Source organism: Uloborus diversus, chromosome 5 (assembly GCF_026930045.1).
Source record: "Uloborus diversus isolate 005 chromosome 5, Udiv.v.3.1, whole genome shotgun sequence".
Lineage (NCBI taxonomy): Eukaryota > Metazoa > Arthropoda > Arachnida > Araneae > Uloboridae > Uloborus > Uloborus diversus.
In genome coordinates, this window is record NC_072735.1 from 163,128,275 (window position 1) to 163,251,964 (window position 123,690).

At 33.1% G+C, this 123,690-nt stretch overlaps 1 protein-coding gene across 1 annotated transcript; it reads left to right on the plus strand.

Moving 5' to 3' along the window:
• The first annotated feature begins 20,694 nt into the window (after positions 1-20,694).
• Positions 20,695-92,732, plus strand: LOC129223241 (adenomatous polyposis coli homolog). Its single transcript, XM_054857806.1, has 13 exons — positions 20,695-20,811; positions 31,558-31,626; positions 34,027-34,180; positions 42,317-42,474; positions 46,059-46,176; positions 55,480-55,734; positions 56,534-56,626; positions 56,759-56,976; positions 61,204-63,091; positions 70,983-71,127; positions 83,124-83,442; positions 86,085-89,101; positions 92,333-92,732. The coding sequence occupies exons 1-13, from the start codon at positions 20,695-20,697 to the stop codon at positions 92,730-92,732; spliced, it is 6,951 nt and encodes a 2,316-aa protein (XP_054713781.1).
• Positions 92,733-123,690: the final 30,958 nt, after the last annotated feature.

Here is a 123,690-nt window from a genome sequence, read left to right on the forward strand (position 1 = left end):
TGGGGTTAGTTAAATATAAAATAAATAAATAATGAAAGAGAAAAGGCCCAGGAAATCGAAGCTGCTAGAGGGACTGTCTTCTATGGAGCTGGAATTGATGCCTTTTAGCTTCTAAAACTTTAAACACGTTTTTCTCAAAACCACTTTTTCAAAGTCGGTGTTCACTCCCATTTTAAAACCAATCGACCGATCAATTTTTTATACACATTCTGCAAAAAAAATATCTCCTAACTACTTTGAGTTTGAGGATTTTTTTTAATGCTTTTTTTTACTAATAAAATAGCGGAATTTTTCGTGAAAAAAACTCTTTCAATTTCAAATGGCCGCCAAAAATTTTAAAGTCAAACAAAAAAAAGATCTGAGAACGTAGGGGGGAGGATTAATTAATACTTTGACTAAATTCAAGTAGAATTTGATTTCAGATAAATGTCAGCTGCGATACATTAATCACTGCAAATCATCTTTCTCCAAAGGTGCTCTGGAAAAAGCCCTGTCACCAGTTTGTCTGTGGATATTTTTTGATCAAAAATGTATAGAATATTCTTAAAACGATGCATAATAATGCACAAAAGGTTTTAATAAATTTAACCAAACCACTTTCTTAAAAAAAAATTCGTAAATAAAATGAATTTTTTGACGCTGAAAGCCTTTCTCCCCCCCCCCCCCTAAACCTCACAAAATGTCGCCCATCAAAGTATAGACATCGTTTTCATTGCGATTGACGACGCATGCGCAGAGATATATTTCCAACATAAGTCAATGAGCAAAGAAGAAGCAACCATTTGGTTCCTCATAGTCGCCGCCAAAACAAAAACATACAAACCAAATCAAAAGGAAGATGATTTTTGCGTTTGCTGCCACATGATTTTTTTATAGCTCATTATTTCACAATTCATGTTTTACTTTATTTTTTCCCCTTAAAATAATGTCTCGTTCTGTAAAACATTGTTATCAGCTAGAATACGGGACTTTGGGCGTCCCGTATGGAAGTTCCCCGGGACGCGGGAAAATTATTCAAAATGTAGGACTGTCCCTTGAAATCCGGGACGTCTGGCAACCCTGCGTGGAACCGTAACATGGGTACAAGCCAATTGGCGAGAAAATTCACCATACATTATTTGTAAATATACAGGCGAACCAAAAGACCTATTAATTTTTCTATTACGGGTAAAACCATGCGGGTACCACTAGTTAACACATATTGTCAATCTTAATGAGGTACTTTGTTTACACATAAGGACTGTTTTAGTGACTAACATTATGTCTATAAAACCCCTCTATTGACCCCAATAAAAGCAATATTTAGCTTCAATTTGATTCCTAAAAGAACATTACAGTCTCTTAACTTTTCAAAGTTAATGTGAGAAAGAAAGGTTCACAACCTCCAATAAGTGTGACATTACCAGTAAATTTGTAACAGAAATAATTTGACAGCATTTATTCCAAGATATTGATTATTAAATCGATTTTTATTACCACAGCCCAAAATAATAATGTAAAGTAATGAAAACTAGACTGTAGTTCTAATATAAAAATGCAGAAATATATAAACAGTACGTAAATACGTATTATAAAATGAAATTTTAATGTATCATACAAAGTTTTCTAGAGGCTGGAGGATCCGCATTGTTGGCATGTTTTCAGGATAGGGGTCCTTGGTGATCTGGACTTCGAGACCCCCCTAAATAATGAGCCTGAATAACAAACTTTAATTCAATGAAAAATGTTATTGATCTGTTTGCCTCAAAAATTAATACAGTCGAACTCAGTGGCGCACACTGGAATTTCTCAAAAGGGAGGTCCAGGATCGAAGGTCCACCATTCTCATATCATGCTCCAACACGCATCCAAACATATTCTATCGATTTTATCAATTTTCGGGAACAAAACAAAAAATTCAAAAAAATGAAATGAAATTGTGAAAAATAAATTAAATAATTACTTAGCATTAGTTAATAAAATTAATTTATAAATAAACAAACTGATGTGTGCATCACATGACTTCCTTTTACTCCAATTTAATGTCATTTTTCTCATTATTGGCAGTTTTAATATGATTCAATAGTTTATTCTCAAAATATCACCAATAGTGGCCAAATTGAAACCAGATTTAAAAATTAAAAAAAAAAAAAAAATAATCACCAAATTTGTCGCCAAGTTGGCGACAAAGCTTGGCGACCAAAAGACTGGCGATATATCGCCAAGTGTCCGCCAAATTACAACACCACTTGAGTTTACATCGAAATTAACGATGATTTCCCCCCCCAAAAAGGGGCAAAAGATCCTCTATGGAGCATCCGAATGCAACCAAAAAGGAAGGTGCAGAACTAGACCCCTCTAGGAGGGTACGTACCAAATTTCAACTTTCTAGGACATTCTGTTCTTGAGTTATGCGACATACATACACACATACGCACATACGTACATACAGACGTCACGAGAAAACTCGTTGTAATTAACTCGGGGATCATTGAAATGGATATTTCGGGTGTCTGTACGTTCCTAGGCACATATCCACGTGTGGTCCGGTTGAAAAAAAAACTCAACATTCATTTTGGGGTGATTAAAATGGAAATTAAGGCCGATTTTTGGGTGAAATTTTTTTTCGCGAATACCAATACTTCCTTTTTTGTAAAAGGAAGTAAAAATACTTCATTAAAATAACAGAAAGCACAAGAATGAATGTATTTACTTTTCTCATAGTTAAAAATAAAAACAGTGAAGCAAAATCATCATTCTAGAACGCTATATGTTCACATACAGTTCGAACTGTTAGGGAAGATAGAGAGAAAATATTTTTTTTTCTTTTTTAATTTATTAATTTTGTAATCATTGTCACCATTGCTTGAAATTATTTTACGTACTACGTACACAGGATTATACTCAATTTAAAAAACTCAAGGGCTATGGGAGAGGTCCTGACCCCCTGAACCCTCCCTTTGTGTGCGCCACTTAACTTGATGAATTAATAAAATAAAATAAAAATGTTTTTTTTTTTTTTTTTTCAAAGTAGTATGTGTATAAAGTCGTATCTGCATGCTTGATTTTTGAAATTTGTTTTGCGAACCTGCCTTTTAAATACCACACGAGCCGTCACTGCCCGTCATAGAGCGAACCCCCACTTCAATTTGACAATAGCCCCTATTACTGAACTAATCGCCTGCCTTTTCCCCTTCCCATCACATCACACTGCGTCTGCATCCGCGCGCAACAACACACGCCGCGGCGCTGGGATAGAACGATCAGCTGCTACAATGAGAGAACAAGAGGACCATCTACGCCACTGCAATTTCTGATAAAGTCCAGTGTCTCTCGTACTTTTTTTCAAATCATTCCTTCTCTGCATTCCAAAAGACTCTCTCATCGTCCTTATTCATAGTCGAAGCCTTTACTGAAATTATTTTATTCTCTTTTTTTTTAAATTCCATCTCTCGTCATGACAGAATATCGATCGTTCTACGAGGAATGGCTCTTCGGCGGACTCGAATTGGGTGAGGGCTGAGGAATTGAAGATGGCCGTTCGAATGTAAATTGTTTATTACGGAGCAGTAAAAAATACTTTTGATTTACCAAGAAGAGAAAGAGGCTTCAGTCATAACTATGGAGCCCCTGTTTGATTTACCCAAAACTCTTCCCTCTGTAAAGGATTGATTCTCTCGATTGTCAATGGTTGGACGCCATAAATTTTTTTCCAAGCGCTGGATGTGTTTCAATATTACTGCAGTAAATATTACAGTGTTTACTAAACAGAGACAAACTCTTGGACTCCAATTTGGGGTAAGTAGATTGGTTTAAAAGCATGCATCTTTTAATTTCATTGACACATTTAAATGCAAACTTTCACTCTGTTTTGAAACAATATTTCAAGATCTGATTCGTTCTTTAATATGTCATGCTCTAGGATTTATTTACTAGGAATAGTCATTTTGAAATTCATCTTTTTAATTGAACTATCACTGTGGGTTTAAAACAGCAAAATAATGCTTCAAGATTTTTTTTTCTCTTCCTACTCCTATTCGAAGCGTTTTATATCAAAACCAGCTCAATTCATGAGGCTTTTTATCTCGAAATTTTATATTCCTATATCTGTACCAGTGGTGCCCAACCTACTGCCCGCGGGTCGTATGAGACCCAAGAAGCTGATCCATGTAGCCCGTTGTCATTGTAAACGTTGGGAATCAAAAACTATGTTCTAAAACCTTGAAAAAACAACCGATAACCTTCATTCGATATTTAGATTGTTGTAAATTTGGAGGCAAGTAGTCAGAAAATAGCTTCTAAGAAAAAGATGGAAACTTCGTATTAATATAATTAGCACGTAGTAATGATGACAACAATGCATGGTTTGTAATTTTCTTTCCTTTTCCTTGTTTTTTCCATGTTGTCTAGCAATTTTTTAAATTCTATATGTTTTCTGGCCTGAGAGTTTCATCTTAATTAAAGGTGCAGCCTACGGATTAAGAAAAATGTTGGGCACCACTGGTCGATAATCACGTCACAAAGCGATTTGGAATGAATCCCTCTGAATTAGGTAAAAAAGCTACAAAAAAAAAAAAAAAAAAAAAAAAAAAAAAACCGTTTTACTCCAAAACTTGCACAATTCATGCTGACGATATCGCCACTGCAAAAACATATGCGTAACATTAACAACAGTATTAAAATAAATTGCTTATTCAAGTCACATTTTTGATTGTACATGCTAGTGATAGTGCATGCATGACGTAAAAGTAAGAAACCGCATAAATTGGAATTTAAATGGGAAATTATAATTAAAATAAGATAAAGGCCGATTCACCTCAAAGCCAGCTTAATCTGAATTTTTTTCGGGTGTAAATATAATTAGAAAATACTGCTAATAAAAAAAAATGTTTTTCAAACGGAAAAACAAATATTTCGGAGAAATTAGGTGGAGCAGAGCGTGAAATGTTTTTCGTCTCTCCAAGCCCGCCATCAAGGGGGTCAATAGCTCCCCTTGCTTTGAAAAATTAATGTTTTGCATAAAAGAGGGTGTAGTTTTTGTTGTTTACCGATAAAATTTAAATTGAGTGTGCACCCTTTGTGCCTCTCTCCTTGAAAAAAATTCGAAATTGAGTCTCCTCTGCAATTTTTTTAAAAAATTTAATAGATCATGCTGACTTTGATTCTAAACGCTTCATAATTTCTTAATAACTTTTCCACCAATATTGACTTTCAATCGTGAGACTTTTTATTGTGACGTACTTCATATATCCATTAACGAGTCTTAAATCGTTAAAAATAAACATGGCATATTAAGAGGATCTCTATAAGCTGGAAACTGGCTTTCGTTTTCTCTTGCTTGTGTCGAAGACTAAATTTCTTCCACAAGAACTGCTGGAGTCCTACAGTCCCCAAAACCCCAATTTTACACTTTTACGTGTATATTGCCAGAGTCGGGTAAAAAGTTAAAATTTAAATAAAAACTTTTTATAAAAATAAAAAGTGAAGGAGCTCAGCTCCCGTGAGCTCCCGTGCAAGTTAAGCCCTGCTTGTGTCAGTGAAAAATCAAGAAGGCAACGCTGCTCTGAAAACGGAGCGGAAGTGACTCGTGTATTAAACTCGATGACGGAGTTTTATCAAATGTACTTAATTGAAAATGCGCGGATGTGTGCAATTGCTTTCAACTATAAATTTAATGTCATATGTTTGTAGAAGCTTGATTAACCTGAACATGCACTGTTTTCGACAGAACTAAGAAGCTTCCACTTATGCAGCCAAGCCTTTAAAAACATAACCCAGTAAACAGTTCTTAAGATTTTTTTTCTTTTCTCAATGCCTGATTTTTCAACAAATAACTACATTAAGCTAACTCACTGAATAAACAAATATAGTAATGGTGATGACGATGAACGATAATAATAATGGTAATAATAATAATAGCAATAATAATATCATTATTACAATTTAGTATTATCATCACAGTACAGTATTCTGAATAATAATAACCAAGGTGTAAAAAAAAATCATGATTTGTGTTTTGAAAAAAAAAGAAGAAAGAAATCGATTTTTTTTTTCATTTAAATCAGATTTTTTTTATTTAAACCGGATTTTAAAATATTTTCAAGACCATAAAACCTTTAATTCTGCATTAATTCACATTAGTAAACACAACTAATATTGAAATTGATGTTTTTAATTCTCGCTAACAGACAAAATTGCAGTTAATATTTTCACTAAAAGAGATTAACGATGTGACGTGAAAATTTAAATGGTTAAAATCAAATTTTACGTGCTTAGTGCAGAAAAACAGAAGAAAGTAAGCTAATCGAGAAGTGTTATATTCGAGATAAATACCTAATAAGAATAAAATAAAAAAGTTTTTTTTTTAAACATATATAATCAAATCAGCGTTTTTTTAAAAATAGTATAACTACTCTTCAATAGTGTTAACTGAAAATCAGACAGTTGCCCATTTTTATTTTCCCACTTTTCTGTACAAAGTATAGCATATATATATATATATATATATATATATATATATATATATATATATATATATATATATATATATATATATATATATATATATACATTTATTGTTCAAATGTACAATTACAGTATTAATTTTGCATCAACTCTTTCACATTTTTAGTATATTTTTTGTATACTATTTTTTTTTTTTAATCATGTGCTTCAAATAAGTAAACCCCGAAGGTGCTAAACACCTACCTGCTGTAAAGAGCTGTTTTTTTTAGAATAAATTTTAGAAACGTTCAAACAGAGTCAAGCTCTTAATAAGTACTATGGAAGAACTCCCCCCCCCCTTCAAAAAAAGAAGAAGAAAAGGAAAGCAGGGTGGTGTTATCTTTAGCTTCTGAAATTTGGTAACAGTCTGCAACATGAAGCGACATTGGATTAATCATAAAATCTAAATCAGCACGATAACTGTTTCAGAATAGGATGCCAAACGTAAAAGTTGCAAGTACATGGTACCTGTGGATCATATCCCAGAAAGTGCAGTACAAATCTTCGTTCGCAAAAATTTAAGGCTCTTTTTTTTTTTATCGCTCAAAATTTTAGGCTTTTTTTTCTCCTCTAACTGAGAAATAGTCTTCAGAATTTCTCAAAAATCTGCGACGCACGTTGCGCTATTTCTTCCACCAGGGAGTAATCGATCGATAATTTGCCATTAATAGTTTTTCAAAGTAGTAAAAGGGGAGAAAATTTTAAGGTTTCTGGAAAATGCAGAAAGATTACATGAAACATTTTTCAAACTATTTCTTAAGCTTTAAAAATGTCTAATCGTGTTAATATACTGTACATAATAACAACACTGCAATATTTTTTCTTTCGTCTTTCAATAGTTGATGAATTAAAAGAAAATATTGCATTTTCAAATCGCACAAATTTGCAGAGAGCAGTTTTCCACATATTTGAGCGATTTAGCGAAAAAATATTTCCCTTTTCCTTTCTGCACAAAGGTATTTCTTTATTTCTTAGTTGGTGATTTTTTTTCTACTGAGAATTTAATACATTCAACTTCCTGATACATTTGTGAACTTATTTTGGTTATTTATATTTTATTGGAGCAATTAACCTTTGTTGTGAATAAAATTAATTCCTTTTGTGCTGGTTAGTCGACAATATTTTCAGAGGTGCCAGTCTTCCCCAAGGGCACCCCCCATCCAAACCCCTCTCAAATGAACTAACTCCCCTAAAAGTTTCAATGGTCCGCAACATATGGATACCCCTAGTGATATTTTGATTTTCTTGCACAGTATGTAACCCCTCATTACGTCGCGCTTGGTGGGAGACAACAAAAAAGCGCAATCTATCCGAAAACGTGATCCAACCGATGTCATAAAAAATAACTTCAACTAATGTAAATTAATAACATGTAAAAAAGATAAGTTTATAGTCATAGTAGGAAGGTCTTCTTAATAAAAACAAGAGAAAATTATTATACCAACTTTACTTTAAAATGAAAAAATAATAATTTTAAAAAATTCTATTGTTTTATGCTGGAATAGGAATGAAAAGTTGCAGCTTGAATTGTAACACGTAAGTTTTGTTAATTAATTAAAAAAGAAGACCCCCTCTACTTTTACTTTTTTTTCTTCTTTTCTTTCTTTATTATTTTATTTACCCAGTTATCTATTTTTTGAGAAGCGCAAAATTTTTTCCTGTGATGTCAAATGTAAAGCAACATTTTTCTTAAATATAATTTTTCGGGAGACAAAAGAAAAGCGCGATGTATTCGAATAAGATATAGGGTCATTTCACGGTATTTTGAAAAATGATGTAGAGTCCGTTACATGACTTTTTTGCCATAACTTTTTGATTTACTGTTTGATTAACACATTATTTTGTTTTGAGTTAGTCGTACCAACACACTAACTCAAATCAAAATAATTTGCGAATCAAACAGTAAATTAAACAATTATGGCAAAATAAGTGTTATGTTACGGACTCTACATTTGTCCGTGTCAAAATGGCACTATAACGAGGGGCGATCTAACGAGAGGTTACAAAAAAGAAAAACTTGAAAAAGGGGAAAAAGAAGCCATTCTCATTTATTTTGAAGAAAACCGCTGGACTTTCTCGCTAACTTATCTACTTTGTCTTTGCCTTATATGCACTTACGTACTTTGTGACCGCACACTATGACAGCACGGAGAAATGTAATGCTGACGCATGTCAAAGAAACCTTTTTTGTGTGTAGCTAAAAGGCGTTGTTTTGTTTAATCTATGCTCAAAGGGAAGAGCATTTGTTTGATTTTCATATCACTAATATGTTGGCAACGTTTTCTTATTTACATATCACCTTTTTAAATCGTTGGTCCAACTATTTGATACTACATTCCCCAGAAATCTCCCCAACATATTTAAAGTAAAAATTCCCTTTTACACGTAACTATGGAATCAGGGGTTGTCACTAAAAGCTTAATGCACTTAAAATTGGAAAAATTATCTTGAGAGTTATTTCTTTCAAACTCATTTGTCTGCTTCTTTTTAATGTTGAAAGTAACAAAAAAGATGAAATCTATTTATTTATGGATCATTCTCACAGAAACAATCATTTTCATGTTCTCAATGTAATTTACCAATATTTTGTTTTTAATTGTATAAATATTTTTCAGATTATTTAACAAGATCATGATAGTAAAATTTTCACATATATTTGTTAACGCATTTTTTGTAACTCGAACAGGCGAAGATGTTATTCCCTCACTTGTTCCCTCCATTTTCGAAATGAAATAGCAGTTTTAAAAAAGTGTTTAATAGTTTGCGAAACGAAATGCTGAAAAACTTTGGTACATATCTTGTTTTCAATTTGTCTCTGGAATCAATTTCAATACATCAAACCATAAACGTTTTTTACATTTGTCGTTCCCTCACTTTATTTTTAAAAGTTAAAGCTTATCGAAAAAATATTGCTAAAATTTTGTAAGTAATTATTATTTTGTGCTTTTATGTGCTTAATTTGTTCTAATTTTGCTAAATTTGGCGTTTGTTCCATAAATATTCATTAAACCTTGGTTCTCCAACCAAGAGGGTAGAAGGCCGTACCAAGGTAAGAACCAAGGTAACCTTTGGTTCATTACCTTGGTTCTTAGAACTTTATCTGTCTAAATTGAGCTTAGGGGATTGGCAAGAAATTTAGGAGATATCGCTAAGTTGGCATCATTTTTGGCGATCGTCTGCCGTATGTGCTGAAGAGTTCGTACAGCTGAGTGATTCTCCGAAATCCTAATAATATTATCTCCCAGAAACATAACAATAATTGTTTGACCAAGAAAGTTTTTTCTTTTCTTTTAATAGTTAGAAATATCTTTTCCGAAGTTATTCCATTCTTATTAAAACAATAACTCAGTTTTATTTTCCTACTAAAATTTTTGAATTACCAAGAAATCACTCTCCTGGCATGCCGCAATCCGTATCTCAAATATACTTAAACTATTTGAAAATTAAACTTCAACATTCCACAAATTTAAGTTGTAGTAAAAAAATATGCATACTTAAAGACGTAAAAAACATTAACTTTAAAGAAGTGTAAGTACTTAAATAATCAAGGTACATCATTTTAAAGTTTGTCTCCAGGTTTTCGTGTCACTCTCCTGGCCTTGTAATTAGTTCAATTATTATAGATTTAAAAAAGAGCAATTTTTAATCTGCTGTTCTACAACACTGTTAATTACCACCATTTAGTTGGATTCCTTATTTGTCTGTTGTTCTAATTAAAATTTTGAAGTTCAAAAATGAGATATATAACATTTTTGCTGTCATTCTCCTGGACAACATTTTTGTTTAAAATAAAAGAAAAACTTTAGTTCTACTTACAATGGGCATTAAGAGGTTAGAATAGAAAAATAATTCTTTACCTTAATTATAATTCTGGGTCCTGCGTAACGGGAAAGTTGTAAGGAAAATGTCATTCTCCTGGCGCAAAAAATGTCATCCTCCCGGCACAAAATATGTCACACTCCTGGTGCAAAAAATATAGAGCACTATGGTAATACATCAAGTAGAATAGAAGGATTTATTTTCAATACATTAGTTGGAAAATAAGATTTATTATTACTTAATACTCGTGTTATTACTTAATATTGATATTATTACTTAATACTCGTATTATTACTTAATACTCGTATTATTATTTGATACTCGTATTATTACTTAATACTGATATTATTACTTAATTCTCTTATAATTACTTAATACTCATAAATTTTAGTATTGAATGAATGAGTTACTGAATGAATATGTAATTGATTTGATAAATATTTGATCCAGTAAATAAAACGTTATTTTACTTCACCCCGTTCACGTTACCCCAAATGCACTTGAATAATTGTACAAAACATTTCAATTAAAAAAAAAAGAAAAAAAGCTTCATATTAAACAACTAAATACATCACCGAATATTGGTAGGTCTCAATTAGTATTAAAAATGTTAATTTTTAGAACGTTATCATTTTATGCTAACAAAAATAAGTTTTGGTTTTTACAACAAAATCTTACTACATGAATATCATTTTTTGAAAATTGCTTGTATTATCGTTTACGTACTTTCAACTTCAGCGATATCTTTTTACTTGACTGGAATAGAGTACATGTGTCACTAAGTAGTTGAAAGATTACCACATGGTTGTATGAAAAGGTTTCCGGTTTACAGGCGGAAATGGAAGTTTTAGGGATGTCAGCTTTTGCAGATTTATGTTAGCCTCTAAATTGAGTTGAGTTACATTCAAATGAGCGAAACACGCGAATAAATTTTTACTTTCTCTTCTCATTCAGATTCAGATAGACTCGTCTTTACCGGACGTTTGCCAATTCCATACAATCCGTGGTTGGACTGGAGCTGGTACTAAAAACAGAGTAAATGTTCCACCATTTCAATTTGCCTTGCTATTTCACTTTGCTCCACATTCCCCAATGTATGTAAGCATACCCATATTTTATCATGCAATTTGAAGTTCCATTTCGCAAATTGGGAATCCCCCCCACCCCACCAAATATTTAAGTTCGGGGTGTCCCGGCAATAGTTGGTTTCTCTATTTTATTAAAATTGATGACAAACATTAAAATTCACAGCAGGACAAAATTATTAACTCAAAAGTACGTTATTTTTTTTAATTCATAATTAACCCATTTTAATGTATTATATGCTAAACTACAGATGAATAACTGACAAACTAGTCTTAAATTCAGCATAACACAAATTTAATAAACAACTAAAGAAACTTTAAAAAATGGGCAATTTTAATTTCTTAACACAACATGAATCTTGGACAAAAGAATAAACTTAGTTGCAAAAAGTCCTGGATTACAGTAAAATTTTGTTCAAATAAGTCCATTTAAAACCATAACTTTAATCAATGTTGACATTGGTGTTCGTTATTTGATTTATTTTCAAAATCACTAACAAACAATCGAAATTTGAAATAAAAATAAAATTTTGTATGAACTTCTAAATTACTGGTCTCCTCTAAATGCATTTTATGATTAAAAGAAAATAAACTACTATTAATCTTGTCATTAGATATTGTGATTTTTAAATTTATTTATTTTATTTTTAAGTATGTTAAACGATAAAATACGACTTAAACAAAAAATTTAGCAAACTGTTATTTTCTTTAAAACTGTCATTTTCTTATTTGATTGATATTGAACTTTTTACTGTCTGATACTTTTAAGAATTATTTTAGGTTTTTAAATGCAGGTTTTTTTTAAACAATCATGAATTGCTTGTAAAGTCGAGGTTAATGTTGGTTTTTACAACTACATTAATTGTTTATTAAATTTGTGAGTTGTATTGATTTCAGGCCCATTTTTTCAGTCATTCATTGTATTAAAAAATAACATTAAACTTGGCTTAGCTTTGACTTTAAAAAGTGAAATATTTTTGATTTCATAATTTTGTCCAGTAGTGTAATTTTGTGTTTGTTATTATCTTTCAAAAATAAACAACTATCACTAATTGCAATATATATAGTTCATGTTTATATTAACTTATTCGAACAAAACTTTACTCTAATGCAGAATTTTATACTTTTAAGATTATAATTTTTTCCAGGTTTCACACAATGATAAAATATTAAAGTTACGCATTTTTAATTACGTTAATTTTTAAATTTAACTAATGAGTTATACTGAATTGAAGGAAATGTTTTCAATTATTTAACTTTATTTTAATGAAAAAAACTAAGCGAAGGTATGATTAAAACAAGATCAAGATCTCGAGTCTATAATTTTAACCGCTACTGCATTTATCTTTATGTTTACTGCTATAATGTAATATAATTATACAATTACACAATGTAACATCTCCAATGTCAGATGAATCATAAATATGCTGATATGTAACTTATACATGGATGCTTCCTGTATTCTTTTTCAGAAGAATATTCATTTCACTTGGGTGCAAGTGCATGTGACAATTTTTCCCTACAAAAGTTTGCACTGTCACGCAACAGTAAAAATGCATTTTTTTTTTTAATTTTTAACTAACATTTTTTTAAGGGACTTTTTTTCCAGAGATGTTTTTTTCCTGGAACCAATGGAGACACTGGTTAATATTTATCGACTGAACCCAAATTTTGCAAATCACATTTTCAAGCCTATTGTACATTTTATAGGGATGCTCTGAATGGTGAAGTGAAAAAAAAAAAAACATATATCTCGTGACCATTCTAATGTACACCCAGTATTTGTATGCAATTTAACGATTTTTTTTAGATATTTCGAAGTTGTTATAAGTTTTTTAGAGCCGCTTCGGGGCTTTTTTTGTAACCATTTTAAATAAAAGACATTATATAGGTACATATAACGTCGCCTGAGAACATTACCTTTGTAACCTTTGAGAACCTTTGTAAAAGTTGAATCAATCAGGCCAAACATAGTTCTTGCTTCAAGAAGTTCAATTAATAGTTTTCTACATATATCATTAACTGAAAAAAAAATCGAGTTCACATATAGAAATACAAAACCTACATCATAGCTATAGCTATTACTTTTTAATATTGCAAAGCTGTGGATTTATCATAGTCAGAGATATAGCAAGAATTTTTTTTTCAAGACGTGTAAATACTAAGTTATTTTTTACATTTTAAAGTAGGGGACTGCGGGGCGAAGTGAAACAGCGGGACAAAGTGAAATGGTGAAGTGGCTCTGCTTTTAGTTCCATCTTTCTGGGAATATTTTAACTAAGTAGTAACATATGTATTCGATTCCAGTCAGGAAAAAATGCTACCGAAAATTAAAGTATATGACAATATAGGCAATTTTCAAAAATTGAGACTCATATTGTACTAATATTTTGTTGTAAGTCAGAAATTATTTTTTTCGTAATTATTAAATGATAAAGTTAGTGTTATTAATATTTTAAATAATAATTGAGACCTACTATCATTCGGTGCAGTATTTGTTTGTTTAATATCAAGCTGATTTGTATTTCAAATGCATTGTAAAGTTAATCAAGTGCACGTGGGGCAAAGTGAAAGAATTGATTTCAATTACCCACTCAATAATTAACTAAATCACTGGACTTACCTATTAATTTATTAGCTAATTTATTTACATTAATTAATTTAGCAGTGCATTTATTTATTCATTCATTCACTTATTTTCTTATTCTTTCAATCGTTTACTTACACATTTATTTTTCACAATGTATTAATTGGGTTGTTTCCAAAATTTTAAAAGTATTTTTTCCCCGAAATAGCAAGCTTAAAAACATAGGATTTAACCATTTTGTAAATAATTTGACAATTTTTTTGTTTTTTCAACAATTAATTTTATTGGTGCGCAGATTCAATTTCATTTTTTATGCTTCTGTACATGATACCAAAAGTGATGAAATGCCATTCACTGATGCCATTAGCGCAGAGCGCAATAATTAATTCGCTTCTTTACTCACCTGTACTGGCAATGATATGGTTGATAGCAAGCGTAGAGCGCAATATTTAATTATTTAATTCAACTCTTAATTATCATATCCTGGAAACGCGGTAAACAGCAAGCGTAAGCATTTCTGAACGTCAGTGAAGTAGCTCGAAAAAGTGCATGACTTGTAACGTCCTAAAAACCACGCCTTATTTCCAAAATCGGACATTTTAAAAAATTAAAAATTAAACGTTAGGAAAATGAAATTTTTTTTTCTCGCTCCATGTTTCTTTTTTTTTTTTTTTTTGCTTATTTTATCAGTCTCAGTGACTAAAAGTAGTACTTTTCACTAAAGGAAACAACCCCCCTCGCGAAAATAAGAGCTTTTACAGCATCACACGGATGTTGAAAGGTTAGTAGTGTTGCAAAAAGAGGTTGTTTTTTCTGCATTAGCACTTCACTGGCAGAGAAACATCTTTTACAGAATTCACTGTGAAGGGGCCAAATTAGAAGTTGTCGACATCAGATGGCAATTTTATGGTCCCCAACGAGATCAGACAACGGCATTCATTTTACAAATGACATTTTTGCAAAAAGAACTTCAGTACCCACCTTTGGCACTAGGAGGGGTGCCCGTATTTACACCACCTTTGGCACTAGGAGGGGTGCCCATATTTACACCTGTGCCCATTTTTACACCTTTTCCTCTGTTAATTAATTAATTTATTTAATTATTCGTTTATTGTTTCTTATATTTTTATTTACACATTCAACCTTTTATTTACTGATTCACTTGATCAAAAAAATTTTTATAATCGAATAGAAAATATTTCAATAGAAAAATATTTAATTTTTCACTTTGCCCCATTAAAAAAAAGCAAAAGTTTTTCTTTTTTTTTTTTTTTTTTTTGAAGGAGCAAATTTACTGCCAAAAATAAAAAATAATGTTTCAATGCAAGTTTTATTATAAAATACAAAAATACAATGTTCTTTCTTTATGTACTTGTTTTTTCAAAACAAGTTTCCAATTTGTTCATTTTAAAAAAAGCTCAGTCATCTTTAACTGAACCGGTTATTTCAGAAAGGGCTTAAGTCATATAGAAATCCATTGGACTTAAGCCCTTTTTGAAATAATTGATTCAACTATTTCCCTTTGCCCCTACATGGACTAAACAATCAGCAAACGGAAGGTATTGATTTTTGAAAACATGGTTTCAATCTTAAATACCCGAAAAATGGAGAAGTATATAGAGTGCCTGCAAAAATTCCTTGATACATTTAAAACATACATAGAAAAGCAACACATGGACGTATGAATATGCGGTTTGCACGGGTTCACGAATCTTTTATAACATCGGGAAAAAAATTACTTCCAAATTGCACTTCACTGACAATACAGCACATAGGTGGTGGTTGTCACAGTAAAAAAAAAAAAAAAAAAAAAAAAACGGAATGTGAGGTGTTAAATCATTTTATCAAATACAGCAATTCCTTTCATTATACCAGAGGCACCTTTTGTTGCTCGAACTACATCTAAACATAGGCTTGCCAGATTTCTGAAATGTTCAACTGGGACACCGGAAGCCTCCCCCCTTTCCGCACCTCCTCTCCCCAGGCGTCGCGAGTATTCAAAAGGATACACAGTACACACCCCTGGTTGGAATTTTAGAACGTAGTTCACTCTCAATGCTATGATTAAATTGTTACTTACTATAAATCTAACCAGGAGTAATAATAAATGACACAAACACAGGTAAATGTAAACATTTTATTTCCTATACGTTAGTATTTATTAGTTACTTTAGTAAAAGGAAACACTTTGAATGCGGAATAAAAATTTGAACAATATTTATGTGCACTTTTCATTGGCAAGGACTTTTTTTACAAGATCTTTTCTGGTTTTAATCTTGTTGTAAAAATCCTCACAAATTAACCTGAAGTTAATTTTACAAGTCAATGTTACAAATGACGAAGTAATTATCCAAAAGCATTCTTCAATTTTCGACTTTTTCGGTCATCTGTAATCAAATTAATCTTTCATAGGGACGTGAAGTAAATCGGTCGGGACACCGGGATTTTCTATGGACGGTAACTATCTAAACGGTACTCAAGCTCATCCCACGTTCTAGCCAGTACGCACTGCGGACATGGTTTGTGCTACTTGAGTAATTCGTACATTCAGATTTTCAATGGTAGCAATGCTGCGCAATGTTACACAAATGAACAGAAAAGCATCCGTGAACCTATGAAACATTCTTGTGCAAACCGAAAAATTCATATGACAATTTTTTGTTTTTCTATAAATTTTTTTGATGTGTCGATGACTTTTCGGATACTCCTTATTTATTTACCAAGTTTTCACATCATCTTCAAGGGTTGAGGAGCGGAAGGTAAAATGACTGACTCCGACTCCTAGAATTTTAAAGCCTCCTACTCTAACTCCTTTACCCAAAAATCAATTCGACTCCAACTCCTACTCCGCAGTCATGGCATGGATGAAAACTCGGAGGAAAAATGTCCAACTCTGACTCCTGGAAATTTAAAACAATCGACTCCGATTTCCCCCTTACCCTAAAATTACTCCGATTCTACTACTTTGCATAGCTTGACCACAAAAAGAAGGCGGATAACCATGAAGCAAAAACATCATTTGTATCATTTGTGATAGGTTTTTTGGTATTATTTTGGAATAGATAGGATTAGCAAGACCGTGCCTCTTACTATTCGGTACTTTCTGGCAGATTCTACCTATTACAAATGATACAAATGCTGTTTTGCTTCAAGGTCATCCGTCATCTATACGTGGTCAAGCTTTAGCCAATGCAAGGTTGCCAACTCAGAGGGAAAGAACTTTGACTCCTGGAATTTTAACTCCCTGGAAAATTCCGACCCTGTACTGACGCCTTCACTCCAAAATTGGTCTGCCTCCCTCTCCATAACCCTCCTTTCTTTCCTTTATTGCTCCTTACAGAGATCGTGACTACTTTAAGTCAGTCTAATTCCCTGATCCTTTTAAAAGCACTTCACGACGATGAAGCATTTATTTTCACTGATAAAGACATTTCTACTGAATAATTATTGCTTTTTCTTGAAAGCTATTTTGTAAATGCATTTTCCGACACGTTCCAAATAAATGTCTCGTTTTAACGGTGACGACATATTTTTTTGCTACTGTATCACGCTGTGAATCGCATATTTTTCTCTCCTTTTTCTTCTTTTTCTTTTTGACTTCGTCATTACTTGTTTCTGCTTCTTTCATTCGAAAGAAGATTTTTTTGCAGTCATTAATTTTTTTTCCTCCAGAAGTCCACTCGACTCTGTTGCCAGTTTAAAGAATGCAAATTTAAGCGCGGGAGTAGAGCATTCATTTACCACGTTAATAGGCGCTTATTTTTAATTTCAAGAACATAGATATGTTTAAAGATAGTTATGAAAAGGAGAAATGTGGAACTTTTTATGTCACAACTGCTAAGGCATAAATATGTATTTGCCATTAGGCTAAATATTTATTAACATACCAGGAGTAAAAACTCAAATTTTATTTTAAGAAATCCATTGCTGAACTACGGGAACGAATTCCTGTAGCGAACATATTTAGTTGGCAAACCAAAACTAGCAGCGTCCATCATAATGCTGGGATAAAGATCTGCGCAACCTTCACAATCACAGTGCTGCTAAGTTACACTGTTAAAAATTCAGGAAGATTTTCTGGTAATCGTTACTGTAAAATGGCGGACTAACGCATCGCTGATTTTTACGGTAATTTATACCGGAGAAATAAGCGATCCCAGCGCCAATTGGTTGCTGTGGCCTACCGGGGGAACCGTACAATTTTACAGTAACATTTGATTTTTACGGTAATAGTTACTGGCAACATGGATGCCAGTAACAATTACTGTAAATTTTCCGGAAATTTTTTAACAGTGTAGGTTTGCACAACAAAATATGGATTAATTTAAATAGGTCCTTTTCGCATAGTTGATGTTTTTTCCCCTCACATAATGGTTAGACTTTTAAAACGGCAACTATAGTAGTGATGAAAATAATAATAACAATAATAATAGTAATGATAAAATCAATGGTTTTTGTACTATATAACCAGACTACCATAATTTTAATTTAGAAAAGTAATGAACCATGGTAAAAGGTATTAGCACTTTTCAAAGACATTAATAATTAAAACAGTTCATGAAAAGATGCAAAGAATATTTTCAGTTGTAAATCTAGATAAAACAAAATTTATTTCCCTCTTCTTTGATTTATTTTCAAGCGCAAAATATTTCAAATAATGGACAGTAATTAAACAAAAATAACTCTTTCGCTTTTGAGTGATCACGAATTGCTTTATGTTGTCACTTGACCGTTGTTGAATTCCGATCCCTTATACTTTTCCATGCTTATATATTAATACAAACTCATCTGTACTATTATACCCAATGGTCTCTGAACTATGTATTCCATTGACTTCTGGAATGTATCAAATAGCCTCTGGAATATATCCAATTTGAATTTTGACATCTGGAATCCAAATCATGTTTTTTGCAATTATGATTGCAATAGGAGCCATCAAGTAGCTTCCTATCGCAATTCGTCGTGATTACGAAAAACATAAATTGAATTCAAGATGTCAAAATTCACATTGGATATATACAAGAGGCTATCGAATATTTCTTTTTATTAGCTTTACATAATTTTCAACAGTAGGTTGCGTGTGAGCAAAAAACATGGGAATGTAGTCCGGTCAACTTAAGACATCCTAGGTTACAAAACTTCGTACCCAGTTGAAAATTGGTCGGATTGTTCAAAACACCACCATAAATGAAATCTAATAAGTCCTCATCGATTCTACCTGAGGAAAAAACAATTTTTGCTCTGGGTCAAAGGTCACAAAAACAGATTTTTCGCGATTTTCAGCAAAACGATAAGTTTTATCATAAATTAGCCCAGACAAAAATTGTAGATCAGATAATTATCTATAAAAAATGTCTCAATACTTCTTTTCCTAAGAGTAACTAAGTTGTAAGAGTTGTAATCGTCATAATATGCACACGTTTCCTCGCCACCTTTGAGGTAGTTTACTTAGCGCGGTTTTTTTTTTTTTTTTTTTTTTTTTTTTTGCGTGGTTTTCCCCGGTAGACCTATTCTACGGATCTGTTGTGATTATGTTTAATATGCAGCTACTGAATAATTGAAAATATTGGCAAGGGTTGAAAATGATAAAAGTGATACAGCGGTGTAAATTATTTAAAAATATATATAAAAAATTAAAAATTAATTTGAATTTTGATATCTGGAATTCAAATTATGTTTTTTGCAATCACGAGTGTGTGTGTGTGTATGTAGGCGCGTGTGTTTGTGTCTGTGTGCAGGCATGAGTGTGTGTGTGTGTGTGTTTGTGTATGTGTCTGTAGGTATGTGTGCAGGAGTGTGTGTATGTGTATGCAGGTGTGTGTGTAGGCTTTGGACGCAACCTGGAGACGGTTTTCGCTAGAGGAGCAGCATCAATTTACTTGCACCTTGGGTGAAGAATAACAAAAAGAAAAACTCCAACAACAAGGAGAAGAAGAAAAAGAACAAGAAGAAGAAGAAGAAGAACAAGAGGAAGAAGAAGAACAAGGAAAAAGGAAGCAGAATTACTAGAAAATAATGAATTAGATGGATAAATTTCTGTATTTTTTTTTTTTTTTTGAAATAATTTACACCGTTTTATCACTTTTGTCATTTTTAACCCTTGCCAATATCTTTAATTTTTCAATAGCTTTATATTAAACAGAATCACAACAGATCCGTAGAATTGGTCTACCGGGAAAGCCACGTTAAAAAAAAAAAAAAACGTGCTGAGTACACTACCTTAATGGTGGCGTGGAAACGTGTGCATATTATGACGATTACAACTCTCAGCTTTTTGAATCGTTATTTCCCAAAAACGGTGGCTCTTAGGAAAAAAAAAGTCTCGAGACACTTTTTATAGATGATTATCTGGTCCACAATTTTTGTCTCGGTAAATTTTATGATAAAACTAACTGTTTCGCTGAAAATCGCGAAAAACCCGTTTCTGTGACCTTTGACCACGAGTAATTTTTTTTCCTCGTGTCGGATCGATGAGGACTTTTTAGATTTCATCTATGATGGTGTTTTGAATAACCCGAGCAATTTTTATCTAGGTGTGAATTTTTTAACCGCACTCCTATTTTTGGTATAATTTGACTGGGCTAGGTGAAAGATACTCCCATTTTTATTTTCATGCACGATAAAATATATAGAAACATGATGCACCAAACAGCAATAATAACTTTGGTTTCTTTGATTACAGGTTAAGCCGAATGCCGTAGGCAGCAACCCAGGGCCATAATGCTGAACATCGACCCCCTTCTGTTTCAGCCCAAAGTAATTCGCATGTCCACAACTTCCAGCATTGGTCTTCCCGGTCAACATATCATTCGCACCACTGAATACAGCAATTCCCAGGTAAGTGCATGTGAACTTATTTCGAGTTATTCATAACTTAAAAGCTGAGACGTGTCAGATCAATAAGCTGTTCACAGGGCCCGACTATGGCTTTTAAGGACATTGAACACGAACGTTTTTGGTGCTCGCCCCTCCCCCACTTGTTGAATATTTGGTGGAACCCCAATTTTACATTGTCTATTTCGTACGTTATCTCGATTCGTAACTCATTTTCTGTTACTCCGCGAAAATTTCTCCTCCGATAATGTTTCTGGATTTTACGTCACCCCTTTTCAGAAATTCCGTTTAATACGTTTTTCAATAAACAGATCAAATCAAATTTCCTTTACAAGACTCACATTTTTTTCTGGGTCTTTTTTTTTCCAAGATGAATTTGTTTCTTAGCTATTTGGAGCAGCTTTTGCATTCTTTCTGTTCCGTATTAGTATCACAATATTCAAAGCATAAAAACTCTTTTAAAAACATAAATAAATGAATAAATAATTATTTGTGACTGCAAACCAAAAAGTGAACTTGCGAAATATTGTTATTATAAAATTTACTTTGAATGAAATTGTATCTAAAAACAGGAAATAAGTAAAGACTATACTTCATCCACAAGTCTATAGGGAAAATGTTAATCTTGAAACGATATTCTTAGATTTTTGTCTTAGTTTCCTATTATATTTTTCTCGATTGGTGCGATTTCCATCATTAGGTCGACAAAATGCGTGAAATTTGGCCACAGTATTTAAATAGTAAATAAAAAAAATTTGAAAAAAAAAATAGAACCGACTTCAAAATTGCTCTAAAAAGTGAAAAATAATTTTATTCTTTAAACACCTTCGATAATACTTTTAAACATAATTTTTGAAGTTGGCGCAAAAACGATCGATAAAATCATTCACAGCCATAACTCAACTACAAGTATAAATTTAACCAGGTCCAGTTTCTTCACTACCACATGCATTACGCATTGATGACAGCATATTTGAGTAACGATATAAATGTTTCGTTCCTAAGTTTGGATGATTTTTTGATAAAAATATGAACGAAGCATGGTTACAATGGATTTTACTTTTTGTTTTTGCGCCAACTTCAAAAATTATGTTTAAAAGTATTATCGAAGGTGTTTAAAGAATAAAATTATTTTTCACTTTTTAGAGCAATTTTGAAGTCGGTTCTATTTTTTTTTTCAAAATTTTTTTATTTCATTCTTTTTAGTGTAAATGTAGATATTTCAGTAAAAGTAAGAAGTTACCTAGTAAGAAGTGCGGCTCTATATCACTGTATTGCTTTAGAAAAGCCTTTATTCAAAATTATCATTACAATTACTATTAATGTTACAGTTATATGGCACCAAACTTTTATAACAATGAGTTTCATATTGTCGCGTAGATGAAGATAGCGAAGACAATGTGAAAGCCAAATGAAGCGAATACTCGTTAGTCTCAACTCGAGATCTTTATTCAGAACCACGAATGAACGTTACATCTCCTTATATACAACTTGAAAAAGTGCTGGAACTTTCCAGACTTGAAAAGATACAGAAATTAACAGAACATTCGAGAAAATACGGGAAACAGTAGAAACGAAATTTTAGTAAAATTCACTTTGTCCTAGTCGGGATTTGAACCCGGGTTGCTCGTGTGGGAGACGAGAATTCTACCACTGAGCCACCGTTATCCACGGATGAAAAGAGCGAACTCCGCTACAATATGATTTTAATCATTTAATAGGGAAATTTACTGGTTTTTGCCCATAACTTTTTATCTAAAGAACAAATATGGTCAAACAAAGTAATGGGACCTAAGTTGAGCCATCCTCTATCCATTAAAAAAAGAATCATCAAAATCGGTTCACTAGGTGAGACGCTATGAGTGGACAAACAAAAAAAAAAAACATACATACGGTATGAACTGATAACCGCCTCCTTTTTGAAGTCGGTTAAATAGTATAAATTTCGATTTATTCATAGCCTTATATCAACACCACACTAGAGAAAGTGTCTCTAGTGTGGTGTTGCTTATATTCAGGATGATCAAAGAGTCACGCAACACGATATAAATAATTAATTTAAAAAATACTATCTTTTAAGCTCAAATTACTTGGCAAATTGGCAACATTATATTTTTCGAAATCACACGCCATTTTTATTTTCACTTTCCATTCGCACTGACACTTTCAGTAACTTTTCTTTCGTAGTGTGGTCAGGATGTTTTTTTCCCACCCAAGATCAAAGAATTTTTATTTTAGAGCAATATTTTTCCATTTATTTGTTTAAACAGTTCTTGAGGCTTTCGGTAAAAAATCTACAGATGTTTCTGCTCCCAAAAGGAAATCAAATTTTAGATTAGCATACTGTTTTTCGAGAAACTCTTAACTATTGGAGACCTTTAAAGAAGTCTCCCTTGCCCATCTATACATTGGGACAGCACAAAATGGACCAATGTGAAGAACAAAATATTGAACTCGCTCCAAAAAGTGTCAAAAAGCTGACATCGCAGATGAATTTTATTACCATGTGGGATTTCTTAAGAAGCTCTGAAGAAATTGGAGTTCCGCGCTTATTGTGTTCGTGTTGTTCAAGGATTGAAAGCTCTTGATCAAATTAAACGCAAGTTGTTGTTTATGGCAAAGATCATTCATTGATGGAAATGGCACTGAAAAACCTGATTCTATTCTTTACAGATGAAGCCTGAAATTGATTATGTATTCTTTTAACTATTCTTGTTTTGCTATTATCATCACAATTATTTTACAATACAAATTCGAAACTCTGAAGGGAATTATATATAACCGTGTATTTCTTTAAACTGAGAACAGAACTCGAAATTTAAAACAATTACAATGTAAATAGTTCTGTAAAACTTTCTTTAAAACGAAAAGATTTGAAAAATCATCGAAATAAATGAGCCGCAAGCATAAGAATAAAAAGAGATGAAATATATATGTATGTGTAAAGTCAGAGAGTTCTTCTTTTCACATTATCAAACAATCAAATGATTAAAAATCCTGTAATGTTTGCTGAATGATTACACGTTACACAACATTTACTACCTTCAAAAAGAATAAATGAACTTCAGGAATGTCTTGACAAATGCAATCCCACCCCCCCCCCCCCCCCTCCCATGTGTAAGTCCGCCGGGCTATTTTTATTCATTGTTTTATCGATTGCTTTCCTCATGGGAGTTGGTGGAACTGGAGCTTCCCTGCACAGCATAGATGGGAAACTTCTCTCGGCTATCCAACGAAAAGGAACTGCGATAAAATTCGGGACTTGCCAGCATCATTTATAGAACATAATAAAAAGAGAATTTTTTGAGCTATACGGCAAATTAAAGAAGATATCGCAATAATCAAAATATTTGTATAGAAATATAAAATGTTTTCATGTTAGCTTCAAATACCTGAACAAAAAAGTAGCGTTGCGAAATAAATTTTAGTAATACCTTTTTTTATTAAAACTTTTAAGCTCATTGCTCTCCTTTACGCAATTTTCTTACGCTTTTTAAATTTATTGAAAGTAATAGTTAGAAATGCAATATTGCTTCGACATTTTTTTTAATCCTTACTAACAGATTTTAACTAATTTCATAAAATATTTCATCGTCTATTCAACATAATATGAAAAAACGAAATCATTCATTTTGTATGAATAACGTTAGAAAGGGTAAAATGTACCAGTTCTAGAACTTGCTTCTTATATGACCTTCGACCTTTTGTTAGAGTTAACTTACTTGTACCTGAGATGCCACCTAGAACATATCAAAGTGGAAGCCTATACCAAGTTGATCTTAATTGACTATTTTGTTTCCCAACTCTCCTTAATGTGGTTGATTCATTCACATAGGATTGCTAGTTTGGACTTTATACCAAGTTAATCCGGACCCTATTAAACCGGACTTCGTTTTATCTGGATAGCCACCTAGAATGACTTACTGGTGCGTACATCTAAACGACCCAGATGTACGTACTGCATACATAAAAAGCGAATTAGAGCAATAGTATATTTTTGTCGGCCATTCTTTTGATTTTTTTTTCTTAGGGACTGTCTTTAAATGTTAAGCTTTGAGGGATGTGTGTGGGGTTTGTGAATTTGTGACAGGTCAGAGGTCAGGTTGTGACAAGAAGGATGGGGGAAGGGTAGCACGAAGTGTGACATTACGCATATTTTTAACTACGAATTTGATTGTAAAAAGTAGCGTGACATGCGATAAAGGGCGGGGAAGGGAGAAAGTTAAGTACGATTTTGTACCAAAAGGGGTTGAGATAAAAATGTTGCAAAAAAGTGTTACATCATTTATGGACAACCCCTAACCTTAAGGCTAGACGTTGGCTGGAAATCCCACACACAAATCTCCAACGTTTGCTGCCGTGAACAGGTTAAATGTGCTATAATAAACTCGCCGAGTACTATCCAGGTGCTTTTGTGCCCTTCTATGTAGACGTATTGATTTTCTCTTTTAGACGCCTCACATGTCATTAAATTCTGTCATTTGCTAAAAAGAGACACAGCGGGAGCACAATGCCGCTGCGTGCGTTATTTCAGTTTTGATACAGAGATGGAAAAAAGTATGTTTTTATCATAGGGTTCAGATAAGAAGTATTGCTAGAACTAAATGCACACCACCATCTGTTTCGCAACCTATCGCACCCCGGTAAGAAAAGTGACACAACTCGAAATTTTGGAAAAATGTACAAACTATAGATTTAAAATCTAAATTTAATGCTCTCTCTTACCACATAACTCGAACAAAGTTAGCTTGTATAACTGGTTCATGATGGCGTAAAAACGATGGACCCAATAGTAACACATCATTAAAATTTCATAATTTAGGAGAAAAAATTTCGAATTTTAAGTATGCATTTTTAATTTAGGCAACAAAAACTAACCAGTAATCATCATACCATAATGTTTTTTTGCACGTATTGTAATATTCGAGACGAAATCACTTTAATCTGCTATTGCGTAAAAACTTGATTTTTTTTTTTTTTTTTTTTTTTTTTTTTTTGAGTTGTGTCACTTTTTTTGATGGAGTGCGATATGTTTTCATAGTCTTACATCATTTCATGCACAGAAACTTCTCGATTTACGGGGATCGGTCTATCCGGGTTAATTTCATTTAATCCAAACAATGAAGAAAACTAAACTTCTATTATGTAGTTGCAAATCTAGATTAACATTAAAAGTGCTCTCTTTTTTTTATAATTCCTTTGCTTAATTCTTTTTACTTCCTTTCACAAAAAAGGAAGCATTGTATTCGCGAAAAAAATTTCACTCTAAAATCGATCTTAATTTCCATTTTGCTCACCCCCGAATAAATACTGAGTTTTTTTTCGACTCAATCACACGTGGATAAGTGCCTAAGAACGTATAGACAAGCGAAATATCCATCTTGACGATTCCAGAGTTAATTACAACGAGTTTTCTCGTGACGTCTGTATGTACGCATGTATGATTGTGCGTATGTGCGTACGTGAGTATGTGCGTTGTCGCACAACTCAAGAACGTTATGCCCTAGAAAGTTGAAATTTGGTACGTAGACTCCTATTGGGGTCTAGTTGTGCACCTCCCCTTTTGGTTGCATTCGGGTGTTTTTAAAGGGGTCTTTTGCCCCTTTTTGCGGGGAAATCAATGTTAATTTTGATGTAAACTCAAGTGGTGTTATAATTTGGCGAACACTTGACGATATATCGTCAGTATTTTGGTCGCCAGGTTTTTTCGCCTACTTGGTGACAAATTTGGAGTGTTTTTCCTTTCCTTTCTTTTTTTTAAAATCTGATTTCAATTTGGTCACTGTTGGTGATATTTAGAGAGTAAACTATTGAATCACATTAAAATTGCCAATAATGGGAAAATGACATCAAATTGGAGGAAACGGAAGTCATGTGATGCACACATCAGCTCGTTTAATCTGAATTAACGCCCGATTGTACATTAAAAAAAAACACCGAAATTTCATACTCTTGATCGCACGAGATATTTGTTTATCCGGACTAAGATAATTACTAGTTGACCGGAAATCTACTGTACACACTTTATTGCTAGTAAAGGATGATTTCAAGACAAAACAAACCTTCTCAAGGTTATAAAAAATTAAAGTTTTTAATACATTGCTTTATGCATCAAGTAATTAAATAATATTCAAGTGTTCAAAAAATTAATAAATAAATAAGTAAAATGATAATAAAATAAAATGAATGTTAAAAGTTATAGCAATGATAGTTGAAACACAAAAAGAACAAAAAGACTATACAGAATACTATACAGAATTAAACCATCTGTTAGTTTTCTTCACCCGTTGTAAGAATTTCAATTCATAATTTACCGTGGCATTTTGCCTAAATGCCTAACTAACGAGCACTTATTTTTGTCTTGATATTCTTTCGCGTTAAGATGACCTAGTTAACTACAGTCGAGTCCCGACTTACGCGAGGGATGCGTTCTAAGACCCCTCGCGTAAGATGAAATTTCGCGTTGTAGAAAAGGGTATGAGTAAAAACTTTTATAAACATATCCAATTGTTTTAGACACTTGTAAACACCACCTCAAACTGTTAAAAACCATTTCTCAACTATAAATTACTGTTTCTTGAATAAAAAACTGAATTTTTATTTGTATTTTAAAAAAAATATCGTTTTATTCCGTAGAAAATACTGCTACTATGTACAAAATCAATGATCAATGGGAAAGTAAATTAAACCAGTACGGTACGTACAGTATGTAGCAAAAAACAAAACAAATGCACTATAGTTGTAATGTACAGTAGATCCAATAATGATATTTGTTTATTAAAAAAAGTGGAGATGATGATGATTTATGCTGTGTGATCAAAACGTTATTCTTATACAGTGTTAAACACACAATAGCTTCACTTGTTATTTTATAACGTTTCCATCTGTGACACCACACCTCTTCCTGGTTTCTTAAATTCACAATACGAGAGCAGCTTCCATTTTCATAATTTTTGCATTTTGCTTAGATACTACTCGGTGAACTTTGACTGATTTCCTTTTTTTTTTTTTGACATTTAATTGTATATATATATATGGAAGATTCCTCATACCTAATTGTCGAGCTATCTTCGACGCATTTTAAAGTTGTTCAAGCACATAAAATCTTAAGCTTTTCTTTAATTGTCGGAATTTTTTTCTTTTTCTTTCTATAGTCACAACTTTAGAAGAAACAGCGCTCATAGGTGTCATTATATTTCATGAACTTTTATAATTAGACTGAAAAAATAAATGGAAAATGAGGAGTAGTTATTTGTGTAAGCGATGTTTAGACTAGTACGGTGTGGGAACTTCCGCTGCCAGTGATGCTAAAGGGATGAAGGTGCATTTACCAAAAATACATTTTTAGTAGCCAATAACAAGGTCAATACTTACACACCGCGATTCCCTTTCGAAAATTTTCATATTGCGGGCGAGGAATTCACGTTATGTCTAAAACTCTTAACTGGTGAAAAAAATCGCGTTATAGCCATTTCGCGTAAGTCGGATCGCGTTGTAGCGGGAGTCGACTGTACTTGTCTCGTCACTGATGTTTAGAAAATCTCTCTAAAAAATAAAATAAAAAAAAAGACTTGTTTCAACCTGTTGCATTATAAGAGACAAAAAGAACTACTTATTTCGGCAAATAACTTAGTATAAATTGAATGGGATTATTCAATGAATACGTCGAAAACTGAGATGGAAGCCATTCGAAATATTTTTTCAATTGTCTATCATTCAACAATGAATGTTTTCACAACGCTCACATAATTGATCAATAACAACAAAAAAAAAAAAAAACATTCTTTCTGACGATGACCTTTACAATTTGTTTCACAAAATAAATAGATCCATAATCGTTTATCAGTCCCCGGTTTATTAACCGGATCAAATTTGTACAGTGGAAAAAAGTTATGTTTACTTAAATAATACTTTTAAATTATGATAGCATGAACAAACTGTAAATACGCTAAAAATTTTGTTTTTCTTTTTACTAAACGTTCAACTCATGCATAGAACGTACCATAAAGTGTAATACTAATCTAGCAAATAATATGGCGTACTCTCTATGAGCAGCAGTCCGACATCACTGCAGCTGAACTATAAATGATTAAGTATTTGCGAGAAACTATGATATCTTGTTGCAAAGCATGTGTTTTTGCTGCAATAAAAGATAAGTCTGCTTATTTAAGGATATGTTTTGCTTATTACCCATAGTATCCGGATTTTTGCTCATCCGAATTGCCTTTGATTCAGTCCACAGGGCCTGATTACTGCACAGGTCGACTAGGCCTGACCCTGGGGCCACATCTTCCTAAAGGGCCAAAATTATTTAAAGAATTATGCATAGCATTACAACGATATGAAAAAAAAAACGTATTTTTAAAATAATAATAAAAAATTATGACTTATTAATTGGGGAAAAAATTTCTTTAAAGGGATTTTTTTTCATTCCTCCAGTAACGAATTTACTTTGTCACAATTATACGGGGCCCCACAAGGGCCTCGTAATGCACATGATAAATGATTTATACATAGTTCTGTGATTGACAAAGGGGCTGCTAAAAGTGCATTTCGACGGGCCCTAAGCCTGTTAATGAACCACTGCATAGTCTTCAGGGGGCTCCAAATTAACGTGGGCCTAGGGCCTCTCTTTTAGTAGGTCAGGCCCGAACAGTGCGGACCAACGAGGTTGGGGTTGTTTGGGACGTATGTTTGATTTCGTGGTTTTTCAATTGCTGTTTTTTTTTTTTTTTTTTTTTTTTTTTTGCTAGAAACCACTTTTAAACGTCAAGTTTCATTTATAATGGGAATTATAAATGCTGTCGTCTCATCTATTCATTTAAAATTTAAATCTAAAGAGTAATGCAACTAAAAACTCTCAAAGTTTTTTTTTTTTATCAACGTTTTATGTGCATGAAAATTTATGTAGGAACGGTAAAGAAAATATTTTAATGAATCTGATTGAAAATTAGATCTCAGAGTTTTCAAGAAACGTAACCTTTGAGAGATTTTTTTTTCGAAAGTTTTTCTGCTCTTCTTCTATTGGATTATCTTCACTATCTATGCTGAAAATACGATCGCTTTTGTAATCTGGGGCCCCCGTCATGAACCAACCTACGGTTTTGGGTACGAAAAATGTCTACTTGATGTTAAAAAAAGAGCACCAAATCGACCAGGAATAAGGTACATAACAGGGGGCATACATGTTACTATAAATTTCATAAACACCGAAAGGAATTAATTTGTTCAAATATTTACTTTTAAAAATAATTAATGAATACAAAAGATTACTGAAATCGTCTACATTTTATTGATAAAGTGAACACAATGTGGGCGACCATTTATGGGGATGAGGGGTGGGGGTAATGACCCGCATGACCCTCCTCTTGTATCCGCCCCTGTTTGTAATATAATATCGTTTTATAGCAGTAAGAACACGTTTTATAATTCATGAAAAAATTAAGAAAACTTCTGAACTTCATTCAGTTTGGAATGCAATATTTTGTGTGATACATAACAAAAAAAAAAAAAATAATAATAATAATAATAATTTTTATTGATCGCTGTGTCTATGTTATTAAGAAACATTGTTCTGGAATTACGTTCTAGGACTCTCCAATCAATCAAGAAAATTCTGTAAAAATTTACTATTTGAAAAAAAAATTAACGGGAAAAAAAGAGAAGAGAAAAAGACATTCTAAAATTGAAAGTTAAAAAATTAGAAACGATCAACAGTCCCATTTCATAGTGAGATCACAACACTTTAATTACCATTGCCCTTTGAAGGTTAACAGTATCTACACGTTTTCTTTTTTTTTTTCTTTTCTTTTCTTTTTTGTTTTTTGCATTTTTGTTATCTATTTACTTCAGCTTTATTGTGCAGAAACTAGCTTGTTTTTTTCTCCCGCTGAAATTAAAGCTAGAAAAGAACGTCGATTTCCAACATTTCTTTAGTCCTTGTAAGGAATCTAAACGCGTTTCTTCAAATATCTCAGACACTCATTTTTATAGGTAGTACTGCCGATTACTCTGTGTTGCCGTTTCCCTGCCCAAGGCAATGAGTTTCTTTTGAACAACTTAAAAGAAATTTCATGTATTGTTGCTTATTTTTTGAGGAGGGATTTGGCGATACAAAACGGAGCAAGAGAAATACTAAAAACACTAGTACATCAGGAACCGCCTTAAGTTATACAAAAAAATTCGCATTAGTTTGAGTTACATTTTTAGTTGAGACAGATTAAGTTATTATTGCAGCATCAAGAAGCATTAAATTAAGATTTTGAGCACATTAGTAATACACCAAGAAAGTTAGACAGTGGTTTTTATCAAGTTATTCTTTTTCATCTAGTATAAAATGTTCTTATTATAACTATGCTTTCAGATAGTTTTTTTTAATGCAATTTTTTCTCACGTTTTGAAAACTTTAAAACCTAGTTTAGACTGATAACTACTTTAACACTTCAAAGATTATTAATTTGGGTTTTTATAGAAATTTACAGCTAAATCTACTGGACCTGGCTTAAACAACAAAACACTATAATTATTATCAAAATAAAAAAAAGTTTGCAATTTTCCAAATATTTTGAATTTTCCCCATGTATTCCAAATATTAGTTTTTTTTTTTTTTTTTTTTTTGCCAATTTGTTCATAATTCTTTGCACCAATTCATTTTTTATCTGTTTATAAGGGTTCTTACAATATTTATTTTAACTATTTTTACTGATGTTAAGAATTTTTTTACCTCAGAAATTTATTATTCTCTTCCAGGTGATGACAGGCACTACTGCACAGGTTCACAATGAAGCTAATAACAATATATTAACCTCTAGCAATACCGTAAGTATAAAATGCCGACATTTTAATTACAATATTGAATGAATTTGTCAGTTAAAGTAATTAAAAAAAAAACTACCAAGTTTTTCTCATTCGGGGCTTTTTAAATCGTCCGTATTTCTTTTTGGTAGATATATATTAATAGACTAAAAGATACAATTAAAAAATGTGCAATAAAATCAGAGTTATTACAGCAGCGCTAAATAGCGATTATTATACACTGCCTCAAAAGAATTAGGGGAGCACATGGTTTTAACAAAATTGAGAAAAATATTGTTCCGGAAACTAATTTCCAATAATATTTCCATGTTTTTAGTTTTGCAGGAAACATGAGAATAAAACGTAAACTTCGAAAGCAAATCAACGTTTCTGTCGTCGTAAAGCAGAAAAAGGATACAAGTACAGAAATCGTGATTTGACAGAAGCTCATTTTTTCACTGTCTGAGCGGTAAATTTCAGCTTTTTTTTTTCTTTTGTGATTGGAAAAAGCCACGACACCGTAATTTACCGAATTCCATGGCTTGACGTTTTATCGGGGCACTGGAATCCGGGCAAACACAAAGAACTATAGCAGACGATGTTGGAGAGGTATAATTTCCTGTTCCTTTCACTGTTCTAGAGGAGTAAAGTTCCCAGTCAAATGTTTTCTGCTTCTCTTTTGCTGTATTGCATCTTAATACACGTGTACACTCCATTTTATGCATTTGCAAGGCTACCTCACAACAGTTTCCTCACTTTTGTGTGATTGCTCCCCTAATTGTCTTGAACAGTGTAGATTAAAAATTGTATTTCAACATTAAACAATAAGAAAAAAAGAAAAGAAAAGCGTCGATGCATTTTCTTCAGTGTACAGGTAAAAGTCGTTTACATTACTACAGTATGTTCAAATTCGCAAAAAAAATCTGAGTAAACATGCAGAGCAGATGGAATTTCACACGAAAAATTATTGACCTGTTTGCAAGAATTACATATGGATGTTCTATGCAGTAAATTTAAATATAATTTTAAAATGAAGTTATTAGCCTTACATTTTCATGCTAGTATATTCATTTCCTCTCGTGTAGATGCAAACAGTTGCGGATTTACCATATCGCAATAATGAAGGGCCCCACAATCATAAGGACCTCGAACGGATTCAAAAATACACGTGCTAAATGTTTTACAAGATTCTGTGAAATGCAAAGTGGCCTCAAAAAAAAAAAAAAAAAAAAAACATTGCGACGAGCCGCAAAACTTATAAAAATGCCATTGCATAAGTGATAAACTTATTCTTTTTTAAACAAATTTAATTACAAGCGATGAGATCTTTTTTACTACCCCTTGTATTGATTCCAACGCAAGAGAAAAACTTAAAAAATGCAAATTCTAGCGATGAGATCTTTTTTTTATTTTCTCTTTGCACTGATTTTCCAAAATAAATAAAAAAAAATTATTTTCAAGAAAATTATATTACTAGCTATGAGATCTTTTTTATTTTCTCTTGCACTAATTCCAAAATAAGAGAAAAAATATTATTTCCAAGAAGAACGCAGTTGCTAGCGATGATATCTTTTTTTCTTTCCTCTTGCACTGATTCCAAAATAAAAGAAAAATGTATTCCTTTCTAAAAAAAAATACCAGCAATGAGATCTTTTTTATTTCCTTTTGTGCTGATTCCAACACAGGGGAAATTTATTAATTTTAAAAAAAATTGCAATTACTAGTGATGATATCTTTTTTATTTTCTCTTGCACTGATTCCAAAACAAAAGAAAAAAAAATCTTTTCTAAATAAATTAAATTACTTGCTATGAGAGCTTTTTTATTTCCTCTTTTACTGATTCCAGTATAAGAGAAAGATTTATAATTTTCATGAAAAATGCAAATACAGTGGACGCCGGTTAATTGAATCAGCTGTTAATTGAATCAGCCACTTTAATGAATCAAATTGTCAAAAACAGAATAAATTCCAACTTTATTGAATTAGCCGAAGTTATTGAATCAGCCGCTTTATGGAATCAAAATTGCTTGGAACAAATGTGATTCATATAATCTGCGGCCACTGTACTCGCGATAAGATCTTTTATTTTCCCTCATACTGATTTCAATATCAAAAAAATATATTATTTTCAAGAAAAATGCAATAACTAATGACTTTTTATATTTCCTTTGTACCGATTTCATCGTAAGAATTTTTTTTATTTCCTATACAAATGCAATTGTAGCGATGCTATCTGTTTAACTTCCCCTTGGACTGATTCTAACATAAGAGAAAATTTTATTATTTTCGACACAAATGAGGGCAGTTACTATAGATAAGATCTCTTCTCTTTCCTCGTATACGAATTTAAATGCAAGTGAAAAGTATATATATATTTTTTCTAATTCTGATACACTAAAATGTTGATGTATTTTCTCTAAATAGCTTCCATTCGGAGATACCTTACCAAGACCTCGTGAATTTCAAGTCCCACAATCCGAAAGGGAATACAGAAATTTTAATAATATGGACACAACAGGGATTTTAGAGCAAGAGGAAGAACTTTCTTCAGTGCACCATGGAGAGTGGTCAACCGACAGTAAGTGACTTTTGACGTTTTCATGTAAAATAATGTGTGCGTTGAAATAATTACCATGAAACAGAGGTGCCCAACCATTTTTTAACCGCGGGCCAACTTCATATTAATCTGATGCTCTGATATGATTAACTTCATATTAATCTGATTCTCGCGAGTCAGAACACATACAGGTAGTTATCAAAATAATGGAAGCACCTGTGAATAAAAGTAACATTTTTGAATGTGCTTCGCACGCAATAAAGAATAAAACTATATATCTGGTTTTTCATAAATAGCAATGTACATATTCTGGTAGTATATGGTGGACTAACTGAAGTTCTGGACGTCTTGGATTTTTTTTCAAGCGCGTGAAATATCGGACCTCACAAATTTTAAAAGAGACCAAATTGTTGGAGCGCGTCTTGCTGAAGCAAGTGTAACTGAAACATCTCAACTTTTTGGTGTTTTTAAAGGTACAGTATCTAAAGTCATGACAGTATATACGCAGCATGGTAAGACAAGCTCGGCAAGGCAAAATAGTGGACAGAAAGAGAAGCTTATTGAAAAAAAACCAACGGTATTGAAGAGGATTGTAATGTCTAAAAGCGAACAATATATCAGCAAAAATGACCGGAGAACCCAATCACTATCTGGATTCACCAGTGTGAGTGATTAGAGTCAGAGAAGGCACCTTTATCAACTGAACATTTATGGCAGAGTAGCGATTCCTAACACACTTGCCACCGAGTGTTTCCATTATTTTGATAACTACCTGTATAAAAATGTAAATCCCCACCCCCGTATATTGCAAAAAAAAAGAAAAAAAAGCATGAAAAGGAAACAAAATTACTAATTGAGAATTTTTGTTATTACTTGGTAATATTGTTGTTAAGGCAAAGCTTAAATCTGCTTTCAGGAAACCAATTTCTGAACATTGTGTTCCAAATTTGTAACATTGTGACTAATTGTGGAGTTAGATTTGTAAATTTGAAGAAAACAGCGGACCAAATGGGTGAACTTTGCGGGACACATGTGACTCACGAGCCTTAGGTTCGGCACCACAGCGATTAAAAATTGCTTTCTTAAGTCAATGGAAAAGGTATTTTTGAAAGAACAGCACTCTCTAGTACAGGAGTTCTCAACCTTTCTAGTGCTGTGCATCGCTTTGAACACCATTGTAAGGTCCTACCCTCTCCTCCTACCCCTATTCCACAACATGAGGTTAACACAAGAGATACAATCGGAATATCAAACTTAAGCTGGTTAGGACAACTGTGTGTGTATGTGTGTGTGTGTGTGTGAAGCTGATTACTAATGGAAAATATTGATATTTTAATGGTGAATTTTTATTCAAATACGTAGCTTTATTTTGAATATGTTATTATTAAGATATTTCAAATCAAAGATTAAATGCAAATTATCTTGTTCAAACAATAATCATGTGTTCGAATAAAACGTATGAAAAAGTTCGGCGATGTCGAAAAATTTGAAATGTGACTGTAAAATTAAGTAAACACTATTTAGTTTTGCCTCTTAACTTTACTTCTTCATATACGCTCACGCCTCCCTAGAAATTGTCTCATGCTCCTCTAGGGAGAAACCCTGAAAAAGTAGATTTGTGAATCTCTAACATACCAGAAAGCTTGGCCACTTTGTTTCAAAGAAAAAGTATTGATCAGAAATTTGCGCAGAACAATTAAAGAAAACCGGAAAATTCAAGCCATTTAAGTCAACAGAATAGTATGAAAATATTGTCAAATGTAATTTGAGAGAAAAGGACATCAAATATGAATCATTAACCAATAACCAGATTGTTTTTAAAAAGTGGCTTATTTTGGAAGAATAAAATCTTAATCAAGAACGAAGTAGAAAAGATAATGTTAATTACGAAAATTTTACACATGGATTAAAAGATATACAATACAAAACAAGAGAAAATGTAGAAGTAATCATTCAGTTTAAAGAAAAAGGACCAACTTCTAGTAAAAAAAAATAAACATAAAAGAATAATAAAAAAAATTTTTATTGAAATTAATCTTGATGTACAAATTTATGAATTCTGTAATTAGTTGACTTAATAGTTAAAAAATACAAACAATTCTAACAAAAAAAATTAATAAAATAACTTAAAATAAAATGAATAAAAAAGAAAAAGACAAACACTGTTAGATTACATGCAATAAAATTTTTATTGAGAAATGTTCTGTACCAAAACTTCAACTTTTATACTTATATTTAAAAGCTTTCTCCCTTATTTTTTCTTCGTCATCGGAAAGTTTTAAACTTTCCAAAAAAAAAAGTTTCCCTAATTAAAAACTATTTGTGTTTATAGCAATGTTTTTTTTAAACTAGAAGTTGGTCCTTTTTATTTCAGTGGAATAATTACTTTTAGTATTCTTTTTTTCTTGTTTTGTACCGTCATTTTTACATTCATTACTATTATTTTTTAAAGTAGTACATTTTAAGTAATGGATATATAGTGTCTGCTTTGTGTTGCATAAAAGGTAGAATTAAGAGGGGGTTCACCTCCTCCCAAGCTCATGGTTTTAATACAATTTACCAATCATAATATGATAGCTTATATAAGGTGAATTCTGGCTGCGTTAATGGTTTTTCATGATACCTGAATAAAATAAGTAATTGATAATCACATTTAATGCTTTCCATAAAAATCATTGAAAAATTCGTCAGGTTTTCTTGATTTAAAATGTATGAAGAAAATAAATGGGAAATTACATATTGTGTAACATTAACTCAAATTGGAAAATAGAATCATGTTTCGTTTCAGCTAAACTTGCATTTAAAAAATAAAACCATTTCTTCGTATTTGTACTTACCACTCAAACAAGGCTGTCGTCGCGTCATGCATGATCTTGTTTTCTTTCTAATTCACCAGAACACAATATTCAATTAACATATTGCTCAAATAACTCGCGTTATTTTAATAATCAAGATCAGTTTTCTGAAGTCACTACATATTGGATGATATCCAGGACGCGTTGTAATATTCTTGGAAGCTTTCCAGCAAAGCACTTTTTTTAATGTTTTTATCTGAAACGCATCGCAAGTTCTAAGGTCGTTTGTTTGTCCAATCGTTAAGAACGTGGAGAAACTAGAAATGAAAACATTCGATTTCGTTCGCAAATCAATTTTTTCTCCTATTGTTTTCTGTTCCAAACAACTTTGGAATGCTTACAATTACAGGGTGACAAGAAATAACTTAGACGTACACATTACATTAGAATTTTAATGCTAATGAAAATATTAACTTCAAAATGAATATAAATACATTATTTTTTCGAATTTTTTTTTACAAAGTTTTAAAGTGGCTACCATGAGTCTTAATGCAGAGCTTTAAACGTGTCATAAAATTTTTGGCTATGGGCCGCAACTCACTTACTGTTGTTTTATCCCATTCCTTGCATACGCATTTCTTCAGGAATGACAAAGTTTTATGAGGTTAAGCATGCGGTCTTGTCTCCAAGACCTTCTTGCATTGTTAAACGGCGTCAACGACCCCAATCTAATGGTTTGGGGTGAAATTTGAATCGAAGGATAAAGATTAATCAAAAAACATATAGAAAACGCATTTTGGAAGATGTTGTCTTACCCTGATCGCAAACGTTCTTTAAAAACAAAAGATTGACCTTTCAACAGGATTCCGCACCTGCGCACCAAAACTAAGAGCGCTCAAGATTGGTGCAAGACACATTTTCTGAACTTCATTGGAGCTTAAGAATGGCCACCGTATTCCCCAGATTTGAACCCAATGGATTATTCTGTTTGGTCCATCGTAGAGGCAAGGGTGTGTGCTAAACCTCATAAAACATTGGCAACCCGAAAGAAATCCTTACTCAAAGCATGGGATAAAATATCAGAAAGTGAGTTGCGGCCCAGAGCCGGTAGTTTAAAGGCGCGTTTAAAGCTCTGTATTAATCCTAAAGGTAGCCACTTTGAAAATTTGTAAATATATTAGACGAAATAATGTACTCATATTTCTTTTGAAGTTTGGTCGTAATATTTTCATTAGCATTAAAGTTATGATGCATTATGTGTGTCTAAGTTATTTCATGACACCCTGTATATTAGGACTAAGAAAATGATAAGCTAAATGATAATTTAGAATTTTAACCAGCATTAAATTGAGGAGGATCAACTTCCAAATTTTAGTATCAAGAGGAGGGACATCAAGCGAACGTGTTCCTGGTGTTTCTCCCTTTACTCCTTCCACGATGGTCTTGACTGCAAACGTTTCTTTTTATTTGTCACAAAACATAAGTATTTTGAAAATTTAACACTCCAGAATATGTTTTTTGCTTATGTAATTACCAGTGGTGAAAAAAACTTATTTTGAAACATAGAACATAAAAAGTGAACGTGAAAGAAATTTTGGGGTTAGGTATTCTGCAACTGAATTTATGGAATCGGGGGGGGGGGGGGGTAAGTACAAAGTTTTATATTTCCCCTTTAAAACTTAACAAGGTGGTACAGGGGCTGTTAATTTTTTTTTTTTTTTTTTTTTTTTTTTTTTTTTACGGATTTTTGTTGCGTTGTTGTTAGTTATGCCACTCGGGACTTGTGCCTACTACGAGGGTCGATCCAGAAATAAGGTTCCCATCAATTTTACAAGTAGACAAAAATTTTTATTCTCATAGAAATCGTTGGACAGATGAAACTTTCCTCTATTTTTCTACATAATCGCCATCTTTTTCTACACATTTTTGTAGACGGTGCTCCAATTTCTGCATCCGAATATCATAGAACTGGCACCGCTAAGCCGTTGAGGTAACGTTTGGTTTCTTTGACTTCATCGTCACTACGGAAACATTGGTTACTCAAGTATTCCTTTAACTTCCCCAACAATCAACTCAGACAGTTATTGTGCAATACTAAGAAAACTCAGGTGATCTATCCAGCACCGGCGAGGATGATTGACAGCCGGTGTAACGTTGCTTCACGGCAACGCACGACCGCACGTCTCCCGTCAAAACCAGGAACTTTTGCCAGATTTAGGGTGGACTGTCATACCCCACCCATCTTACAGTCCGGACCTCGCGCCTAGTGATTATCACTTGTTCCCCGAGTTAAAGGGACACTTAAGTGGCCAACGCTGCAGCCTCTTTTATTACTGCCTAATTTAAATGTAGCCTCCAACGTTAAAAAGGTGCCTCACTGGTGTAGTGTACACTGATGCGTTTTTTCTGTGAGTGTACATACACAGAAATATAAGTGAAAAAAAATTAATTTTAGACATAACAAGTAAAATTTATAAGAGAAACACCAATCATTGTTTTGGCAATGAGATGTGAGTGTTATGCCTTGGCAGGCGTTAAACAAAACCTTTTAAGAGGATTCAAAATTTGCACTGGTACAAAATCCTTCTTCTGACATGACACTGGCATTAATAGCTCATTCATTAGTTTAGTCAAAATAAGCTACGTTTTGATATGCAACGGTTAAAGTTAAATGAAAAAAGGCTCGCGAAAATGTTTTTAAAGTAAGTTGTAAAGTGCTCAGCAGTGAAAATAGCTAAATTCGGAGGTCTAGAATTAAGCAACAGATTTTATTTTGGCTAGAAATGAAAAACATTTTTTGAAGTGCTCTTAAAGTTAACTAAAATTGTATTAATCAAAATTATTGGCGAAATATTCCAAAATCCTGGGGTGCCCACGAGGGGGTGGATGACACAAACTGCTCCATCGAAATTTTTAGAGCCGTTGTTTTATGGGTCTTTTTCTCTTTTCTTGGGGGGAGGGGAGGCTCATTCTCGCGTGGTATTCCGCTGCATTTTAACGGGGTGTATCATCGCTTTCACCTCCCCAGAAATTCTATAAGGGCTTTTAAAACAAATTATCGATGAAATTTTTTCTTCAAAGTAAATTTATCGAGCTGGATTTTTTTTTTTTTTTTTTTGACGGGGGCAGGCGTCCGATGCTTTATTTTTTCCTTCTCTTTTGACGCAACTGTCAAAATGTTTGAGAATACCAAAAGCAACAACTAATACGAAAGAAAAGAAAGAGTCATATAAGAACAAAATTGTTTTTAATCGATAACAAGATGAAAAACAGATACTGAGGCGTCTTTTCTGATTTTCCTCCTGATTTTTGAAATGAACGATCGAAAACTGTGTTTATAAACTTAGCTTTATCTTCACTGGGTTGATTAAGCTGTTAGCTTTATGAGTAACATATGCTTCAGTGTGTTTGCGTCTAGTGAATGAGACATCATTGTAAAACTTGGCGTAACTACAAATTCAATTTCACGGAGAAATTGTTTCTCAACAGTATGGCTGATGCATTGTGAGTACAGTTACATTGTTGTCACTTTCTTCTTAATATTATTTTTCTGTTTTAAGTAATATTATTATTTACTTCCTTTTTTTTTTCAGTGAACTTTCGTTTGGGCCTTTCAACTTTGAAAAGAAATGTGTCAACTAATTATGATATCTAGTCGTGTCTAGTGAAATAGCGTAGCAAAGTAAAATAAGGGGGGAGGGGTCAAAATAAAATGGTGAAATATTTACTCTGCTTTTAGCACCGCCTATCTTTAATATTTTAATTATGTAGTAACAGTCCAGTCATTATTTTCAATGACGAATTTACAATGTCTCAACTGTCGCAATTGCGAGGTGCCCCTACGACCAAAGAGGCCCCGAAGGGGAGTTCAAAAATGCCCATCATAATGTATGTTTTACATAGTTCTGTGAGAGACAAAGGGGTCCCCAAAAATGCGTTGCGAAGGATCCCCAAAACGGTAAACCCGCTACTGCGCATTCTCTTTTCGTCAAGAAAAGTTTTCTCTGAAGATCATAGCATACGATAGTACAAGCAAGTTTGGTGATATTTATATAATAGAAATTGTAAACTCTAACGCCAGTGGATGAACCCTAAACTCCAGTAGATAGCGTTCACTGTTGACCATTTTTTCGTTTCTTCATTTCCCTGAAATGACACAGTTTTACCAGTAAAACAGTTAAGTTACCGGATCGAGTTCAGCCTTGTCACAATAAAGCCTTTCCCTGCATTTTAAAGATTACCAAAACATATTACCAAATTATCATGCCGTGGCGCTACTTTCATTGTTGAGGCACGCGGGTTTCACAATCATCGGTTACTATTTATATGAGGATAAAGTTATTAACATTTCAAATATTAATTGAGTCCTACTAATTTTTGATGCGGTATTTTTTTAATCTAACATAGTTAGATTATTTTAACTGTAAATGTTTTGTACAATTAGCCAAGTGCATACTGGCAAAGGGGGTGGGTCGATTTAGCACGTTACAAAGTGTTTAATAGCAAAAAGTCTCATTATTCTGAGGCGTAATGCACTCCACCTACCAGTTCAAGGACTGTCCAAAATGATGTCACACTTTTTTTTTCAAACAATTTGACCTCCTTCCCTTCTGTATCACAAAATGTCACACTTCGCACCCCTCCCCGCTCTATTACATGTCACGCTGTGTTTCATAAGTATATTGTTACAAGGAAATGTGTGATATTACACCTCTAGTTACCCCTCCCTCAACCTTGTCACTAACTGTCACAATTTTATGAAGCCCCTCCCCCTCAAAGCAGAAAAAAACCCCTATCCTTCGTTGTTGATTCGCATCATAACAACAACATATAAAATAAAAATAAAAAAACGGAGCAGATATCTATAAGTTATACTTAAATCATGGGTTGATTCCGCAGAGGGATGCAATATTTTAGTTTTTAAAATTTCTTGTGTCAAAATTATTCTCTTTAGTTGACTATTTTTTGACTGGGTGTAATGCTTACATAAATGTTAAAACTTGCCTTTTTTCCCCTTTAAGAACCTTTTTAAGAGATATATGTCTCCTAAGTTCAAGTTTATTTCATTAATTATTAAATAAAAATAATTTATATATTATTTCCATGTTATTGTGACATCAGAATTTTAATATTTGCAAAAAAGTATTGTTTAAGAAATATACCATTACCTTTTTTTATTGAAAATGCTGCAAACTTTAATGCTCTGCACGTCAAAGATTATGATTCTCTGAGGGTTAGAGCCGTCAGCCAAATGACTTCATTTTATATTATGTACTTATTTATTTATTGTGATTAACTACTATTATTATTATCACTCATCTAAAACTGAACTAGAAATGACTTTAAAACTGCTTTCTTACAGTGTACTGGAGTGGCGACGGGGAGTGTTCGGACAGTTCGACTCTCGAACGAATTGCTCACCAGAATTCCGAAAGCATTATCAGTTTTCAGTCAAATTTATCGTACAGTACAGCATCGGCCAGCTTCCACTCCCAGCTCTCTGAACATTCCGAATCTAAGGTAAGTATACGAATGGAATATTCAATCGTATTTTCTTCTAAAAGTTACCGTAGTCTGGCTCTGGCAAAAAACTTTGCTTGACCTTGGACGAAATCATTTATGTTTCAGTTGAAAGAGGAAGTTTTTTTTCGATTGCCACAACGCCAATAAGCGTTACCGGCAACGCATTGTCGGTGTTTTTTTTTTTTTTTTTCAAGTAGCAGCTTTTCTCATCCCTATTTTAAGAACAGGAATCGTTCAAACTTTAGCAGATCAAAACTCTATTTATCAGAGCCATATTATAGTTTGTTTAAGCTCAAATAAATAAACATAGTGATGAAGAACAGCAAAATAGAAAGCTGTAGATATTTAGTAACAATTAGTCCTTCTGCATCGATATTTATTTATCAAACTAAAAATGTCCCAAAGTTTTTAAGCCACTAAAATGTTTTTAAGCCGTGCTGTATTTGATACAGTATATAATGTGCGGAATACAGTATAAATACTAACAATATTGCACAAATACAAATCTTCACTGTGCCATGAAATAGTATTTGTTATCAACATAATGGGCAATCAACCGACCAGTGAATGAACATTTAAGGACACATTCATTTTCAAAAACCCTTAACGTTCTTAAAAACTGTAGCATTTAGCATAAACATTTTAGTTGATACTAGCTACGTTGCCCGGCTTTGCCCGGTCTACCTTGAAAATAGAAATTGTGTCAAGTGACGTATATTCAACAATCAGGCGTAAAAAATAAATAAAAAAAACCATCATGATTTTCCTTCCAAACAATGACGACAGATATTAAAATACCTTTAAGAAATTAAATCCGGAAAGATGGATTTAAAATGCGTAACCATGGAAACACAAAATAAAATAAGTTTAAGGAATTAAAATGCGAAAGAAAATGGTTCACAATTTAAATGGAATCGAGATTTCTCAAACTTAATTTAAAAAGGCTTGTAACTTTTTTTCCTTTCGAGATAAAAGCTTATTTTTTCGACCAAAGGTCGAGTTAGATCTGCAGTAAAAAAGGTCGCTTTTTCCAATGGCGTCAAAAAGAAAGCTGTGGGACAATTCCTTCACTTTTTATTGATTTATTTAATGAAGAAAGTAGTGCCTAAATTTCGGCTAAGCCTAAAAAAAATCGAGCTAAAAACGCAAATAACTTCCGCCGTAATAAAGTTTAGAGCATTGAAACAAATTGCGTAGAACGCGGAAAATTCTACCCTTTCTAACGATATGTAATATTAATATGTGCAAGTAATTTTTCACCCCATATTTGAGAATTTATGTGAAAATTGGACGTAAATTGGAATAAAAAAGAACTATTCATCGAATTTTTTTCGAACTGGTCTGCAAACCTTTTCAGGACTTAACGGAACAAACTGTGAAAATTTCAGCGAAATCGGCCGGGTAGTTCTCGAGTTTTGCGAGTTCAAACACACAGACGCTTTTTGGAGACTTCATTTTATACTATGTAGAGATGTTAACGGCAAAGTTCGAAGTCCGATATTATGGTATAGCATGTCTAAAACTAGTCGGCAATGCATAAAATGGTTCATATTTCCAAGGCATTCTTGTGCCAAATAACAAACTGGCAAAGTATGAAATGCATCTCAGATTTGTATTGAATATCACGTGACTTAGCACGTGACTTTTAAGGCACTTTGATTTATTCAGACGTGTCAAAGTAGGCAATTTTGCTTGAATTTGTTCAACAAAAAATTAGCTATTTTCTATGCGAAACATGAATCGTTTAAATATATTTACTAGCTAGTTTTAGGCATAATATGCATTGACCTAGGCATTCTATGGAATGCCAAATTTCAAACCTTATAGGTAGGTTAGACCGACCACTGAGTGAACACCACCCAGTGAATGAACAGCGCGTCATTTAAAAAAAAAAAAAATAAGCTTTCAAAATTTTTTTTTCTGAATAAATTCACTACAGAAGCGTTCTTTATTGATATTCTAAGCTATCTGACACCTGATTGGTTACTTTGGATACGTATTTTTTCCTGGAAAAAAATTGAAATTTGTACTGCCGTGAATTGTTCTTTCTCTCTTTCAAAATAATAAGGCTGGTTTCGTGCTAGCAATTATTTTGATACATATTATTTTTATCAATAAATTTTATTTTTTAACTATACGAAAGAAAAATTAAGTATACATATTTAGACTATAGATTGAAATTGTTTCAGTCAATGCAGAATGCGTAGACTTTCAGGTAGAAGGGTGTTCAGTCACTGGGTACGAAAAATTGCGAAAACCCAGTGAATGAACAATGGCAAAATTTCTTTTGATTTAAAAAGAAATTTGTAGTTTCTTTGAGATATTTTCATTTTCGTACGTTTTTGTAATGCAGATAGTTTTATGTGCTTATTTATTTATGTATTTCATTGTATATTTTATAATTTCTTTATTTTTGTCTTTGCAAACAATGCACTTTTTACTGAGTTTTGTCTTTTATCTACCTATATCTCTATCTGTATATTAATCTACCTACCTACAGCTATCTTTCTATATAATTATCTCTCTTGATAGATAGACAGGTAGATAGAGAGATAGAGAAATAGAAACATATATATACAAAGAGAGAAAATAGATAGGTAGATATGTATTTATGTTTGTATATAGATAGATAGATAAATAGATAGAGGAAGATATAGAGATAGATAGATAGATATATAGATATATAGATAAGTGGATAGATATATAGATAAGTAGATGGATAGATAGATAAATATATAGATAGCTAGATACAGAAAAGTAGATAGATAGATAAATAGATATAGATAGTTATATAGATAGATAGATAGATAGATTTCAAAGAAACTTAGTTTCTTTTTGGGATCAAAATTTATCATGTTCATTCACTGGACCAATTTGTGTTCATTTACTGGTTGGAGGTGTTCATTCACTGGGTCGTTGTGCCATTTTTTCTTTAAACACCTAAAGAAGTCGGAAGCGGTACCATTTAAGTTTCCGCGATTTTTTAGAGATATTTACATAGATCAATTTAAATGTTTTAACTATCACGATCTGTATAGTATAGAATTTGAAATTACTAGGATTTTTTAAAAATGAAATTGAGCTTAACTGTTCATTCACTGGTCTATCTACCCTAACACGCATAAGCCTCATCGAGACTTTTTTTTTTCAATTCGCGCAAAACAATCGAGGCAGTGACAAACAAAGGGATGTAAGTGACATAATTAAAAATTCGAAGATAACCAGTAAAAATGGTAAGTGAACCTTTCCCCTGTCTTGGGACTAGAGATAGTACTAGTATCCCTGGTAAATTCTGTTATACAGCATGATTTAGAAAAGATTTTCATTGAAAGCCCTACCTAGGACCTTATCTTTAAACGTGTTTTACGCAAAACTTGAAAATGCCCACTTAAATCCCTTTGCTTCTCACTGCCTCAATTATGATGTTGTGTTTACTGGTTAGTTTTTTTAGTCAATATTAATAGGCTATACTTAATGTTCGAAAATTTTCCTTATCACTGCTTAATGTACAAGAAAATTACATAAAAATGATTCATGGAAACTCTTTTGCCTTATTTTTTTTTTCTTTCTTTCATCTTTAGGAGGAATTGATTAGCTCTTTACTGAATAAAGTTCGATCTCAAAACAAAATGGAAGCAAGCAAAATTCTTCTTACAATGTCAAGTTCAGTAGAAAACTGCATTGCGATGCGACAGTGTGGTAAGTTCTTGAATTGGTTGTAACATTTCTTGTTGGTCTAAGCAACTTAAAGGTATATTGAAAATCTTAGAGTTTTAACAAATCTGTTGTGAAAATTTCAAAGTTTCTTAACAGCGAGTGCGAAAATAAAATAATATTAATGTGGAAGTAAAAGTAAAAATAAAAAATACAACTGCTGAAAAACCTCGTGAATCTAGAACGAATTTCCCCGGTAAGTTTGATTACGTTTGAAATGGGTATTTTATACGATGTTCCAATCCCCGAATGTCTCCAGCAGTGTTTACCAGAACGTTTAATTACTAAAAAAGAAGTAGCAAGTGGTGAAAAAAAATCTAGACGACAAATTCTACAAAAGTTTGCTTAATTTTTTTTTTTTTTTTTTTTGATAACTTGCAAAAAAAAATCTTCAGTAACAAAATATTTTGAAACGGGCTTATACAGGCTTGCCAGACGTCCCGCTTTGACCGGGACAGTTCCGGTTTTCAGACAAAATCCCGGTGTCCCGGCCGGTTTACCTTCACCTCCCGGAAAAAGATAAATTTGATTACAAATGACCAAAGATGTCCAAAAACAGTTAACCGTGAAAGATCATTTAGAATAATTACTTTATCATTTGTAACATTGACTTGTAAAATTAATGCCAGATTAGCTTATGAGGATTTTTACAGCAAGATTAAAACCAAAAAATTCCTACAAAATGTTTGTAGAAATGGAAATGTTTCCTCAAATATTGTTCATTTTTTAAATTCGTTATGTTCAAATGAAAAGGAAGAAAAAAGAAAGTGAAATGTTCAAGTTTTATCTGCTTACATGAATTTTATCACCCCTGTTTTAGGTTCATAATTAGTAACCATTACTACATAGCACTGAGAACAAACTGCCCTATAAAACACTTCAAAGATCAGTCACAGGTGTGTACAGTTTTTAATACTAGCGACGCTGTGGGGGGGGGGGGGGGCATTCCTATATTCCTGTGTTCCGGTTGAACATTTCAGAAATCTGGCTATCCTAGGCTTATATGGCTGTGATGGTACTCACAATATATGATGAGCTAAAGCAAACGCTTATTGAAATAAAAGAAATATACAGCAGACCCCGAAGTGGTTTTTTGGAGGAAAAAAGTAGGAAATAAGGAATTAAAAATTAAAAAAGTAGGAAAAGTAGGAAAAAAATCACTTAAAAAAAGTAGGAAAAAATAGGAAGAGATAGGACTACACGCACGTCAAGAGGAAACAAATTTAGCGTAAATTTTATTTCTAATGTAAAATAAATTAACAGTATTTTTGATTTAAAACTGTCCCAAAAATAAACTAACATTACTTTTAAAGTATTAAAGGGAGTTAATAATGAAAGATCGAGTCGTAAAAACGAAACGAAAGAAACAAGCTGACAATCATCAACATGAAAAATAAACTGGTGGAAACAAAGATAATTACAAAAATATGAAAATAAAATCCGAAAAAAGTAACATCTTTCAACAATACAGTAATAAAAATTTTAAGTGTGAAAGAATAAAATGTAATGTCGCGATCGCCAAAAAAAAAACAATAATAATAATAAAACTCATATTTTTAGTGCAATAAAACTATTTTTGTTAAAGATTTGTTTTGTCGAAAACGAAAACATTCCTTTGAGAGCATCCATTTATCATTTGAAAGTACTAACACTTTCAGCTCTTGTTGTCATAAACTATGATACAAAAAGCAAAGCAAATATTAAATTAGTTTTCGTTTAAAATAATCAGCAGCTAACATGCATTCTTGCATACACAGGGGCAGGTGTTTGAATTTGGAAAAAAAAAAAAAAAAAAAAAAAAAACGAAAACGACTGAAAATGCAGAACTAAAATATATTTGTTCTTAAATATGGAACATAAAATTTATAATTAAATAATTAAACTAAATAAATAACGAAACAAGTAAACTAAAGGGTTAAAGGGTTTGTATTATGTTATGTATTTTTAGCATTCGACATAAAATTTTTGTTTCAGGAAAGTCATTTATGGGGGTTAGTAGAGTCAATTTCTCTCCTCGCTGGATTTGGAAAATTAATGCTTAACTATACAAGTTTGTGCGGTTCTTGTTGTTTTCAGACAAAATTCGCACTCAGTATACATTCTTCGCTAGCCACTCCCGGGGGAAAAATAAAAATGACGGGCAAGTTTTAATATCAATCAAGCAATAAAAATAAACATTGTTTTTTTTTTTTTTTTTTTGAGGAATTTTTTTTTTTTTTTTTTTTTTTTTTTTGAGGATTTTTTTTACTTCTTTCTTGTTCCAAAATTTTTTACCCGGAAAAAAAAGAAAAAGAAAAATCCATGGATGGTAAACATAACATTTTCATCAAAGAAAAATATCAATTACTAATTTTTCTCTGTGCATAAAAGGGGAAGCATGTAGTTTCTCTCTACCCTCACCATACAACAAAAATATTCATTCGGAAATTGTTCACGAAATTGAGAGTGAGGGGGGAGCACCTGGCATCAAATGCCTGCATATATATCTCCCCCCTTCCTTCGATCAGGCGCCCTGAGTACAATAACTTACAGTAGATACGCCGCATCGGTATAACTGCCGCATCCCGAAAAGAGTAAGAGTCTATCGAAAAGAGTTTAAATTTTCAGAAATGCCGCATTGCCATAAACGCAGCACATAAAAATGGTAAGCAACTCCTCGATATTGATGATATATCAGACTAGAAAATACCCATTAAAAATATAAAAAAAAACACAGTACATATTTGCTTGTGGCTCTATCCCCCAACTTTTAAAAATGTGAAGAAATAAAAACGATTTCGATTTTTCTCCCAAAACGGGAACGTTTTGCTCATGTAGTGTTTTTTTTTTTTTTTTGGCAAATACACTTTTTGCAAGGAAAGAAAATGAAATTTTATAAATTTTATAATCATGTTTGCGATTTAGAATGAACAATAATCATATAAATGCATGACAAAAGTTAGTTTCCGTGACTCTTTTTGAAGTAGTCCGTTTTTGTGAATTTCAGTTCTCTGTCGCTTTTATTTTGTAGTAACATCAATAAAATATGTACAGAGTACAGGTTTTTTGTCTTTTGCTTTCTTACGTTCCTTTTAAGACTTTAAATTGCCTTTATGTTTGAATAGAGCTCCATTTCACTTGTAATCAACTATACAAAAAATCGGCGAATAGGAAATTCGGTTTTTCGCTTTTCGCGCACTGTTTGAACAGTCAGCCGTTTACTTTAATTAAAGCTTCCAACTGACGAATAAATAATATATAATTGCATCAGAATGTGCCAGTATCTATTTATTCATTTATTTATTTATTTATTTTTGTTAAAACAGTAGGACTGAAGTCGGGAAAAGAAAAGTCGATCATAAACGCCGCAACAGCAAAAAAGTCACTTACGAAAATTTAACTTTTAAACACGCAAACGCCGTGGCGTTCCTTCCAGAAATTACTGTAGTCAGTCAATGAAAAGCTCAGGATCCGTTTGTTTCTTTTTGCTTTTCAAAATTTAAACATGCAGAAAATCATCGGTGAGGCATTGTAAAAATAAGAATCAATGCACAATTGGAAGTGCTATACTAATGAAAGAAAAAGTAATAAAAACAAGAAGTTCCGTCTAGAACTAGACGAGCCTACTTTCCCGTATACCCATACTACTTTCTAGTACCTGATCAATATTCTCAAAAATAGCTAAAATCGCAAATTTTTTCACACATATTTTGTTAAATATTTTAAGCTGATTTCTAGGAATAAAATATTCCGTACTTTTCTTCACAAAAAACGAACAAATAAAATAGCAGCACCTTTTAAACAAAGCAGATAATACACTTCTTTCCATTAAAAAATTTTTTTAACAGCTTTCAAAACGAAAAAATAATAATAAGTTCATTAAAATAAATACATCATATAAAAAAAAATCGCTTCTTTTTTCCCCTGTTGCCGAAAATAATTTTTTAAACGAATTAATGCACTTACCAAAATAAAAAAAAAACAATAAAATGTCAACTTAAAGAAATAATTTTCATTGTCAAAAAAAAAAAAAACAATCGTCTGCGCATATTTTTCGAGTTTATTCACCGAAAACTAAATACCTAAATTAAAACTTTAGCGTGAAAATAAAAACAAATCATATCAACAATAATTATTTCACAGTTAAAACCACAGCAGCGGAGTCGGAGTCAATCTCATTTTGGGATAAAAGAGTCGGAGTCGAATATCCAAGCATCGGAGTCAGTCATTTGTCCTCCGTGTAAAAATGTTTGCCAAAGCTACGAAGTCGGGGAGTCGGAGTCCGATTAATTGTCGGGAACAGGAGTCAGAGTCGGTGTCAGGTCCCCCTAAATTCTCGGAGTCGGAGTCGGGAGTAGGTCGTCAAGAGCTATTTCCAACAAAGTTTGTTTGAAGTAAATCCGCCTTCAAGTACGGAATCTACATTGACTTTCAGTCTCCCCGTAGGCGCTAATGTTAAGGGATTTGAACTGTTCAAAATTGAACGGAAAATTGTTCAAATCAAAAAGATATCTTATATACAAGTTTTTTATCAAAAGCTTTTTCCTACAAAGTTTGTTTGAAGCAAATTCGCCTCACAATTCGGAATTGCTTTGAATTTCCCCGTAGGCGCTAATGTTAAGTTTTTTTGAACTGTTCAAAATTGAACAAAAAATAGTTCAAATCAAAAAGTGAAATATGGGAATGAGGTGTCCTCGCCGAGATCTTTCGAACCACAAAAAAGTTTGTTCGAATCGGACTATTCATTCAAAAGTTATTAGGGGGGGACAGACAGACAGACCGACAGACAGACAGACCGACAGACATTTTTCCCCATCTCAATACCCTACTTTCCCAATATTTAATTTTTCAATATTTATTTAATTATTTTATTTATTTTTGACTTTTTTTTGTTTTTCACGATATTTTTAAGATGCATTAAGCCTTCTTTCATGCTTTTTTCTTCTTTTTCAGACTTTTACTGGGAAAGTAGGCTAAAAAGGAAAAAAGTAGGGAAAATAAGGAGAGAGCTTTAAAAAGTAGGAAAAAAGTAGGAAAAATAGGAACTTTTTGGGGTCTGATACAGTGCCTAAGCACTGTTGGCGCTCGGTAGAAGAGTCAAAAACACCGAAATCGTAGGAAATGGGGAGGGCAGTAGACGGTGATAAGTAGATCAAGACTTCAACAATGCGCACTTAAACGCGGAGATTTAAGGGAGTTTTCAGCTGAAATTTATTTCCAATTGTAAACAAACAACGATGTTTCAAGAAAAATACTTGTTTCACCAACGCTTGATACAGCAACCCGTACGTCTCTTGTTTGCAACCGGTTTTGATTTGGACTTAAAAGCAGGAATGTCGATAATCCTGAGATACACTAGATGTACATTTTGTAGTCAATTATTTTCTGGATCACAAAAACAGAATTTAAATATTTGTATCAAACCGGTAGCTCTGAATTTAAAAAAAAAAGAAAGAAAGAAAAAACAACAGTAGCTGAATTATCTCTATAAACGAATAACTGTCAGTTTAGTTGGAATGTAAAGGAATTATAAAGACCTTGGTTTAAGCTACTAATTTTGAGCATGGGAGCTCCAAACATTTTATGAGTGCCCGTATTGGTTTCTCTCTGTATATGAATTTACTTTTTGCAGAAATTCAAAAGAAAATTAATGTTTCTCAGCTATAAGTTTGATGTAAATGCACCTTACTTTTATCTGCTTTTTTAAAAATCGGTTTTCTGTCTCTCCAGAATAACCAAGTTATTAGATAGTATATTATTTTTTAAAATAAAGAATTTGTCACAACAGTCTACACACGATTCAAGACAAATTTTCCAATTATATCGTATTCGTCGACAAAAAGTAATAATCAGCTACGAAAAAGAAAAAAGAAGAAACTTCAGTTTTTATTGTAAAGCAATTAAATCTTGCTCCTGTGTATATGTTTCCAATCTTTAAATTGACTAACCATTTTTACTTACAGTAAGTAAATATAAATCACATATATGTGAGAAATGACTCACATTATTTGCTGTAAAGCATAAAAGCAAAAATCAAAAACAATGAAAAAATGACTGAACATCTAAAAAAATTAATATTGTTCAGTTTACCCGATAATTGTATTTTAAGGTCTCCATTGTAGCTCTAGTAAAACAAAAATTATTATGATTTTCTTAGTTCAAGTTTGGATTATAGCCAATTCTTGGCACTATTACAACTCCATAATCAATCACGTCAAAAGCATAAAAGTGAAAAACGCCCAATGACTTTTTCTGAAGCTTTTGAATGAAAACAGCCGATGCTATAACTGTTGCGATCTTGGTAATTGATAAATGTACCGAGTATAAAAGAAATATATCAGCAAATAATTTTGTATTGAACGATGTTTATGATCCAGGATCCAAAAAAAATCTGTTGTGTTATTGTTGCTGTGTTGCACTGAAATTCAACAGTTGCCATTTTGCCACTGAGTTTCAAAATATTTTTTATGATAGTATGGAGAAAAATAACTAAGTGTTCCGAAAATTTTTTGTTTAAAAAATTAACTTAGAAACAACAAGATTAAAACGTAACACGGAAATCAAAGAAAAGATGAAAGCTATACGTAAAAATCAGACAGAGGCGCCCCGAACTTAAATGTTTAGAAGGGCTGAAATTCTCAATTTGCCGAGTGAAACTCCAAATTTCGCCGAAAGGTGATAATTTTGATCGAATAAAACTCCAAATTTTGCCGAATAATTGTTTTCTGGAAAGTCACAGTGAGCTCCCGTTACCTCCCCTCGTGGCGACCCTCTTATTAGACAATGATAATATCAAGATGATTATGATTAAAGTCCCTGTTTCAGAATAATGTAGAAAAAGAACTAGTGATCAGAATGACTTCAAATATGAATTTAATGTACTTGAATTAGGGAGGGAGGCATAAGTAATATATCCTTGCTATAATGCTGTGATCGCATCTCCTACTGATGTTGAAGCAATTCAATTCCGCCCTCTTCTAGAGTTCACTTCAAAAGAACCTATCTCTTCAAATCATTTTTCAGTGATCGGTCCACAAATTTTTTTCATACCTTTTAAAGACAAAAATAAATTTCTTCAAAGTTGCTAGCACACAGGTGCAGCTCTCGTAAAAGAGCTTCACGAACAGAAGACTTCATTTGAACGACTCATCCACTTTGGAACTTTTTTTCTTATTAGAAAATTGTCCGTTAATGTATGACTGGTGATAATTGCTTCTACATTTGAACGAATCCATTGCCTGTTTAGTGATATTTTGATGGTTGAAATTTTAACCCTAACTCCAATGGATTAACCCTTCCAGTATAGTGCTCATTGTGGACCATTTTTTTTTGTTTCTTCATTCCCCTGAAAGGACAGTCTTAAAAGTAAAACATTCAAGTTCATGGATCGAGTTCAGCCCTGTCAAAACAAAGCCTTTCCCTGAATTTCAAATGTTACCAAAAAATATTATCAAATTATCATGCCGTGGCGTGAGCTTCATTGTTGAAACACGCGGGTTACTCGATCATTGGCTATTACGAGTATTTCCTACCCTTTTCTCCTTCTTCAAGTATATTCACTTCAAATTTGAAGTCATTCTGACACAGTGATTTTTTATGGCCTTTTGAGAGTGGGACTTTAATTGTAATCACCCTTTATTTGTGAAAATACTGAAATAAATGATCAAATTTTGTTTTTAATTAAAGTTTGACATTTTCATTATTGATAAGTAACTAGCAACAGTGTTTGATAATGATAAACATTAATGTCTTCAAATGAATAAGGTGGCACAAAAAAACATGAACTTTCATACGTACAAACATAACTTCGAAACGTGGTACTGTTTAGTTTCACGATTTATTTCTCTTTTGAAATACTCAATTAAAGATGTTATGCACTTTCTTTTTACTACGTGTACTGATAGAATTTATTTAAAACTTCAGTTAATTTTCACTGATGTTTAGTAAACTCTAATTAATCTGGATTTTATCAACGGACTTTGCTTAATCCGGACAGCCATTTAGGTGTAAAAACTGTAGAAATAAAAGACTAGTTAGCGGAATGAAGTTTTTTTGCAGGCTTCATTTTTTATTTTTGTAATGTATTTATGTAATTTTCTCTTTAACCGTTTTTTATTTCATTCTGTTAAATATAAAATACAATTTTTACTGTGGCACAGTTGTTTGCTTACGTACATTGGTTCAAATTATCCGTTATTTTCTTATTCCGTACTTTCATCACTGCGGACGACCTGGATCCAGGTGCTCTCCTCTGGGAGATCACTGTGACCTCCCAAATGTTTCTTTATTCGGAATATTTTGCTGACAATTCGGAAATCATATCGCAACATACAGATTTTTTTTTTTGCAAAATGTTTTTATTTGTTTTCTAATGATGGCTATTATTCCTTCTCATTCGATGCTATGATTTAATTATTCGGTAAAATTTTAATTTCTTTCGGCAAACTGAAAATTTTCCCCGTACCAAACATTTTTCAATGGGGTGCCCCTACTCGGATCCCCTGTTAGTCCGCGTAAATGATATTCTAGTGTATTGCCATGTTAACTTCAATTCATTCAATTCAGCAGTAGAACTTCTAAACACAATACAGGATCATTGAATAGAAGATGCTAGAATTGCTTTGATTTGCCGCATTTGAATTTAGTATGGATGAGTGCTTACCGGAAAAAGTGATTACGGCAGAATTTTTTTTATAAAAACGCAATATGTAAGAGTTTAAAAGTAGCAAAATGTTCACAAAAAATCTAAAAGTATGATTTTTTAAAATTGAGCAATATGCTTCTTCAACAATTATTTAAAGTTTGCAATTTAATTTACGCTCTATTTAAGAATGGGTTGGTTCGAAATACGTCTTGGTCATTAGCAACTTGCAGGAGACAAACTTTATCTGTGATTAACTGATCCTGTATAGTAAGCAGAGGAAGGACTTTAGGCGATGGCTTCTTACACCCAGGTCACGGGTTCAAGCTTGGCTCTAGCGGGTGGATATTGCAAAATGCAGAAAATCTCTAGCGTTTATGTCATATGATTGTGCGGAATGTTAAAAAAACTCCCTGAGTATTTATTTGACTCGGACAAATTGAATTCTTAGTACAATGCCCCATCGTGAGAGCTTAGGTGACTTCATCTGGTGGGAAACTAGGGGGTAATGGCGATTTGCCAATGAGGATGTCATAAGAAAGAAAAAATTACCGGGAATGCGCAAGTTTGTAAAAGGCGAGGGTAAACAAGCAGCAGGGTGGATAAGCAACAGTTTTGATTCAAGTTTTTTTTTTCGTTTCTCTTCTAACTATTCTGTTTATATACAGGTTGTCTACCTCTCCTGATCGAGCTGCTTCACAGTCCAGATGAAAACTCAAATACATACCACATGGTCCATGCGAAGAGGGTCAACTTTGAGATCCGGGAGCGCGCTGGCCAAGTGCTACACAACATTGTGTTTGCCCAGCCGGATGACAAAAAAGGACGCCGAGAAGCGCGGGTTCTACGTCTTTTGGAACAGATCAGGGATTACTGTGACCAACTTAGGAGTTTGGATGGAGACGTGGATGATAACAGAAATGGTAAGTTCCCTACGCTTTCTTCATCTTGAGACACATCATTAACGTCTCATTCAGGAATTTAAACCTTGCAAATATTATACAGTGAACGCCGGATAATTGAATCAAGTGGATCAACCGCTTTAATGAATCGAATCGTCAGAATTGTGCGATTTTAACAACTTTACTTCTGGAAAGAGCTTTGAAAACAATCTCAAAAAAATTGTTTAAAGTGGCCCAAGTCGCTTTTTAGCCCGCCAAAATGCAGTTCATTGTATGGGTTATGCCATCTCAGGAGTTGGGTTTTTGAAAGAGGGGAAAACATTATCTGTTTGCAATGCCGCATCAAATAAGAACTCATCCGCGTAAAGTAAAATAAAGATGTAAGGTCTTGTCAGCGTAAATAAAACCGCGTAAAATGAGGGCTGTAAAGCTTGACCACGAAAAGAAGGGGGATGACCTTGAAGCGAAATACCATTAGTATCATCTGTAATAGGTGTAATCTGCAGAAAGCACTGAATAGTAAGAGGCATGGTCTCGCTAATCCTATCTATTTTAAAATAATAGCTAACAACCTATTGCAAATGATACAAATGATGCTTTTGCTTCAAGGTCATCCGCCATCTTTTCGTGGTCAAGTTATAGTTGCAATTATATTTAAGATCCAAGAATGCGTAAGAACGGTATTGACGAATGTTTCGTGATGGTCCCAACATTCTCAAGTTTCAATGCTTATAACTGTGTATATGAATATTTTCTTCGTTCAATGCTTTTTTAAATATATCTAATTTAATTTCTAAAGGAATGTTTTAATTTTTTTCAGCAAGATGCGTTGACCAGCACCTGGGACCTTCAGTAGCAGCATTGATGAAATTATCTTTTGATGAAGATCATAGATATGCCATGTGCCAATTAGGTAAACCAGTTTACGTTGTTGCGGTTAATAATATTATGCATTACTTTTGAAATATTATAATCAAATAGTATTTTATTTTGTCTTATTTATCAATTGACCATTTTCGCTTTTTTTTTCCGTTCCATTTCGCAGGTGGCTTGCAGGCTATTGCTGAGTTACTTCAGATGGATCAGGAAGTACATGGATGCACAAACGATCAGTATTGCATCACTATTCGTCGATATTCAGGAATGGCTTTAACGAATTTAACGTTCGGAGATGGCGCCAATAAAGCCCTTTTGTGTTCCATGAGGCCATTTATGGAAGCCTTAGTCGCCCAACTTTATTCGCCGAGTGAAGATTTGCGACAGGTAAGAGTAAAGAAAGTTTTATCTTTCTAAAGAACATAAAACTTTTAATTGAAGTATGCACTTAAAATTGGCAAGTTTATAACGACATACTATCCAACTATTGGGGCATTGGGATCAATCCAAATACGAAGTAAAATGTTTAATGAGCCTGCCATAATTACGAACTAATTTTCGAGAGGGACTTATTTAATGCAAAAAATCCCTATTTGTACAATTTACTTTTATTTACATATATTTATTTCATTTACTTATTTTATTTTATTTATTTATTTTATTTTATTTATATTATTTTGTTTCATTTTATTAATTTATTTTTTTGTAACTAAGACGAGAAAACATTTCGATAGTATAGAAACTGTTCTTATTTTTTAATTATTGGTAAATTATCAATTTTTCATGCATCAAGGCATAATTTTTATTTTGATTCCTAAAGAATTTTTTTACTACTTCCTCTGATTTTTTTAGAAAATACACCGAAGTTTAATTCAAATTATCTGAAGATTTAGTTGCACATGCAAAATTTAGGTTAGCAAAATAAACTGAATTTTTTTAATTAAAATTTGAAATTTTTATTTTAATTATTCAGAAAATCTGAGCAAATTTTAAAAAAGCAAGTTATATTTTAAAATGTCTAGCTTTTCCTCTTTATGTTTATAAAGAGTTAATTCATTCGCGTAATTAATATATTTCATCAGTAAAATCATAGAAATAAAAAAAATATATCATACGTGAAATATACGTTCGTTGCTTAAAAAAATACGAAAAATAATTTTTTAAAACGGTTTTTCCAAAATAAAAACCGCAAAACATATAATTTGCAAATGGTCTTGCTATATTGTGTTTTTCTTTACGAAATGAAATTTATTTTCACTTTGTCCTTCAAAGATGTTTGCGCAGTAATATTAATGCTCAACTATATTCAAACAGTAATTGAAGGTTCTGCTATAATCTTTCAAAAAAGAAATAAATCGCGATTCTTACATTTTTTTCGATCGTAAACTATGCAAGACACTTGCAAGTCCGTCATTTAAAATTTGTTCAGGAGGGAAGAAGGAAGGAAAAGGCATCATATATATTATACAGGGTGATTCGTTTTAACCTGCAAGACCTTTATTTTCAACCCGTTAGTCCTAGATGTATACTTCTAGTTGCAAAAATGTTCACAATCAGATGCGGAGTTAAGATATTGAAAGTTTGAAGTGAAAATAAAAATAAGTCAAAAAATACAAAATTAAACTTTTATACGGCCCCAGGTCCCCTAACTAATATTTAGAAAAGTAATCTTCATTGAAAACTATTACTGACACAAAAAACTTGACATTTGTGCGACCAAAATTCAAGGAGGTATTCCATTTCGAAGTTTTAAGGGACCATACAGAAGATGGGATAGGAACTTACCGCCCTTTCAGGAGAATGACAGGTCGTCATAGTAAGAAAAACAAGGTATTTATATTTTTCATTGCTATTCAAAAATAAATGCAAATGTTATGCCGTGAGATGCAAAAACATACGACAAAATCTCGAACAGTTTGAAAAACCACACTCTATGCACACATATCATTTTAAACGCTTGTTAACCCCCAACTACATTTTCTCCCAAAAGGTGTTATTGACGGCGAGTGAAAAGTGGTGTAAGTCACAAAACGCTGCGTTTCATATCTGGGTGAATATTGGTCGTACTAATTTCAAATTTTTTGTGTGGGAATTACTTTTCAATGGAGATTATTTCCCTAAATATAAGTTAGGAGACCTGAAGCCCGATAAAAAAAATTTTGTATTTTTGACTCACTTTAATTTTTACTTCAAACTTTAAATATCTTAACTCTACATCTAATTTTGAACATTTTTGCAATCGGAAGTATGCATCTAGGACTAACGATTGCGAAAATAAAGGCCTTGCAGGTGTTAAAACGGAACACCCTGTATACTCCTTCAGGGGCGCCCAGATAGAAGATCACTGTGAAGTCTCAAAAAGCTGCCTTTATTCAGTAAATTTTGCCTACGATTCGGAAAATGAGAAGACAACATTGCAGATTATTTATTTATTTTTTTTAGTTTTATAGTAATTTTTTGATGATGTCTAATGTTTCTTTTCATATTTGATGTTGTGTTTATGTTTACATGATTTTGCTCATACTCGTATTTTATCATTAGGTAAAATTCGAAATTTCTTTCGGCAAGTTGAGAATTTTTACCCCTTCCCCCCCAAAAAAAATCGGAGCGTTCCTGCATTTTTTATTGTATTTTGAACAAATAAATTTAAAAAAAACACATCCACACATTTATGAATTCATTACGTTCTTAAAAGCCAGGGGGAATCAGAGCTCAACCCCTGATCCCCAACCTGATGAGACTGGACACGTGTAACGCTTTTAAATAATTTCGCATTATGGTGAAAACAGCAAGTTACACAGCGCAATATCCTTTAATGGTACCGCGCATTAAAAATTTCGACTGATCCTTCTGTTGACCTCGAACTACTGCTTTGCCCTTGCTCTTCTTTCGGAATTAACATATGACGTGTCATTTGTTAGCATACTCGGAAGTATAAAAAAGCCATTCGTTAATTAAACAATGTCCAAAGCGGCTTCCTGATTTTTCTTTTCTTTTCTCGATGCATCATCTGATGATGAACAATAATTAATACACAGGCTGCAAGTGCCCTCAAAATAAAAGGACAGGATCGGTGATTTAATCATATCCTGTCTGCGAACTTAATGTGATTTTTTTTTTTCTAGTTATATTAAAAATGTAAACTCGTGAAATAGATACCGAAGGATTTAAGGAAAACTTTTTGAGCTTTAGAGGGCTTCCACAAATGATGTCACGCCTTGAATAAGGCAGAGATGTTCCGGAAATTGGGAGATAGTGACAAGGGAGTGAGAAGGGAGTAACAAGAAGGATGACAACACACATTTTATTTTCGGAATAAAACCATTTAAAATCTACAAAATATATAATTGTACATTTTCATATTGCATTTAGTCTTTTAAAACAATAAAACTACTACTTTTCTTCCGTGATTTTGCTTTTTATTCTCTTTGAATTAATTTTATTCCGAAAAATATCGATGATGAATTGTCGCGAGTTTAAATTATTTTCATAAAATTTCGAGAAGACTTTCTATCCTAGAAACAGTATTCCTGTTCACATTCAATCTTTCAAAGAAAGAATTTTAGCTTGTAGGCAGGGGCGTGCACAGGGGGGGGAGAAGGGAAACCTGTTGGCTCGGGCCCGATTTTCAAAATAAGGGGTGAAATATATATAGCGATGCTGGGGTAAACACTATGGAGGGGGCCGTAAAAGTTATTTGTGACAGGCCCCGAAATTTCTGTGCACGCCCCTGCATCCAGGAGCATAATAAACGTTGGTTCGGGGTTGATGCCCCTTCCCCTGGTATCCTTAGTTTCAAATCTTGTTGCCGATAATGAAGTTTTATGAAACGTTTATGTGTCCTTGCAAAATGGTCGGGCGTAAAGTTAGCCGAACGTATGCCGAATTGGTAGTTAGTTGACAACTAGTGCACATGGTATTTTCTTTCAAACCGTTATTCTTGCACAGAACAGATTAGATTTTTATCCCTGAGATAAGAAATATCCGTATTTATATTGACACCCAATGATCTATAATGTGGTTTTGATAAGTTGATCTATGACCTTTACAATATTTACCTGGTTTTGGGATGTTCAGTAAAAAAGAAAGCGTTATTAACGCAGATTTGAGTTGGGATGCCTTCGCTAAACTACTATGAATGTAATATAACTCAACTCAGCTTCAATTATCCTTCCCTATTATCTCAAAAAATGATAAATGTATCAAGGTCTTGGACCAACTTATCAAAGCTATTCTATAATAGCTTTGATAAGTTGGTTACTACAATGTCGATAAGCCATAATTATGTATCCGAACACCTGGTACGCTCCAATGTCAAAATTATTGACCATGAAAAATAAAAAGTGTTTTGAAATTAGTTCAGTGCTTTTCAGCAGGGAAGTTTTTCAAGTTCTTTTTGCTTCTCCTGAAACAGTACAATAGTATCATTCTAGCATACAATCAATTCAATGTATTAACCGTTATAAATTAAAGAATATTTTAAACTCAAGCAAGAATGTATTTTTGTTTATACCAAGTAATGCATCCATAAAAACGATTCGAACTTCATGTGCTTTGTAATAAAAATAAGCTTTATTGTAATTCTGAATTTGAGTTTTATATTCTTTATTTTAGGTAACTGCTAGTGTGCTACGAAACCTTTCTTGGCGTGCTGATCAAGCAAGTAAAAGAATTTTGAGAGACATAGGTGCTGTTACGACATTAGTGAAAGCAGCTATGGAAGCAGAGAAAGAATCTACTTTAAAAAGCATTCTGTCTGCACTGTGGAATTTATCTGCTCATTGCAGTGGTAATAAAGCTGACATTTGTTTAGTGGATGGTGCTCTAGCGTTTTTGGTTAGCACTCTAACGTACAAAAGTAAATCTAAAACTTTAGCCATTGTCGAAAATGGTGGAGGTATTTTAAGAAACGTATCTAGTCATATAGCAATACAGAATGATTATAGAATTATTCTGCGTAAACATAACTGTCTTCAGATTCTGTTACAGCATCTAAAATCTCCTAGCTTAACCGTTGTCAGCAACGCATGTGGTACACTGTGGAACTTGTCAGCCAGAAATGCTGTTGATCAACGTGCATTGTGGGAAATGGGAGCAGTAGGAATGTTGAAAAAGCTGATTAACTCAAAGCATAAAATGATATCCATGGGAAGCTCTGCAGCTTTGAAGAACTTACTTTCAGCTAAACCTCCTGGAGTTAATCTTGGCCTCTGTGTTCATACAGATGGTTACAAGACTGGCATAGACGTTCCATCTCTTCATGTTCGGAAGCAGAAAGCTTTAAGTACAGAAATAGATCAGAATTTGTCAGAAACTTATGACAACACAGACAGCCCTAAAACAAGCCCAGTAAAGCATGCGACTCAGGATAAAAATAATAGATCCAGGCGGCACATATCTCCATCAGCTAGGTATATGACAACACAAAAGCAAAGAAATGATTTGCTTTCTTTACAGAAGCGTGCTGCAGAGAATGAAACTGTTGTTGAAGAAAAACACAATGGGGCTTTTCAGGTAACAAAAAATACTAAGCAAACTTTAAATTTTAGACAAGGGCAAAGTAGGTTTCAGCCTGATGCGAAAGACAACGTGCACGGTTTAGAAACAGCTCAATATACAACAGAAAGAAATGCAACCGACAAACATGAGTCAGGCAAACTAAATTCAATGCATGGGAAGAGTGATAAGCAATTTCTTGAGCAGGGTGACATTCCATCAGTGGCAAGCAAGCCAGGTGCGTTTTCAAAATGTGTGAGTGATAATACTTCACAGCAAGTAGGTGTTCGTAAAGACTATAAAACCCAAGAAAGAGTTACAAATATAGCCCAAAAAGCTCAGACAGTAAATCAAGATCAAGACATTGCAGGAAGAAATTCCAATGATACAAGCAAACCGTCTGCCATTCCAAAACCTTTCCATGAAAGCAAAATCCCTCTTCCTCGTTCAGTGAGCAAACACGATTCGACACGAAGCCAAAGTGCATCCCCTGTTGCTCAGCGGAGATGTCAATCTCAACGTCGCGATAGTGCCCACAATGTGAATTCAAATACTGTTGATATTAATGTGACTCATCCCAAATATGCATGGAATTCTAGCTTCGAAAAAGTAGACAATGATCCTGAACAGCCTGCGAATGTCGGTAAGACATTCGTTAAAGAAGACCAAGTCTACAACCGCTCAGCCGAAACCATGCTTTTTAAATCTACCAATCCGAAAGTTTTGCAAAGTGATGATTACAATTGCACTAGTGAAGATGAAATTAAAGTGTATAACACAGAAAGCACGCCGGTTAGCTATTCTTACATGTCTTCAATGGAAGATTTAGATGATGTTGGTGCAACAACACGTTGTTCCTTGAACATTAAAACAAACACCAATGTGAAACTGATGCAAAATCACCCACTCCTATCAAATGTTCACCGAACTGATGATGATAATATCAAACTCTTTGAAGTAAGGAATACTTACAGACAAGATGATCGATTTCATGATATTGGAGGAGGTATGGTTTGAAACTATTTTTTCTGACTTGATATTTCATACAAATTTATAAAGAAATTTATAGTTTCAGAGCTTTATTTTCAACATTTTGAAACCGTATTGGTTCATTTAGTGTAACCGGTTGCTATACAGTGATGTAAAAGAATTATTCTTATAATATTACGTAGAAGAGAATTTCTTTACAACTCATTTCGATGATTTTCGCGAAACGTTCTTCAACTTGAAATATTTCTTAAAATAAGTTAATAACGTAGAATTTTAAAATTCAAGGTTCCTGATAAACTAAGTGTCATTTAATTGACTTAAGTTATATTTTAAGAATAAGAAGTTGCATGTGAGTTTTAAAAAAAAATGGATTAACATAAAGACGAACAATTAATAAAAATTTATATTCGAATGTGGTTCAAATTCAATTCTGAGCATGGTTATCTTAATTGCATGCAAGTTTTGTTTTTACAAACTCTATGCATATTCCTACAACACACTATCATTTATATTGCTATTTTTTCTCACTGCAATCTGGTGTAAAAATTAATTGGTCGATTCACTTTTAATTGTTGAACTCGAAAAGCTTGGTAGGCACTACCATTTCCTATTACAAACTACTTTGGATAACTTTCAACATCTTACATCACTTCTTTCCACGAATGTACTGCCGGGCCGGTCATTTTAAAATTTTCTATGGGGAGGGGAAAAGGATATTGTATACTCGATGAGTATTATTCATGTCGGAAATTAGTAAAGACGCTCACCTGCATGTACGTAAATACATTCATTTCTCTTAGTCTGGAAGGGACGACGGTTCAGGAAGGACTAAAATTTCAAAAAAAATAATATTACTTTATATTAAAAGAAATAATAACAATAAATACATTTATATAAACGAAGTAAATAAAGGGTAAGAAAATAATACATTTTCCATCAAAAATTCCCGAAAATCTGCAGAATATCAACAGTTTAAAAAATTTCAAAGTCACCGTCCATTATACTGAAACTTCATTCATTTCAAGCTTCGTCCACAATGAGGTTGTTTCCATCATTCAAAAGTACTACTTTTAGTAAATGAAGTTGATAGAATGAGCATTGAGCAAAAAAAAAAAAAAAAAAAAATGGAGCGAGGAAAATCTTTTTTTTTCAAAACGTTTATTTTTTAATTAATTTTTAAAATATCCGATTTTTTAAACAAGGCGTGGTCTTTTTGACGTCACAAGGGAAGGATTTTTACGAGTACTTTACTGACGAGCTGAATACTGACGCTTGCTGTCTACCGCGTTTCCAGCTTATGATAATTCAGAAGCAAATTAAATATTGCGCTCTACGCTTGCTATCAATCATAGCATTGCCAGTGTTGTCCGTTTTTTACGAGAAGGCACTTCTCCACGCCTCCTCGAACACAGAGTTCCATTTTATGCGGGGGTGATCGGTAAACAATCAACGCGCTTCTTAAGGAGACAAAACCAGACATCCTTAACTTGAGCGTGCATTTTAACGTGTAAAAAAGTCTTAGTGTCCTTTACATCACTTGCTTCACTTGTCAGTTGTCATTTTAGTTATTCTTACATTTTAAAAACTGCTGCTTTTACAACAAAATGCTGTAATCCGAATGTACCTTCTATCAAAAACAGCGAAATAGAATCATCGAAAACCACGTGACGAGGGAGGAGTCAAGTGCCTTCTCTTGAAAAACGAACAATACATGTGAGTAAAGATGCGAATTAAATATTGCGCTCTGCGCTAATGGCATCAGTGAATGGCATTTCATCACTTGTGATGTCATGTGAAGAAACAGAGAAAAAATTTGAATCTGCGCACCGATTAAAATTTTTAAAAATATTAAATTTTGTCAAATTATTTAAAAACTCTTCATATCCTATGTTTTTAAGCATGCTCTTTCAGAAAAAAAAGGTACTTTTAAAAAATTTCGGGCACGATCCCATTGAGCGCTGCGTCACTTGATATTGTGTCCTATGTGTCATAAATAATTACTTATTTAAATGGTGAAAATGATCTTGCGCTTGTCTTTCACTGCTTCCGAGTAGTACGGGGAAAGATAATTTATTTTCCTTGAAAAATCGTCTACTTCAAAAACAAATCACGCGTGTCTGTTACCCTTTTTTTTTTCAATGATTTCAGTAGGATTTATTTTTTTTTTTAAATTCAGTTTCATTTACTATTACTACGCGATATCACGTTTATTTTTTGCATAAGGTCGAGAGTCGAAGCTCGGAAAATTCTGAAAGTTGGACACCCGAAAATGGGGTCGTTTCCAAAATTTTAAAAGTATTTTTTTCTGAAAGAGCATGCTTAAAAACATAGGATCTGACCATTTTTTGAATAATTTGACAAAGTTTAATACTTTTGAGAATTTATTTTAATCCGTGCAATTTTATTGTTTACGCTTCTACGTATGACATCACAAATGATGAACTGCCATTCACTGTTGCTAAAACCAGAGCGCAATATTTAATTTGCTTCGTTACCCACATGTATTGGCAGCGATATGGTTGATAGCAAATGTAGAGCACAATATTTAATTCGTTTCTTGATTATCATAACGTAGAAACGCGGAAGACAGCAAGCCTAAACATGCAGTGCGCCAATGGAATACGCTGAAAAGTTCATCATTTGTGATGTCATAAAGACCACGCCTTGTTTCAAAAATCGGACATTTTAAAAAATTAATTAAAAATAACTGTTGGGAAAATGAAAGTATTTTCGGTATTCATGTTATTGTTTTTGCTCATTCTATCAACTTCCGTGACTAAAAGTAGTACTTTTGACTGAAGGAAACAACCCCATTCCAAGGTTTCTGAATCTTGGTCTTCGTACTGCATATATTCGTAACTCCAACAAACTATAGGGGTCGCTGCAGCCACCGTCTAATGGCGGATGAAAAGGGTAAAACAAACGCACGCCGTAACGTATAAATTGCTTTTAAGCTTAGTATATGACAGAAATTTTTGTTCGTATGTATGATTTTTTTTGTTCTTCAGTATTTTGAAAAGATTTTTTAATGTCTTTTGGATATTCTGACACATGTAGAAATAGATGAGAAATCAAAAAGTATACGAAAGTAAGAAATTAATGCAAAGCACACAGTAAGTTGTTCTGAAGCAGCTATTTTCACGGTGTTGAATTCTATAATCATAAATTTTTGATTCACTTCGAACAACATTTTCATTTTGTACTGTTGTTTTCTATACATTGGTACTTATTATGTCCAGTTTCGTGACATTTCCGGCATTTGATGACATTTTGTCACATAGTGCACATATGTGACTGTCAACATTTATGACTAATATTTAATACTGTATTAGTATATGATTGAATATCAAAAGAAGATGATTTTTTTTTTTTTTGTTTTTTGTTTTATTTACACTCTTAATTCAAAAGAACGAAAAAATAACTCTTAAAAAGAGTGAAATCTATTGCGGGTGCATTCATTCTTTCTGAGTGCTAGCTTTATCGAAAAAAGACGCTTTACGAAAAAACCAAGACTAAAACATTTCCTTATTGGCGTGAAATTCGGAAATACTCCTTTTGATGAGCGAAAAATAAAAATATTCTTTAAAAGAAGCACTCAAAAACATTTTCATTGGTTCGATTCTGTCACGTGATTTTGTTTGGGGAGAATCTTCTATACCTCGACGTTCGGCTTAACTAACGTTGGTCGCGAATACCAAGTGGATGTCGCTATCTAAATCTCTTCATTTAATGAATTTAAACAATATTTGTTGCCGAATGAGATTTCTGAAGGAAATGCACAAAAACTGCATGGTAAGTGCGAAGAATTTTCTTTTTTATTAAAACTTGTAACTGTTAATATTTCCTGAACTGCTCGTATTACAAATCACCCACGTGCAATGTTACGGCGAACTTTTTGTAACTTTTTCTTCCAAATTAATGAAACTTTCATCAACAATTTTGTTTCGGTTCTCGAATCAAAAATATGACATTTGAACCAGTCGTTACCATCTTTGGTGTGTGTGTGTGTGTACTGTATATATATTTTAGGAAGGTGTTACAGACCCGACCATGCACAAATCTATAGGTCGGATACCGAATCCGCTCCCGATGGTCGGAGCTCCAACCACTGCATAATTTTTAATTAATCAAATATTGTTTTTGTGTATAATAAACTTTAAAGAGTATCATAAACTTTGTATAATACACTCATTCATATGTGTGCCCGTGTCATTCACGGGCCATTCATTAATTAAGGGTCCTGAGGGGGAGGGGGTGGAAAATTCTCTACATACCCTTGCTTGGAGAGGGGGGGGGGTAGATTCATTCTTACGTAATATTTTCCAAGCTGATATTTTATATTAGAAATCCGCGGTCAAGTGGTTTGGCAAATATTATATTTCATTTGCTTCAGGAAGGTAAAAGTATGTATTATAGGATGAGCTGTTTTTTACTTGTGTTTCAAAGAATGAAACGTGTAAAATATAATAAAAGAATCGCACTGTGTTTTGCATGTCTTATTTTTAATTATTTCCGCATCATATACAAAAATTATTTGTCGGAAAAACATTCGGTCTAGATTCCTTACAGTAAACATTTCTTTACTCAAAAATGTTAAAAAAATAAAAATGATAGTTAATTTAAGAACGATCCCAGTGATGTAATATTTGTTATTTTATTATTGTGAAGAAAAAAGGAATCCTACGTAAGATGGAGGGTCTTACATACCCTTACATAGGGGGAAGGGAAGGTCAAAAATTGCCAAAATTGTCCTTACGTAATTAATGAATGGCCCCGAAGAAACCAAATTGAATTCAAACGTATCTTGTCACAATTTATGAGTGACTTTTTAAATTAATTTGGACTGATGTAACTTTTAAAACATTATTAATGTTAAAAGGCACACCGAGAATATCAATATAGAGTTTCAAAATTTTTAATCTATTTATTTGGAACTGTGTGGGTTTTTTAATTTTATTTCAATCTTTAGATTCGGAAATGTACGTAATATTGCACGTGGGTGATTTGTAACGATTTACGAGTAGTTCAAAAAATATTACCAGTTAAAGTTTTAATAAAAAAGAAAATTCTTCGTACTACTACTTAAAATACAGTTTTTGTGCATCCTCTTCGGAAACACTAAAAACATTTTTTTTTTCATTTTTTTAACTTAAAAACTAAATTTTTTTTTTCAAATGAAATAACAGTTTTAAAACGTTTTAAATTCAAATACACAGCATAAGCACATGAAAACACGTTTAAAAACAATTTCACCAAATGAGAGTGAAATGATTTTACCTATTTTATTCTAAAAACTAGTGATACCCGCACGGCTTTGCCCGTAATAGAAAAATCAAAAGGTCTTTTGGTTCGCCTGTATATTTACAAATGATGTACGGGGAATTTTCTCGCCAGTTGGCTTGTGCCCACATGTTACGGTTCCACGTTATGATAATTTCGTAATTTACTCGTCCATCTTATGATAGTTTTTTTTCCTTAAAATTTTAATAAAAAAAGAACCACATCGAATTTTCGAAAAATCGCTTCGAGGTGCACACCCCCATGCTACATACTAACTTTGTGCCAAATTTCATGAAAATCGGCTGAACGGTTTAGGCGCTATGCGCGTCACAGACATCCTACAGACATCCAGACATCTAGACATCCTCCTGACAGAGAGACTTTCAGCTTTATTATTAGTAAAGAAGAGTGAAATAGCGGCTTTCCAAAACGGAAACTAGCCACTCATTTAGGATATTAATTTAGTCTTAAAAAAGAGTGGAAAACACTTATCAAAAGGGAGTGAAATTAGCTTATCCAAAAGGAGTGAAAATAACCGCTCCGCAAAAGGAATGAAATTCACTCCTATAAGGAAAGTGCGTTTTCGATACTGGAAAGGAGTGAAAATTTACTCAGTCTGAGTTAAAATCGCTGGAATTTTTTAAGAGAGTAACTGGCGCAAATTGTTTTATTTATGTGATTGAGTTATTTCTTCGAATCGGTTTATTTTAATTGTCGCTGTTTCATATGATTCTATTTCTCAACTAAATGATAAATTCTGTCATGCTATGCTGTGAAAATCATCTACAAAATGCTCGCGGATATGTAGTGAAAGTTCCTTTTTAAATCTTCATGCATTTAATTCATTCTTCATGGAAATGATTCAACTGATAAGCGAAATCTTGTCAAGATACATTATTCTTTCACACAATACTAAAACAATAAGCCTAAAAAAAATTTTGGCGAAACTCTTCCACCGATAATGGCAGCTTTTGCAGAGCAATAAACGTTGCGTTCGACGAGCTCGACCGGGAGCGACCGGTTAGTTAATCACGTGACAGCTAATGATCACGTGTTCCAATCAACCAATCATTTGCTTAGAATGGTAACCGCTGTGGTAACCGGTTGATCATAGAACGCTTCGGTTAGTTACCAGTTACTTACCGGTTGACCGGTGAGTTTCGTCGAACGCAACCAAAGTAAAGTTTTCTCACTATTTTAGCGATAAAAATTCCAAGCTTTTATTTTTATTGTTCAAACTCTTAACGCTCTTTCTGGATTTTTCAATCCGATCTGTGATAAATGTTTTCAGGAATATTTATTTGCATACTGTCCATTTCAGTTAGATGCTGTAGTAATAAGGTTAGTTAAATCAATTATTTGGAGTTAGGTTAAGGAAAAGGCAGTAATTTTTCAGCATGGCTCTAGTGTCCAGCCAATGTTATTAAGTCTGCTTTTTTTCATCGGAATAAAAAACTAATATTTGTTCAAATTCACTCAGAACAAGATAAATAAAATTTGTACTCACAGTTTTTTAGACGATATTTTTGATGTTACGCTGTCACGGATGACGATTCCAAATGATGAATCACGCAAATAAAAAAATACACATAACAAACTGCTTGTTTTTCCCAAAATGGTACACGTTGAACTTTTTCACCTTTTTCGGCAATTTTGCAAATCACCGCAAGGTAGCGTATTCGAGCTCTGGAGTTGTGAATACAGCTGTCCCTCTTATAACACGGTTAATTTGCACCGTGCAGTATCGAAATCATGTTTTAGAAACTCTTTTCATAAATAATTTTTCGAACAGTGTATTGAACGAAAATAAAATTCAATCTTGAAAAATTCGTTTAGTACCAAAATCGTGCAGTATTAAATTTAAACTTTAAAGCGCGTAATATCGAATCCGTGTTATAATAGTCTCAAATTTCGTACTGTGTAATATCGAAACCGTCTTGTACAAGTACCGTGTTATATGAGAGACGCTTGTAAGTAGACAAAATAAACCACACTACACCGAATAATTTTATTCACATACCTTCTCGTGTTCTTGTTTTTCTTTCAACCAACCTAATGCATAATACGAATCTTGCATTTTTTCCCTGTATTATGCATAATACGAATACTCATTCGCAGAAAACATGATGAACGAAATTTTTTTTTTTTAATGTACTGAAAAATTGCAAACGATATTAAAAATATACTCATATGCAAAAATGAAATAAAGAAAAAAGTCGTAATTTTTCACAAAAATAAGAAGTTTGCATAAAAATGCTTAGTAATCAATAATTTTTACATTAAAAAATATAATGACCTTTTAAAATACTTTTTACCTTATGTAACCGATTTTCAGAAACCATTTAACATATTCATTATTACTCTCTCAGATAAAAGAAGTTCTACGAAATTTCTTTTATCAAAAAATCGTCTGCTTTTTAAAAAAAACTTCTTCGCGCTCTTCGAATTTATTTAATTATTATTTTTTATCATCAAGTAAATATTTCATCACAAAAATCATGCTTAAAGGATGATAATATTTGTTCTGTTCATTGTTTGACGAACCATTTTTTCGAATTTCGAGTTTTATGAAGGTAACTTGATTTTAAAATGTTTGTTCTTACCAGTTCTTTTTTATTTTCATTCAGGAAAAACAGTAGACTTTTCAGTTCAAAGTGATTATGATATTGATGAAACGTTATCGATGATGTCTAGAAGTAGTTCTGTGGCTTCAATTAGTAGTTTTGACCAACAATCATTCCATGATGATGAGAGTCTTGCTTCAGATCTAAGGTAAAAATAAATGCATACATTTTGAATTTCTTCTCTTTTTTCCCCTAGAAAATAGAATGGAGAAGAATATGCAAAGCAATAGTATAAAGATTTTTCATAACTGCTCAGCTAATTGTTCTTACATTAAATATCAATATATAAAAACTTGGACGTGCATATTGTGTTTACAAAAAAGAACGCTCTCTTTATGATGTGTTGATGTGGGTATAAATTGAACTCAGTCCCCCGCATTAAGATGTAATACTAGTAACTAAAATTTAATTGGTATGAGGTATAACAGTATAAATGATAGTTACAGTTGATGATAGTATAATTAGAGCTATAAAATTTTGGGTTATAATCAATGGTCGCGTCATCTGAATCGATTATTGCAGAAAGGGCGTAACTCCAAGTAATGGAACTTTTCGGGAATCAATAATAAGTGATTATTTCATTCAGAAATGAACTAAATTCTACGAAAATTTTTATGACTAATATAGCCACAAGTAGGATCACTACCTCACATTAAATTACGTTTCATTTCGTCCATGAAATTAATTAATTTTTTTCTTTAAGTTGGACTTATGCCCTTTCTGCAATAAATATCCTCGAAGACTAGTTTACAGTGATGAAAATGTAAATCAAGTGAAACAGATTTGTTTCAAGCTGACTTATGGTAATAAAAAATAATAATTACAAACATTGAGAAGGAATAGATGGAGAGAGTGCAACCCTACTATCCCGATACGGCAAGAATAAAGATTTGCTATTTTTATGCTTCAGTTTAAATACTAGTATGCCTGCGTATGAAATCATTTCAAAACATTGATTACAATACATATGAATCCATAAATTTTCAGTTTGCCCGTCATTTCAGGGAATAAACATCAAAATGCAGGAAAAATGCAATTACATTATATTTTAAAATCCGGAAAGAAGTGGGGAGAGGGATTTTGAATGATACCCCTGTATTTGTATCCGTTATTTATTTATTTATTTATTATTATGCGGTAAAGGAGTTGCAGCCAGAGTTGCTCTGATTTGTAGCCCCGACTTCATAATAAGCACCGTCGCGTCGTCTGAAAAATATTTAATGCCAAAAGAGCGATTGCGTGCCAAAACGCGACAACTTCCCAGCCAAACAAGTCACCTGACCTGGGAAACATTGGGTCCCAAGCTTATTTCACTGAGACATTTGCTATGTCTCCCTCCATTAGTATTTCTTCTCAATGATTACAAAGTGACAAAAATAATGAGTGAAGACTGTATTCATAAATTTATTATCTTAAGAAAATACATCGTTTATATTCCTCTTTTTCTCGTTTTGTTTTAGTGAAATAATCAACAAAAACCTTCATTCATTTGGAATTTTTCCAGTAACAAATGATAATTTTACTTTCATTTCGTAATCACTTTCTTAAAACAATGTTGCCCTCACGTTTGTAAAATTTCATTCCATTCTCACAAATGCTTCTTAGTCCGTCGATTTTATTTATTTATTTAATTTATTTTTGAAATAGAGTGTATTTTACTCGTGAGCTATAAAAGGAAGAAATAAATTATTTTTCTTTCCTGAGCACCAGATTTTTGTGTGTTGTAATCCTCTCACTGTAATTTTAAAAAGAGAAAGAGTTTCTGATGACGTCAGCGTTACTCGATCATATAATAGCCAATGATCGAGTAACGCTGACGTCATCAACAATGAACCTTGCTCCACTGCGTGATAATTTGATAATATTTTCCGGTAATACATATTTGACTTGCAGGGAAATGCTTTGTTTTGACTGGGCTGAACTGGAGTTAGGGTAAAAATTTCAACTATTAAAATATCATCAAACAGACAATGGCTTTGTTCATATGAGTCAGTGAGAAGCAAATGGATGCAAGTAGACTATTTTAAGTTTTGAGCAAAACGCGTTTAAAGATCAGATCCTACATAGGCTTTCATTGAAATTTTTTTCTAAATCATGCTATACAGCAGCACCTACCTGGGCTACTAGTACAATCTCTTGCCCCAAAACAGAGGAGAGGTCCACCTACCATTTGTACTGGTTATCTCCAAATTTTTAATTTTGCCACTTGCATCCCTTTGCTTCTCACTACCTCATATGTAGAAGCAGTTTTCACCCGTCATACCTTGACAGACGATTTTCTTGTAAATGAATAATAACGATTTATAATTCGTTTCTTTTTTATGGGAAATTCCATGAACACCAAGCGCATCCATTGCACGATAAAAAATATCAACAAAATAGTTAAGACATTAGATTTCGTTTGAAGTCTTACGTTTTCAACCACGTGTATAGGAAGCCATAAACACACTTTCGCGAGTTCAATCTGTTCCATCAATTTCTGTCGGAAGAACAAAGTAGCCGTGGAGTAATCTCTAAGTAGTTGCTGCTTTCCTGATTGGTTGATATATGTCATAATCTTTTCCAAAAATACGTCTCAAGTGCTCTGGAGGAAGAAAGCTGTGTACTCGATCAACTTCAGGAGGGTTTTCATTGCACTGTCAAACGCACGATGGAAATTGCCGAGAAACTGAACCAGGACAAAAAACCCGAAACTCTTTAAATTAATGCGATCGCAATTTGTATTTTTTTAGAATGTGGTCAGAAATTTTTCTGAATATTTTGCTTTACTTCTATGGGCTTTGGAAAGGTGGTCGGAAACCGAAGTTGTGTTCAGATGGGTAAGCGTGTGTGTTTATGTTAATTTTTGTTTACTGGAGAAAAAAAAACTCTTTTTTTTTTGTTGTTACAATGTTATTCAATTCAATATTAGTTTTCTTCAATTTCTGTGATCCAAAGTTGTTTCAATGAATAAATTTATTGTACACTTATCTGCTTTCCGATATGTTCAATGTACAGATGATAGAGGTTTAATTTAAGTTAAAAAATTATTGCATCGAAATTAAATGATATTTTTAATGCCTGCAACAAAATGTATTGCGGTTTTTTCTCCCTTTATTTTCCAGAAGTTTACATGCTGTACAATAATATTACTTTTTGACACAAATTATTCAAATTCATTTTTAAATCTCAAAAGTTTAAAATTATGTTGATGAAATTATTCAATTAGTAGTGTCATTAGTGCGCGTCATGGATGTGACTTGTAGAATTTTACAAAACAGTCATGTTTTCGAGTAAACATCTATGGTATTACCATCGATGTATTGGAGTCGATGTTCGTGCAACCTCGATGTTTTATGTTTGATTTTCCCTCCCCCTCTCTCTTTCTGTGGTGATTTTTTTTCTTTCCTTTTCTCTCTCTCTCTCTCTCTCCCTCTCTCTCTCTCTCTTTTTTTTTTTTTTTTGAATTGAAGAAAATAATTTTGAAAAAATGAAAAATAGACTGGGATAATCTTGCCTAGTAAAGAATTCATAAATATTAAATTGTCATTGAAGTATTATTCAATGTTGGAGCTATTCGTCTTGCTGAAAATGGCTTTCCCCTAGAGATTTTATGATCTGTAAGTGAAAACAACAGTTGTGATGAGAAAAAGCGAAAAGGTTGTTTTAGATTGTGAATAAAAAGTATTAGATTTTGCAAATAACTATAGTTTTTTCATACTAAAATAATAATCAGCGTTTTCAATATCAACGGTACATGTTTGAAATCGTTGCCAATTAATAGTTGTAATAATTCTTGAATACATTTCATATTTTGAGTGTACACTAGCATATGAATAGTAGTTATTACTACTATTTTTTATTCAATTTAATTATATATATATATATATATATATATATACTACCAAAAATACTCGGCGTTGCCTGGGTCAGAAATAAATGTAAGAAACAATCGCTTCTTCCTTTCGTTTTCTGTTTTAACTGAAAGAACTCAAAACATATCACTTTCACGTGATTAAAAATCGAGTTTCTTCCTTAACCATTAAAGTAAAATAGCAATAAGTATAAAGAATGAACGAATATTCATTTAGAAACGAAAGCACGAATTTAAACATATAAAAATTTGAAGTATTTCCAAAATATGAACTAACAATAACAAAAATCACTGAAAAAACCGTGCGCTTTATTTAAATAAATAGTACACACTCAAAAGGGAAAAAAAAGCTCTTTTCTATGTTTCTTTAAGCAAGGCTTCACTCGATGCGCGTCTTATCAGGCTCAGTCATTTCTTAAAAGATCAAAGGCGCCGACTTGCCCGCAAGAGTGCGCTGTAGTATAACCGAACGATCCTTTGTTTACATTAGTTAACGTATTATTTCTGCTGTTAAAAGGGACGTTTTTTCTATCTTTATCGTACAATTTCATTGATATGGTTAACCGATGAGTAGTACAGGGCGAATTGATGCCGGAACGGCGTATCAGTTCTGTTTTTCAGGGGAAATTTCTTTTTCTTTTCAGGTAAAGCTGATCCCAACTCAATATTCAACTATTTCTCATTGGCTTTTGCTTCTGGCAAAATATACGGATTCATCCCTGAAGTCTTATTTTAAATTATAATTAATAAAGACTATCTGCATTTTTTTTTATTGCGCAGGACTTGATTACCGCACAGGCATCCTAGGCCTGGGCCTGGGGCCCCCTCTTCCTTAGGGGCCCAAATGTTTTTAAAAACTTGTGCATCGCAATGAAAAACCATGTATTTTTGTGAAAATAATCAAATTCCTCTTTTGGATAAATATTAAACCATGTTCTGGACATCACACAGCAGTCCGGCTGTTGCCAACAGACTTTTGCTATATCCAACATCTCCCTCTTTTATCCCATCCTCGTCGCCACTTTTGTTATATCCGTGCCTGAGGTGTGTCTAGTGTGTTTAATTAACACGGATGCAACAAATACGAAAAATGGGTTTATTTACAAGACATAAATTATGAGCTGTTACTTTACACCGACGGATGCAATCGCCATGTTCTCGACATCACACAGCAGTCCGGCTGTTGTCAACAGACTTTTGCTATATCCAACAATTATTTTAACATTATTTCGCTTTGACTGAAAGTGAAGAATACAAGGGCGCCTTCAAAGCATTGTGAGCCTTGGGCCTCACGTTTAGTTAGTCGGGCCCTGAGATAACGTCTAACATTTTTGAAACATTTAAAGTGAGTTAATATCGAGAACGGTTTACAAATTACTCTTCTAGGAAGTAATCCTTTCTGTTTATAAATTATATTGTCTTTTGCTGCGTATTTAAAAGAAGTATTTAATGGCACAATCGCCAAGATTTTAACAATAATCATTTTATTTCACAATATCGGTATGAGTGCAATACATATTTTCTCTTTGGATATTATTTCGTTATAGGCACGTCACTTGACTTGGTGAGTTTTCTCTTTGCCTTGGCGAAAACTGAAAAAAATTACACTTACATCATCGTCGGCGAAAATTAAAAAGTAAAGCTTGCATCGTCATTCCCATGTTGTGATTGCTCCTTTTTCTAATTTTAAAAATTTACACACTTTCAATTTCAATTTATGACTCGGTTAACTTATTCAGCTGATTATGTCACATATTGATGGAAAATATTGATTTGGCGAAATATTTTAACGAGATTTCTGATGCTATTTTAAAAGCTCGTTTTTTATTCGGCGAATTATTTTACTTCGTTTTCATTGAAAATCCAAGAAAAAGACAAAATAGCACCTTGTTTCGACAAATAAATAAATTAGATCATCGAAAAGCATTCAAAGTTTTATTACATAATCCTCACATTAAATGAAACGAGACACGAAACGACATTAAAAATAACGACATTTCAGTAAAATGTAGAATAATCCGTTAAACAAACTATGTTTGACAATAAAAAAAAGCTTCATTTTATTGAAACCAAAAAACCAAATGCGGAGGCAACAAATAAAATGAAAAACAATTGCCAAGATTTGAAATGCATCGTGACGCACATATATGTAATCCTTGGCGTTACAAGATTTGACAGCATTCTTTATTTCTTGCCATTTAATATTCACATTAAAATCATGGGGGAATTATCTCGCGGAACATGTGAAATTGTCGAAAACTCTTCTTATTGCTAAAATTGCTGCCGCCAATGTTTGTTCTTCTGATACTTTGATGGAACTTTTACTGTTATTTCATTAATTGATACATTTATTTGGCGAATCATTTTGCACTTTAATTGATCTTTGTCTGGATTACAGAAACGTTGTTGCTTCCTAATAATGTTTAATTTTGATGTGGCGGATTACTAAAGATCTTAATTTAATTTTCCAATATTTTTTTTTCCCAGTTTAATGTCATTTTTTATGCTACTTAATGGCTTTTTTTTGAAATTGATCTTTAACAAATAATTTAAAAGTTTGTGGAACTTTTCATGTTTTTTTGGGGCATAATTAAGTTACGTGGCGAAGTTTCTCCCCTTTAAATTTCCTCACAATGCGTTAAAATTTGAATACCGTTTACATTTTTAACAGGTTTCTTTTTATTTTTTCAACTGTTATTATTTTTTTTCAGCAAGCAAAAGTTTTGTTCTAAAAAAAAAAAAATAAAATAAAATAAAAAAAACTAGAATGAATTATTATTATTATTATTATATTTTTTTTTTAGTCTGGAATGTAGGTTTACAAAAATCTTAAAATGAAAAGCTGCCTCTTTTCCCTTTTTGAAATTTTTATTGGCATGTTTTTAATGGTGAACTAATTCATTATTGTTTCAATGTACTTTTAAATGATTTAAATTTCTTGTTCTTTAACTATAACGTACTCCTTAGTGGTATAAATTGTAATGTATAATGATCGATACTAACGATCAGTATCATGGCAAAATTTTTATTTGATATTGTTTGCTACATAATTTTCTTTAAAATAATTGTATCTCTATGCATTTTTTGTGCATTTTATTTGTTCTTATTGTGAAAAAAAATAAAGATATCAAATTGAGCTATTCACACCATTTTCAGAATCTGTCTTGAAAAATAACTAGTTTTGAATTAAACTTTAAAGTAAGAAAAAAATTACTAAAAGCTTTTTGAATGTTCCCATAATATTTTTTAACTAAATAAAATATCTGGCGTTGCCTGGGTCGGTAATAATTATGAAAAAAAATCGCTACTTTCATTATTTTCTGTTTTAACTGATAAATATATTTATCAGTTGTGCTTGATGAAGCGTATGTAATTAACTTTTGCATAATGAAACTAAAAAAATATTTTTTCTCTATACAAATTATTGAGCACAGTTCATATGTTTAATAGACAGCATGGTTTTGTCCATAAGATGCAATGTTTAATTTTATAATACAACGCAAAATTTCATTCAGAACCAAATTTCCAATATTTGTTTTTTATTAATTGGAAGCAGAAATCACGCCCCCCCCCCCAAAAAAAGAAGAGGTATAACTTTGATATACACCCCCAAAAATTACGCGCCAAATCTGGCATTTCCTACGGCCTTTTTAGGGTTGCTGTTTCTTATTTTGGTGTTGCCAATTTAGGTTTTTTCAGCTTTTAGATTTTTGCTGTTGCCAAATTAAGTATTTTCTTGTATTTTGTACCATTTTTTGAGTTTTTTATAAAGTTTTGTGGCAACAATTTTTGTGGCAACAAAGTTTTGTGTCAACAAAAACAAAAAAAGTCGCCAAATTTCCGATTTGGGGGGGTATATCAAAGTAGTTCCAAAGAAGAAAAAAGTTTTTCCAAAACATTTTACTCACATACGTTTTCAAACAGAAAACTCCTTTTTAAGCTCGTTTGAAATTGTCATTTAATGTATAAATTGCAATAAATGCCAACTCCTATTTATATTTATTGAAGTTTTGCAGTTACATTACTCAAATAATTTTGAAAATGTTTCATTTCGAAAAGTTGGAATGATTGATCACAAAATTTTTTCATACTCGAAATTTACATAAATTTAACTAGATGAACGTCCTCCTCAGCTTCTATTCATGTGATTTTGTTTCCAAAATTAATTTTTCTTGAAAACAAAGTTTCATATTTTTTCACTATTAACCTAAAATATCTTTTCAAACACTATTCTTCGGGAAGAAAAAAAAATCCGCTTTTAAATTAACTCAAATCTTTTGAACTCAATTTTGAATACCTATTCTGTTTAAAAAATAAACTTATTTGATGTTTACACGTTAAAAGTTGCCACAAAATCTAACAGATATCGCTGGAGTCTGACCGGGTTTTTTCTTTGATTGATTGATATTTATACTACAACTTTTATTGAAATGACTGAGCCTGATAAGACGCGTATCAAGTGAAGCCTTGCTTTAAGGATGCAAAAAGTAGAGTTTCCAAATGTTTAAACGACTTTAAACTCATGTCTGCTCCGGAGAAGCCTTGATTCAAAAATTTCATTATGATTACTTTTATTATTGCAGTTGTTAGGCAACGAATTTTTGTAACAATGGGTTTTATATTCGCAACTTCAAAGCTCGAATACGCTACCTTGCGGTGATTACCAATACTAAAGAAAAAGGTGAAACATTCCATTCCACGAGTTTTCTTTGGGGTAAATTTCCGGCTTCAAGCAATTTGTGGTGTAATGTAATTTCAGAAGAATAAAAAAGAAAGCTTCGCACAAATACGATGAAAAAGTACTGTCATTCACTAAACGTCAAAGCAAGTTATAAATTATGGCATTTGTTCGTTTCACCTTTTTTCATCCGCCATTAGACAGTGGCTGCTGCGCCCCCTATGATTTATTGGAGTTGCGAATTTAATTATTTAATAGGGAAATGATATGAAATTTACTGTTTTCCACCATAACTTTTTACAACTAAGTTTTTAAGGAATAAATTACAGCCTAAGTTGCTCCCTCATAATGTATCTATCTATGGTGAAAAAATGGTTAAAATCCGTCCAGTAGTTTTGAAGTTTACCCCGGACATCCGGACAGAGATTAGCCCTTTATGTATAGAGATGAGGATGCAATTCCTAAGAAAGCAATGTCATGCTTGCTCCGGAGAGGCCTTGTTTCAAAATTTACATTATGATTACTTTTAATATTGCTGTTGTCAGGCAACGAATTTTCGAAACAATGGGTTTAATCTTTAATCATTTGATGTGGAAATTACATGACATTAACTGTTTTCGATCACAACCTTCTTAAACTAAGTTTTTTAGCGATAAATTATAGCCTAAGTTGTTCCCCGATTATGTAGCTATCTATGGTGAAAAAATGGTTAAAATCCGTCCAGTAGTTTTGAAGTTTACCCCGGACATCCGGACAGAGATTAGCCCTGTATGTATAAAGATATTGAAATACTTGCTTTTCCCGAGTTTGTGTGGAAAGGGATCTTAGGTCAATGTACTGTAGTGTCAGTGGCAGTAGTGGCAACTCATATGTGGTCCTTGGTAAAACTAAGGCCCCTATATATACGAGCCGACGCAACAGCTTAAGATTAGCCTTTTTGGATCGGAGCGCGTGTTTGAGTGGTTGTCTTTTCTGGCAAGTTATCGCGTTTGGTGATTGTTCACTGTGAGTAATTATATTAGCGGCGCGTAAATTGTTTATTAAATAAAATTTTATTTTCGGCAAATTTGGCGAAATCCGAAACTTTGCTCTGGTAACCCTAGCAGTGCAACAATGAGAAATCCGATCCAAAATGGCTTAACTTAAGCTGATGCGTCGTCCTGTCTATATAGGGGCTCTAGGTAAAACTATCGTACTGCTTTTATGAAGTCACGATAAGAGACTGACGTAAAAGAAATTTCGCTAAGAAAATTGCTTCGATTGATGTATGTATGAGACAAAAGCTATTATTATAAGAACCATAATTCACAATGCATATTAATATAGCTTGAGGAAGAAATCAAAAATATGTTTTTGAGTCTGCTTTCATGTCTTTATTTTTTATATTTTCCTCTCGAAAAAAAGATACACTTTTAGAAATCATACACTACATAATTATGATCTTAAGTAATGTAAAGAGATTTCAAGAAAGACAAAATGAAAGGCATATAAATTAACATACTATATTAAACAATTTTCCTACTTCTCTCACACATATATCTGAGGGAAGCGATTTTTCATTTCTTGAACAGTGGATGGGATGATAATCAAAATCTATAATTGTAAGTTTTTTTTCTTTTTATATATAATTTTAAAGAATCTGTAGCTGGACATTTTTGTGCGAAATACTATTTTTTCTATTTTGATTTTCCATTTTTAACAGAGTGCTTGAATGATGAAATATGATTTGAGAATGAGTGCTTAAGTGCGTCCATGTTTTTGTGAGCATGTTCCGACGAATAGGTCACACTTATAGCCTTGAGATATGACTCACGGATAGCTGCGACAAAGTCAAAGTTTGAAAAGTTTTTTTTTTTTTTTCTTTCTTTCTTTCTTTTTTTTTTTTTTTTTAATGATATGTTTTGGTTTATTTTCCTCACGTATTGGATCTCAACGTGGCATCTGACAGGTTTCATGAAAATAATAGTGATAAATAAATAAAATAAAAACTGCACAATAATAATAAATCAAAATATCAAACAATTAGTATTCCAATGAATTTGCTTTGAGGGTATTACACAATTTGCTGAACCTTATGCAATTTTTCGAAAACACTTTCGTTTCAAAAACAAAAGAACTAAACTGAAATTCTTGCATTTGGTATTCTATTGTTTGTTATGCTTTTCAAGTATTGTAAAGCTGTAGTTGACGAGTTTATATATATATATATATATATATATATATATATATATATATATATATATATATATATATATATATATATATATTAAACAGAGAGAGAGAGAGACTTATTCTTTTTTCTTTTGGAAGAATAATTTAAAATATTTTTTAAATGTTTCATAGTTATAAAAAGGGGACTCTTTTTATATGATTTTTCAAAATATAATGCTTTATCTTCTTTTTATAATTTATTAGTTTCATTAATAATCTCTCTTTGTAGAAATGTCTCAATCTTTTCTGTGAACAAGTTATTCAATCACGACTTTTTTGTTGCGTATGCTGAGCATTTTTTGCACTGATGAAGTGGCTCTACTATAGGCCTGAAACTAAAATAGCAATTTGCTGCATTTTCTTGAAATTTTATTTTTTGTTTACGTTTTTACATTTAACTCATACGTTTTAGCACAAAAAAAAGCATCATTTTTCACTTGGTTATGCTTATATTTTACTCCATTTTATAGGACACCGTTTTATATTTGACAATCATGTGGTGATATTTGTAATTGCATTGCGTAAATGCATATGAATAAGGTCTTTTCCGCTTAACAGATCCGTTTCTATTTCATATTACGTGTCTTATGAAATACGTCCGCTACTGAGCCAATAAAATGTTATTTAAATATTGCCATATTGTTTTTAGAACTCATCAAAATTTAACTGTATAAAATCGAAGTAGAGTTCGTGCAACTGAAAAAGGATCCAACATGTTTGATATTAGACAGTTTTGAGAAACAACTGATATGTATGTTACGATGACGTTGCCCGTAATCAATTACTGTATATGTATCATAATTGCATTGCTTGTACCGTTATTATGAATACGTAATTTGGACATAGATAATGTATACAAGTATAACATTCCATTTATGTGTGCGTGTGCGGGTTCAGATTTCTTAAACTCCTTGGTTCACAAACTATTTATTGATAAAGGGATACCTTGTTAACCCTGAAATACAGTTCAGCCAGGTGCTCCCCGAAGGAAGGTTACTGTGACCTTCCAAAAATATCCTCATTCAACAAATCTTGTCTGATGATTTAGTAAACTGTTCATCATTCCTCAGACGTTGGAGTTTGATTCGGCAAATTATCATCATTCGGCAAAATTTGGATTTCTACTCGGCAAATTGAGAATTTCTGCCCTTTCAAAAATTTTAAGTTCTGGGCATCCTTGAGCTCAACAATAGAATTGTAATTTGTCCATTTACGTTGATTTTCTCATTTATTCTTGTCGCTGCTTTGTATATTCATCTAATATTTTACTCTTCTTTTCATTTTTAGATTTTAAGCGCAATGTATCTCTAAAAAATACCCACTTTCCACTCTCTTTTTACGAAAGATGTTTGTGGGAAGTGTAGCATGATAATGATTAACTTCACTTTCTTCTATTTTACAGTCATCGAACTAGTGGTATCGAGTCTCCAAGTGAATTATCTGATTCTCCTTGTCAGACGGCACCATCTAGTCCTCGAAAGGGTAAAACGGCTTCTTTGTGCAATGGCATGTCTGACGGATCTCAGATGAAGTCATATGCAGTTGAAGACGAGCCGGAAGCATTTCCAGTCTTGGCACAAAACTTAGGACAAGAGGAGGAGATAAGTGCATCGGAAAGTCACCTCGATAACAGCTCTGATGTAGATCAGCGCACAATGATACGAAAGCAAATTTCAATCAAAAGCCCAGATTCCACCAATGTCTTTTTCCCAGATCCAAAGGTTTGTATGTTTTTAGTCTGATTTTGATTATGAGATAAACATTTTGTTAAAATTAAATCGATTTTCGGTCGTTAAATCAATTGCAAGTTCTTCAGATCCAGACTAACGTGAGTCCAAAAACAGTGATTTTCAAATTTTTGCTGCTCGGATAGCAGAAACAGCGCGACGCTTCGACGTACGCCGCCGACTTTTGAGAGCGTCTGCAGACTATTTCATAGTGGGGAACGAAAAAATCCAAAATTTTAAAATGAAAATAGAAATTTAAATTTCAGCAAGCGAAAATTTGACACGTATATTCTTCGATGTAAACCACAAGTAGCATGCATTTGCATTTTTAAAACTTAGCATCTTTTTTTTTTCAGCACTTCTCAGCGCTCATTTAAATTTCTTGAAAAATCTGATGCTGGTTTATCTTGCAAACTATTTTTAGGATTTTTAGTTGCAGCTCAGACTTCTGAAAGAAATAGGGATGTTTCCTTCAGTCAAAAGTACCACTTTTAGTCATTGAAATTGGTAGAATAAGCAAACAAAATCCTATGGACCTAGAAAATACTTTTATTTTCCCATCATTAAATTTTAATTAATTTTTCAAAATGTCTGATTTTTAAACCAAAGTGTTTCATCGTATGGCGTCATAAGCCATGAAAGCCATCTTGAATCAGAGCGCGTGGTTGTCTTTTCTGGCAAGATAATGCCTTTTAATGCATTTTTCACCGCGAGTAATTTATTAGTGAAACGAGAATCGTCAGTTGAATAAAATATTCATTTAGCGAAATTTGGCAGTGTCCAGAACCTTTATTCTGTTAACCATAGCGAATTGCTCACTTGTGACGTCAGCAGAGAAATGGAAAACAATGACAGAATGTCGTTTAAGATTATCTTTTTAAAAGGGAAAATAAGTCAAAATTAAGAAAAAAAAAAAATAAAAGTACTTACTCCATGCTTTTGACGATGCTCTTTCGGAAAAAAATATTTTTGAAAAAGGGAAAACCATCCAATTCTGCAGCCGGGATTTCTGCTTTGCATGTTAAATCTCACTCCGCATTAAGCCATAACAACGTAATTCTATTGTAAAACGCTTTATGGTATAGATATTTTCCCTTCAGCATTGAAATATGTGCCCCAAATCTGGGTTTAGAAAAAAAAAAACATTTAATATTGTCCAAAAATAAGGATTACCGAAATAACTTTTCACTCCTCCATACGCAAAGGCCCATTAAAGGTGAAATCCTAAAATAGCGTATGTATTTTTCAGATGGTGCATTGATGGATGATCATTATATGCTCTAAACAATATTGTGTGAGGCCAGCATAACTCTCTAATTAGCTTAAAAAATTGAGTTAACAGACGATAGATAATGCTCTCTTTTTAGCGTGGAAGGAACAGTGGCAGTTGCAATAAAATACTAACACTAACACTGCAGCAACTTAACTTTCTGTGGAAGTTACAAATCGTACAGTGGTTCATGGTATTTGAGCCACCTTTGCTATAAACTTGACCCAGAGTTAAAACTGGCACTTTTTTTTTCTTCGTTATTTTTCAAACTAAATTTCGAAATTTTCAACTTAAATTATGTATAAGGTTTGATCTAAATGCGTATGCATTTTGTTATTTTTAATATGCATTATCTTTATTCAATTTGTAGCGGTAGTTGCTCTGTTTAAACATTTATCTATTTACTTATTTTGATGAAACAGAAACAATGGTCCCCCTTTAGTTTGATCCAAAATTTTCCTTCTCTAAGCCTGATAGCATCATTCAACACGATTATAAAGAAGAATTATTTGAATCAGAAATGAACTTGCCAGCGGCCGATCAGGAGGTTTTGAGAGGAAATTTTGTTTTTTAAAAAAACTGTGCCGTTTTTTAAGTTTAATAATAGCTTAATAAAATATTTCTATTTATTACAGTTAATTTTTTCAACTATAACATTTTTATTTTGGAACAAATTCGTTGTTAGTAATAATTGAAAGAGGAAATCAATTATATTGTTAATATTTCGCAAATATCATATCAAGAACATTGTAAATTTTATCTCCCTAAAACTTCTTAGTAACACTGAAGAAAATTTCGTGCGACGCCGCCGCCACTTCACAGAGTATTTACAATCGTCATAGTGACACGTGATGGCTAGAAAATAATATTAACAAACTTAAATCATTGCATTGGAAGTAAACTGTGTTAAGTCACAAAAAGTGCATTTTGCGGGACAGCCGTTTACAAATTTTCAATTTCTCCTCAACTCTGCCCCTCAAACATAGAATTTGTTGCTCTTTGTTGTTTGAATGAATAATGATTTCCCTCATTTACAACACTACTAAAAATAAATAATAAAAATTTTTAACATTTCACATTATAACACAGTTTACTCATATTAATATAAGTTAATGCTAAGAAAGTAATAGAAAGCTAATCTGTTTCTCCGATTTTGTGCATGCAAATTCTTCTTCACCAATTTAACAAATTTGGAATCTGAAACAAATGAAGTGCTAGTTCTATGGAAAATTAGACTTGTTGTACCTCTAAACTGTTTTTCTTCAGTACCGTTATTGTTCTAGTATGAGTTTCAATATGCATTTGAAAACATATTTACAGGTTAATTGAAAAAACATATACACATTCTATTTTATTTTCCTTACAGATAACTGGTATCAGTTGTGAAAAAGGTGCCGCTCACTCAAAGAATGGTGCAATACGTGAAACGATAGAACCTTCTTATGTTTTGACAAATCATGCAGTAAATAATGACTTTGAAGAAGAATCAGCGAAAAATCGTTGCCTTCCTACCACAGAAAACACAATAAATAACGAAATCAAGTTAACCGAGATTAAGAGAATTTCAGAAAGTACCTCATCGAGTTCTTTTGTTGCCGATTTATCTGCAGAAGATATGTCGCCGGAAGAGAGGGTTATGCTCGAGCAATGTATACGAGCTGGATTACCACAGAAAAGTTCAGAACAGCATCAGGGAGCAAGACAGAAGGTTCCACAGCTGAGTTACCAGCTTCTGCGAGATGGTCTCGAAAGACACCCAAATGCATGCAGTTATGAAGCGGAGAGAGGGACATTGTTGCGAAATTTGGAAGTAAAAGAAAATGAATATGAAAGTTTATCGGAAAACGAAGAAAAGGGAAAAGAAGATGAGCGAAAGGCAGAGAAAAATAGATTGTTTCGTATTCCAGAGTCCCCAGTGGATAAGAAATCTTCCGGTCAGGCATCGGAGGTCGAAAAAACTCAGTATTATCATCAAAAACCAGATGAATTGCATAAGCAAGACGCGTGTAATTTGAAAGTGATTATTGATCAAAAAGGAAATAGAAGAAGTGAAAAATCTAAATCTAAATCAGCAAGTTTAACGAGCAATTCCTCGCAGAAAAATACGGAAAAAATGCCAACTCAGTTAGACTTTTTAATGTCTTCTAACAAGAAAAGCATTGTTACGCCAGAAAACAAAGCCAGTTCTCAAGAGAAGAAAACTGATTCTGGTAATGAAAATGCAGTTATTTCAAAACTAAATAGAGAAAAGTGCTTAGAAACTTCCTCCAGAAATGAAACCACAGAAGATTCTAGAAACTCTGAAAAAAATATTTCTAATGGTGTTATAGTAACTGAAGACCGCATTAAAGAAGAAGTAAATGTTTCCGATCGTAACGAAAATGCATTTGATAAAATCGAAAGTAAATATAAAGAATCATCAAAAAACCTTATCGATAAAAATAGTGATGAAACTTTTGAAAAAGATGTAGACTGCTCTGAGAAAGACAATAGTGGAGATTATGACGACAGCATCATGCTAACGTCAAGTATTCTTGGGGAAGCTCGAGAGATAGCTGAGGCTTTATTAGGAGCAAGAGTTGACAGTACAGAAGATATGACTGTTAGTACCCTGAGTTGCTTATCGGATATAGATAATGCAAGACCTCCCTCTGTTATGGGAGACTTAGGCTCATTAAGTATGACCAACAGTTCTACTTCGGAAGAAAATCTCAAAATAGCAGTAGCAAAAGAATGCCAAAAATTATTTGGCAAAAGTTATAACAAACAAACTTCCGCTTCTAAGAAAAGTCTTCTCAGAGAGTTACAAATAGGGCGTTTGAATACTGATAATGCTTCGAATGAAAATTCCAAAGGGTACTATGATTCTACTGAAAATTTGAGTTTGAAGAGTAATTCTACCTCCGATTTGTTAGGCAACATTAATCCCCCATCAATACTAGATGATATATCTTTAACTGCTAGTACCGGAAGTCTAAATAGCATTGAATGCAGTGATTCAGAAGGTGAGCAAGATCGGAGATTAGTAACTCCTTACAAGAATAACAATGATAGTATGTCTGAAAGGATGCATGATGCTGCTGCAATGGCCCATCTCTACGCTAAAGAACTCTCTAATATTACTGGTAATTGTGTGAAAGAATCACCAGTTACGGAAACAGCTCCTCAGATAAAAGTTCCCACCGTAATTCAAGAGGTTACAGAAATAACTATAGCTGATGTGACTGAAATAGGATGTGACACCATTGGTTCTGATACGGAATTAGAAGACGATTTGCCTTGCGATGATGAAGACTTTGGCTCTGAAACTCTGCAAGCGCCAATGCAAAATTCATTATCCAAAGACGAACCAGGAGATGGTAGCACTGAGAATCTCACTCTGACGCTAACCGAAGATCCTCGTCATCGAGACATCTCTCCGTATTATGACTTCAGAGCACAAAGTTTCATGAGTGCTGAAGACTTCAGAGCTTTACAAGAAAATGCAGATATGATAATCAACACTTTGAAGGAAGCCGAAATTTCTGACGAAGAAAATGGACTGTCAAATGGGGACATGATTGAAGACGAAACCATGTCTTTGGTATCGAACGAATCAGATGAGGAGTTTTTATCACCTGATGGAACCGTACATCATCACCAGAAATGTTCACCTAGAACTGATCACGTTTTGTCCCCTACTTATAACGGCATGGTTGCTTTGCCGCAAAGTAACGTACCTTCTAAATATGCTTTTAGGAAAACATCACTACCTCAGATTTCCTCGAAAAGAAAATTGATTTCGAAAAACGAGCAAAATACGAAAAACAGAAACTCATATCCAGACGCAAATACTTATGTTAAAGTAGAACAAAGCAATGGTGATACATGTGATTATTCGCGGAGTCCCAAAAAAGGATCGTTGATCGGAAGACTTAATCAAAATAATGAAAATATGATTACAAAGCTTAAAGCCCCAACATTAAATAAGAAATGCAACATGCAGACAAATTCTGTTCAACAAAATACTGATCATTTGAATTATACAACACTTGATGATGACGGCAATAGCACTTTTGATAGTCGAACTTTTACTAGAAAGAAATCCACTGTTCCAAAAGGCATGATCCCATCTGTGTCCAGCGAAATGACTCAAAACTCACTCAAGAGCCCGTCTAGTGCTTATCCTCCATCCTTGCCACAGGGTCGTGATAATTCCGTGAAAACGGAGCCAAGTAAAAGCATTGGAAGCAAAATTGCCGCTGTGTGGAAGAACTCGGGGAAATCGCGATCCAAGAGTGCTGTAGATGCAAACCGTAATTCCAAGTTAAGACTGGAAAAGACTTCTTCTACTGGCAGTAATTCAAGTACTTCGTCCAGGGAAGAATTAGGACCAGACCAAAGGTATACATTTTAGCCTGATATTTACTTAAACTTTAAATATTGTCCATTAAATTTTTTAAAAAATCCACTTTTACCTCAATGATGTGTAAACTTCTTTTGAAAAAAATAATTTATTTTTTCATTTATAACTGCTGACAAATATGATTAAAGGGAAAAACCAACGTAAATAAAGCACAAATTCTCAACAATATAGCCATTTTAAGTCTACAATGAAGCCTCTTCATCTCAGTGCAAAAAAAAAAAAAAAAAAAATACACCACACAACCAGAAAGTTGTGAGAGAACTGTTCTCTCACAACTTTCTGGTTGTGTGGTGAGTTTTTTTTTTTTTTTTTTTTTTTTTGCACTCACGAAGAGGCTCCATTGTAGCCTTAAAATAGCTATGTGCTGTATTTTCTTGAGACTTTGTGCTTTGTTAACTTTGGTTTTCTCTTTTATACTGTAGCACAAAGCCTTATTGATCATTTTCCCTTTTACTTACGAATATAGTAGTAAAAGTGCACGCATTTCTAACAAAGACCATCCCTTTTTCCGATACTCTATAACAGCGGCGGTACGGAATGTTCTCTGTATAAATATATGTGTGTGCAGCTTTAAACTACAAATAACTGGTGAATTAGAACATATATTCCAACAAATGGAACTGAATCGTTTAAAGGAAAATACCTTTATACTTCTTTTTGCAAAGTCTTTGCAACGTATTAAAATTCATACATGTTGATGCATTTTGGTCATTACAAGCATGAAGCTTACCTTTAGTGATGCATCGCATTATATTTATACATACAACGTCAATCATCTTTCTCACTCACCTGAGAGAAAATAAAGCTAAACAAAGTTTTTTTTTTTTAAATCAAAAGGAATAACTTTTCAAACAAAGTTTCTTACTTTGTAATTTTTCTGTATGTGTTTCACGTCCGGTATGTCCAACAGTCTAATATCGGCAAACGGCTATCGTAATAATGCCCGTTATAACACCATTACTAAAGTGTAAGTAAGATTGAAGTATTAGGGGAGGGCTTATTCATTTTCCTTTTTTGTATAAATTCTATAAAATGTAAAAGTATTTATTTGACCGTAGAAGTTAGAAAAAGTAATGATTTTTATTTTTCCTGCTGACTAAAGATCTTCAAGTAGACCTTTGCCAGGTGTACAAGTATGCAATGCGGATATCTGAAAAAATATATGACTTGAAAGAATAATTAAAAGATCTGTATTCAAAGCAGTCTCCATCGCTTCTTATGCATTTCCCCTTTTTCATGCAATTTGTGAACAACACACCCAGGAAAATCTTTATCTTTGCCTATAATTTATCTTTTGGTTCATTTTATCTCATCCTGTTCTTCAAAAAATTGCTCAGCAAATGCCTGACCCATCGACGCAAACAAGTGATAATCGGAAGGAGTCAAGTCTGGTGTATCAGCCGTCTGAGGGCCGAACTTTCCTACTGTGTCAAGACACCGCGTCGTGAACCAATTTTCCATATGAATGGACCATTGAGCGTGGAGACAAAGGACTTTGGTGTCGCTTATTTCGGTATTCTGACTTTTTTCGGATTGGAAACAGATTGTTGACTAACGCCCAATTGCTTGGCAAGGGCTTTGTGTGTGTGTGTGAGTGTGTGTCCGGCATAATTTTCGATATACTGAACAAAATAACGCAACCCTATTCACACACTTTTCCCATTTAATACTCGTGCGCGTCTGACGCTTGCTGGCTACAAAATGGTTCAGTGTCAAATCTTCATATAGTACAAACTGCATTGGCGAGGCAGGAGTTGTCTTAAATCTGCATTTCATACTTGCGCATTTAGTAATTTTCTCAACTTTAGTCTTTTTAAACTTCTTAAGAGGGTTTGATTTCTCTGCCAAGATATGAGTATATTCTTGAAATTGTAGAGTTGTTTTACTTTAATTTTAAATTTAGAGCGAAGATCATCTTTGTAAAATATTACTTCTAAGAATGTTATTGAACTCTTTATTTATGTTAAAATTTAGAATGTTTATAATATATTTCGGAATGTTCATTTCATTCCAAATATTTGCTATGAAAAAATTACTGTACGCAATAGACTTTACCCACATACCCGCGATAATTTTTACTTTTCATCTAAGAATGGCTTCTGCCTATTCGTTCCGAAAAAAATAGGTCTAAAAAAATTATGTAGAAAGTTTCCTTAGAACTATATTAATGGATAATCCAGTGTAAATGTCATAAAAAGGAAAGTTTCATCTTTTACATAATTCCATAGAATTCCTTCATACTGCCGTGATAAACACAAAAGTCGTATCTGCACTTTTTATCAGAATTGAGTTATGGTCACCACGTGGTTCTTTGTCACATAAACCTAAATATTTTACTTTGTGGGCATTTTTCAATGGGAAATATTCTTTAAGGGGTCTAAGGACCTTTAATCTTCAAAGTTCTCTACTTTCTGGAAAAAAAATATATGTTACTGTCCAACCACGGATTGCATGGAATTTTCAAACGTCCAGATAAAACGAATCTATGTGAATAAGGGGGAACAGTAAAAATTTGATGCGCGTATTCCGCTCACTTGAATGAGACTCTGCTTCTGCAAAAGCTGACATCGGTAAAAAATAATAGATTCGTCCATTTCCGGCTGTAAAACGGATGTTTGTCTTTCCATACAATCCGTAGTCAGACAGTATGCATAATTTAATTCTGAACAATTTGAAACCTTATTTATTACCATACGTAAAAAACTTTTCAAATTATCGTAAAAATGCGTTAAATTTTCCTCGTAGAGATTTATGTTAACAGCAGTTGTTTAAGCCTCATTTTTTAATGTGCTGGTTTCTCGTTTTGCGTGCGTGACATCGCAGAAAGTGTCTTATATATTTCCGTAAAACATTTGATGCATGTTGGTGTTGGTTTATTTTTATGATCTGAACCTAAATTTTAACTAAAAATGATAGTTAATATTTTTTAAAAATATTGGCTCCCAAAATTTTGGAAAACTTTGATATTAACATTGAAATTTCAAATAAATAAATAAATAAATAAGTTTAAAAATAAATAAATTTACTCCTTAAAAAGTTCTGAAAAAGTTGCATCTGAATCAAATACATGGAGACGCAAAACTTTAAACTGCCATTTCTCATTTTGAACTCGGCAGATATGGTTTTTGCGTTTAGAACGGCAACAAACACTTATCATACTATTAATTTTTATGTTATGGAAATCATTGTATTTGTTTTATAATTTTCAGGTCTTCTTCTCAGACATCATCTCCAAAATCACCTTTGAGTAGGAGTTCGACTTTCGAGAAATTAAATGAAGAGGAGAAACAAGCAGTTCCCGCTGTTCGAAGACCAAATTCTCTAGCCCTATCGGAGAAGCCGAATTCACCGAGACACAAAGCCCTTATTGCTCCGCAGAGAAATTTTATCTCGATGCAAAAACTTGCCAACGATGGATCCTTGAAACCACGAGCTTTGCCACAAGATTCCAAAAAGTGTCAGCTTTCGGAAGGCGCTGTTCTATCACCCGTTTCGCATCAAAATAATGGAAACATTCCAAGAATGATAAACAAAGCACAAGCTTCCCTCATTCCTAGTCGCCGATCTATGATTCCTACTCCAGCCAAATTCGGTGGCAGTGAAAACTAGGATATTTCATGGTGTTTGTTACTTATTGAATTGTTTCATTAGTTCTAGTCTCGAAAAAGCCTGGCTCATCTCATGTTGTTTTGTTGATTGGTTTCGATATAATTATTGATTCACGTATGAACTGAGTATGAAAGAGTATGAATCGAAAAAAGTGTTGTTTGAAAGAAATTTCCTAAAACAGTGAAAGGATGCATTGGTGTTTTTAGTGAATAATGCAGCCTAATATCTTAAATATTATCTTTGAATACTCTCTGTAAAATTAAATTCCTAGTGCGGTTTCGCTTCGGCACAAGTGCCTGCATCTAGGGGGGGGGGGGCAGGGTATCAAAATTCTCGTGGTAATAGCATCCGCCGACACTGGTGCCACATGATAGATTGAATACCGGCTTATGGGGAACTAATTTACTGCCGAAAAATAAATCTTTAACATCATCAATATGGAAGATAGTATTTATGAGCGTAGTTTCCACCCTATTTCAAACAGACATTACTGATTTGGAAATTACGTTAGAGCTTTCAAAATGGTTCTCCTGGTAAGAAGTAATTTTTCCTTGTTGAAGTGTTTCGAGAAAACATTTTATTGCCCTCGAGTGCTTACTTAATACTACAAAAGTCAGGAAAGCATTGGAATAAAACTAAGATTTTTCTAACTGGGTTTTAAAACACATGGTCTTTTTTGCACCAAAAAATTGGTGTAATTGTGTGGTCATGTGGTGGTGAATTTTTGAACAATAATCTGAAAGTCACAAATTCGTGGAGTGAGCACTAAAACAATAACTACTAAGTGGGAAAACAAACGTTTCCTCTTTTGTTGAATCTTATATTTCTTTAATGTAACCTAACTTAAATAGAACATACATAAACACTCTAATTTAGAAATTTACTTATACTTAGATACGGTAGGTAAAAATATTTAATTAAAGCCTCGCATTCTCCAAAAAATCCTTTAAAATCATCAATTTGTTTTAGTTTTGCTCGAAAAATCTGAATCGTAGCTATTTGATTGTATTACTGAACCCACGAATTGATTGCAACTACAAACAGCACAATTGATGCGCAATCTTAAGAACAAAATATTGCTTATATTTATTAATGTGTCAAAAGTTGTCAGAGACTTCCAAATTTTCTAAAAACTTTTAATCATTTTTCGATTGTGGTAAAGAAAAAACAGTTAATCGGCCTAAAAAAATATCACGGTTTCATACACCTAGGTTTTCTTTTTTTTTTTTTTTTTGAAATTCCTGGAAATAGCTTTTTGAAAAGGGGCTGATACTTCCATCAAACATTTCATGAAGATCCCGTGACCAACATTGACCCCATTCTCTTTTGGTGATTCTGCCACACATAGCCCATTGTGATATCCGAGAAAGTATCGACTCCTTTTTCATGTAAAAGAATAAAATAGTATGGTGCATTTACAGCACAAAATTAAACAAAAGATTAAAATTATGAGTAACATGAAAGCTAAAAAAGAAAAAAAGGAATGCTGCATTATTCACTAAATATTCCTTGTGCCACCTTCTTTAAAAGAGAAACCTTTCAGTTATAAATTTTATTACGTTTTACTACATGAGCTACAAACTGATATAAACAAAACCGTAGGCAAAATCATCCCTATGGAGTACTGTGAAACTTGTAGATTGTTTACTTAACGGATTAGCTTTGTGATGTAAGAATGTGTGCGTCTTAAGGTAGGGAACGTAACATTTTACAGTTTACGCTCGGGTGTGATGACAATTTCTGTGAAAGAAATAACATGTGCTTTAATAGGGTAAAAAGGAATTGCTTCGCTACAACGTTAGTTGTATGACTGGCTTTGATATGGTGCTTGAGTGAAACTAATGTGCATTATGTTGGAGTATTAATCTCCTGGATATCATGTTATAGATAAATCTCTTTGCCTAATAGACTTTACCAAAGTTTTGTCGAGTAAGCAAAAGAGAAGTTTCAGTATTGAAAGGATGTGAGATATGTTTCCATTTTAGAAATCAAAATTTCGAATGCAGCAAATAAGTTCCGATATTGTTTCGTAGTCGTAGTGATGTCAAACTATCGATTGTGTTATCGATAGTCTTCCACTATCAGTTTTAGTAAGTTTTTCAGCACTATCGAATATGAAACCATGATTCACTAATTTAAAGTTTAGTTTTGCAATTTTTAGTTTATCTTTTCATCGTCTAATTTCCAAATTCATTTTATCAGCCTATATTTTATCTTTTTGTAACCAATTTTTACTTTTTTTTTTCTAAAGGACCGAAAATAAGACTTTCGTTAGACATGCAAAGTTATTTTTTATTCTAGGTATCAAACTAATTAATTTTATTTTCTTAATACGTACACATATCTAGAAACATAAAATAAAGTTCACGTAGCAATAAAATTATTTTATGAAAATATTCACGTAATTTTTCAACGTAAATATTTTTCTTTCAAAATTTCTTGATATTCTTAATGCATCCATTCATGTTAGTAAGCAATAAAAGCAACACCTTATCTATATTAATAATTTTCTTTAAAAGTTTTTTTAAGGAAAACGTAAGTATGAAGCAGAAAGTATAAAATAAAACTAATTGCAGATTAAGAGATCCAAATTTCAAAGTTTTGATTCTAGTCTTGATTAATCGATCGTTTTACTCCAAGGTATCAATATGAATGGTTTGCTTCAACTATCGATTGTTTGACAGCACTACTTAGAAGTGAAATTAAGGTTTGAATTTAAAGATTTATTAAATTACGAATTTTTAAAAATCATGAACTATTAGGCTGTGATGATTTGAAGCAATTTACATTTTTTCCTATTGTTTATGAATAAAAATTTCGTCTCTCTTGTTAGAACATGCCGAGTGCTGCTTTTTTTTAAATAAATTTAGTATTTTCTTTTCTTAATATGTCTTTTTCTTTTTCCATACTCTCCATATTTGCAAATGATTGTTTTTTATATCTTACAACTAATATTAATATCATAGAAAATTATCAATAAGTTATACAAAAGAAAATTTTCATTACATCATAACAGTTTGAAAATAATTACTTCAGCCTACTGCATGTTGAAGTAAACTAGACTAGGCATGAATCAGCAGAGAAAGTAGCAAATTTATGCCCAATGGCAAATGTTTCTATATGATTTAAATTTTAAATTTCTTTGTTAATATAGGGAGCAGAGTTTTAATGCATTTCTTTTTTCCAGACAAAACATTTATTCACATATTATGAACTACGTTCAGTGTTAACTGTTTATTTCTTTTCAAGATCAAAAGCTCATGTCTTTCAGCATATTTTTGTTCCTATTTTACTGTTTTTAGCATCATTCTTTGTGCTAAATTGATCTGAATAAATTGATGGCATTTATGTATTTTTTTTCCTCTTCTTAGTTTTTAGGTGTTCTTTCTTTTACATTCTAACTACTTTTTATACCAGTTTATTATCATTTTTATATTTATATTCTGTATCCACTAAAAATGTTTGCTGCGGTGTTTACTTTTGATCGCATAAAAAAGTAATTCAAATAGTTAAAATTCATATTTAAGCATAAATATAGCATACATTTATCCACAAAAACAATGTATTCGCAATACTGGATCAATAAGAAAAATTGAGTTCTGGAAATCGGAATCGAACTCATAATTGTTTTGATGAATAGGAGTTAAAAAAGTCTTTGCAATGGTTTCATGCTCTAAAAATGCGTTATTGATTTAAACTCCTTTCGTGCAATTAATTTTCAGTTTTTTACTTAATGAAATCGTTAAGAGTTTCATTACATACGTGTAGATATTTGAAAACTAAGTGAGATTTTTCAGTATCAGATGTGCATTAACTTCTCAAGGTTTCCGAGCTAGATTTCATATTGTATATAGTGTACAGATATAGGAAAGTAGTTCCAAAAGTGACTTTAACATTTCAGCGTATTTAAAAAAAACATTCGTGACTTCTTCGATATATACAATGGAATTTCCAACTCAGTAATGCACTTTTACCTGTAGCAACAGCTGTCAATAAATTAAGATTTAAAGTTAGACTTTACACGGTGAATATTTATTTCCAGTCATACAAATTGGTTTTGTCATAAATTGGTTTTACTACGAATAAAATTTGTAAAAAAAAATGTTAGTGCGCATCAAGTGAAAAATTATGTTTAAAGTGTTGATATGTTTTTGCAACTTATTAAATTATGTCAGATATAATACCAATAAAGCAATTAATAACATCTACTTGTTTCCATTTTTATTCATTTATTTACATACTTTTTTTTTTGCATAGAAGTGATGCAAGTTCTACTAGTATTACAATGGAGTTGTTTCTTTCAGTCAAAAGTGCTACTTTTAGTCATTGAAAGTTATAGAATGAGCAAAAAAAAAAACATGGAGGAAAAAAAAATTCATTTTCCCAACGCTTAATTTTTTAATTAATTTTTTTAAATGTCCGATTTTACAAACAAGGCGTGGTCTTTATGACGTCACAAATGATGCTCTTTGGCGCATTTGCTAAGGGCGTTTTCACATTGATAATCAGGGAGCGAATTAAATATTTTTTGCGCTCTACGCTTGCTATCAATCTTATCGTTGCCAACACATGTGAGTAATGATGCGAATAAAATTTTTGTTCTGTGAATGGCAACAGTGAATGGCATTTCATCATTTGTGATGTCATCGGCAGAAAAGTAATCAATGAAAGTGCATCGATTAAAATATTTTTTTTAATTATTAAACTTAGTCAAATTATTTTAAAAATGGTCAGATCCTATGTTTTTAAGCATGCTCTTTCAGGAAAGAATACTTTTAAAATTTTGGAAACGACCTCGTTGCTTGCATAGTAAAAAGCTACAAATTACCACTCCATAGTCGAAGCTAAGGCAGAACTGAAAACTACACCAAACAACTGATAACATGCAGAGATTGCAGTCTCGTCCTTATTTTGGGCTCCTCCATCTTAAATATCCTTAACCGAGTTGCAGGTAGGCAAATAACATCACAAAAGCACTTAGTATGTCTTCACTCTGGTTGCAAAAAACTTTTTAGCAAACCCTTCTTTCTTCACTTTTCCGAGACAGAGCTGTACCAAATTTGCGGAGCTCCCTCTGATTTGCCAAAATATTTTAAACTTCCAGTTTGAAGATATACTTTGCGTTTATTTGAGTTTTTAGAATGCAGATCGGCTTATGGGCTATTTCAGACTGATGCGCCCGAAGTTCGGACGAAACTTCATTCTCGGATGCTATAGCTGAGATGTTCGATATTGTTTTCAATTCTGCTTACATAATGTCAATTGAAATTATTTTCACACTTAAGCAATTTTTTAAATGGTATTAAAAACAGTTAAACACTCACAAAAACATTAATATTTTTCAGATACATGGTGTACTGAAATCTAATAATTTATACTTTTCATGTAAGGTGGCATGAACTCATTGAGAATTCTTTAATATTGTCAGAACACATCAAGACAAATGTATTTTCTTATTGAAAAGCATTAAAAGATTCAACAACTTTTCTTAATTCAATGAATAGATAAGGAACTCAACATATAGCCTGCTTAAGCATTTGTTTACGAGAGTTATTTCCTGAAATATAAACACAAAAGTTATAATTTAGTATGCCTTCCGATTATTGGACCTCGGCAAACTACAAAAACCGGTTATTTAAAAAGTACGCCGCTAGCAAAATTGTAAACAAACAACGATATTTCACGAGGAAAATGTATCACGAAAATGCTCCAGTTTAACTCTATTTTCTCTAATTTTCAATCTGTTTTGAAGTAAATTCGTCCGAAGACGAATGCCAACAATCATGGCGTGGACTATCGTAGTTCCACTTTATCTTCCGGGGACACTTCAAAAATCTAATTCAGGATACTTTAATTGATTTTGTTGAGGGACAGGTCGAGTAGGGTGGTTCAAAAATACATAAAAAAAAAAGTTTCTCTTAGATACCAGGACACCCCTCAATATTTTTAGAGTTGTGGATAGCAATATACTGGAAGAATTTTAGCTTCCTATTTCTACTGAAAGAGGGTGCTCAACCCCTCCCCCAAACTTCATCAGTATGGTGAGGGGGGGGTTAAAAAAATACATTGAAGTGAAAAAACAACGCTACATATTATAATGTATACGAGTATTATGCATATACATTGCAATAAAATAATTATTTACAAAAAATACAGCTGGGAAAATTAAATGTTTCTAAACTTAGAGCATTTTCTATGCTATGGCGAATGTTAAATTGAAGGGTCATTGAGCACCCTCTTAAAATTTGAGTAAGAAGCTAAAACTTTTACAGCATAATACTATTAGTAAGTCTAAAAGAAATTAGAGGGTGTCCTGGACTCTAGCTGAAAAACAGTTTTTTTTTTTTTTTTTTTTTTTTTTTTTTTTAACCACCCTAAGGTCTAGTCTCTAGTGTTTGTTTTGTTTCAATGTTATTTTGTAAGTCTGGAAAACAACCCTGGAAAATTTAACCGAAATCAATACTTCCCATTTCAGTGTCTTCAATATTATAACACAAGAGCTTCTTTTGGCTCTTTGGCTTCAATTCGAAAAAAGAAAAAAATCGCGTAATTCTATACAGTGGAACTTCGTTATACCGTGCATTCAGTTACACCACAGATGCTATCTTACTCATTGTTGTTCTAAGAAATACAGTAGAACCCTGTAGAAAAAATGATCGCATCAATTTACAGCACAAAATGCAAGCAATTTAAATTTAAAAATAAGTAAACAAAACACGTGAATTCGTTTTTTGACGAATTTAAGTTCAAGAATTAAATCAAGAATTCTCTAAAAGTTATAATCTTGCATAGTCTTTACTAATAATAAAGCAGAAAGTCTCTCTGTCCGGAGGATGTCTGGATGTCTGGATGTCTGGAGGATGTCTGTAGGATGTCTGTGACGCGCATAGCGCCTAAACCGTTCGGCCGATTTTCATGAAATTTGGCACAAAGTTAGTATGTAGCATGGGGGTGTGCACCTCGAAGCGATTTTTCGAAAATTCGATTTTGTTCTTTTTCTATTCCAATTTTAAGCCCATTTTTCACAGAAATTTAATAAAATGGAAAATAATTTGTTCTGAAAATTATCTTTCTTTTCTTTACTTCTTTAACTTTCTTCTTTTCTTTTCTTCTTTACTAATAATAAAGCTGAACTCTCTGTCCGGAGGATGTCTGGATGTCTGTAGGATGTCTGGATGTCTGTGACGCGCATAGCGCCTAAACCGTTCGGCCGATTTTCATGAAATTTGGCACAAAGTTAGTATGTAGCATGGGGGTGTGCACCTCGAAGTGATTTTTCGAAAATTCGATGTGGTTCTTTTTTTATTCCAATTTTAAGAAAAAAAACTATCATAAATTACGAAACTATCATAATGTGGAACCGTAACATGGGCACAAGCCAATTGGCGAGATACGAAATTATCATAACGTGGAACTGTAACGTCGGTACAAGCCAATTGGCGAGAAAATTCACCATACATTATTTGTAAATATACAGGCAAACCAAAAGACCTTCAATTTTTCTACGGGCGAAGCCGTGCGGGTGCCACTAGTTTAAAATAAAAATGAAATGCTATATTTACTTTTTTTACATCCAGTGTCCAGCATTCATTTGAATTTTGACATCTAGAATTCAATTTATGTTTTTCGCTATCACGAACTGCGATAGGAACCTACTCGTTGGGTTTCTTGTTTCCACAAATGGAATGAGATGGACTGGATATGGCCAAGAACTGTGCATCCGTCGTATTATGACTGGTGATTTTCTAGAATAGGTAATACGAAACATATCCATAAAGAAAGAAACGGCGATTAGGATGCGGTAATAAAGATAAAGATTTTATCGCCGATATCCACCAGTACACTCTTTAACTCCAGTAAAGATTATTTACAGCATAAAACGTAATGTATTTTTATTTCTTATCAATCTTAAATGATGGATGTTAGTAATCTGGAAATTTTGCTGTTTAAGTTCACCTATACAGGTGATTTTTCCTGAAAAAACGTAATTTTACACAAAACCCTTTTTCTTTCTTTTTTTTAAATGTAAAGCCAACTTAAATTTAGCCCTGAAAAACATATGAATAAAATCAAACCGCAGGTGGTTTGTAACTATGACGACAAAAATTTTGCTCTCAAAATAAATATTAAAACCAATTGTCGTCATGGTAATCTGAAAAATGAGAGCAACATTAATTTTGGTCGAGTAAAGATAATAAGCACTAGTGATTGCTCAAAAAAAAAAAAAGAGTTTTAGCCGAACAGTATTTTTTTTTTTTTTTAATTTGTATTGTGTGTGAAACAAATAGATGAAGAACTTTAAAAAAAAATGCATTGTTTCTTCATTTTTTTTATCCATAAGCTTTGGAAAATTATTATAAGAATTTTAAAAAGTGCATAAATAAGGGCCGTATGACCCTTTTCAGGGATCAAACTGTCCCTGCTATGAGTTGGCAGTAAATTGTCTTTCATCTGTAAGCTTTAAAGAAGTTCTTTAAAGAAAGAAGAGTAAATTTACTGGCTTGTTACAGGACAAAAATCATTAATGGTATAAAATTCTTTGAGTAAGGCTCATCTGTGGATTGTTAATGTCAATCCCCCACCTCTGAAAGCTTAATCGCAAGTATTAAGCAAGGTGGGCACAAAAAGATCTATAATTTGAAACCTTTCAACCATTAATGGCATCACTCCCTTTGCGAGTCACAAAGTGTGTCTGTTAGTTTCAACCATTGAGAAAAGGTAAAATGGAGAGAGTGAAGACTTTCTTTCATGAAACCCAAATCCCAAGTCACGCGATAGATTTTAAAGCAAAGCATTGGAAGAAATCATGTTTATCTCTCTTGTTTCACGCAAACTGTCCCTACCATTCGTTGTAGTTGAGTCACGTGACTTGGGGTCCTTGGGTCAGCTTTCGATAAGTAAATGATTGGACTTGCTCCCTCCATTTTAATTCCTGCTCTGTTTCAGCCACTTCCTAGCCGGCATTTGAAAGTAAAGGTAAAAAACAACATAGTAGAATAATCACCCTAAAACTGAATGAGCAATTGAGCGCAACAGTTTAGATTGATTTGTAAAATTTCTAGAACAAATTTTTAACAAGAATTTCAGACAAAAATAAATGACCTCACTTTTCCATATACTGATATTGATTTTGTAACATTTGCTTTTTCTCTGAAAAGTAACCTCAAAACAGTTCAATAAAAATGTTTTGTACAAGTTCTACTTTTAAAGGACTTTTTTGGCTATTATCCTAAATTTTCACCTGGAAACCCTGTCTCCTACGTACAGTGGCTCCCAAAAGTGTTCGTACACCTACGACTTTCAATGAAATTGGCCAATATCCATTAGTTAGAATTAATATTTCGGAATTATTATTTTATTATAAGATCTATGATCTATTTTTAACAAAACTACATGAAAATTTTTAGTAAAACATTAAAACATAATTTTTGAAAAATCAAAAACCAAAAATTGCCGGAAATTTTATCTCACAAAAGTCTTCGTACACTTTGAAAAAATGTCAAACAATTGGTAAATAATCTAACTTTTTACAAAGTTATTATTTAGTAGAATATCATACAGTATCAGCAACAGCTTTTAAACGTCTGGGAATAGATTTCATTGTTTTTTCTTTCTTTTTTATGCAGTTTCTGAGTAAGTGTACAGCAGCTCTTCGAGTCTTACTGTTTCTAGTTCGCTTTTCGTTTCAATGGTGTATTTTCGTAATCTAGCCGCCAGATATCTCCAAATATGTTCCATTAAGTTTAAATCTGGCGATTGAGGAGATATTTCTAAGTTTAAGGACAATTTTTGAGGCATCAAACGGAAACGTGTACTTTTTATCGAAAAAACAAAGTTGTTTCCGATTACCAAATTTTGGGCTAATAGTTTAAAAATGTTTTTAAAATATTTAAATGAACAGCATGATTCATTATTTCTTCTAAAAATTCTAAATTTCCAAGTCCTGATGCAGTTATGCACCCTCACACAAGAACACCTTCACCGTCCTGATTAACTGATCCAACTAAGTTCTTAAGATTAAATTCCTCATTTTTTTTCCATTGACAGATATGCAACAATTTAACCCAAAATATTGAATTTATTTTTATCTATAAGTAAGACGTTGTTCCAAAACGTTTTGAGCTTATTTATCATTGATTTTACGACGGATAGCGTAAGCTTACTGTTTTTCGCACGAACAAGAAAATTTCTGCTGGAAGAAGTCTCATTAAATCCAGCTAACCAGAGAACTTGGCGAACAATTATAGGTGAAAATTAAACATAAAATGTTTCATTCAATTCTGCAGAAACTTTTTTAGCACTCAAACGTGTATTTTTCATATTTTTTTTAACTCTAAAACTCCGATCACGTTTTGTTAAGTTTGCCAGTTGACCTTTTCTTACCTTGTTTTCGATCCGATTCTTGTCTTTAAATCATTTTATCAAGCACTTCACCATAGAATGGTATAAAATAAATAATTTAAAGACATTTTAAACCAATTTATGTCTACTGTGATGGGAAAAAATCAAATTTCGAATCGTGTTTGTTGTTTTCTACGGATACCTGCTATTTAAAAAAAAAAAAAAGCAGAATATTCGGGAATAAATAAACAAAAAATTAAAGGCAAATGACTTTACAGTGTCATTGCAAGGCAAAAACAATAAAAAAACCACTTATGATAATTTTAATCATGAAATTATTCGAAAATATTTCAGTGTGCGATGACTTTTGTGGCGTATTTTTTCTCTGTTTCTTCGTTTTTTGACAAATTTCAAAAATAAAATCTGGTAATATTTTGAAAAAAAACTACTGGGTTTTATTCAGAATGGCATAGGAATGGTGTGAAAAAAAATTGGACTTCATATTCGAATTCAGTTTTGCGTTATTTTGGTTTTACTACAAAATTCCAAGGTGTACGAACACTTTTGGGAGCCACTGTATATTTTTTCTGAGTTGCGAATTGTGAAAAAAAAAATCGTCTGACATTTTAAAGTAATTTTATGAAAATAAGTAAACAAATTAATGGAATAATTCAACTGCTACATTTTTTACTTGTCGTCTGCCAAACTTTGCTTGAGTAAGTAAAATCTTTTGTTCCTTGTTGTTTTTAAAACATGGGTAAGAAAAACAAATGAAGTTTTAAAAATTTCGATGTCTACAATTGTATAATTGCAAAGTATTTTCGTCTTATTTATTTGAATCAAAGTATGGTTTTCATTTCTAAATAATAATTTTAGTATCTTTTACTACTGCGGATAGTTGTGCTTCAATCTGGAACATATTATTTAAACAATAGATTGATGCTTTACATCTTTTGAACTTTCAAAAATTCAACTAACTGACGAAAAATTTGAAACCCGTTAGGTAAGATCTGAAATTACACTGTTTTTAATACATTTTCTTGGGGGGAAAAATCTAAAATATGTCATTGGTATTCGTTTGATAATGATTATTTCAAGTTGATGTGAAGTTCTCCAAATCAAATAGAATTTTACAAATGAACGTAAACCCGACGCTATGCTTTGCATGTGCTAATTGAAATGCAACAAACAATTAAGACTCAATCAGATCAAAATCGCATTCTTATTGGTCAAAAAATGACACATCTGCTATTATACTGCACGACATCGAAGGGATACGTACAAAAAGAACAACACACGAAGTTCGCTTTTCTGCATCGAATGCAAACGGTTTTGACATCGAATTGCTGCTCAATGTCGAAGGGCGACAATCTCCCAGATTCACTGTAATTTTTTTTTTTTTTAAATTGCAGTAGATAGGTACTGCTAGAAAATATTTAAGAAACCGGGATTCCATGAACTTTTCTAGTAACAATACAGTTCCTAAAGCTGTATCGTTACAACTTTACTTAAGAAAAAGCTCGGTCGTTAATCACTGTAAAAAAAACTGCAGTATATTACTAGAAAACCACTAGGAAACTGGGATTCCATAAAGGTTTCTAGTAACGATACAGCTTCTTTTTAAGTAAAATTGACAGCGCGTTACTTAAGACGAAGCTGTACTTTACCAGAAAAACGTTGTGGAACTCCAGTTTCCAAGAGATTTTCTAAAACCCAAATTCAAAATAATAGTATATCAAAACTGTTTGAACAAAACTTGTTCCTGAGTCGGGAAAAATGAACGCATGCAAATTAAAAAGAGTTAAATACGCTCTTCATGAGTAGGTTAACCAATTTCAACAACTCTTTGAAGGTATTATTTTAACAACATTGGAAAATTATATTTTTTTTTATATGGGTCAAAAAAATTAGAATAATCTATTTATTCAATATGACTTTAAATAGTAGCGAAAAAATTTGCACACCTGTTAACAGATAGCCTGTCACAAGTATGAAGTTTGGTGTCTGGATAATTTTACGCCCTTTCAAAATCCTTTAATTGCTCAAAATGAGTCATCAAGGTGATAATTAGAGAAAAAATGAAGCTCTGTATTGTATCATTGCTTAAAGTTAGAAAAAAAAAAATAAGCCAAATCAATTCAAATGTGCGTTTTACTATCTACGGTATGTAAGATTTTAAAGGAATATAGAAGGACTGATCAGCTAAAAAGTAACCGAAGTAAATGAGGTAGAAAGATTGTAACAACTGGCAGAGATGAACCCAAATTAACTCGAATCGTCCAAAATAATCGTTGAAAAATGCTTCTTATGTCCATAAGTGTTAAACGGAATGTATAGTTATCCACATCAACTACACTTGGACGGTTGCATAAACTGCAGTTCCAATTGCGGATCTACGGAGTAAAACAAAGAGAAACACGAAGCAGAAACGTGCACGACTCTCCTGGAGTAAGAGAAGCTCATAAAGGGACAACAAGGTTGAAAAAATATTATATTCAGTGATGAATCTTTTTTTGAAATATCCGTGAACAAAAAACGTGTTCTGGTTAGACATTTTAAAAGTAAAGTGTACGAGAGATCTTGTGTAAGACGTTCTCTCAAATTTGAGACATCCTTTATGGTATGTGAGTGCAAGAGGTCTGCTATATTTGGGCAATTGCATGTATCTTATAATAAAAATAAAACAATGTGTAACTTCCGCTGTTTATCAATAATTCTGCATGATACTTCATCTGAGGCACAGCAGTGACACATTCAGTGACCCATGTTATCTTTCGGCAAGATTCTACTCACATCTCTAAACCGTGTCACATCTCTAAACCGACTAGTTAATTTTGAACCAAAAAGAGGAATTTCGGTAATAAACCGTTCAAGCAACTCTACCGATCTCAGTACGACCAAGAATTTGTGGTACCGTCATATCTAAAGAAAGCGGTTCAAGATCTAGTGCCCGCTAACAAAATTGAACTCGTTGCCGCATTTAAGAGGGTATTATGGAAATGGTACGATCTACGACATGAAATACACCGCCAGCTTTGTCATTTCCAGGACTGCCGTTTCGTGCTTATCAGCACTCATCAGCCCGGCATAGGAAAGTGACTGAGCTGGAGATGGAAAACCTCTTAAAGAAGCCAAGAGTGCCAAACAAACTGGTAGCTAATATAGAATTAGCACAGACCAGACGAGTGACCGAAGCAGTGGTTCGGTTCAACTCGAAGATTGAAGGCAAGGCATGGTATATTCGGTAAATTACCGCCCATTAATCAAGCCTAAAGCCAGAAATACATGAAATACACCGCCAGCTCAGTCATTTCCAGCCGAGGACTGCCGTTTCGTGCTTATTAGCACTCATCAGCCCGGCATAGGAAAGTGACTGAGCTGGAGATGGAAAACCTCTTAAGAAAGTCACTAAATATACGATCTATGACGTTTTACATCAACATAGTATCACTAATGAGGACCTCTTCGTCATTTTGGTTCCAAAAGGGCTTTGAATCTGTTTTTCTTCTTTCAAGTGTTAGCAAATATGCTATTATAGTTGGTGCTTATTTTTTGCATCGTAAGAAAAACCAATAAAAGCGCTGTACATATGGTTTCTTCTTACTGCGTAATGAAAAAAAAATCCTACAGCATAAAACATTGATTTTTCCCCCCAACGCGCGGTTTTTTTTTTTTTTTTTTTTTTTTTTAGTTGTGTCACTTTCCTTACCGGGGCCCGATATGAGACTGCCAGAAAATGTTACTACCTTCAACTTCAAGCAGAATATTTACTGACTTTGAAGCTGTTAAAGAATAGTTAGATCAAACTGTCACATAAAGTCAGCGTTCTCGCCACATTTAAACCAATTAAAGGTTAAAACTTTGGAATTCGATCATATTTTATCTTAAGTTTGACAATGTAATTAAAGCCACTAATGTTTGTATTTTTCACAGAATTGATTGAATTCGTAGTCGAACATAATCTTTACAACAACTTAAATTTGTAGATGTCGATATCGGATAAAGCAATGAAATTTAGAAGAAGAAAAACTACATTTAACGCTTTAACTGCGCTTAGTAATAACACTTAATCATTGATTGGTTCACTTACTGAACAGTTATAGCATTGAGTGATTATTAATTAGCAGAGCTGTACAATTTCTACTGAATATTTTTTAAGATACGATATAGCAATATTAGTGCGTTAAAACATACTTTCGAAAAATCTCTTTTTGTCCTTCACAGAAACTGAAGGCTCTTCAATATGATTCTCTGTTGAAATAGAACTAAAATCCTCATCTTCCTTTTCAAAAAATTTGATGCAATCTGTTAGTGAGCAACGTCGCTCCGTTATTCTGTTCTCTTTTTTATCTTGTGTTAAATCAAAATCCTGAGGTTCAGTTAGATTAGTTTTAAAGTTACATGTACTGGGTAATTTTTCCACAGTTAACTTCTTAGGATTTAGTTTGTGCGCAAGTTCATTAGAAGGCCAACACTCAATAATATCCTCTTTCTCTTTCTGAAACATCTGCATCACTTTTCTTACCGATGGACATGTTACGGACGCTAATTTTTCCTCTGATTCTTCGAAAGTTGAAACACCATTTGAAGTTTCAAATTTCATAACTTTTGTGAAGCGCCCGTTACAATTTGTTGTAACATTTTCCAAACTATTGTACGTTTCGCTTTCAGTTTCGTTTTGGCCGTCCATTTCGACAAATCTTAAATTATCCACCCGTGTCATATCAGAACCTATCCCTTGCTGAATCGAAGAGTCTTGTTGAAATAATGGAAGCTCTAATAATGAGTGGTTGCTGCAGTTATCATGGACTCTAGTAGATACTGAACTCTGGTGACATATCGTGGCATTACATTCCGGTAATATGTTGTTATTATTGTTAAAATCATTAGGTAGTGCTTTTACTTCGTTAAAGTCGCAATTTGAAATGTGATCTGGATAATTTATTTCGGAATCTTTTTTTGAAACGAATTCATTATTTTCTGAATTTTTCAAATTTCTAGGGGTGGAATTACTGTCTCTTGAAAAGTTTAAGTCAGAACAGACAGCAGAAACTTCAAGCAACTTCTTCATTTCTACACCGTTAATTACTTTTGGTATCATCTCATTAGATTTCGAATGATCTTCAGTGGCATTAAGCACGCTATTGTCTTCTGAATCAGCAGAACTTTCGATTGAACTTTCTTTGATGGACGGTAAGAAATCTATGTCTGACCAAGACGGTCGCTTCTTGTGTTTGAAATGCTCTACTACATTCAAGTTTCCTTCATTTTCTGGCTCAGATTCTAGTGAATTATGTTTGAATCCATTAATCGACTGGTTTATGTCACCTTCAATAATTACAACGCTGTCATCTGATGAGTAAGACATAGAATCGTCATCATTCTTATTGTTTATCAAAGTAGTCATTGTCAAATGCAAATCATCACTAATTTCATTATTTTTCAAACATGATGTTTTATTTGAGCTGGCATGAACACTAGCAGCTAGATCAGAAATTTCTTTTCTGTCTTGAGACATTGCGCGTTTATTTTCTTCCATCAAAAAGCTAAATTCATTTGATTTTTTGCATTCCATTCCATAACAAAATGGTAGATCATGATCACAAGTAAACAGGGAATAGTTTTGATGATAAGAGAGCGGTGAGGCTAAACTATTACTTGACATTTGTTCTGTTGGTTCGAACTCATTTTGGTCGTGAGTAATGTTTGAATTACATTCAAATTCAGCTTTGTTAAAACCAAAATCATGAGTGGAATTGGTGGCACTCTTTTCTTCTTGTGGCATTTCCTTAGATTTATTATCGTTAATTTCAGCACAAGAAGGATTGAATGGATCAAATATGCTTTCTTCCATTCTCCTGATACTTAATTCATTGTTTTCGGCTAATGTATTAGGCAAAATTTCAGAAATTTCCTCATGACCATCTTTCGCACATATCGATGACAGTTCGACAGAATCGGAATCATCCTTGGTTTTCATAATGGATACATTTCCATAAATTCTCTCGTTTTCGTGATTTTCCTTTGCAAAACTGTTTTTCCTTTTATACTTCTGCATCGATGAGCTATTATGTACATTTATCGGAAAAGTCTTCCATTTGCAAGTAATAGCGTTAACGATGTTACTCTCTTCATATCCGTTTTCATTATCAATTTTCCTTTCACTATCTTTATATTTTCCAAAAAAAATTTCTTCTTCGTTTTCCGCTTCAACACTAGCGTATATTTCCTCCCGTTGTTCAGTTGGTGTGGATGCTGGGAAATTTTGAATATCAACCAGATGATCACGATTTCCGAGATTTGGGGGCATTAAATGACTATTTTCTACGTTCATAACATAGCTAAGGAATCTCTTCCGTATGGTTGCTTCTGCATTCAGATTGCATTTCAAAAGTATGCTTCTTTCTTTTGGTCCAGCATTGTCACACAACTCTAAACCAATACTTGGCTGATATAATCTCTGAATGAAATAGGGAGGCCAAGTGTCTGAAAACGCCGTAGAATTGCTAACTGTTAAGGTGCATGGACTTCCTGTTACATGCTGACCTTTCCAGATAACACTTAAGATATGAACTCCACATTCCACAGGTATGTACTCTGAAATTCAAGAAGGAAACAACACATTAACTATCCCATCATGGTAATATTAAACAAGAAAATTGGTTTGAAAAACTTTTAAAGATTTGTAGAGGAATCTTGTGAAAAGTAAAATAGTGGGTCAAAGTGAAATGATGAAATATTTACTCTGATTTTAGCACAACTAATCTGGTAATATTTTAACTATATAGTAGCACATGTAATCTATTACAGTCAAGAAAAAATGCCACCAAAGATTAAAGGATATGATAACACAGGCAATTTTCAAAAATTGATAATCCTTTTGTAATATTTTGTTGCAAGCCAAAAACTATTTTTGTTATAATAAAATGATAAAGTTTTTGTGCTTTACATTTTAAATATTAGTTGAGACCTTCTAATATTCGGTAAAGTGTTTATAAAGTTAAAATTAAGTTTATTTGTGATTTAAATACTTTTATTGAATGTGTGACAAATTATTCAAATTAAAAACTTCTCATTGATACTTATCTATCTTAACAACACTCATCGGTTAAAAGAATTAATTCGTTCGTCCCTGATGCCTTTCGTTTCAAATAACAATTATTCCTCTGCCATCTAAATTTTATACCATATATTAGCATATAAAATCAAAAATGGGATTTAATTAAGCAATTTGTCATCAATATGTTGATTGAAGTCCCAAATAAAATCTAAATCTCCCCCCTCCCTAAAAGTAAAAATTTAAATGAGCCCCACTTTCTTCCTGCACCCCCCTGGATATCTTTTCATATTATACTATATTTGCTTATTTAAAAGAAAATCAAGAAATTAACATACCGACACAGATCTTTTTCATCAATACTCTGCACTTTAATGGAATATTGTTTCTGAAGTAGTTAGAGCAAATTATTCCATTATTAAAGTTCTTCCATTTTGGCCTCCTGCTTTCAGAAGAAGAGAAAGGGTTTGCAATTGTCCTAATAGAATCAGAACATTTTGGTCCTCGAATCGCTATGATGAAGTCCAAATCATGAGCTTTTTCCAGTGAGATGCGGAAGAAAGCTTTGCGGCCTTGAACGGCAAAAAGAAGACCCATTCCTTTGATGAAACACTTCCGCTGCGAGGGATAAAAATCCCGAGACACTAGTTCTTTGTGCTTGCTCCGGTTCAAGGAATCAAATTTCTCTGCAGCTAGCTTTATCATGGTAATAAGCCTGATAAGTTTTCTCTCACTTTTTGGAGTCATTTCCAGAATCTCCTCAGCTTTTATTTCCTGAAAGATAGAAGCGTGAGTAAAAGAAGTTCAGTAATTTTGTTCTGCAGAGAAGGGTGTTGTACCTTGGGACACTTTTCATATTTTAACTTTTAACGTCAATTATTTAAATCAAATTTAAAATCTAGAAATCACATTAAAATACCCCAATATACTTCAATGCAATATATTTTTTCTTAATTCAGAAAGTTTGAAAATAAAATGTTGCTAGCCATTTAAAGAAAGAATTCCAAGCTGAACCCCCAAGGCGGACACATCCTGTTGTACTATGGGAAAGTCTTTGTCATTCAGGAAACAGACATATACTTAAACCAATTTTGCACCAAAAAACAAAAACAATTTTTTTCACGGTAAGGAATTAAATCATGAATAATGAATTATGAATAATGAATTATGAATAAGGAATTATGAATAATGAATTATGAATAAGGAATTAAGAATAATGAATTATGTATAATGAATTATGAATAATGAATTGTGAATAATGAATTATGAATAATTAATTGTGTTTTTTGTGTCACCAAAAAACTGAAACAATTCTTTTTCACGGTGATAATTAATTGTGAATAATGAATTATGAATAATGAATTATGAATTATTATCTAACATTAAATGTGTTTAAAAGACTACATAAGATTCGAACATTGTTCCATGTTCCTAAATATATCTTAATTATTAAGAACCATGCATATGCTGTACCTTGGAACGTGTCCTCAGGTACAATATGTGTGGCTGTCCCAACGTACGATCACCACGTGGTTTAAGAAAAACCAAAATATAATGGTCAATCTAGATGCACTATCATTATTTTCTCGTAACTAAACTATTTAAAGTACTTTTTTTATATAACAAAATAATATTCAGTTGATTAGTTTTACAAATACAAAGACAGAAAATGAAATAAAAATAAAGAAGATATTTACTTTGGAGCCATGATTTTTTTTTCCCTCACAAAATCGTCAATTTTACTCATTTGATGCTGATTGTTACTATATTATGGCACAATTTAGTGGTGAAGGTTACTATTAGAGATAACAAAAACATGACTGCTAAAAATAGATTCTTGGAAATTATCAGTGTCCCAAGGTACAACACTCTCCCCTACATTGCACAAATTACAGCATACAATGATGTTAGCCCAACATTTATTTTACTTTACACATTCCCAGTAGCTCACACACTAGAACTATAAATTATAAAAACTTATGAAAAGAATTCCATCGTTACCATGATATAAACGCATACTACTGGTCGCAAACGATAAATAAAAATGTAGCATGGATGATGATGAATTAAACTCCGGCACAATAAATAAAATTTCCATTAGTAGGGCCCGATATTAACTTGAGGAGGACCTGGGGAAAAAAACATGGAGCCCCCCCCCCCCCCCCCTCCGCCGTCACCCCATTCGACATTTTACAATTGTAATTAATAAAGGATATTTTATTTTCACATGTTATCAATAAGGTTCGATGCATAGTATTGGAACTTCGTACACAAACAGGCTCAGGTCCTTCTAAGACTTATTTAAGCACTACTACGCAGTTTTTCCTACTTATGATATCCAGAGACTGCAGTTTCGTCCTTGTTGTGAACTCATCAGTCTGCAATAGTCAATAACTGAGCTGTAGGTAGATGTTCTCTCATTGAAGCTGAGATTGCTAAAAGTTTGGGAGCTAATGTCAATTTAGCACGCCAGCGAGAGTCCTCAATCAATCGTGCGGTTCAACTCAATCATGAAGGTTGAAAGTTTAGGAAATAAGCAGTAAATTTTGGCTACCAGTTTGTTGCTAATCTCAGCTTCAATGAGAGAACATATGTCTCCAGCTCGGTCATTGACTGTTCCAGACTGATAACTCCAGAACAAGAACGGAACTGCAGTCTCTGGATGTCACAACCTAGCTGTCGGTATTTTGCATAGTTCTGTCTTAACCTCGACTTAAGAGCGGTAATTTACAGCTTATAGAAATGTGGCCTCAAAATTGAGTAAATTATAGTATGGTTTACTTTTTTTTACTTCATTTTTTGTATACATTCTAGTCTGCCTCGAAATTCTTCTACTCCACGCAGGTTGAGAACCCTTGATATAGAATACAGGCGTCCCTCGTATAACATGGTTAATTCGTTTCGTGTAGTATCGAAACCGGTGTTATACGAGACTTTTTTAAAATAACTTTCAAACTTTTTTTTACAGTAATTAATCATGTACATAGTAAAAATCATGTCAATATGTATCGTGTTGTATCGAAACCGTGTTCCTGTTATATCGAAACCGTGTTCCTGTTATATCGAAACCGTGTTATACGAGACTTATAAATAATGTACATCAAGGGATGTGTACCGTGTTATATCGAAATCAAGTTTCATAAAAACAAAGTAAAAAGTAGAGTTATCAAACATTAACAGAATGTATCAAACAAGAAAAAATTCCATCTCTTTTAAAGATAACATTCGTGTTATATCAAAACCATGAAGTATTAAATTCAAGTTTTGTACCGTGTAATATCGAAACCGTGTTGTACGAGGGACACCTGTACATGATACTTACAGGTTTAACTAGAAGATATGTTTCAATTAAGTGCAGAGCCAGTTGTAAATTCTCAAGTCGTTGATCTGGATCAAGATATCCGACTCTGGGGCAAGAGCCATTTAATATGCTCTGCATCAGATTGCACAGTAGAATACCATCCTGAAAACTGGCGGGAAACTCCAGCTCCAGGTCGGTGGATATCAGCGAAAGAATCCAAGAAAGTAATTCCTTCTTGATTACTTCATCACCTATGAGTTCTAAAAGTATAATTTTTTATTAAGCTTTGTTTTACAAGAAGTAAATATAACAGCTGTTGAGAGCAAAAGTGATGTAGGCCAATAAGTCTATTTGTTAATTAATTAACTATTTCATTATTTATCTGCTTCAAACTTTTGTATAAGATTTCAAAAACGAACTGTCCTAAAAGAAGGGTTCCACTTACCCCAAACCACCCAACTACACCACTTTTCTCTCAACGGCTCATATCAAGACAGTGTTCAGCTCAAAACTCTATTACTGTCAGACAGTTGGGGGCTGTCCACAAATGATGATACACTTTGAGGGAAAGGGGCTCGTGAAATTGTGCGTCTGTAACAAGGAAGAGGGATTTTGTAACAGAAACTCCTCAGCAACCATCGCGAATTCAAACTAGAGGTGCTACATCGATGGCAAAACATCGATGTTTCAAAACATCGATGGTATTGATACATAGACCAAAAAAGATCGATGTTTTAATACATCGATCTTTTTATGAATATATAACATACATTTTTGAATATACTACACTAATTTAAGCATAACAAAAGAATATGTACCCGACGAATATATTGAAAATACTGAACCTCAAATCATGAATATTTTAATAGGAATAATTTCGCAACACCTTGGTAAGACATACAACAAATAATACACTGGTGTGCAAAACTTAAGCAACAAGTGGTTTTTCTGTCACAGCTCCCCAACGAAGTATAAGATAGCCATGAAAATGCAGTATAATATGCACGTAATTCAGTAGAAAGACTATTTGTATTGTGGCATCTTTAGTCCTGTGCCCTTTTCGATGCCGCGCGTCCACTGTGCGACTGTGTGGCCGACAGAACTCTGCGGAGAACCGACCGACAGCTATTCTTCTGCACCTTTTGTGTCTGGGTTGGATTCATGGACACGGCTAGCTGGCGACTCTTTGAGCAGTTTCGGAATCAAGTGTGTCGAGCTTCCTGTCAGACCTGGCCGGAGTTTGACTTGCCGCAAACTGCAGATGTGGAGGTGTATCCTCATGTTAATGAGGCGCCGGATCAACCTACGAATCCGGGCCGTGAGTTCTCTGACGGAACAACTACGTCGCTGTGTTCGTCACCATGCTCCCACCAATAGGAAATTTTAAGGGGGCTTAGCTGACAAGCCCCTTGCCTTCATGAAGACTTTGGTTTGAACTTTGGGAGGGCAGATTGCTCTTGGACTTGACTGAAACAGGTGCCGGAAGGCATTCTCCGGTTTCATACGGAAACCGTGATTTTTGTGATCACCACGGAGGCAACTGTGTTTGCCAGATTAATGTGTAACCCCATCTATGTCATAATTAATCGTTCTTTTTTTTTTTTTTTTTTGTTAAATTTTAAAAGGGGTTTAGTCCTTCCTTTGGTTCGTGGTGTGACTTGTTTTAAATGAAACGCTTGGATTCGTTAAACGTTACTTCTGTGACTCACGACGTCACAGTATGCAAATTTTAGAAATAAAACGTCGTAGGTGATGTAAGTGTACGTAAACCTTGTGGGTCGGCACGCGCAGGTCAAAGCTGCGATAAAAGGATGAAGAGCACCGTAGTTAAAGACATTCGTTGCAAGTGCAAGTGATTTGTTTTGTGAAACATGTCTTCAAGAAATCATTTAGACGACTTTACTCCAGGAAGAATGATTGGGAAGCTTGAGGAGGGGCGTAGTGTGACCAGTGTCGCCGAAGAGTTCGGGATCAACAAAAGTGTTGTTTCTCGTGCTTGGAATGTCTGTAAAACTACTGGTACAGCTGTTCGGAAGGTTGGTGGTGACCGTCCAAGGAAAACAACACCAAGAGATAACCGTTACATTGTCGTACAGGCGAAAAGAAACTGTTTTCAGTCAGCGAGCGCCATATCTCAGCAACTGTGCACAGCCACGGGACGACAAGTATCAAGATTTACAGTGACCAGACGTCTCCACAAAGGTGGCTTATTTGCTAGACGTCCTGAACGCTGCATACCTTTAAAAGTTAGACATCGGCGGCACCGTTTAGAGTGGTGCAGAGAGCACGAAACCTGGACACCTCATCATTAGAGTCAGTCCTCTTCACAGATGAGAGTCGTTTTAGTGGTACAAGCGATTCTCAACGTCAGTTGTTCTGGAGAGAGGTTGGAGCTCGATTTCATCCCAATAACATCGCGGAAAGAGATCGTTACTGTGGTCCTGGAGTTCTCGTCTGGAGTGGCATTATGTTGAACGGGCGGACTGAGCTTCAGATCTTCGACCGAGGTTTTATAACTGGAGATCTCTACTGCAATGAGGTAATCCTACCCCATGTCTGTTCAGAGGGGTCATTGGACCAGACTTCATTTTTATGGATGACAATGCCCGACCACACCGTACTGCTAATGTTCAAAAGCTACTGGAAAGTGAAGATATGAGACGAATGGATTGGCCAGCTTACTCTCCAGATCTAAATACCATAGAGCATGTGTGGGATGCATTAGGGAGACGTCTTGCGACACGACAGTATCCTCCTGGTAACACCCATCAGCTGAAAGACGCGTTAACGGAGGAATGGAGACGTTTACCCCAAGAAATCTTGGGTAGTCTGATGCTTAGCATGGAGAGACGATGCCAAGCAACAATTGCAGCAAGGGGAGGGCATATCACATACTAGGGAACATCTGCCAGTTGTATTTACGCTTCTTCAGGCAATCATGTGTAACGCCACTATATGTCAAATAAAGCCTTTTTTTATTTCATACCCTACTTTAAGCTTTATATTCATTTCTGCGCCACTATTCTTTCACCATCGTTTAAGTACAAAATAATGTACATCATATTCAAATTTCATGTCAATCGAATGATTTCTTGTAGAGTTATGACAAAAAACGCACTTGTTGCTTAAGTTTTGCTCATCAGTGTACAAACTAGTTATGGTAATAAGGAAATATTTTCAAACTGAATCAAGCTAAAAGTAATTCTACTTCAAAAAAGAATCTAAGAAAGAATGTATCAGTTGACGATCTTACCGTCAGTTGAACGATGAGAAAGAGTTGTGCAAATTATCTTAAAAATAAAAAATGAATTTTGACAACTATTATTAAGAGCAAGAAATATGTGTTGTACTGTTAATGCTGCATAATTAAACACAAATTCGAAGTAATAGAGGGACGACTTGTTGGGGGAATTTGATAAGTAACACCCAATATTGGTGTTGACAGTTTGGAGAAAAAGAAGTTTGTTTACTTTGTTCCCCAGAAGCGCATTTTTTCTTTTCGCTGACTATCGCAGCAGTCAGAGAAAATTCTCTTCCCGATTGGGGACAGAAGTTGCCATCATTATCAAATACTTTAGAGCAACTTTTACCAGTTCTGAATTTTAAAGTTACAATTTTCACAGTAGTAATGTATAGGATTTTTCTTTAGTTTAAGAACTGGAACCTTAAAATAGACTGCAAGTTCTGGCACCAGACTACCTGTGTCGAGTTCTTCGCTAGCTTTGACCTCTTCCTCATATTCTAGTTAATCTTCTACTATCTTGTAGAGATCTTTCCAAAAATCATCCTCTACACAGAAAAATTGATCTTATAAAATGGGTGCAAAAAGATGATTTTTTTTTAGCAATTCCATAAGTAAACTTAATTACCTAGCGAGAAAGTTGGAGCACATTTCGTTATAATTTTCAATTAAAATACGAAAACATCAACATCGAAACCAAAGCATCGATGTTCCAACGCATTAAATTTATTGCTGTATCAAGCAGGAATGCCAATACTTCTCTGGCAAAATTGCTAATTACATAAACCACTACAACTTTAAAGTGTACTCACTCATAATCACCTATAATCGCATAATACTCACTGATTCGCAAGCTTAGAATTTTCATCTGCACAGAGTTCCAGATCCACTCAAGAATCCATGGCTTATTCGAATCCAGGAGATCTTTACAGCTGCTTGCAAATGCTCGGATTCGTAGCATCCCCAGGATTAGCATTTCTTCTAGACTTCTGATTCGTAACCAGTTTGCTGTGAAAAACATTGTTAGCGAAAAGGTTTCGAAAGGTCACATTTCAACTTCGCTGCACAACAGTCAAAAATGTCCTTCAGATGAAAATATGTGTTTCTTATACAGTAGAACGTCAAAACAAATTCGGACCATAGATAGTTCGGATTTTCAAATTATTCGGATTTTCGAAAATACTCAAATACTGTTTAGAAAAAAAAGGTGGCAATTTGAGGATTTTACTTTCAAAACGGAATATATCCACTTTTTTTTTGGGGGGGGGGGGGGGATTTTTTTTTTTTTTTCGTTTTCAGAATATCTAATATAAGTCCCATCGACCCATGAATTTCTTTCTTCTCGAAGCGGTTTATATAAACTGTTAAAAAATGCGTACCACCTAAACGGTGTATATCCATCCCATTATTTCTTGCAGGTCTTTTACAACAAAATGGAACTTATCCCTTATTTGCCGGTATCCACTCATTCACTTTCATATCAAAAGGGCACGTATTCAAATTTCAATTTGTCACTTCTAATTCAAAAGTAGTTCACAAATAAAAGAGCAGAGCGATGCACTGGCTAAGCATTTCCAGTCAAGCTTGATACCCGTCCGTATTAAGAAATCGCAGCACCTTGCACCTTGTGCAAGTCTGTTATCATTTAGGCAAGCGCGACCTCAAATCGTGATTACTAAATTAATATTAAATAATTGATATTACTATTAAATTGTGATTAATTAATCATTAAGTTGTGATTAATTGAAAAACTGTGATAAAAATCGTGATCTATTATCATACTTAATTGGATCGAAGGTCCTTTTTTTCGAAATGTTCAACGAAAAAAATAAAGTAAAGTGTATATATATATATATATATATATATATATATATATATATATATATATATATATATATATATATATATATATATATATATATATATATATATATATATATATATATATATATATATGCAGGGGCGGACTGGCCAGGTCGGCTAGTCGGGGATCCCCGACTGAGCCAACCGCCGAGTGGGCCACTTCAAGCATTTTTTTTTATTAAACTCAATACATTTAAAAAATTGACACGTAACATTTTTTAAAGTGTTATAATAATAACAAGAAAAAAAAAGAAATTTGTTTAATCTATCTAAAAAAAAACCTGAAAAAGGGCCCGGGATGAAAAAAGAGCGTTAAAAACTTATATTTGTGCGTGTATTATCAAAAAGTGAAGGGGCCTGCATCATTAGATAAAGCGGCCCTGGCCCTGCAATAAATGCGTGGGACATGCTTTGGGGTGTTGATACATGAGCAGGGGCATGCACGGCTGGAGGGAGGCATCTGTTGACTCGGTTCCGAGCCTTTTTTAATGAGGGATCCGAGATTTTTTTAATGAGGGGTGAAATATACACTGTAAAAACGATTCAGAAACGTTCCTGGAAAATAATAGGCAGCTGATGTGTGCCCAATTTCAACCAGTAACATAGCTTACAAAAACCAGGAACGTTTTCCAATAAAAGTCAGTAACCTTTCTGAAATATTGGAAATCTCCGCTGTTGAAGCCATTCGTGAACATTTTAGAAAAATTAAATAGGTTTTATGTATTTGATTAAAACCTTCCTGATTTACTAAGAAAGCTCCATAAGCATTTGTCAAAGACTGCAGCTATCCACGGACTTAATCACTCTCTTTGGGAGCTTAATTAGCCTGGACGGGCCATAGCCGAACAGAAGCTGATCCTCTTTATAAATACGCTCAGTCAATCTTTAAACTGGCAGCAAAAAATATTTTTCGCACCAGTGCAAAGTCTGCTTTCGTACATCTTTTAGCAATTCAGGAAACTTTTTTGCGAACATACTTGATTTTGCGGGGAAATAGGTGAAAACCTATGAAATCCAGAAACGTTCCACGGAAATAACCAGTAACGTTTCGAAATTTTTTTACAGTGTATGTAGGGATGTGGGGTAAACAAGATAGAGGGGGCGCCGTAAAAGTCATTTGTGACAGGCCCCAAAATTTCTGTGCACGCCCTTGGTATTCACTGGTTCTGACAGATTCAACTAAATGCTGTCAGGTGGCTAGATATTTCATCGATCTATTGTAAATTATCGCTATACGAGAATTTTCATGTCAGAATCGCATACGGGAAAAGAAGTCTGGACAACGATAAACTGAATCTGAAACAGGACAAAATTTCGACTTGGAAGAGAGAACTCCTGAACATACTCGGATTTAGGACTGAGTTCCAAGGGGGGGGGGGGGTGGCAAGGTTTCTTTTTTTTTTTTTTTTTTTTGAAAAACATTAACTGTAATCAGGGTCAGATTTATACCTAGCAGGGTGCCTAAGGTATTTCAGGTATGAGGTCCCTTTGTAGTCCAAAAGTCACCAACGATAGTCTTAAGTCTACAGTTGTCAGGGTTCGTTCTCAATTTCAGAAATAAAACGAAGGAGTTTGGGAAGAGTTCTGAAGGAATAAAATGAGATTTTGAAGGAGAACTAATGGAGTGTCATTAAATGTCACACTTTTTTTTAATATATTTGACCATCTGCACCCTTTATTACAAAGTGTCACACTTCACCCCAAACTCCTCCTCTTGTCACGTCATATTTTTTACAAACATATTGTTACAATAACTGTGTGATGTCACTTTTTGTCACCCTCTCTCTTCCCCTTGTCACAATTTCATGAGCCCGTCTCCTCCTCCAAGCATGACATCACTTGTGGATGACCCTTTTTACAATATCATAACTGCAATTAACTAAACAATTGTTTTTTTTTAACGCAATCACATAATATAATACATCTACTTATGTAGTTTTAAATATTTAAATAATAATTAGACAACCTGACTTTTGCTGCTGAGAGTGTGGTGAAGAGAAAAACAATAATCATAAAACTTGAAAAAATAGCCAAGCAGCATTTAAGCATGTTTTACTTCACTTATGAAATGTCTTAGTCTTCTAATAAAATTCTCACCTTCAACTTTTATGAATTAACTATGATCAATATGTAAATCGAAAAAAATAAATGCACGAAATTACTACATTAAAATCGCCTTTGTGACGAAGTTAGTTGTCAAGCGAAGTATTTTAAGTTTCTGTTATAGAGGAAGATTATGTAGTCTTGAACTCTAAAAAAGAAGGAGTTTTGAAGGAGTTAAAACCAAAATGAAGGAGTTTGAAGGGCCCTTCAAAAAAATTTCCTGAATGAAGGAGTATTGGAGGAGTTTTGAAGGAGCGTACGAACCCTGAGTTGTGGACTTTGATGCAAGAACCAGTTTAGTCCAAACTTTTTTTTTTATTTCATTTTTGCGTGTGGAGAATATAAAAGTTCCGATTGGTGCAACAACGGGTTACAAATGTAAGCTTAGACCTGTGTTTTCTGGTATAAATAATGTGAGAAAGATATTAGCCTTACAACCGGACACTGATGTTATTTGTTGGTCTTACCAAAAATGAGTGAGTCTGGACTTACCTGGTTATTGGTTCTTGGTTTTTGCATCAAGGCCCTCAATTGTGTTTTTCAGATTTAAATATCGAAAAATTGCCAGACCAAGTCTTTGAATCTTCGCCATTCCCTTAAAATCACTAAAGGTAGCTTAAAATTTCATTTTTTGAAATTTTCGTGGGAGAGCTCTGTAACTCTTTTATTTGCACTATAGCTTAAAATTGAATTCAGTTTCAGAAGAAAAAAAATGCTCAGAAGGATCTACTGTTTCCCCAGAACAAAAAATGGGCATGCGCTTTCAGATAAAAGGGTATTTTTTAAGAGAAATTTTGTAAAACACAAAAGGTGATTCTTTTATTTTTTGGTTTTCTAAGTACTTACAAAGTTTAAGTATTTTCGATAGTAATTATTTTTAAAATATTGAAAAGTTTTTTGATGTTTAGTTTTAAAGGTAATGGAAAAAACATTCAGATATATTCTAATCAGATACTTGTGGATAAGTTATTGAAATGAGAGAGTGACGTTTCAAGGACAGGCTTGCGTGAATCTTTACCTTTTGAAAAAAAAATTCGCTTTTGTGAAGTTTTGTTTAAACTTTTAAGGGGCGTGGAGGTTTGATCAAGTTAAGGATCAAAGGTTAGCTTACAAGCGGAAGGGCACGGCATCCTCCTAAAACTATATGGGAAACACTCGGGAAACCTGTCCCCTTTCCTTTTAATATTTTCAAACATATTATAAGATTATTTTTTTTTAATTTCAATGTCGAAAAATTCCGGAGGAGGGTCGCCAGATTCTCTATAATCTATACATATAATAAAATAAGATGTTTGTGTGTGTGTGTGTGTGTGTGTGTGTGTGTGTGTGTGGCGCGCGTTCCGGGAAAACGGTAAGGCCTAGAAAGATGAAATTTGGTATACAGGTACAGTTTCTGCCGAAGAAGTGCACCTCGGGCTTCGATTTAGATATTTTAATTAGAAAAAAGTTATTTAATGTTTTATGTGTTTTTTTTGCACTTTTTACCTCACAGACCCCGAACCAATCGCACCACACAAATATTTTTGTACTATAGTGTTGGAAATTTAATTTTAAATATGATGAATGAAAAAATTTTGAAAATAGAGCAATTTTTGTATTTTTTATGAATTTTTGAAAAAACCTTCAATTTGCATTTTTTCCTGGGTTTTACATTTTTCTAATATCATCCTGCGAGAAGTATCAAAGCCTCATTTCTAAAATTTAAGTTGGTAATAGTAAAAACATTTCGCCCTCTTCAGAAGAAAAAAGTTCTTAAAAATAAGCAATACAGTGAAACTTCGATAAGTCGAACTTCGATGAGTCGAAAACTTTGACAAGCCGAAGTGGTTATTAATTCCCGTCCAACTGAACGGAGAATGCATGTTAATTATTTTCGATAAACCGAATTTTCTTGAGTCGAAATATTCGATGAGCCGAATTTTTCCCCCTGACCTTGTCAAATTTTCCATGCTAATGTAACTCTATAAGTCGAAATCGTTTTTTTTTCTTCTACTATGAACAAAAAGAAAAAAGCTGGCGCCACTGCATTGCATCAAAAGGCGTCTAGACCAAGTAGATCTAATAAATAGGAATTCGATATTTTGTAGGTAACCTTGTAAATGTTTTATCTTTTTTTTCCTAAAGGTATTGTTTGCTTCATTTTTTTTTCTTAAAAAGAAAAGCCTGCACAGGGGGAAACCAAAGCTCTGACTTTGCGGAGCCCGGGACAGAAAAAAATAGAGAAAGGGGGGGGGGCGGTACATTTAGGACTGAAATATCCACTTTTGGGGAAAAAAGGTCGGGTTGTCTGTTGTCTCGACAGAAGGGATTCTTTCTCGAATTAGCGTTTTGTTCTACAAAGCTGTAAACGTCGTTCTAAATTTGCGGTTTTTCTTTATGTGTTAAAGAAAGCGTGTGATTGAGGGGCTGTCTCGCTTATCCCTCAAAGTTTAGACCTTAAAAAAATGGCTAAGAGAAAACTTGAAATTTTAAATTTGCAAGAAAAAGTTGAGCTGATCAAAGAAGTCGATTTAGGCATAGCAAAAAAGAAGGACATTGCATTGAAGTTTGGTGTGCCTCCAAGTACTCTTTCAACAATTTTAAAAAACCGAAATGTCTACCTCCAAGCGGTTGCTGACGAAAAATTTAATGCAAAAAGAAAACGCCTTAAGGATGGAAGATATCCAGAGCTTGAAGAGGCCCTAGTAAAGTGGATGCTAGTAGCGAGAGAGAAAAATGTTCCGTTATCTGGACCAATCATACGTGAAAAAGCAGAAACTTTCGCAAAAAATATCGGCATTTCAAATTTTGAAGCTAGCGCAGGTTGGCTAGACAAATTTAAAACTCGACACAACATTGTGTACCGAACCATTTGTGGCGAAAGCGCAGTAGTGGATGAAAAAATTTGCGAAGAATGGAAAGAAAAAGTATTAAAAATTATTCTAATGGAGTACAATTAAAATGATATTTTTAATGCAGATGAGACGGGACTTTTTTTCAAATGTCTCCCTGACAAAACTTTTACTATAAAAGGTGACACATGTTCGGGTGGAAAGCGGAGCAAAGAACGCAT

Coding starts and splice junctions, on each gene's coding strand:
- LOC129223241 (XM_054857806.1), top strand. CDS start 20,695: ATGCTGAACATCGACCCCCTTCTGTTTCAGCCCAAAGTAATTCGCATG. Junction 42,475..46,058: donor CTGAACATTCCGAATCTAAG/GTAAGTATACGA, acceptor TTTCATCTTTAG/GAGGAATTGATTAGCTCTTT. Junction 83,443..86,084: donor TCTTTTTCCCAGATCCAAAG/GTTTGTATGTTT, acceptor TTTTCCTTACAG/ATAACTGGTATCAGTTGTGA.